This window comes from Neoarius graeffei, chromosome 16, assembly GCF_027579695.1.
Source record: "Neoarius graeffei isolate fNeoGra1 chromosome 16, fNeoGra1.pri, whole genome shotgun sequence".
Classification (NCBI taxonomy): domain Eukaryota; kingdom Metazoa; phylum Chordata; class Actinopteri; order Siluriformes; family Ariidae; genus Neoarius; species Neoarius graeffei.
The window spans coordinates 211,936-356,114 of record NC_083584.1 but is presented as its reverse complement, the minus strand read 5'-3'; the positions used below and the strand labels follow the sequence as shown (position 1 = coordinate 356,114).

Here is a 144,179-nt window from a genome sequence, read left to right as displayed (position 1 = left end):
GTATCTACCTTGATCAATCTCACCTTTAAGGTAGTCTGTTAGGTATATTAAGCATGAATCGGTAGAATATGATTGACGGAAACCTGATTGAAGATGATACAATAAACCATTGTTTTGTAAGTATTCATACAACTGGTTGTAAACAACCCTTTCCAGCACCTTTGACAAAATACTGAGGACAGAGAGTGGCCGATAGTTACCACAGTCTGTTTTTGAACCTTTTTTGTACAAGGGGATTACTTTAGCTATTTTAAATAATTTGGGAAACTTGCCCATTTGGATCGAAATATTAATTATATGAGTGATGCTTGGAGCAATAAGCTCTGCTGCATCAATCACAAATCAGGCGGGGATATTATCCAGACCTGTGGCCTTCGACGAGTCCAGAGTCCTCAGCATTTTACACACCTCAAAAACCTCGATGGTAGACAAAGCAAAAGCGTCCTGCTGAACTCCGAAAGTTTTATAAAAATTATTTATGTGATTTTGACCAAATGTACCAGAAGGTATGGGGAGGGAATCTACAAGAATTGTAGCAATGGTGGTAAAAAAGGAATTAAATTTTAACACCACTGCTGTAAGATTAAAAGATACAATCCCATCAATTTTGAGACCTATTAAAAAGTTGGATTTTTGTTTTTTGGAAGAACCAAGCTGTTTACACAGCTGCCAGAGTTTTTTGGGATTATTATGGTTTAATTGAAGATTATTTTTATAATAATCCACCTTTGCCTTGTCTATCATTCGATTAACCTTATTCCGAAGACGTTTGAATTCAGACTGATCATTTGATTTCTTGGACTCCTTCAAAGCTTGATCTCTTCTGTTGATCGCCTCCAAGATCTCAGTACTGACCCAAGGCTCAGTACGGTGTTTCACAGAGATAGACTTAACAGGAGCGATACTATCCAACACACAGATAAACATGGTTGTAAAGTTACGCCAAGCTTGATCAACATTCATACAGTTTAACACACTCGACCAATCAATCATAGACAGTCTTTCACAGAATACCTCAGCAATGTAATGTTTCATTGACCGAACCTTTATCGTATTATGACCTGTTGCTTTTGATCTTAGAACCTTCCTGGTACAATAAATAGCCATATGATCACTCATACCACAAGTTATCACACCACTTTGACAGATTTTATCCTGATCAGATACAAGCATCAAATCTATGGTAGTCTGACTAGATTCACACACTCTTGTTGGTTCTGTAATCATTTGATGAAGATCAAACATTGAACAGAAATATTTTAGAGAGTTAACAAGTGAATTAGCCTTAGATGTTGACACATTTGTATTGAAATCACCAGTTATTATCACTTCACTGTCAACAAAACCTTCAGCGTTCAAGCACACTTCCTCCAAGATGTTATAGAAATTATTCACATCGGGTGGTCTATAACAGGCACCGAGAAGAATAGGCTTAGTTTTTGGGAGGAGGATATTCACCCAAACAGCTTCCAGGTCATTGTCCATCATGTCAGGTCATACGTTGAACGCGATGTTGTTGCGTATATAAACTACGACACTGCCACCATTCCGATCTCTGTCCTTTCGAACATAGGAATAGCCAGGGATGTCAACTTCTGGATCCAAGATGGTACAGTCCAGCCAGGTTTCGGAGAAACACAACACTGATGGGTTCCATTGATGAGCGAGGTTTCTCACCTCATCAATCTTCGGAAGAAGGCTCCTCACATTCAGATGTAGTATGTGAAGACCTTTCTTCTTCAAACACGTCCAGTCATCATTCTCAATCTCGGTCTGCGCCGGCTCAGCCTCGCATTTTAAATCAGCCCCGACGGCCAACGGTTTACACGTATGACAGAGCCACTCGGCATCACTTGATGACAGGACATCGTACTGGTAATCAGTCAACGAGATTTCTGCTGGCAGACACCTGACATGGTGCCATACATCACAAGAGTCACACTGTATCCCTTTCTCACCGGATTTCACCTGATTTTGGCAAACTCCACAGGGATCCTGGTTAAACTGTTGAACTGGACCAGGATTTATGTGAACATCTCCGCTCAACAGCAGTAGTATCAGTCCGTGATGCCAGCAGGTCTGTAAAGTTGTCAATCTTGTTGTTGTCAAACTGTCACCTGGGTGCCGCCATCTTTGTTGTTTTTTACATTCGCGACCGTCAGTGCTGGGCAGCAAACCACCAACACACAAAAGTCCAAAATTCTCGGCAATAAAATCACCATCAGCCGTTAAAAGTTCACCAACGGGGTCTATATATCTTCCAGTTGTCAATGATTTCGGTTTGACTTTGATTTGTAACACTAAAACTGCACAAATAATGAAAGCAAGCAAGAGCTTTTCACAGAGATTGACCGCCATCATCGCCGCCTTTCTGATCCCTCGAACACACGTTCAAGATAGAATTAGCTCAATTCTCCTCCTTTAAAAGATGTTAAAAGACGCTCCAATCTCGAAACCAACTAAAGGCCAAGAACCGATCCGGGGATTTTCCTGCTCGGTGGCGCTGCAGGCCGCTCACCCTGACATGCCTGTGAAAAGCACAGTGAAACTCGGAGCAGTCTCTCTATAAACAACTTGAAATCGTGTCTTGAGTTTCCAGAGTGTCTAAAGAATAAACTCCCAGTGTGGAAAAGTCATCTATACGCCCGCTTTTAACTTAATTTCGGGTTCACAGCAACAGCACAAGGATCCGTTTGACCACCAAACCCCCCCAACAAATTTCCAAGATGCATATGGATAACTTACCAAGATGCATATAGATTCATCTTGAAAGAACTTATTTAAAACACACACATACAGTGTACACACACTGTGCTCCAGGACTGAAGTCTGTTGCATGCTTTCTGATGCCCCCAAATGATTTTTCATCTTCTTTTTTCCTCTGCTTCTTTTTTCAGACTCCAACTCCACATGAACCCACAGATTCACAAATCAGATGAAACATTTTTCCTCACCATTTTCAACACACCAATCCACACATTATCAATAAAATTCTTATTGCTAGTTATTCTGTGTCAGGTTTTTGCTTTACTGTTTACACTGAAACAATTTCAGCATCAGAGTACACATGCATTATTATAGCTATGTAAAGTTTACTGCAATGGCTGCTTTGGTTCAAGGTGAAGAGCTTCAACAAGAAGAAACCTTTATTCGTCACATGCACACTTCAAGCACAGTGAAATTCATCCTTTGCATTTAACCCATCTGAAGCAGTGAACACACGCGCACACACACCCAGAGCAGTGGGCAGCCCAGAGCACCCGGGGAGCAGTCAGGGGTTAGGTACCTTGCTCAAGGGCACCTCAGCCCAAGGCCGCCCCACGTCAACCTAACTGCATGTCTTTGGATTGTGGGGGAAACCGGAGCACTCAGAGGAAACCCATGCAGAACATGCAAACTCCACACAGAAAGGCCCTCACCAGCCGCTGGGTTCGAACCCGGAACCTTCTCACTGTGAGGTGACCGTGCTAACCACTACACCACCGTGCCGAGAGAGAATCATCTGTTAGAGCAGAAATATTTCAGTCTTTTGAGTGACTCAGCAAAACGATCCCATCAAATTTGTTCACTGATTCATTCAGTCACATTTCCTGTTGTCCAAAAGTGATGTGCAGATTTTGTTTATGACTGACAGTTTTTAGTAAGCATACTTTTTACTGATTTGCTCAGAGGTGAAATGGCTTGTGTGAGGAAAAAACTGACATTCATATTTTGTGTTATTTTATCTTTGTTGAAGATGGTATAATTTTGTACAACCTTCTTTATCTTACAAATCCCAACAAGTAAACTCACCACACACTCAACAGCAAGTGAAAAAATATGGACTACTCAATATATCCCAATACAGATTTGTTCATCTTGGTGATGTATCTAAAAAGACAGAATCATTGGTACATGAAACATATGTATGAGGGAACTTCAAAAAGTTCTTGGCCTCACCCAGAAACAAGGGGTGTAACTCCTGTGTTGGGGCATAACTGTATACTATAAAGCCTTCTGTCACTGTCCACAAAAACTCAAATGAAAGAAGCAATCAAAGAAAAAAGGAAAGGAACACTTGGAGCCAGTGTGCTGTTGCTCCAGGACAACGTGCCCACCCACATAGCACAGGGGGCAGAGGCAGAAGCAGCCAAATGTGGCTTTAAACCATTGCCCCATGCACCTTACCCACCCGACCTGGCACCATCTGATTTCTATCTGTTTCTCAAACTGAAATCCCACTCACATGGTGGCCATTTTCAGAGTGATGATGAAGTCATCCATGCTGTTGAGGAGGATCCCCAGAGGAAAAGAAAATTAGAAAAGAGCTCTCAAATACGTATTCCTTTATTTCTCCTAGACAACTATGAAGTCTGTGATAGATAGATAGATTCTTTATTGTCATTGCACATTACTATACAACGAAACACTGTTTGAGGGCTCAAATCACAGCAGCATATCATCTCATCTCATTATCTCATTATCTCTAGCCGCTTTATCCTTCTACAGGGTCGCAGGCAAGCTGGAGCTTATCCCAGCTGACTACGGGCGAAAGGCGGGGTACACCCTGGACAAGTCGCCAGGTCATCACAGGGCTGACACATAGACACAGACAACCATTCACACTCACATTCACACCTATGGTCAATTTAGAGTCACCAGTTAACCTAACCTGCATGTCTTTGGACTGTGGGAGAAACCGGAGCACCCGGAGGAAACCCACGCAGACATGGGGAGAACATGCAAACTCCGCACAGAAAGGCCCTCGCCGGCCCCGGGGCTCGAACCCAGGACCTTCTTGCTGTGAGGCGACAGTGCTAACCACTACACCACCATGCCGCCCAGCAGCATATCAATAAAATAAAAATAAATAAATGTTAGGTTTATCAGGGGCGCTTTATCAACACCCGTGGCCCAGGGGCTACTGGGTTTTTTGAGGCCCCTCATAGGCTACCTGTCAACCCTACCCTTATCGTTGGCCAGGAAAACACTCTTATTTTATTTGCAATACGTGTCAAGCATTTACAGTGTAAGCGTGTAATTAGCCTAGAAGCCTACGATAGGTTACGTTTGGCTCAGCGTAGCTGCGCAAGGCCCATGCTCACATCGCTCAACACATCCGACCACAGAGGGAGAGAAGAAGGCGCGCATTATCATTACAGAGCCGGTTGTGATTATTACCACGGACAGGACAGTGATACTGCGTAACTTTCACGCAGGGGCATGGCCAGAGATAACCACACAAGCGCGCATGCGCTATAATGTAGACCTATGTGTTGTAAACATAAAACACACACACCTACAGACAAGTGCTTTTAAAAAATAAAATGCATAAAAATAGCTCGGCGGCATGAAAACAAACATTCACTGCAAGTCAAGGTACTTGGCTCAGCGGCCACATGAAATGTAAACACTATGGACAGTGGCCAAACTCATAACTCTACAGACACGAAACCAAGTCCCACTAGGGTCTATTTTACCAATCTATGTTCAAGCATCATGCAAGTCTTCCTTCTCCTTGAATAAGACCGTGCATTCAACTGCCTTTTTGACATAACTGCATCGAAATACCACTTGCAACAATATTTCACGCACTCCATCAAGAAAAAAGTTAAACATGATGAACATGGGCATACTGTTTTGAGCATACGATTTTTTAAAAAGAAACTAGCTACATCAAAGTCCTTCAATAAACCCATCCTTTAGCGCAAATGAGCTTAACCTAGTTCAAATCATGATGCTAGCAGTAGCTGCATAAGGCAAAATCATGTGGGCCTTTCGTCAACAACAAGCCACGGTGGGCAAACATTAATAATCAAGTGTCCTTACCTTAAAATGTTGTCTTGACCACAGAACTTCTCAAGTATTTCACTTAAATCCACATGGGTATCATTACCTGCATCTCTCTCTTTTTTTTTCCTTTTATGCATCCCGCTAACATGTGAACGCTTCCTCTTTCAAAGCCTCTAAATTTGTGTCTCAGTAGTCTGCAGTCTTTGGTGCGCTTTCGTGCGTGACGTTACATTTTGTTACATTTTATTCTGGTACAGTTGTGGGTGTTAATTTCGCGAACCACATCCACCATGTCTCTTACAGCAGGCTACTGTGCGCTCATTTATTTCTAACCTTATTTCTATCCATACATTAATGTAGGCCCACGATTCTGACAGTTTATTATTTTATTAATATTACAAGGCCCCTTTACGAGGCCCCTGATTGGCTGTGGCCCAGGGGCTTGAGCCCCCCGAAGCCCCCCCCCTTAAAGCACCGGTGAGGTTTATATAAGTATTATTCTTGACCAAGAAGGCAGTAATTTATTTGTGACAAAATTATATTCTTAGTTGAAATGACCTTATGTCTCGGCTGGACATTGTTTGGGAACATTTTGTTTATTTTGATATGAAATGTGTATTTTTGATCAGAGATGTGTCTGAACGGCGCCAAGGTCAGATCAACCCACACACACCCGCACAGCTGCATAGCTAGGATTGTGATTTAAGAGTGTTAGAGTTAACCAGTTTCTTTAATGTTGAATCTGAAGTTGAAATGATTGAAGGTTGGATTTAATTGTTAGATCTAAGATGCATTTTGTGATTTAAGTTAGTTTTATAGTTTTAAGTTAGTTTTATAATTACAGAATATAATTTAGGATTGTTAAGACTTTATGATTCTAATGTTAAGAATATATTCTTGATATGAGATGTTTTGCTTATGACTGTCTTTGTTTAGGTTTGTTCTTATTTTTTGTTTACTTTCTTATAACATATCTGTGTTTAAAAGGGGTGTACATAGGCAATGACCTTTAAAATCTGTTTGTACCTTGCTATCATGTCATATCATTAGAAATATGTCATTATGTTATGATTTACACACACACATACATCTGAACATTCCATCAGAACAGTGATGTAATTAAGATGTGACCTGCTCACAGACACACATAGACACAGATATCAAAATTATGTCACTCACTCACACACCCCCATAGACACACACATACACACATTCATGCACACACACACAGATATCAACCAGTGATGTCATTTACACACAGATAACACTCGTATATAATAACCCTCTGTATTCTTGTCCAATGGGGGGGGGGGACTTGCGAATAAAGATGTGAACTACATTGGGGTTCCTGTCTTTCTTGGCGACTGACCCCCCCCCCCCCCCCCCCGAGCTCTGGGTGGTACGAGGGCGGGGGTCCCGAGAAGTAAGTTGACTGTTTCCGATTGGGTGAACCCCAACAATTTGGTGTCAGAAGTGGGATACTTCCAATCAGGTAAGGGGTCTCTTTTAATTGATTAATTGGGGGGGACTTCCGCCTGGTTGGAAGTATCAGAAAAAAACCCAGTTGTTTATTATTTTGGTTATGTTTTTATTGGTAATCCTCGTGTAGAGGCACGGGACATTTTTATTTTGGTGAACCTCATAGACTTTTGTTTACGGGATGTTTTTATTTTGGGGATCCTCGTAGACTTTTGTTTACGGGATTTTTTTGGTGAACCTTGTGGATGAGCCACGGGAAGATTGGTTAAACCTCGTGTAAAAGCACAGGAAGGTGATCCTCGTCAAGTGAAGGAGCTGTCAGGGGAAGAGCGAGCTTTTTATGTTAAACCCATAATAATTACCCTAATTAATCTCGGGACTGATTCCTTCGTGCCACCATGGGGGGAAAATTGTATTATTGTATTAAGGTACCCGGACCCCGAGAAAAAACCCACGGGATTGGATGAATTGCTGTGGTTTAGCATTCTACACAAATTCTAGACAATTTGGCCGGCTCAGTTTTGATTTATCCTCATTCAGGTATTTGCAATCTCTAGGAGCTGTGTAATGTATCTTTAATTGTTATAGCATAAGGCATTACTGGATATGCACAAAATAATGAAACAACAAATCAGTACTCTGGACATGAATAGTCAGAACTGTGTTCCTGGTGTGCATAAATGTCAAACCTTTGGTCAATCAAACCTGTATAACCAACTTCCAAAATCCTTATTTCCCTTATAAAATCCTTATAAGATGCAAATTAAAATGATTTACCTAAAATTTGAATGATAATTAACAATGATATATCCCAGTTACTTTTTATTCAATATTAATAATAATCAGAGGTGGAAAGTAACGAATTACATTACTCGCGTTACTGTACTTGAGTAGCTTTTTTGTGTACTTATACTTTTTCAAGTAATTTTTAAAAAGTGTACTTTTACTTTTACTTAAGTATGTTTTCTTTTAAGTAGTGTACTTCGGTACATTTTACATCACAACCGTTACTGAGTAAAAAAATAAAAAATAAAAAAAGGCTAAAACGGAGAAGGGGAAATGCGTTCTGGAAATGAATCACGGGAAGGACAGTTGTCGCGCGTGCGAGTCTCACACAGATGATGGCGGACATGCACTGGCGCTTTGGGGGGGGGCTTAAGCCCCTGGGCCACAGCCAATCAGGGGCCTTGTAATATTAATAAAATAATAAACTGTCGGAATCGTGGGCCTACATTAATGTACGGATAGAAATAAGGTTAGAAATAAATGAGCGCACAGTAGCCTGCTGTAAGAGACATGGTGGATGTGGTTCGCGAAACGAACACCCACAACTGGACCAGAATAAAATGTAACAAAATGTAACGTCACGCACGAAAGCGCGCCAAAGACTGCAGACTACTGAGACACAAATTTAGAGGCTTTGAAAGATGAAGCGTTCACATGTTAGCGGGACGCATAAAAGGAAAAAAAGAGAGAGATGCAGGTAATGATAGAATCTTTGCCTAAAGTCACAGACTTTTTTAAGGTAAGGATCACCAATCTGTTCAGAATATCAGCTACTTATCAGTTATCAGCCTACCAGCAGCTAGGCTATGTGCAGCTAGGCTAGATATGCTATGATCTGTCCAACAGTAAAATAAATCAGTTGTGATTTGAATACATGTCGTGTGATTTGAGTTATAATCCTGTTAGTATAGTAGCATATTTCGATGGGGATAATAAAATGTCTAAAATGGCATCTACTGAAGAAATTGATGAAAAGATTGTAGCCTATAATGTTCACAGTTCAGGCAGCAGACAGAGTAAGCATACTGAGGGGAATAGCAATACAAAGCTAGCGCAGATCCACATTTCTTGCTAGCTGTGTTGGGTGTGTTGTTAACCCGTGTGGATTTAAGTGAAATACCTGAGAAGTTCTGTGGTCAAGACAACGTTTTAAGGTAAGGACACTTGATTATTAATGTTTGCCCACCGTGGCTTGTTGTTGACGAAAGGCCCACATGATTTTGCCTTATGCAGCTACTGCTAGCGTCATGCTTTGAACTAGGTTAAGCTCATTTGCGCTAAAGGATGGGTTTATTGAAGGACTTTGATGTAGCTAGTTTCTTTTTAAAAAATCGTATGCTCAAAACAGTATGCCCGTGTTCATCATGTTTAACTTTTTTCTTGATGGAGTGCGTGAAATATTGTTGCAAGTGGTATTTCGATGCAGTCATGTCAAAAAGGCAGTTGAATGCACGGTCTTATTCAAGGAGAAGGAAGACTTGCATGATGCTTGAACATAGATCGGTAAAAAAGACCCTAGTAGGACTTGGTTTCGTGTATTTCGGTCTGTAGAGTTAGGAGTTTGGCCACTGTCCATGGTGTTTATGTTTCATGTGGCCGCCGAGCCAAGTACCTTGACTTGCAGTGAATGTTTGTTTTCATGCCGCTGAGCTATTTTTATGCATTTTATTTTTTAAAAGGACTTGTCTGTAGGTGTGTGTGTTTTATGTTTACAACACATAGGTCTACATTATAGCGCACGCGCGCTTGTGTGGTTATCTCTGGCCATGCCCCTGCATGAAAGTTACGCAGTATCACTGTCCTGTCCGTGGTAATAATCACAACCGGCTCTGTAATGATAATGCGCGCGTTCTTCTCTCCCTCTGTGGTTGGATGTGTTGAGCGATGTGAGCATGGGCCTTGTGCAGCTACGCTGAGCCAAACGTAACCTATCGTAGGCTTCTAGGCTAATTACGTGCTTACACTGTAAATGCTTGACACGTACTGCAAATAAAATAAGAGTGTTTTCCTGGCCAACGGTAAGGGTAGGGTTGACAGGTAGCCTATGAGGGGCCTAGCCCCTGGGCCACGGGTGTTGATAAAGTGCCCCTGCGGACATGGAGGAGACCGAGGAACCTGTGGTGGACGACCCTGCAGAAAACGCAATTTCTTCCAGTAATGAAGTGCACCCCTGGCCCTACATACATGATCACTTCAGCTTCGTAGAGAAAAGGGGTGACAGTTTCATTATGCAATGCAGATTATGTGTGCCCAAGAAGACAACCATTGCGGCATACAAAAATTCGACATCTAATCTGCGCAAGCATGTTGAGGTAAGTATTGTCATTGGCATCATAATCACGGGCGCAGATAGAGGGTGGGATGGGTGGGATTCGTCCCACCCAGATTTAAATTTACCTCGTTCGGTCCCCCCCACTTATAGGGAGGAAAAAACGTCTATGCTGTCTTTCTTTGCATAAGGCAAACCTCACGGAAAAATCAAAAGACTAATTACCATTCGGTTTATTGAGGTGCACAGCAGTACATACATAGTTGCAACAACTCACATAAAACAAAACAAAGACTGATATTCGGTTGGTTGAGCTGCGCAGACTGCACAGGTTGCGAGCTCGAGCTTGGTTGCTATGGTTACCCACAACAAGTTTGACAGGCATATCGGGGTTGGGGTTGGTTTGCTGGCAGCTTTGTCCCCCCCAGTTTTTTGTCCCCCCCAGTTTTTTGTCCCCCCCCCAGTTCAAAAAACGTATCTGCGCCCCTGATCATAATATTTCCTTTCCATAGTAAAACCAACAATAGGCTGGTTATATTCCAAAAATAGTGGATGGCATTGCTAATGTTGAAGTAGCAACCTGTTGGTACTGTAACATAACGGTAACTAGTCTGTTATTCGGTTGGCTAATCATGCAAGCAAGTTAGCTCGCCAACCTGACGTGATCAGTCCTCCTACCATTCTACATCCAACAGGCCAGAAAGGAATACTAAGCAAAACAAATAATGTTTGAATTGAATTGTTCAATAACACACAGTGCACACAGGCAAGCTACGAGATTTCGGTGCAACATTTCACTTTCATATTTCGTGTACAATGCTTTGTGTGTGGTCAGGGCGATGTAAATGACATGACTGTGTGTATTGACCTTTTTTGTTTGTCTCAGTTTTAATGCAGCATTATCCTAAGCATTCAATTTGATACACTTCCTTTAAATAAAACATCTGGGATGAGATGTACATATATCCTTGTTTCCTCTTCTTTTTCATTTTTGCACAACACAATGGAGGCAGAAAACACCCATTGTTAAAAGTAACGTTTTACTTTTACTCAAAGTACATTTTAAATGATCTACTTTTTACTTGAGTAGATTTTTTGTCTGGTAACTTTACTTGTACTTAAGTAAAATTTCATCAGAGTAACAGTACTTGTACTTGAGTATAATATTTTAGTACTCTTTCCACCTTTGATAATAATAAACTTTAAGAATTAATACAAAGCTTCAATGTTTGAAAAAAAAACACCACAAAGTGTAAAAGTTATGTGCTCTTTTATCATCGTGGGAATTGATTGCTCTAAATAAATATTGAAGGGGTTTTTTTGTTAAAAATAATCCGTATAACTTTATTTGTACGCTCGTATACTATGTTTATTGAATCAAATCCGTATAAAATACGGACATTCTGTATATTCATTATGATCTCAACAAAAGCTTCACTGAATCGATTCTTTAGAACAAACTCGCATGCGTGTGAATCAATTTACTTGATTCTTGACTCAGAAACTACGGAAACCTTATTTGTATTCCTGCTTTCAAAATGTAAACAATAATCACACTTTCATGCTGCATGAAATTAAAGTATGAACTTTCCTCAAACCATTACGTGTGCATGAACTCAAACAAATGCAGTCCATGCGTCTGTATCGATTCGCTTGATCGAGTCATTTATGTTTCGTCCCGAAAAAGATCCGAATCGTTTGTGAATCTCATCACTGTTACGGGAGGAGAGAAGAGATCCTCTTCCCTCAACACAGAATGGCTGCTTCTTAATCAATTAGTTCCAGCGTTTGGTGAGTAGATCATCTGTATTTTATTTTATATTCATTGTGTGTTGATAGTCCGAAACTTGTAACTGGAAGTCACGAGTGGTCCGCGAGGTGATCTCTGAGTGGTCTACGAGACTATTAATGTGTTTTAATAATTAATAGTGCAGCTGTTAATGCAGTTTCATGTCTAGATCTTATAACTGATGAATACAAAGTAGTTAAAACTACGACCAGAAGTATGTGACGGCAAAATTGTGATGAACTCCAGTTCCCATGATGCTTGTGAACTGGGCATGCGCACTGGATAAAAGGGCAAAACTCTCGTCTCATCAGATTTGGGCAGTAATTCTATGCGTTCAGACCTCATCTCATCTCATTATCTCTAGCTGCTTTATCCTTCTACAGCAGGGGTTCTCAACCTTTTGCAACCTGGGCCCCACCAAAGCTGGTTCATTGCAGTTGGGGGCTCCTCTTCTCGCCCCGCCCCCATCCCCCCAAACACACTCACCCGCAGTGACGCCACCCGACCTACAGCACTTTATATCGACCGATAGATAGATAGATAGATAGATAGATAGCCCTGGGCTAGATTATTATTATTATTAGTAGTAGTAGTAGTAGTAGTAGCAGCAGTAGTAGCATTATCCATAGTAGACTAGCAGTAAGAAAACAACAAAAACAACAAATTATTTGGGTAGAGCTGAAATGGGGAAAGCAAAAATACAGTGTGGGGTAGTAGTCTTTAAAAAGACTGTTTGGGTTTTGCGCTGTATCGATGGATTGATGATAGTAGACTAGCGAGAGTCGGCACGAGTTAACTCGGCAAGAAACCAGACTAGTGTGTGTGTGTGGCAAGCACTCACACGGTGGCCACGGTATGCAGACTCACTCACGTGACGTTGCGTCATGTTCGCGTCACGGGCTTAAAATAACCTACACACAAGATTTTATGATAGATTGATGATAGATTTTATAATAGTATTGATTTGTATGTAATAGTCCAATGTCCTGCATTTTGACATGGGTAAATGTGTTGCATCTGCTTAGCTACTATAGCCTGTTAGCCCCAGATTTTTTTTTTCCTCCATACATGAAGCCTACTCGCGACCCCCCTGGAGTACCTCCGCGGCGCGCCCCCCCGGTTGAGAACCACTGTTCTACAGGGTCGCAGGCAAGCTGGATCCTATCCCAGCTGACTACGGGTGAAAGGCGGGGTACACCCTGGACAAGTCGCCAGGTCATCACAGGGCTGACACATAGACACAGACAACCATTCACACCTACGCTCAATTTAGAGTCACCAGTTAACCTAACCTGCATGTCTTTGGACTGTGGGGGAAACTGGAGCACCCGGAGGAAACCCACGCGGACACGGGGAGAACATGCAAACTCCACACAGAAAGGCCCTCGCCGGCCCCGGGGCTCGAACCCAGGACCTTCTTGCTGTGAGGCGACAGCGCTAACCACTACACCACCGTGCCGCCCCGCGTTCAGACCTTAAATAATGAAATAACTGTACAAGCAAATATAACACAAAAACCATTTTTAAAACATTCACTTAAATTAAACAGACATGGTAAAAACAGAAGAAATATATTTAAGGCTTAGAGTTTGATTAATTCAGCCAAATCAAATATCACTTTCAGATTTGAAGATATTTATCAGGAATCATTTTTAAAATATTGAGTATTATACCACTTCCTGTTTAAAGGCATAATAAAAGGCATCAAATATATTTACCCTACTTGTAAATGGAATTGCCGAAAAGTTTAATGTTTAACCTAATGTTTAATGTTGATCTAAAACATTTTAAAACTGATCGTGTAGTGGTATTTTTATTAATCATATGTAATTCTAACCTTTAAATATCCTATATACTTCTGTTTCTGACGCGTTTTAGCGAAATGTGGACTTGTCTTGTCTGGGAAACATGAAATTAGTTCAACAGCGAGCTAACCCGCTCTTTCCCTAGTAACAATTTTACGTTAACGTAAAATTGTTACTAGGGAAAGAGCGGGTTAGCTCTTCGAATAACGACAATTATTCAAAAAATGTCAAAAATGAAGTAATTACTTCATTTTTGACATTTTTTGAATAATTGTCGTCCTATTATAAATATAATATTTTGAATAATTGTTCCATAGCAATATGCTCTGTCTCTTTTCTCAGTCAACATTGAGATAAGGCTCCCAGACTGTTACAGATAGCTATAATATAAACATGCAAGAACAGCAGACAAGGACACACAGATATCTGCAATGGGCAGAGAAAATCATTATTTTTGGCACTTTCTCACACAATAATAAATTTAATAAATAATCTCTTTATATTACTAGGTAAATTCCATATACATAAAGTCAAAATGTCCAAGATAACCAATTCTCATTCCCATTAATAATGTTAATTGAATTAAAAATGTATTTTGAGTCTCTGTCACATATCGAATCCAACGAAAAGTGCTTATCAGCTATTCAATTTTATTCAAAATTACATTCAGTGAAATTGTTTGTCATTTCAATTTGCCCTGTTTTATATTTCCTTTTCTTTCTTTAAACTTATTGCTCCTTATGAGGCTAAGCTTAACCATGGTCCTCCTAATTTCGAACTACTGATATGAAATATTCTGATTAACTGTTTGCTGAGTTTTAAACCTCCATATTTTTGCCTTTAAAAACCACAGAGGATATGGAATGGAAAGGCTTTTAATGTATTTAGTTAACCATAATTTTTTCAGCAAGAAACAGAGTTAACAAATGTTTACTTGAAGAATGTTGAGAAAAGAAAAAAAAGGAGAAATTTTTTTTTTCCTTCCAGTGGTGTTTATAAATCGGAGACTTGGGTTTATCTTTATTTAAACATTAAGAAAAAAAAAAGTCATAAATTATCATGATTACAATACATTGGCTTGTATAAGTATTCACTGTCCTTGAACCTTTCCGCATTTTGTTGCACTGCAACCTGGAACTTAAATGAAATTGACATGAAACTACACAAAATATGATTCAATATTCATGTGCATCCTGTTTATGTTAAGCAGTACCTCTCTCTCTGGATTGATGTCATCCTACAGTCTCTTCTTGAGCAAGGCGTGGTGAGACTGTGCACCAGCTCGTACAATACACCTGTCAATCCAGTACCTAAACCTGATGGTACCTGGCATTTTACACAAGATTTACGTAAGATTAATGAATTGATTGTTTCTTCTGTAATGTCACAGGTTCCTGCTCATCATTGCTGTTTTCCCATTAATGATCTCTGTTCTGCCTTTTTCCACGCACATGAGGAGATAGCGTTTGGACTCAAGGTTTCATTGACTCTCCTGCTGTTTTTTTCAGCTGTAATTCATAACGTGCTCTGTGACCTTCTCCCTCCCTCAGGACTCTGTGGTCTGTGTGTTCTGGTATCTGCTGAGTCACCAGAAATCTGCCAAAACACTGACACTTGCGCCTGCTTCAACATCTGGCGCATAAGGGCTTTAAGGTTTCCAGAACCAAGCTGCAATATTGCATGGACACTTAAGTATTTGAACTTTTGAAGTTTTGAACTTTCTCAAGGCTGTCATTCTAGACACAAAACGCCCTGCAACTAAACATGCACTGAGGTCTTTTCTGGGTCAGAAAATGGATCCCTGACTGCTCTTTATATGACAAGCTTCTCCGTTCTGCAATCTTTCATCACGATCCACTGCAACATCCTTTGACCTGGACTGACACTATGGTGGTCGCTTATCACTCCCTCAGAAGTGCCCTTTGTTCCACCCCTGGGGTTACCTGATCACTTCAAGCCCTTCCACCTCTATGCCTGTGAACACCAGGGCACGGCCTCTGGGGAGCATGGGGGGGATTGCAGCATTGTGTGTTTTTATCCAAAACATTAGACATTGTTGCTCAAGGCTTACCTGCGTGTCTAGGGGCTGTCTCTGCATGTGCTCTGATGGTTTTAGATGTGGAAAAATTGGTTTTGTCTCACCCACTGATCTTGCACTCGTCACATCAAGTTAAACAGGTGTTGCAAAATTTACAGACCCATTAAATTAATTTATCAGTAATTTAATTGATAATTAAATTAACATATGACTATTCTCTGTTCTATTAACAATCTCGAAATTCGTGTCTTTTGATAATGTAGGTCACGCTCTCGCACGCCTCCTTAATTCTCGGGATGATACTTGGGATGACATTGATATTAGCTGTCTAAAAATCGTACATACTACTAGTATCAGGTCTGATCTCTCCTCCAGCCCTAGCAGTCCCAGCATTTTTCTGTCTACCTAGAAGACCCACATGGGGCCATTTGGCCCGACCGCTTTTCCCCAATACACTAATCACTCATTTTGTTATGGTAATGAGGCTGTTAGTGGCAGTGTGTGGGGTGAGGGGGTCACATTTCACACACTTCAGACTTCAGTGGTGAAGTCATGTTGGCTACTTCTGTGTGAATGTGAGAATGAGGAATAAAAACACATTCTATTCTAAAATGTGAACATGTGAATGTCCCATGTGACCATAACGACTCATGTGACTGCAACCAGACAATTGTTTGATGGATAAATACCTCAGTGCACATGGACTATCGCTTCAGTTCCCTCAAGAATTTTGTGGTGAAAGAAGCTCCTCTCCAAGGAACGAAGATGCAGAGATTCAACATTCAACAGGCATTGTAAGATTTCATTTCTAAGCTGTAAGGTAACTAACAGCCACATTTCCATAACAAAATGAATGTCTACAGGGAGGACTTGGGGCCAATTGGCCCTCTTGTGGGTTTTCTAGGTAAAAAAGGCCAAATGGCCCCTCTCTGGGACTTCTAGTGCTAGGGATGGGGGAAGTACTCTTTGTTCATGGTTCTTGTTCTAAACGGTTCTTGTTTTATAATTTATAATATTTATCATACCTCTGTGGTTACTCTGTGTGTTCACTGCCTGATATTCTGCATGAGACATACGCTCTTCCTTTCTCATTTGATTTTTGTCATCTTGATTGTGGACAAATTCTCTAAATGGGTAGAAGTTTTTTCCTGTTCTCGAGAGAACACGAAGGTAGTTACTCGTATTCTGGCAAAAGAAATAGTACCTAGTTATAATAATAATACTAATACATTTTATTTATAAGTGCCTTTCAAGGTACCCAAGGACACTGGACAGTAAAAAAGAAAAACAAACAATAAAAGCAGAACAATAAAATAACAATAAAATAATAAGAAATCAATAATAATAATTATTGTTATAGTTATGGGGTTTCAAATGCCATAGACTCAGACAAAGGTACCCCTTTCACCTCAAAAGTCACACAAAACCTTTGTAAGTATCTCTAAACTACGTAAACTGGTGTTTTCACATTCCTCAATCCTCTGGTATCGTAGAACGTACTAATCGAACATTGAAAGACAAATTAATTAAGGTCATGCAGGACACAGGTTTGGTTCTGTAATCCATAATTCATTCTGGCTGAAATTCGTGTGACACCAAGAAATTATTTTGGAAGACCTTTCCCTCTCCCCTGGAAGAAGGGAACTCCGGCTCCGGGTACCTCTGATTTGAAAATGCATATGGATGAGTATTCTGTAGCCCTTATAGATAAGTTGCATAAAATTTGTACCAAGGTCAATAATACAATATTATCTCCACCACACACCCCTTCCAAGTTGGAGACAAAGTGCTGGTGTGACTTTTTAAAGTAACGATTTGGACAATTGGGAGAACAATATAGTGGGCCTGCAGACATAGTCGCCATTACTTTTACTGCTGTTTTAACTGATCTTTTTCCACAGTGGATCCATGCCACGCGATTGAAGAAGGCTCCATAACAAAGTTGTGTTACAATGACAAGTTTGCTACTAGCGTTTTCTCTGTGTCCCTTTCCAGTCACTGTTCTCTCTCTCTCTGTCTCTCTATTTCTGAGCTCTACACAGATTTGACTGAGAATCCTCAAGACGTTGTGAACAAAGAGGGGAAGAGATCTTGCGCTCCGTTTGGAACCAGTCATCCTCACTACAACCATGACAGTCCTCATCACGGGTTTCGTGACTTCATTGTTGCTCGGGGCAGGGCTACCCACCCGAGCCTTCGTGACTGCTTCATCTTTGCTCGGGGCAGGGCTACCCGCCCGAGCCTTCAGGACCACTTCATTGTTCGGAGCAGGGTTACCCGCTCGAGCTGGACTTCGAGACAACATCTTCTGGCAACTTGCTAACTGGACTGCACAAGCGCACACCACACGAATGTGTTATGTCTTTCATCTGATGCCATTTTCTACTATTATTACACATCTCTATGCTCTGAAACTCTGTATTCTTACAGGACTGTTTTCATTATAGGTCGATATGCCTTCTAATTTCATTTTCCCTCACTGTTTTAGAACAGATTACTCTGAAGGAAGTAGCGTGTATTTGGGACGAATTAAGAGGTTTTGAGTTTCTCTAAGCTCTGGTGAGGTGGGACGAGGGCTGATCGGGCATGCCCGCCCTCTGAGCACCAATATACATCAAGAAGGGCAAAGATTAACTCAAGATTAATTCTCAATGTAATCTCATATATGATCATGAGGTGATAATGATCATATATGATCCTAGGATTTGATAATAGTGATACTATTATCAAAGGGGGGGGGATTGTTAGGTTTATATAAGTATTATTCTTGACCAAGAAGGCAGTAATTTGTGACAAAATTATATTCTTAGTTGAAATGACCTTATGTCTCGGCTGGACATTGTTTGGGAACATTTTGTTTATTTTGATATGAAATGTGTATTTTTGATCAGAGATGTGTCTGAACGGCGCCAAGGTCAGATCAACCCACACACACCCGCACAGCTGCATAGCTAGGATTGTGATTTAAGAGTGTTAGAGTTAACCAGTTTCTTTAATGTTGAATTTGAAGTTCAAATGATTGAAGGTTGGATTTAATTGTTAGATCTAAGATGCATTTTGTGATTTTAGTTTTATAGTTTTAAGTTAGTTTTATAATTACAGAATATAATTTAGGATTGTTAAGACTTTATGATTCTAATGTTAAGAACATATTCTTGATATGAGATGTTTTGCTTATGACTGTCTTTGTTTAGGTTTGTTCTTATTTTTTGTTTACTTTCTTATAACATATCTGTGTTTAAAAGGGGTGTACGTTAGCAATGACCTTTAAAATTTGTTTGTACCTTGCTATCATGTCATATCATCAGAAATATGTCATTGTTATGATTTACACACACACACACACACACACATTCCATCAGAACAGTGATGTAATTAAGATGTGACCTGCTCACACACACACATAGACACAGATATCAAAATGATGTCACTCACTCACACCCTCCCATAGAGAGAGACACACACACACACACACACACACACACAGATATCAACCAGTGATGTCATTTACACACAGATAACACTCGTATATAATAACCCTCTGTATTCTTGTCCAATGAGGGGGGGAACTTGCGAATAAAGATGTGAACTACATTGGGGTTCCTGTCTTTCTTGGCGACTGACCCCCCCCCCCCCCAGAGCTCTGGGTGGTACGATGGCGGGGGTCCCGAGAAGTAAGTTGACCGTTTCCGACTGGATGAACCCCAATGTGAGGGAACCGATCAGTGAGGCATAAGGACACAAGGAGGTTTAGTTCAAAGTAAAGGGTTTTTATTACCCAGAAAATGATCAAAGATAAATAAAAGCCACAAACTGAAAATTAGGCCTATAAAATAAGTCAACAAAAGTATGAAGACATAAGACACAAAACTAACGTGACTTTAACTAAACAAAGACTGACTTGACACAATGAGACAAAAGGGAAGATATATCGGCTTGGCCAAACCAAAAGACACAAAAAGGGGATAAACTAAATATATAAGCTTAAATCATAACACAGAGCAAAGCAACTAAGGCCAAATTCCCCCCTCGGGCACACGGGAGATATAGTACGGCCCAATTCATCGGCGCCGAGACTTAGGTCTTCTCAGCCCTCAGCCACGCCTTTGCCCAAACAGGAAGGGACCGCCCCCAACACTCAACCAGGTAACTCAAGACAAAAAAAAAAAACATGATTAGCCAAACAAATAATATAACCTTACAGTGTTAAAATGTGTGCACCCATATAAAACAATGTAAGGCTAAAGAAAGTAAACTAATAAAATAAATAAATAAAACAAAATGTGAACTGAGTTATTTGAGCATGATAGCACATGTGACTGCAAACAATAAAATGTGCAGCAAATCTATAATGTACCAAAAGAAATTAATAATGTGCATTGGAAGAGTGAGGGCTGATGTTACCATGTGTGGCTAGAGCCATCACACCCAACAATAAATAAATAATATACATAACCTTTTAAAAAGCAGCATAATGGCATATAAGCAGTAGTATAAATTGCAGTATGTAATTATTCAATGTAGCCAAACACAGTAAGGTGCAGAATATGAGTCCAAGTCTGGATCAAGCCTCCAGCAGAGCTTTTACAGCCCTGGGGAAGAAGCTATTTTGTTGTCTTGCTGTTTGTGACTTTATGACCCTAAGTCTACCAGAGGGAAGGGTGTCAAAAAGACATTGTCTGGGGTGAGTGCAGTCAGTCCTAATCTTTGTGGCTCTGTTTCTCAGCCTGGCAGAGTAGATCTGTTCCAAAGATTGGAGAGGGGTACCAATGATTTTAGATGCAGTCCTGATGATCTGCTGCAGGTCTTTCCTCTCCTCTGAGGTGCAGCTGGAGAACCATACTGTGCATCCATAACTCAGAACACTTTGTGTGGTGCACTGGTAGAAATTGGTGAGGAGCTTCTGTGAGAGCCCAGTTTTCCTCAGGGATCACAGGAAGAAAAGTCTCTGCTGGGCCTTCTTCACCACCTCTCTGGTGTTCACTCCCCATGTCAGGTCCTCTGATACCCCTTTTCCACCAAATCAGTTCCAGGGCTGGTTCGGGGCCAGTGCTGGTGCTGGTTCACAACTCGTTCAACTTACGAGCCAGCTGAGAACCAGTTTGCTTTTCCATAGCTCGCGGTGCTAAGGGAAGCCATGTCATTACATCGCTGTATACGTCAGTTACGTCGCTACGTATGCATAAACCTTGGCACGAATATCGAAGCAAAAACAACACGGAAGAAGCAGCAGCAACAACAACAACAATAATAATAATGGATGACTTCACGTTTGTACAGCTGCTGCTTCTCGTCGCTTAAAAATGGCGATCTTTCGCGGTCTTGTTATTGTTGTTGGTCTTAACAACTCCGCCCCCCTGCTGACATAAGCGGTTCTTTCCTCTGGCCCAGCAGAGAGTTGGTGCTAGCCTGGAACCGGCTTTTCTGCCCCCAGAGCCAGTTCTTTGTCAGTGGAAACAGAAAACCCGGTTCCAAACTAAGCCCTGGCCCTGAACCAGCCCTGGAACTGCTTTGGTGGAAAAGGGGCATGAGAGGTGAACACCAAGGTACTTGAAGCTCCCCACCTGTTCCATCTCCTCTCCAGAGATCACCAGGCTGGCATTTGTTTTAACCGGTCATTTTCTGAAGTCAATGACAAGCTCCTTTGTTTTGTTGGTGTTGAGGAGCAAGTCATTGTTCTGACACCAAGATGTGAGGGCCTGAACTTCCTCTCTGTAGGCTGCCTCATCGCTGTTGGTTATCAACCCCACCACAGCTGTGTCATCTACAAACTTGTATATTTGGTTTGAGTTATGAATGGGAGAGCAGTCCTGTGTGAAGAGTGAGTAAAGGAGTGGACTAAGAACACAGCCTTGGGGGGTGCCAGTGTTTAGAATGGTGTTGGATGAGATGAGGTCGCCAAGTCTCACATGCTGTGGTCTGTTGGAGAGGAAGTCCTTAATCCAGCTACAGAGGTGGTGGTCCAGGCCCAGAGACAGCAGCTTGTTGACCAGTTTGCTCAGATTGACAGTGTTAAAGGCTGAGCTAAAGTCAACAAACAGTATCCTCACATAGGTGTCATGGTTCACCAGGTGAGTCAGTACAGTGTGGAACATGAGAGAGATGGTGTCCTCAGTGCACCTGTTGGTTTTGTAGGGGAACTGGTACTGGTCCAGGTCAGCAGGGACAGAGGCTTTGATGTAGTTCATCACCAGTCTTTCAAAGCATTTCATGATTATCAGTGTTAGTGCAACAGACCAATAATCATTCAAGCATGTGACTGCTGAGCGCTTTGGGACAAGGATGATAGGTTGCAGCTTTAAAGCAGGAGGGGACTATGACCTCCTTCAGTGACTTGTTGAATATGTCAGTGAAAACAGCTGCCAGTTGGTGTGCACATGCTTTTAGAGCACGCCCTGGAACCCCGTCCGAACCAGTCGCCTTTCTGCCATTGATGTTGAGCAGGGCCTGTTTAACCTGGTACTGGTGCAACACCACTGGATGTCTCTCTTTCTGAGAGGGGCTGGAGATGTATGAAGGATGTTGACTGTGGGTGAGAGATGCTGGGGATGGCTCATTCATGTTGGTGATGTTGCTATCAAAATGGGAGAAGAAGGTGTTCAGTTGATCAAGGAGGGAGGGTTCGACTGTAGAGGGTGGGCAAGGGTTCTGTTGGTAGTTGGTAATTGTTCTGATCCCCTGCCATATGCTGCAGGTGTTGTTGTCTTTAAAATGCTGTTCGATTTGCATTTTATATTTATTTTTGGCAGCAGTGATCTCAGATCTGCTCTGGATCTCCTGTAGGTCTCCCGGTCACCTGATCACAGCACTGCATTCCTGGCTTTCAGTAGACTGTAAACAGTGCTGTTGAATCAGGGTTTTTGCTTTTAGTGGAAGTCTCAACACAGAACCTGATATAGTCCATTACTATGGAAGCATATTGTTCTGTGTCTTCCTGATCAAAGATCTCCCACCTTGTGTCCTTAAAACAGTCTTGCAGTGCTGCCTCAGTCTCCTCAGACCAGATCTGAACTGTCCTGACCTGGCTGTTTGTTTTGCTGATGAGAGGTTGATAAGAAGGTGTTAAAAACAGAGCCAAGTGGTCTGATTGTCCAAGGTGGGGGGCTGGGTGGACTTTGTAAGCACCTTTGAAGTTGGTGTAAACCTGATCCAGTGTTTTTCCATTCCATGTCCCCATGTGGATGTTTGTAGAATTTGGGTAACACAGACTAGAGGTCTGCGCGGGTCGGATTTTTCAGTCCCGCCCGCGCCCGCAAAGAATTATGATTTTCAGTCCCGCTCCCGCCCGCAAATCCCGCATGATGCAGACGTTCGCGTTATTTCTCAGGAAAGTTCTTGTCTTGACACAGCGTGATGGTGCTCTGCCCCCTACTTTGAGTGGATTTGAGCATAAATATCTACAGCTCACGTTCACATTTGTTATTATTTACCTTGTTTCTGAATTCAGCATGTAGTGTCTCTAATAATATTAATAATAATTAGTGCTGTCAAGCGATTAAAATATTTAATCACGAATCGCACATTTTTGTCACATGAGAAACCATTGTAATTCTCTGATCAGCATAAAAAAGTGAATGGGCTTGCTTTGTACTAATGGTGTGGTTTTTTTTTTTTTTTTATTGCAACGCAGAGCTAGTAAGAGAAGTGAATTGATTTACTGCTTGAGTTAGTCTACAACTCTAATCAGAGAGACAGGTTACACAGTGACGGTAGGCTTGACTCAATGCTATCCCAGAAATCCTTCCTGTAATATGCAAATTTGGCCACCTCTGATTGGACAGCCAAATTTGCATATTACAGGAAGGATTTCTGGGATAGCATTGAGTCAAGCCTACCGTCACTGTGTAACCTGTCTCTCTGATTAGAGTTGTAGACTAACGCAAGCACTAAATCACTTCACTCATGGTTCTCTTGCTAGCTGGATGTGAACGGCGAGTCATTAGAGTGATCAAAGGCTTTCCCGTTAGGGTGATCAATGGCAAATTTAAGATACCATTCCTCACTCAATCTGGCAGTCTGATTCTCTCTGCAAATTTAGGCATCTTAAAATGTTTTATTAATACCAAATAAAATATCCAGCCCAAATTATATACGATAGATGTAAATTAATAATTTATAAATTTTATTTCAAACACGTTTTTAGTTAGCGGGACTGCAGCTTGTCACCGCTCCTACCCGCGCCGCATATGTGCACTTCCGGTCCCGCCTGCGCCCTCAATGAGCTTTCAAAATTTGTACCGCGCCACACTGCTTTGCGGCGGGTCCCGCAAGACTCCCGCGGGAGTGCAGGGCTCTAACACAGACTTCAGGTTTGTGTGATTAAAATCCCCCACCACAATGAGGAAACTGTCTGGTAGTCTGTTTTGTTGTTTATTGATTGCCTCATGCAGCCTGCTCATGGCTAACTTTACTTGTGGGTGAATGTACACAGCAAAAACAAGCAATGCACTGTGCTCAAGGCTGAGGTGGAATGGCCTGCATTTTAGCACCAGAAACTCCAAGTCTGTACAACGTCTTTCCATAACAGCGACATCAATGCAAAAATCGTCTCTCACGAAAACACACACACCTCTTCCTTTTTTCTTCCTGGCTTCTAATGTATGGTCTGCTGTGGGTGCATTTGGTAATTATTAAGTGATCTCATTAAATCAGTCTCTTTAAATCTGAAGGTTAATGATTAATTTGAATCAGTCTCATTTGAATCGTTAAATTGAAATATTTTCATGGAATCAGTCTCATATTTTCATTAAATCACTCATGGAATCAGTCTCATTAATCAATACCATTAATTTTGGTGCTTAATAATAAATTACCAACCAGCTAAATTATGGTATATTCCAAATTATTATGATCACTTACCATATTACATAAATCATATGCACCTTTTAGAATTCTTGGAGATTGGGGACTTCAAAGATATTGTTAGACACAACAAATAAAGACACAGTTTCAATAATAAATGAATTTATTATAACAAAGATAAAAATGAATAATAGCAGATGGAATATATACAAACAGTGAGGTGTGTGTGTATGTGTGTGTGTGTATGAGAGGCCTTGGGTGTGGCCTACAAGAGGGTTAGCTCTTGTGTAGCTAAGACAAAAGAATTAGCTTTGTGTGGCTAGCTACCCAGATAGCAGAGGGACATTGAAACGGCGCCGATTCTTGGTCAGAATGGTCGGTTTCCGTCGTAAGTCAGAAAATCAACGCTGAAACGGCGCCGTGAAACGTCGATTTCTCCGCCGTCGGAGAAGGTCGATTTATCACTGTTGAATCACCTTGGGTAAAGGTTGATCTGTCGACCGTCAGAGAAGGTCGAATATACGATGTTGAACCATCGTCACTTTTGCCGGCCAGTTTTCAACATTGGTAGGGGACGTCCCACGCTGTCCCATAATGCAGTGCGATTACCACTGCTGTTTACTGGATGCACATCATTTTCGTTATATACCTGGGTGCACGTGAAACTCCCACACCACTCGGTTGGATCGCGACTCTCTTGTGGATCGGCCTGCTGTTACGCTTGGACCATTGAAACAACATTGAGAAAAACACTGGACCACGCTACATTTTCATTCATCCCTGGACATCTGGTACGTACCATTATTCAGTCACTATTAGTAAAGGGAATTTCGAATACAATTTCAAGCAGTTTAAGAAGTTATGATGAACTTCAGTCATATCACGTGTTGGAGAAATTTCCCTCAACTAGTATCCATTTGAAACAACAACAATGCAGATGCATTATTCAATCGAAAAACGAGTCGAAGTACTTGTCTTGTTGGAGTGAAAACTTAGCGTTGGAGTGAAAACTTAGCGTTTAAATCGAGCATGTAGGCCTAGGTCGCATGTCGTTTTGAGCTGACCTGTTCTTTTGTGTAGCCATGGGTCGCGCCCCACGGCCATGAACTTTAAAGATTATCATTTAGAATAGGCATTTAGAAACCCATAGCCTACTGCTGACTTTATCAATGCTGCATCAAATTAATTTTGGTTATGTTTTTCTGTTTCCATGTACAGGTCTGCGCCGCAGGAGGAATAGGCCACAATTATAAATTATAAATAAATCATAAAATGTTTCTAAGAACTTGTTCAAGTGTGTTCTGTTCCTTATAAATGTTAAAAGGCAAGGCAAGTTTATTTATATAGCACATTTCATACACAATGGCAGTTCAATGTGCTTTACAGAAGCAAAAACAAAAACAGTAAACAATAGAGAAATAAAATTACATAAAATAATTTTATTTTTATACTCAAACAATTAATTAAAAGAATTCAAAGAATTAAAAGAAAATAATAAGAATTAAACAATAGTAGAAATAAAATAATAAAATGCCAAAAAGAAAAAAGGAGAAAAAGAAAAAGAAACCAGCTGAATAAAATAGAATAAAATTAAAGTAAATTTAAAACATGCAGAGAAAGTAAAGATTATAAAAAATGTAAAAATATTAATTATTTAACAGAAAGCATCTGAAAACAGCTTGGTCTTTAACCTAGATTTGAAGTTGCCAACAGCAGGAGCATTTTTAATGTCCTCTGGCAGTTGGTTCCATAGCTGTACTGCATAGTAGCTAAAAGCTGCTTCACCACACTTTGTTTTAACAACTGGTTTTAATAGTAAATTTTTCTGTTTTGATCTGGTAGATCTGATTGGGTTAGGCCGCTGCAACATATCAGAGAGGTAATTGGGCCCTGTACCATTTAGAGATTTGTACACCAGCAGCAATACTTTAAAGTCAATTCTGTAGCTTACTGGAAGCCAGTGAAGGGACCTTAGAATTGGAGTAATGTGCTCTGTTCTTTTTGTTCGTGTGAGAACCCTAGCCGCTGCATTTTGAACCAGCTGAAGTCGTTTGATGGTCTTTTTTGGCAAGCCTGTGAAAAGGCCATTGCAGTAATCAACCCTACTAGAGATGAAGGCATGTATTAGTTTTTCCAGATCATTTTTTGACATAAGTCCTCTTAGTTTGGAAATGTTTTTTAGGTGATAAAATGCCGTTTTAGTGATTGCTTTCATGTGACTGTCAAAGTTTAGCTCGCTGTCAATGAAAACACCAAGATTTTTAACCATTTCTTTAGTTTTAATCCCTTTTGTGTCAAGAATAGTGGTAATCCTGAGTCTTTCGTCTTTTTTTTTCCAAATAGAATTACTTCTGTTTTATCTGTGTTCAGATGAAGAAAATTTTGTGACATCCAGCTATTGATTTGATCGATACACTGGTAGAGACATTCAAGGGGGGCATAGTCATTAGGTGATAGAGCAAAATAAATTTGGGTATCATCTGCATAGCAGTGATACAAAATTGAATTTTTATTGATAATTTGCCCAAGTGGGAGCATATAAAGGTTGAAAAGTAATGGTCCAAGAATCGACCCCTGGGGGACACCACAGGTCAAGGGCATTGACGTTGAGGAACAATTTCCCAGGGTAACAAAGAAGCTTCTATCTTTTAAGTAAGATTTTAACCAATTGATAACTTTACCAGTCAATCCAACCCAGTGTTCAAGTCGATATAGCAGTATGTTGTGATCAACAGTATCAAAAGCTGCACTGAGGTCCAGTAATACCAGGACCGATGTTTTGCCTGCATCAGTATTAAGACGTATGTCATTTATAACTTTAATCAGTGCTGTTTCAGTGCTATGATTGGCACGAAATCCTGACTGAAAATTATCAAAACGGCTGTTTGATATCAAGAAGGCAGTTAATTGATTGAAGACAATTTTTTCCAGGATTTTCCCGATGAATGGTAGATTTGATATTGGCCTGTAGTTATTTAACACTGAAGGATCCAGATTATTTTTTTAAGAAGGGGTTTTACAACAGCTTTTTTTTAGGGACACAGGAACAACGCCAGTCTCCAAGGATGTAATTATAATTTGAAGCACATCTGTAATTATAAGATGAAGAACAGACTTAAAAAAGTTGGTGGGCAGAATGTCCAGTTCAGATGTTGAAGAACTGAGATTTTGTACAGTTTTTTCAAGAGTCTCATAATCAATTAAACAAAATTCTGACATTGTGTTAAAGTTATCTATCTGTGTCATTGGTGATTGCAGTTTTTCAATTTTTTGCAACTGAGATATATTATGAGAAATATTCTGCCTTATTTTATCAATTTTACCTTTGAAAAAAGATGCAAACTCATTGCATTTATTAACTGATAGAAGTTCAGGTGCTAATTGTGGTGGGGCATTAGTTAGCTTCTCTACTGTTGAAAATAGCACACGGGCATTGTTCATATTCCTGCTGATGATGTTGGAGAAGAAAGACTGTCTTGCTTTACGAATTTCATAATTATAATTACAAAGCATCTCTTTATGGATTTGATAATGGATGTGAAGTTTAGATTTGCGCCATTTTCTTTCAGTCTTTCTACATTCTCTCTTTAGCAGTTTAACAGCCGGGTACTGCTTCCATGGTGCTTTCTGCTTATCATTGACTCTTTTTATTTTGAATGGAGCAATATCATCCATAATTTGGGTCATATTTAAATTAAAAAATTCCAGTAAATCATCTACAGAGTCTGACATTTTGGTTGAGTTCTGAGAGAGAGCTTGCTCAAAAAGAACACGTGTTGTCGTTTATGACTCTCCTGCCTATAGTCGTTGAGCTATTCTGAATGTGAGGAGACATAGAAACTTCAAAGAAAACACAGAAATGATCAGATAAGGCCAGGTCAACAACAGTATAAGAAACAGTAAGACCCTTTGTGATGACGAGGTCAAGAGTATGACCACGAGAGTGGGTCGGTCCCTGTACATGTTGTACCAGGTTAAAGTTATCAATAATTGCAAATAGTTCTTTGGCATAAATGTTATCAGTATTATCTACATGCAAGTTAAAATCCCCAGATATAATAAGACAATCAAATTCTAAGCAAATGACTGATAACAGTTCACCAAACTCTTCAAGAAAGACTTTGGCTGAATGTCTCGGAGGCCTATAAATAGTTAATAATAATATGTTAGGAGAGCATGTAACAAGTGCACATAAGTGTTCAAAGGATGTAAAATCACCAAGTGAGGATTGTTTACACTGAAAAGAGACTTTGAATACATCTGCAATCCCTCCACCTTTCCCTTGTCGGGTAACATTCAAAAAATTAAAATTTGGGGGAGCTGCTTCGATAAGGGTGGTAGCACTATTTGCTTGATCCAGCCAGGTTTCAGTTAGAAGCAAAAAATCAAGATTGTGTTTACAAATAAGGTCATTAATTAAAAATGACGTTTAAAAGTGATCTAATGTTCAGAAGAGCTAGCTTTACAGAAATTCTAGAAGCAATATTTGGTTGTGCACTCTGATGCTGTTTTAAAACAGGAAGGAGATTAGATTGGTTCACCCCCAGGGTTAAATGTGCTCTATGTTTTCTGTTTCTTATCAACACAGGAATAGTGTTAACATCGGGTCCCAGCTTTTTTTTAACACTACCATTTGCAGGGACCCAGAGTACATCAAACAAGACTTTCTAAATGTTCCATTTGGTTTGAGGGTGAAAGGATTGGAGATGACATGTATCTTTTGGATGGTGAAAAAGATTTGTAGCCAGCTGAAAGTCCTGGACGAACACAATTTTGATGAACTGGATACACTGCTTGTCGCGACAGATTTGGGCTGGAAAAGGAAAGTGTAGCCATTGGGAGCAATTTTTTCATGCTATTTGGGAAATCCATCCGAGGAGAAGTGGAGTCGTCTGTCCTTTAATGTTGGGAGGCCTGCAAGTCAGATATTTGTGTGTCCTTGATGACAACTTGCAAAGATGATTGTTTAGGCTTTGTAACTATGTCAGTCTGCGACATCTTATCAACTGTTTTCCTCGGTGCTGGCTGAGAAAAGATTGCAAGTTTGTAGTGGTCTGCTAAGACTTTGGCTCCAATCCAGCTGAGTTCAGTGCTATTTGGCTTGTAAAATACTTTGCGATTCCAAAAAAGGTTAAAATTGTCTATGAAATTCATACCAAATGAAGAACAAGTTTTTCCAAGCCAGGTGTTAAGACTGAAGAGTCGAGAAAAAGCAAAACTTCCTCTCGCTGGGAGTGGGCCACTGATAAAAGATTGAATTCCAGTCTTATAGAGCTCAGAAAAAAGTTTTCTGAAATCCTCTTGGACAAACAGCTGTTCTCTGAAAACATCATTTGCTCCCACATGCACAACGATACGTTTAATAGTTTTATGCTCGGACATGAGTTTCAAAATGCTGTCTTTGGTGTCAGAGATGGATGCATTTGGAAGACAACAAATAATCATCTCATAACCTTTTAATTGTCTTAGAGTGGAATCACCAAGAACAAGGGTTGTGGGATCAGGTGGTGTTACGAGCTGCTTTTTGCCTCTTCTCACAGCTCTTCGATCTTGGTGTGATCTCTTTTTACTATGTGTTTGTCCGCTTGACAAATCCTCTTCCACATCCCTGAGGCATTCAAATTTGTTCTGAAGCCTTATGGGCTGTGGATTTTCCATAGGATTGTAGATCCTATTGTAATTTGTAGAACGAGCTGGTGTTGAAGTAATTACTCTTCTGTTTTTGTTTTTTGGCTTAGCACCCATCATTTGCCAGTTTTCAGTACTTACAGGTTGAGTTATGAATTCTTCCACTTGGTCTGCAATGTCCTCAGTCTGTCGGAGTGCAATCTCTGCATTCTCAGCCACTGTTTCAGTGCTCCTTTCCTGAGATATCGCTTTTAATTCGTCCATCTTTGGCAGAGCATTAATCTTTGATTCCAGAATAGAAATCCTCTGTTCTAATTCCATGCATTTTCTGCAGGATTTTTTGCTTCCTGGCATTTAAAAAAAAAAATTAGTGGAAATTAAATTAAAATTAAATTAGAAGCTTAGAAAGATAAAAAAAAAAAATAAATAAAATAGTGGAAATTCAATGAGAAAGTAAAGTATAAAAATAAAGATTAAGAAAGCAGGAGCAAAGCAAAGAAGCGTCCTACTCGCTTGAGTAGGAGGAGCAGATCATAAAAGTTATGCCTCATTAGATAGCTTGACAAACATTAGGAGAGGTGCATTGTTGCATGCATTTTTATATCCTGTTGTACATAAAACAGGACGTAGCCTTCGCACATTGATATAAATTAAGTTTCACTTTCATGGTTGAAGTATGCATGTGTGTGTTCATCCTAGGCAAGAGCCCCGATGCTTTATTGTTAGCTAGTTTAATTTAGCCTGTTTTGCTAAATTTGTAGCCTTCCTGTTGTACATAAAACAGGAAGTAAAGTTGGATGAATCATCGCCGAAAATTAAACTATAAATCGACCGAAATCCGTAGTTGAATAAAGGGTGAAAGGGGGTCTATTCTCTGTCGGCCACCATCCACTTTTCAATGTCATTTCAACGCAAACTCGTATGAGCAAAGCGGTGTTGAATCAACGCCGGTGATCCACGATGATTCAACGGCGCATGGTCGAAGAACATGCCGATGATTCCCCGTCGAATCAACGCCCTTTTGCTATCTGGGTAAGGAGGGTGTGTCACCATGTGGGGTTTGAGAACAAATGATTTAGCTCTTGTAGCTAACTCCATGTGTGTTTGTGGGGGAGGAGTTGACCACGTGTTCGGGTAGCCCTAGATTAACCTCGTGTGGCTAAGCTAAGACAAAAGGGGAGCTAGCAAAAGGTGTGTTTGTGAGTGGTAAGGCCTAACAGTCCCTTGGGGACAATACAGTTATCTCTGGATGCTAATAAGATAGAAGAATTAGCCGTAGCAGCTAATCAACTAGCTTTATAACATTACCAAATTCACTGAAATCTTGATACAATCAAAATGTGTAATAAGGAAATCAAAATGTTAGTAAGGGACAGAGTGAAGCATGCACAGCCTATCTATTAAACCAATTGAGAGATTAAAACAAAACAGAACAATCAACAATTCAACACGCTGCATGTCTATAGTGTAACAATTAAACGTGAGTTTAAATTCACACTACTTCAATAAAAGCTAATTCCTAAGACTAGGTTTTGCCCAAAATTTGCCAGTCTTACTTAGTTATCTTGCCTTTAGCAAGATTATGAAGAGATTTTCCGAGACTTTGGAGGTTCGCCGTTGTGGAGCACGTGAGTCAATTCCATGAGTCGATTCTGTGGAGCAGAGAACTTCTCGATCCGACGGGTTCGTGATGAAAAGAAAGTCTCTGATGAAATACTGTGCACAGCTTTTGAGTTAAAAAGGATTCAATCACTTCTCAACTTTAAAATAACTGCCTGGTTGCAGTGTTGTACGTACTTATAAGGAACAAATGCAAAACTGGTTGTAAACTCAAGCTGAGTTTGAAATCACGCGATCTTAGAGTCTACCATGGCCAAAGGTAAACAAAGAAAAGCGCAAAACTCTGATTCTTGCAAGAAAGAAAAGACGTCTTTTTGGGTTTGCTCGCGTGGAGCGAGCGATTCCTCCTTGTGTCCGTGTTGAATCACGGCGCTGAAAGAGGCGGAGCTAGGAGTTCCCAGATGGTTTATGCCTTCCTGGAGGATGTGACGTAGATGATCCCGCCCCCGCGTGATGCAGGTCAACGCAGAAGTTGGCTGATGGGAAATGTAGTTTCTTAAAGAGACGGACTGTACCTACAATCCCCCTTTTGGTCTCAGGGGTATGATGGAGTCGTAGCACTGAGAGCACAGTACCGTACAGTCCACATGTCTGTAGTCCTTGAGGTGGCTTTGCTCTGCACAGTCCATGGTGTCCTGTGAAAACTGTGTAAACTCATGAGTTCCAGTAAGACAGTTGGAGGCAGAGGCATTTTGGGCATATAATCACTATAGGCATTTTGGGCATATAATCACTCTAGCTAACTAGGTCAAAGTCACATCTAAAAAAAAAATTAAACAGTAAACATGAAACATGTAGTGTTTAATTTCCTATGCATAAAAAAACAAGAAAAGAGAAGAAATGAAGGAAAGAAAGAAGTATTAGTGTTTGGGTTGGCAAACCTAATCTTCTAGAGAAGTGATAGCAGTGGGTGGTCTGGCCAGAAAGCGTGCGCTACTGCAGCTAAAGCTGTCAGGGATGCAGACCATCTTATCCAGCTTGGCGTGTAGTGTTATGTATGGGTTGCTTGGGCAGACCCAGTGGATGTCTTTAGTGGAGGTGCACATCTCTAAGTCTTGTGGATTCACAAAAATGAGGATAGCACTGCAAAGACTATATGCCAGGTGTATTTGCGATGAATACACACTAGCAATAATAGTGGATTTTAGTATTTTATCTACCATGTTAAACCGAAGGGTTATTACTTTATTGGGTTGGTATGAGTCTGACTAGGAATGTTAGTGTACGCTTAAGGGTGAGTGATGCATACAGGCTAGGTGGACAGGATGGGCCTAGCTATCGTCCCCCCCCCCCCCCCTTTTGGAGTGAGGACTGTTCAAAAGGCTTGATTTGATTGTTATGGAAATCGATATGAGAACGTTTGATTGGGCCTGGATGTCCTAATGCGATATGCGACGGGGGACAGTTTTCCTACGATCGAAAGGTCCCGTCCAGTGTGGTAGGAACTTTTTTTTTTTTTTTTTTAAACTCCTACCGGTTTGGTAAAGTTAAAAATATAGGACTTTGTCGCCTATTTGATATTTGTAATGGGAGGCTTTTCGGTCGTAGTAGGCCTTTTGTTCTTTTACGCTCATTTCAATTTATTTTGTTGAGGGGTCTCACCTCTTTTGTAACAGTTCTTTAATCTCAGCCAACTGGGCTTTTAAAGAATCCAGCTCTGCGCGGAACTTACCAGGTTGGTCTGAGTCACTGTGTCGGTCATCTCTACCCCTACGTTTAGAGTTACGGTCGGAACGCTCCTGCTGTCTCTGGCCAGAGTGGGGATGACGATCTTGCTGCCAACCGCCTTGTTCCCTACGACCCTTTTCATGTGATGTGCGGTTGCCATAGTCACTGTGGACTTGCTTTCGGTTCCTCCTGACCTTACCTTGCTGATTTTTCCGCTCACGCTGGTGATGGCTCGGCAAGGGGCGGTTCGGGCCGGGGTTTCTCCAGGGGGGTCCCCCTTTTGGAGCTTCGCCTCCTTCTAAGGCTAGCGGGGGCTCGTCTGCATCCTGAAGCCTAAGGACTCTGGGTTCATCATCGTTTCCGGTTTTGACAATGGTTTCCCAGGTCATTTGGGCTAGTCGCCTAATTTCCCTCATTGAGTGGAAACCCTGTCGACACGTCAGTGCGACTTGAGTCCGCATGCTTGGGTGGAGGTTATGTAAGAAGAGGGATTTGAAGCCTCTATCTTCTTCCAAGCCTGGTGCGCTACTACCCTGGAAATAGGCAGTACGTAGCCATCTATAATATTCACGAGGAGCTTCAGACCGTTTTTGTTTGATTTGTAATGCACACAATGTCGCGGAGGTTTCGTCTGTGTATGGTGCATATTCTTCCCCCATGTAGTTGCGAAGTTTCGAATAACTATCATGAACGTTTGGGGGTAGTGTCTCTAAAAAGGCACGAACGCTGCTACTGGAGGTCTTCCAGATAAGCTTAAGTTTTTCTCGCGTTGTGGCATTCGGCAGGTCCATCAAGCATCAGTCAATTTCTCGCAAATAATCATTTACATTAGTTCTTTGATTGTCAGGATCAAATCGCTCGACATCTTTGGCAGGTAGGTCAATTTGCCATAAGCGAAGGGTTTGGTGCACGTCCTTGTGCGACCTTCTTGGCTCTTCTGAATACTCACTATCTAAGCTACTCTGGTGTTGCTCCCATTTCGCACTAGATTCATAGCCTGATTCATCCGAAGATTGATCAGGGATACTGTAGCACACTGACCTGGGTGTGCTAGGGTTCTGGGCTCGGGATGAGCACAGTACGGCTCCACCCTGGCTAAACGACGAAGTCGTGTAGCGAGTTGATGGAGTTTGGCAGGGTGTCTGGTCCTCGACCAGGTAATATACGGTGTCCGGTTCGGACGCCTCTTCCCGCTCTGAACTTTGGCGCATTGTTGGGGGTCTTTCACGCCCCTCGCACTCTTCTTGGGGGGGTCTGCTCCTCAGCAGCCCTCTGGGCAGCCTTTTTGGCTTTCTCTAGCCTTTTGGCGCAATCAAGGGAGTTCTTCAAGAGCTCATGCTCCCTATGTAACTCATTATTATCGGCTGCCAGCTCGGCGTTGCTGGTGGTCAGCCTTTCAACCTCTCCGCGGAGGCGTCTGATTTCTGAATCAGTATCTCGGGAATATGACAGGAATAGCTTACCTAGTGCCGCTTGGACACTAAAAGTTGTTCTTTTTGGATCTCTCATATGTTTGAGTTAACAATGTTGTTTTGGCATTCACTCTTACTCGTGTACTTAATGTTTGCCTTTTCGGAGGCAGAGCAGTGAATGAGGTCTGCGATGACCTCAAGGAGAGACACGTCTTGAGCGTTGTCTTCCATTTTTGAGACATGAGGGGATGCCATTTCACTTAGGTTGGATATTGGATAATTAATTAATCAATGAATTAATTTATTAATTAATTTTTATTAATTAATATTAACTATGTAATTAATTAATCAGTTGATAAAGTTTGTTTTGGTTTGGAGATGCTATCTCTTATCCTAAGTTATGAATAAGTTATGAGTATTTGTGATATGGTTATCACACTACTGTTAACCGTTTTAACACACCTGGGGATATATCTTAGCAGTTGCTTAAACAAACTGATGGTTTATCTGTTGTTGCAACAATATTCAAGAAGTCAACAAACCAATCGCCTCACACGGGGCACCAATTTAATATGTGGGTGCATTTGGTGATTATTAAGTGATCTCATTAAATCAGTCTCATTAAATCTGAAGGTTAATAATTAATTTGAATCAGTCTCATTTGAATCGTTAAATTGAAATATTTTCATGGAATCAGTCTCATATTATCATTAAATCACTCATGGAATCAGTCTCATTAATCAATACCCATTAATTTTGGTGCTTAATAATAAATTACCAAACAGCTAAATTATGGTATATTCCAAATTTTTATTATCACTTACCATATTATATAAATCATATGCACCTTTTAGAATTCTTGGAGATTGGGGACCTCAAAGATATATTGTTAGACACAACAAATAAAGACACAGTTTCAATAATAAATGAATTTATTATAACAAAGATAAAAATGAATAATAGCAGATGGAATATATACAAACAGTGAGGTGTGTGTGTGTGTGTATGAGAGGCCTTGGGTGTGGCCTACAAGAGGGTTAGCTCTTGTGTAGCTAAGACAAAAGAATTAGCTTTGTGTGGCTAGCTAAGGAGGGCATGTTACCACGTGGGGTTTGAGAACAAAGGATTTAGCTCTTGTAGCTAACTCCATGTGTGTTTGTGGGGGAGGAGTTGACCACGTGTTCGGGTAGGCCTAGATTAACCTCATGTGGCTAAGCTAAGACAAAAGGGGAGCTAGCAAAAGGTGTGTTTGCGAGTGGTAAGGCCTAACAGTCCCTTGGGGACAATACAATTATCTCTGGATGCTAATAAGATAGAAGAATTAGCCATAGCAGCTAATCAACTAGCTTTATAACATTACCAAATTCACTGAAATCTTGATACAATCAAAATGTGTAATAAGGAAATCAAAATGTTAGTAAGGGACAAAGAGAAGCATGCACAGCCTATCTATTAAACCAATTGAGAGATTAAAACAAAACAGAGCAATCAACAATTCAACACGCTGCGTGTCTATAGTGTAACAATTAAACGTGAGTTTAAATCCACACTACTTCAATAAAAGCTAATTCCTAAGACTAGGTTTTGCCCAAAATTTGCCAGTAGTTATCTTGCCTTTAGCAAGATTATGAAGAGATTTTCCGAGACTTTGGAGGTTCGCCGTTGTGGAGCACGTGAGTCGATTCCGTGAGTCGATTCCGTGGAGCAGAGAACTTCTCGATCCGACGGGCTCGTGATGAAAAGAAAGTCTCTGATTAAATACTGTGCACAGCTTTTGAGTTAAAAAGGATTCAATCGCTTCTCAACTTTAAAATAACTGCCTGGTTGCAGTGTTGTACATACTTATAAGGAACAAATGAAAAACCGGTTGTAAACTCAAGCTGAGTTTGAAATCGTGCGATCTTAGAGTCTACCATGGCCAAAGGTAAACAAAGAAAAGCGTGAAACTCTGATTCTTGCAAGAAAGAAAAGAAAAGACGTCTTTTTGGGTTTGCTCACATGGAGCGAGCGATTCCTCCTTGTGTCCGTGTTGAATCACGGCGCCGAAAGAGGCGGAGCTAGGAGTTCCCAGATGGTTTATGCCTTCCTGGAGGATGTGACGTAGATGATCCCGCCCCCGCATGACGCAGGTCAACGCGGAAGTTGGCTGATGGGAAATGTAGTTTCTTAAAGAGACGGACTGTACCTACACTGCTTTGTAGACACTGTGCCCCTGTAGTTCCACAGCTGCATCTAGGATGTTTCCGTGCAGCCATGTCTCGGAGATTATTGTTATACAGCTGTCCCATCGGTTATTCACAAATCGGAGTCTCAAGTCATCCATTTTGTTGACAAGAGAATGAGTGTTGATGAGGAGTAAGCTTGGAATGACAAGTCGGTGTGGAGTGCGACGCAGCCTTGCTCGGCAGCCTGTCCTGTTGCCTTGCTTCCTCCGTCTGTGTCTCCGCGGTCTAGGTCCCACTGTCATTCAGATTAATTCCAGGCACTTCCGTGGACGAATAATCCACTTTGGAAAGGATTTTATGTCCTCTGGAACAAAGTCTGAACAGTGTTTTTGTATTTCGATAAGTTCTGAGTGAGTATACTTAAAAAAAAAAAACACTGTGAATGGTAGAGCCTCGGGCTGCTGCGACTCCTTGCACCACCATGTTTTTAAAAGGAGTCTAATTTGAGATTTTGTGAAACCAAAATGAGACTATGGCATATTTCTCCTGTTGCTCTTTTTTTCCCTCCAGAGCAAAAAGATGCACAAAATCTCAAATTAGTCTCCTTTTAAATTTCAAAGGAGATTTCATCAAGGTCTAAAATAATTCTTACTAAGATTTTCTCACCATTTTGTGCCTCTTTTTTATCTCAGACAGAGAAATCTGAGAGCTCTCTCTATGAACTTAATCCATTCTCATCCCCGCCTCATTCCTCCGTCTCATGCAGAACTCAGTCAGAGCAAATAAAGAGCTCTCTGCAAGCACTCACTCAATTCTCATCCACACTTCATGGGTTTTATCTCAGCCCTTCATGGTGACTTTATTATTATCCACACAATTCTTTTTAATGATTAGTATTCTCTGATTGCAGGCTGAATGAATTGAAAGTGTCTGTTTATAGGCTGTAGAGCTGGTATTAGCCAAATTATATTTTTCATGAGGAACTTTGAACTGGACACAATTCAGTTTTGGTTCATGGAGCACCTCATAAAACACACTTTATTCAACATTCATTTGTCATTGCAATACTCTGCGTGTGTGTGTGTGTGTGTGCGTGTGTATACACTGTAAAACCTAACAGCACATCTTACTAAAAGAAGTTAATACAACTTAAACCTCAAAAAAAAGTTAGAGTTGCTCATTTCCACAAATTTCACTTGACTCAAAAATGAATTTTTGCAGCACTAACTCAGTTGTTTGAAGTGTACCTTTTTTTTTTTGAGCATTTTAAGCCCTGTTAATGTAATCCCAATGTGTTGCACTGATTCATTTCCTCTGAGTTTACTTTAGTACAGTATTTCTACTAAAATGACTGGCTGACTTTTTTCTTGGTTTTATTTCAGGTTATAAAAACAATGTTGTGCTTGAATAAACCAATAAATGTTTCCAAATAATTTGTATGTTCCTTTAAAATGACAGAAACATTTTTAACAATTTGAAACAGCTGTTGTCTTGTCTATAATCAATAAATTGATTAGTCAGCAATTAATCAGCAACTATTTTGACAATGACCTCATTAAAGTTAATCTGCATGGTAAATTACCTTACAAATAATCAGCAATTATTGGATGAGACTCAACAAAATATCGGGGTTTGTTAGTGTTGAGCAAGCAGCAGTTATGTACCGACGCTGAAGGCAGACACGAACAACTCACCATATTTTATCAAAACCGACTTCAATAATTGTTTTATCACTCAAATTATTATTTTGAAATACTGATTATAAAGTTTGTGCGATGAGTCGAATGATAATGAAATCAGATGCAATCCACTGAGCTCTACCTGGAGAGCTCGTAGGCTCGTCAGAGTGAAGCCAGCTGGCCACCATCTTACCACTTGTATCGCGGATCGTAACTGTCATTTAGGCTACTGGAAGCTAGACAAAACTGGACAAGTTATTTATGTAGTTGGTGAGAAAAATGACAAGAAAAATGCCTGCATGTGCAGCAGTGAACTGTACAAACCGTCAGGTCAAAGGCTGTGGATGGACATTTTACCTGTACTGATAGTGTGTGATTATTTTTAGACGTGTGTGTGCACAGTGCCATTTGCGTGGAGCCCCGATAGCATTGTATGATAGTTTGTAAGAGGAAAAGAAAAAAACAAACAGAAAATCCATCTCATCATCTTGTCTGTTTTTCTTGAAAATCTGACATTGATATTTGGGATGAACACTGTGACTGTGTCAGATTTTCGATGAAAATGTCCCAGACTCAATCAAAGCCAAAGTCTAGACGTGTTTGATATTGAATGTGAGGGCTCAAGCTCAATGGCTCAAATTCAAAAAGAAAAATGAACAGAGTAAATTAGCCTCGGGGGCCTCAATGAAAGAAGGACTAGAGCCTGAGGCAGAAATGGCACTGAGGGATACAAATAAAAAGAGAGATGTTATTGTTCAGTTTGGTCAGGAGTTATTTCAATTTGTTTAAATATAGTCACACTTCCACAGTCTGAAGTTATCTCAGATCATTATCTCATCTCATTCAAACTATGTCTGAGTAATAATATATGCACCTCACCACGCTACTGTATTAAATGTACATTCACGTCAACTACTGCACAGAGCTTTATAAATGATCTCCCAGAGTTATCAACTTTGATTGGGTCACTGTCAGCCCCTGCAGAACTTGGTCAGGCAACTGAATGCTTAGAGTCAATGTTCCGCTATACTTTAGATAATGTAGCTCCTCTTAAAAGGAAAATGATCAGAGACAAAAAATTAGCACCCTGGTATAATGATGACACTCGCACTTCAAAACAGACCACTTGAAAATTGGAACATAAATGGCGTCAAACAAAATTGGTAGCGTTCAAATTAGCGTGGAAGGAGATCTTCCTGAAGTATAGAAAAGCTCTTAGTGCTGCGAGATCAACATATCTCTCCTCCCTAATAGAAGATAACAAAAATAATCCTAGATTCCTATTTAATACTGTAGCAAAATTAACCAGGAATAAGTCCACTATAGACACATGCACACCTGCAGTATGTAGTAGCAACGACTTCATGAATTTTTTAAATGACAAAATTGAGAATATCCAACAAAAAATTCAAACTACTAATTTAAGGTCAGACAATGTAAGTGACCCTGTAGTTAACAATATAACTGTATCAGATCAGCAATTAGAATGTTTTACTCCCCTTAGAGAAATTGAATTACTTTCATTAATCTCGGCATCAAAAGCCTCAACTTGCGTACTAGATCCCTTACCTACACGTCTATTCAAACAGATAATACCTGAAGTAATTGAACCGCTTCTATAAATAATAAATTCTTCTCTTAGGATCGGCTATGTACCCAAATCCTTTAAACTAGCAGTTATCAAACCCCTGATTAAAAAACCTGACCTTGATCCCTGTCAGCTGTCCAATTATCGGCCGATATCAAACCTCCCCTTTATCTCCAAGATCCTTGAAAAAGCTGTGGCACAGCAGTTATGCTCATATTTACATAGGAATAACATCCATGAAATGTATCAGTCAGGATTTAGACCTCATCATAGCACAGAGACAGCTCTGGTTAAAGTAGTAAACGACCTACTGTTGGCGTCTGATCAGGGCTGTGTCTCGCTGCTTGTGTTGCTTGACTTTAGTGCAGCATTTGATACCATTGATCATTCCATTCTTCTGGATAGACTAGAAAATGTTGTGAGAGTTAAGGGAACGGCCCTCTCCTGGCTCAGCTCTTATTTAACTGATCGCTATCAGTATGTTGATGTAAATGGTGATTTTTCTAGACATACTGAGGTAAAGTTTGGTGTTCCACAAGGTTCTGTCTTGGGTCCACTGCTTTTTTTTTTATATAATGTCACCTCTGGGTGATATTATTCATAAACATTGTATTAGTTTCCACTGTTATGCTGATGACACACAGTTGTATGTTTCTGCAAAACCTGATGAGAGACACCAGCTTAATAGAATTGAGGAATGTGTGAAGGACATTAGACACTGGATGTTATTAACTTCCTTCTGCTTAACTCTGACAAGACTGAAGTACTTGTACTAGGACCACATGCAGCTAGAAGTAAGTTTTCTGATTACACAGTAACTCTGGATGGCCTTTCTGTTTCTTCACGTGCAGCAGTAAAAGACCTCGAAGTGATTATTGACCCCAGTCTTTCATTTGAAACTCACATTGATAACATTACCCGGATAGCTTTCTTTCATCTCAGAAATATTGCTAAGATAAGAAATGTAATGTTACTACATGACGTGGAAAAGCTAGTTCATGCTTTCATTACCTCCAGGTTGGATTACTGTAATGCCTGACTGTCTGGATGTTCCAATAAGTGCATAAACAAGCTACAGTTAGTTCAAAATGCAGCAGCAAGAGTCCTTACTAGGACTAGAAAATATGACCACATCACCCCTGTCTTATCCACACTGCATTGGCTCCCAATCAAATTTCGTATTGATTATAAAATACTACTATTGACCTTTAAAAGCACTGAATGGTCTTGCACCACAGTACCTGAGTGAACTTCTGCTCCTCTATGACCCGCCACACCTACTTAGATCAAAAGGTGCAGGCTATCTGCTGGTACCTCGTATCGTGAAGGCTACATCAGGGGGCGGAGCCTTTTCTTACAAAGCCCCACAATTATGGAACAGCCTTCCAAGTAGTGTTCGGGAATAATACACAGTCTCAGCATTTAAGCCTAGACTGAAAACATATGTGTTTAGTCAAGCCTTTTGTTAATGGTGTTTATGAGGTAAAGGAGTAGATCTGGAGGGTCCTTAGACATAGAGTGTTTTGGTAAACTGGGATGTATGGATGCTGTCAGTCCCCCACTTGCTTGCTCACTCGAGTTTGTTGATGGTGTAGTGGCTGCTTCTTTATGTCCCGGGGCCCCTCATGCCCGTGTTACCTTCTGGCTCTCCCCTTTTAGTTATGCTGTCATAGTTAGTTGCCGGAGTCCCTGCTTGTACTCAGCGCAATATGTATACTGTTCCTACTTATTCAGGTGACACTGGGCATACCTAACAACCTGTGTTTTCTCTCCCCCCCCCCCCCCCCCCCCATCTGTCCTTCTGAGTTGTATGTCAGTCCTGGGATCAAGATGCTGGCTTCTTCTGCTCCTCAGACCTGCCTGGTCCATCCTGGTGCCCTGTGTCTGGTTGGAGTCTCATCACATCACGGCCCCATATGGGCAGTTGGAAGTCACACTTGGAAGACGCTCTGGACACTTACAGTAATGCTTTTATGCCTGAGGACTACAGTTGACTTGCTAACTTTAGGACTGCAGTTGTCATGAACAGTTTTGCACTCAAGTTTCCATCAATGAAGAGTTATAACATCAATGAAACTGACTTCATGTTAAAACTGTTAATGCTATAGTCATGTTGTCTGTTGTTGTCCAGGTGAGGATGGGTTCCATTTTGGGTCTGGTTCCTCTTGAAGTTTCTTCCTCATGTCATCTGGGGGAGTTTTTCCTTGCCACCGTCGCCACAGGCTTGCTCATTGGGAATAGATTAGGGATAAAATTGGCTCATATCTTGGGTCATTCAGATTCTGTAAAGCTGCTTTGGGACAATGTCTATTGTTAAAAGCGCTATACAAACAAACTTGACTTGACTATTTTCATTTACCTAAGGCTGAGCACAACTGAGAAATGTAGATCATCTACACATCACACCCACTTACACAAATTGACAAAATGAGCGTGACTGTCTGTTTTAACTGCATGAATTTAGTTTAAATTGAGTGCAAGTATATTGATAAGTACTCTTAAATCAGGGTTGGTCATATTTCCCGGACGGCGTCCGATATATGATTTCCTGTACAAAGAAAAACTGAAATAATCTCTGTAAAAATGTTAAAAGAGCCATTCAAAAAATGATCAGAGACTGAACTGGAAAAAGGAAACAACTGGAAAACAATAACAGTGAAGGGGCGCACTATAAAGATCTGTAAGGAATGGGGTAAAAGTGAGAAAATAAGAGGAGGTAATGAAAGGGGGAAAAAGTCAGGAGATACTTTTCTTGGGGCAAATTTGATCGGATACGACACTTTAACACAGAAAACAAATACACACGATATGAGTGGTAAGATGGCGGCCAGATGGCTTCACTCGTCTCTAACTCTGAGCTCTCCGGATATTTTACATAGAGCTCAGTGGATGCAATCACTATGTTATTTACATCTTCTTGGAGTATTATGGTGGTTGGTAAACAACATTATGGTGCATTACTGACACCAACTGGTATGGAGTGTGGATCAGGATATCTAACTCTTGCTGGGTTTCAGTCATGTGACTTTTCTTAGCGGTTTTACCGGAAATGAAATAGCTGGTGGTCTAAATGGCTGCCGTAGTACAAACAACTACTGATAACTTATCAGAGTATGCTCATAATCTCAAAGCCACTACTCACTTTAGATATATTCAGAAGATTGCTATGTGCAATGGAATTGACCCCTACAGTCTGGGAAAGAAGGCTTTGTCATATGATCTCAAAAACTACCTTTCAGTCGAGTTCCCCAACATCTCAAACTATCTGGTGTTGCAGACATCTTTCTACACCACAAAACAGATGAAAGCGTGGAAGAGAATGGAGGCTTACAACTTTTTTGTATGTGGCTGGTAAAGGACCTCGCTATCAAGTTGCTGCCCAATGAATCCTGTATTGTTTTTGCCCGTGTAAGTATGTTTTTTTTAAGCTTTTCATTCATGTCTTTACAACGAAGCGCTGCAAGTTGAAGTGTAAACAAACAACAGTTGACTTGATTCTCACTTGTGTTGGCTCTTACGTATCTCTCAGGTAAATCATTCACAAAAATCATCAGAAACCCCTTTAAAGACCTGGATCTTAGTTAAACAAGACAGAGAAGTGATCATGGCGCATTGTAACTTTACAGCTGGGTAAGAATTTTGTCGCAACCTTCATGCATATGGACTTTGTGAGGAGTAAACAAAGAAACAGTTGGGGACTTCAGCACTCCCTGACTAAAAAAAGTACCGTAAAATAATAACACATAGCAAGAAAAATACTTGGAAAACACTAAGGACATAGCTGAGAGGGAAATACAAACCTTTCACCAAGTGATCACTGCAAACTCAAGCATGCTTCCACTTGGCTCCCTTCAATTTCAAGCCACCTTTCTTGACATCTTTTTGTGAAATCCAGGCTCCAGCTTGCCTGCGACCCTGCACAGGATAAGTGGCTATGGATAATGGATGGATTAATTCAGCCTTGGGCTGAAGTGCTCTTGAGTCAGGCACCTAACCCCCAACTGCTCCCTGGGTGGTGTATCATAGCTGCCCACTGCTCTGGGTATGTGTGTGCGCTCATTGCTCATGTGTGTGGGCATGTGTGTGTTCACTGCTTCAGATGGGTTAAATACAGAGAGGAATTTCACTGTGCATGTGACCAAATAAAGGTGAGCTGTAGGAGCAGTGTACATTGATTTCAGTGCTGCATTCGATCTTGTGGATCACAATCTCTTACTGGCCAACACAGTCCAACACAGGTTGTGTCCATCAGTGTACACTTCTCTGAGCCATGAGTACTTAAATGCGAAGTTCCCCGGGGTCATTGTTTGGGACCCCTTATGGCATATTGAGATGTACCAGTATATGGATGATACCTCTGTTTATTAAGCTGCTAAATCGATACCAGCTCTGTAACCGGACCTCGTTAGAATTTCAGACTGGGTTAAAGCTAACCGTCTTGCCATGAATGTTCTGAAAATCAAATGCATATTGTTTGGTATGGCTCACAGGCTTGCACTTTTTCACATCACTAATTTTAATTTGAGTGTTTCATCTGTATTCACTGTATCAAAAGGACACTACAATCTAATATTCTTATACTTTCACCTATAATCTATTCAATTTGAAATAGATTTTTTGACTCATGAGTGTTTGTTTGTCACTAGGGGAAGTAAACAGCCCATTCACTCCAGTATACAATGGTGCTTGAAAGTTTGTGAAACCTTTAGAATTTTCTATATTTCTGCATAAATATGACCTAAAACATCATCAGATTTTAACACAAGTCCTAAAAGTAGATAAAGAGAACCCAGTTAAACACATGAGACAAAAATATTATACTTGGTCATTTATTTATTGAGGAAAATGATCCAAGATTACATATCTGTGAGTGGCAAAAGTATGTGAACCTCTAGGATTAGCAGTTAATTTGAAGGTGAAATTAGAGTCAGGTGTTTTCAATCAATGGGATGACAATCAGGTGTGAGTGAGCACCCTGTTTTATTTAAAGAACAGGGATCTATCAAAGTCTGATCTTCACAACACATGTTTGTGGAAGTGTATCATGGCATGAACAAAGGAGATTTCTGAGGGCCTCAGAAAAAGCGTTGTTGATGCTCATCAGGCTGGAAAAGGTTACAAAACCATCTCTAAAGAGTTTGGACTCCACCAATCCACAGTCAGACAGATTGTGTACAAATGGAGGAAATTTAAGACCATTGTTACCCTCCCCAGGAGTGGTCGACCAACAAAGATCACTCCGAGTGCAAGGCATGTAATAGTCGGAGAGGTCACAAAGGACCCCAGGGTAACTTCTAAGCAACTGAAGGCCTCTCTCACATTGGCTAATGTTAATGTTCATGAGTCCACCATCAGGAGAACACTGAACAACAATGGTGTGCATGGCAGGATTGCAAGTAGAAAGCCACTGCTCTCCAAAAAGAACATTGCTGCTCGTCTGCAGTTTGCTAAAGATCACGTGGACAAGCCAGAAGGCTATTGGAAAAATGTTTTGTGGACGGATGAGACCAGAATAGAACTTTTTGGTTTCAATGGGAAGCGTTACATTTGGAGAAAGGAAAACACTGCATTCCAGCATAAGACCCTTATCCCATCTGTGAAACATGGTGGTAGTATCATGGTTTGGGCCTGTTTTGCTGCATCTGGGCTAGGACAGCTTGCGATCATTGATGGAACAATGAATTCTGAATTATACCAGCGAATTCTAAAGGAAAATGTCAGGACATCCGTCCATGAACTGAATCTCAAGAGAAGGTGGGTCATGCAGCAAGACAACAACCCTGAGCACACAAGTCGTTCTACCAAAGAATGGTTAAAGAAGAATAAAGTTAATGTTTTAAAATGGCCAAGTCAAAGTCCTGACCTTAATCCAATGGAAATGTTGTGGAAGGACCTGAAGCGAGCAGTTCATGTGAGGAAACCCACCAACATCCCAGAGTTGAAGCTGTTCTGTACGGAGGAACGGGCTAAAATTCCTCCAAGCCGGTGTGCAGGACTGATCAACAGTTACCGCAATCATTTAGTTGCAGTTATTGCTGCACAAGGGGGTCACACCAGATACTGAAAGCAAAGGTTCACATACTTTTGCCACTCACAGATATGTAATATCAGATCATTTTCCTCAGTAAATAAATGACCAAGTATAATATTTTTGTCTCATTTGTTTAACTGGTTTCTCTTTATCTACTTTTAGGACTTGTGTTAAAATCTGATGATGTTTTAGGTCATATTTATGCAGAAATATAGAAAATTCTAAAGGTTTCACAAACTTTCAAGCACCACTGTACATGAAGCTGCAGCTAGGTTTCACATTGCCTTTGTTTACACGGTCACAAATTACACAGTTCCCACTCAATCTTCACATTTTTGTCATGTGCAGCTCCTGAACCATGTCATTACTGAACAGTATGGTAAATGTTTTCAGTTTTTTATTTATAATATTATAATACTGCCTTGAGTAAGGACGTGTGTTAACCCCAGTCCCACTGTCTGATCTGAATGTGGAGCTCAGAACAGCAACAAAAACAGACTCTGAATCTGAGGAACTTTTGTAATTACTCTAATTTTGATGTAACGTTTGGACTTAAGTCAAACACAACCCTACGATATCTATTGAGAAGTGGCATGATGGTGAGCTACCCAGCCCCCCCCCACACACACACCAAACAACTCTGCCCTAAGATGAGTGGTTTATACAGTCAATATTTAAGCACATTTATTCTGAACAGAACTTTAGAGTGTGTGTGTTTGTTTTGAGAGTCAGGCCTCTTTATCCTGATGTTCCTGATGAACATGTGGAGAGTTCCTCAGCACTTCCTTATTCACCTGTGCAGGTATTAGACACTGGTGACATCACGCATGTTTCTGTCTCAGAGTTCATCATGTCCCGTTGTCTTGTCCATCTGAAGTCTCAGTTCATACTCCGTGATTTTCCCGTCAGCGTTCTGATCCTGGCTGGTGAACATTTCTCTGATGATTACATCGGCATCCATTGCAGGGTGGAGACGACCTTTGCCTGTTGACACCTGCAGCCTGATGAATGCTCTGAACTGGGGAGGGACACAAGGGATAAGTTACAGCCCTGTGTGTTCATACTGACCACCCCTCCCTGAGGTGACATTTTATAGTTTTACAACCTGGAACTGAAATGTGCTGAATTGCGATTTTATGCAATTAACCGACACAAAGCATGATAATAAATAAGCAAAAGATCAATATATTTTGCAAAATCAGAAACAAAATTAGTTAAAAAAAAAAGTTGTGATTGCATACATATTAATCCCCGCTGCTGTGACACCCCTAATTTAGTTCTGTTGAAACTGGGACACATTGGCCAAGGTAAGAAGAGAATGAGTCAGAGACGCAACCAAGAGGCCAAACGTTACTCTTTAGGCCACCATCATTGTTTACTATGTAATGCCCCAAACCCTGACTGATACTTTTCCAGAACTTTGTCCTGGACTTATTTGGATCACCTCTCAATCTTTATGATGCTGTTTGTTTAGATACAGTTCCACTAGAATGTTTGTGAAGCCTTTACAGTTTTCTGTATTTCTGCATAAATTAGAACTGAAATCTGAGCAGCTCTTTTTCCTCCAAGTCAAGTTTATTTGTTTCGCGCTTTTAACAATAAACATTGTCGCAAAGCAGCTTTACAGAATTTGAACGACTTAAAACATGAGCTAATTTTATCCCTAATCTATCCAAGTCATAAAACTAGACAGAGAAACTAAACACAAACAAAACATGCAAAACATTACAGTTTTCACGTTTATTTAAAAACTTTAAATATCTTTGTCGGAAAAAGTGCACCTTTGTTTTTGTTATGTAAACCTTCAGTAATTGTTGTGAACCCTGGGAGCTTCAACCAAACATTTCTGCTAACTTGTGATCAATCCTGCACAGTGGGTTTGAGGAATTTTGGCCCATTCCTCCTGAAAAAACTGCTCCAACTCAATGATGTTGGTGGACTTTCTTGCATGAACTGCTCGTTTTAGGTCCTTCCACAGCATTTCTGTTGCATTAATGTCTGTACTTTGACTTGGTCATTCCAAAATGATAAAGTTCCGCTGTGTTAACCACGTTTTTGTAGACCGACTTTATACTGTGTTTATTCTCTGATGTTCTCCTGCAGAATTTGCTGGTACAATCCACAATTAATAGGTCCATCAGTAAAGGCAAGCTGTGCTGAACCCAAGGCAGCAAAGCAGACCCAAACCATGATACTGCCACACCCACACTGCACAGTTGGGATGAGGTTCTTATGTTGGAATGCAGTGTTTGGTTCTTGACAAATATAATGCTTATCATTTAAACCAAAAAGTTCTACTTTGGATTCATTTGTCTGCAGAACATTCTTCCAATAAGCTTCTAGATTATCCATGTGGTCTTGAGCAAACTTCGGATGGACAGCAGTGTTCTGTTTGGAGAGTAGTGGCTTGCTCCTTGCTATGCACACCGTACTCATTCAGTGTTTGCCTGATGGTGGATTCATGAACATTTACATTACTCAATCTAAGTGTGGCCTGTAGGTCCTTCGATGTTAGACAGGTTCTTTGTGACTTGTGGATTTGCTGAACTCCTGCCTGATTGCCATCATCTTGACTGAAACACCTGACTTCAATTCTCCATTTCAATCAACTCATACTCCCAGAGATTCACATACTTTTTCCAATTAAGACATTTAATGGTGGCTTATTTCGCTCAATAATGTTTTTGCATTATTTGTTTTATTAGGTTCTCTTTTTCTACAGTATTTCTAGAACTTAAATAAAGACCTGATTACATTTCAGGTCAGAGTTACACAGAAATACAGAAAACTGTAAGGTGTTCACAGACATTCTAATGGCACTGTATGTTCTAAAACAAACTCTGGGGTCTAATAAAAACAGAGTAACAGACTAATCAATCATGAATTAACACAATAATATGCAATACCTCCTCCAGTGGAATTTCTCCATCCTGGTTAAGGTCCATGAAGCTAAAGAGAGGATCAGGAATCTCCTCCAGCCAGACAAACAGGAAGCCCTGAGGAACACCTTTATGCAACTCCAACAGCTCGAGCTCAAAAACTAACACAGCATCTGCAGGAACCACAGAACCTGTAATACACACACACACACACAAATTGTACTTAGGCAGCTGGGCCATAGAAGGTTCACGCTGCACGCTACACGTTCACGTGAAGAACCGGACCCTGGGCCATTAAACTTCATGCTTGGATGTTCACGTGTTGCGTCTGTTCTACTTTGACCGAGTAACCAACAATATGGACTCTTCGGATGACGACGATTGCCTCATTCTGCTTTTACTGAGACAGAGGAAGAGAAAAAGGAACAGAATTTGGAGCCGAGAACACTTCCTTCTGAGAGAAACCCGTGGTGAATTTCACCGAACATTCTATAATCTGCTTGACAATCCCGATGAAGAACTATTTTTCAATTATACCATTCAATTATATTTTTTCTGAAGTTTTCCCCTGAAAGCATAGAGTTATCTCCCTAGACCCGTTCTGATTGGCTGGCGCGGTGGTGACCGCATGCATTGACTGGAATTTCCATCTTCACGCCTAGAAAAAAGTGTGCATGTTCATTTCTCGCTTCACGCGTGAAGTGTGCAGCGTGAACGCCGTTCTATGGCCCAGAGCAAGTCATGCTACGTTTGTCCACTTTTCTTTACACGCGTGTAGCGTGTAGCGTGCAGCATGCAGCGTGCAGCGTGAACCTTCTATGGCCCAGCTGCCTAACACACAATTCAAATGTTAACATTATTTAATCTCAGAAGAGCAACTGAGACACAAAGCAACATGTTAGAGACAGAAGAGTAGCTAAAAGACAGAGGGGCAACTGATCGAGGGGCAAGAGAGAGTCAGAGGAGTAACTGAAAGACACAGCTGAGAGTCGAGGGGTAACTGACATACAGAGTGTCAGGTGAAAGGGGCAGGTGAAAGACAGATAGTCTGGTAATTTAAAGGGGAATTCTAAACCATTTCATCAGGAGCATAACATAATTTCGATGTTTATTAATGATGTTTTAACTTTGCATCCAGTTAAAAATTATTTAACCTTCATTCTGTCCATGACCAAAGTGGGGGGGCACAATCACCTCCCTCTTCTCCCCCACACACATGCCCTTTAGCCCTTGATCCAGCCCCTCGATGACCTCTGCTTGACCCAAGGTTGCCTGTGCAGGTCTGCCCAAGTCCATTCTGTCGAGAGCATTAGCACTGATGTTATTATAAAGAATTTTAGTGCTGCTTTTAGCATCATTTCTCAACTTGTCATTATTTGGAACACACTTTGTGTGTGTCAGTGTGTGTGTGTGTGTGTATCACTGTGTGTGTGTATTGGAAGGGGTGTGTATAGTGCACTTGCGATGAGTAAAGTCGGGTTCCATCCAGTAGAGAGCAGTTGTAATGGTAGATGACAAGGTCATTAGCGGTGCTGGTGTTGTTGCACTGCAGGGGTTTGTGGGTAATCTGAATGTCCACTGAGTCTTTTGGATTGTGGAAATCAATGATGTGGAGGTCAAAGATCAGCACAGCTGAACCAGGAATAAGGCCACCTGACAACAACACACACAAACATCACAAAGAAATAAGGTGTGTGCGTGTGTGTGTGTGTGTCTGTCTGTCTGTCTCACCTGTCCCATTCTCTCCGTAGGCGAGGTGTGGGGGGACGATGATGTGTCTCTTTTCTCCCACACACACTCCTTGCAAGGCTTTATCCACTCCAGCAATCACATGACCCAGACCCACAAACGTATTGTACGTACTTTTGCGTTGGTAGCTGTGTGTGTGTGTGGGGGGGGGAATACAACAATATTCATACAACAGTTTTGATGGTGTAACACACATTCTACTGAAAGGCTTATTAAAGGATAAATTCTATACCATGGTGTTTTCAGATCAACTACAGATCTTCACTCCACTACAGAAGAAAAACGTGTAAGTGAGAAACGTGCTTGAAGATTACAGCTCTGAATTCAACACCAGACAACACGAAACTCAGGCTTGAGCTATGAAGCCATGGCCTAATGGTTAGAGAAGCAGCTTTGGGACCAAAAGGTCACTGGTTTGATTCCCTGGACCAGCAGGAATGGCTGAAGTGCCCTTGAGCAAGGCCCCTAAACCCCCCCCCCCCCCCCCAGGCTGCTCTGGGTGTGTTGTACATCGTTTTGGATAAAAGTGTCTGCTAAATGCCTGTAATGTAATGAGCCTCAATCCCTCACAGTGCAGCTGGATATTTGACTTGTTGCGAGTTTGCCATCAGGTGGTCAAAATGAGTTCCAATACCACTTTACTATTAACCCTTAAAGGGCTCCTGACAGAAAAAAGTGTGTTAAATTGTTAATTTCAGCCATATTGAGTTGAATAAAATGACATATTTACTTCACACATCGCGCGACAGAATAGTAACAAACATCGTTTTGAATGGCCCGCCACGCAGATAAATCGATATCATAGCGAGCCAACCCACGGCCGAGGAAGAAGGTGGATATGACGTCACATGCAGAACCACTGACAGACATTTTCTCAACTTCTCGTTGTTCACCAGTGCTTCGCAAGTGAATATTTTTGCGTCTGAGTCGTTTATTTTGGTGAATATGCCTGCTCGTTGTGTGGCTGGATTTTGCTCAAACACCAGGGAAGCCGGGTATAGTCTGTATACCTTTCCCAAGGATCCCATCAGATGCGAAGAGTGGGCAAAACAAGTGCGCCGGACACGGGACATGTGGACTCCCAATGACAGGTGGGCCTCTGACAGACATGTGACACTTGTTTGATTAGTTGTTGACTGATGATTTTTCGGTGTAGATCTCCATCTTGTAATGAGATAGTTACTAATAAATAATAGCAATAGGTGAATTTGTTCATGATTCAAAGTTCTGCCACACTCCGCTGCAATACCGTGTTGGCTGGACCTTATAGGCCTAACATGCAATTGAATTTCATCACTTCATCTCATCAAATAAAAAATGTGAGAAAATGGCCCAAATCTAAAAAGACCATGAACTTTCAAGAGAGCATATTTTTTTAAAAGGAAATCAGTGCTGTAATATTGTCCGCATGCCCCCCAGAGGACTAGATCTATTATTATTATATTACCATTCAGTGTTTTGGAGCCTCCTGATGTCAGCTGGGATCATGACGTCCTCTGCATTGGGCCCGTCGTCGTCTGTGTCCGAGTTGGAAATCTCGCCTTCTGCAGGCAAATCGTCCAGATACGGCTCAAAACGATAAGGCAAAATGCCACCCACTGCTTCGTCTTCATGTAATCCGACATGTCCGGTGTCAACCTCAAAAAGGGGCCTCAGTTTCTGAAGACTGGTCAGAAAATTGCTCTGTTTCGTCGGCCATAGCTGCCTTGAAGGCCGAGCAGTCATTCTGCATGTGACGTCATGGCAAATATGGCGGCCACTGACAGCGGCTTAGCGCTTGGCCAGATTGACGCAACTTCGCACAAAGACAAATCTTCTGATTTCGTTCTGTTGGTGGTTAGTTCTATCATGAAAGTGATCAGTGGTGTTTGTAGTTTTATTACAGAAACCTATTTTAGAGCATAATTTTGCTGTCAGGAGCCCTTTAATACAGGAGCATGTTGGGGATGTGTGCTTAGCCTTCTTCTACACTTCCTGAATACCCATCACTGTGTGTTCATGCAGAATTCCAACACTGCCATCATACGATACGTGCTGATGACGTAACACTCATAGGTCTGATCTCCAAAAATGACAATGTGTTAGAACCCTGTCACTGTGAGACCTAAAAACAATCGCTCTTTTAACATTAAAGATGAACAAAGCCCAAAATAAACTCCTTTATACTGACAGACAGTATCCACACAAGACACCTTCAAGTGTTCACATGTTCATACCTGTATACTGTGTACACATTTTGTTTCTCTTTTAAAATAGTGTCCCTAAGCATGGCCATCTCACTCTCTCCAAGGTTCAGATATCGCGCTCTGAGTACAAATCGTGACATCACCTACAAGCTACATCACTTACCGAAGCGAGTGGAGCTCATGGACACTTTGCTTCTAAACTGCTGTAAACAACCCTGAAGATGCCGAGTATCAGACGTTTGGGTGTAAAATAATCCCATCATTGATCATTTTATGTGACGCTTTTGTTTGTTTTTATTCACTGTGAAAAGTGATCTTTTTAGACAGCAAGAATTGTGTTGCTAGGGCAATAATCCTGTTGCCCAGTATCTGTGTCAGTACTGCATATATGTGTTATCTCACCAAGTGAGATTTAAACTTTATAAAAGTGAAGTCTGTTGATTCGTGGATTTTGCTGCCAGTAAAAATCACATGATTACAGAACATTTCTGATTAGATCTTTAGAACTAGAAGCCTTTATTTGTCACATATACATTACAACACAGTGAAGTTCTTTCTCTACATTTAACCCATCTGAAGCAGTGAACACACACACGCGCGCACACACACACACACACACACACACACACACACAGAGAGAGAGAGAGAGAGAGAGCGCTGCACTCCACTCCAGCGCTTTTTAACTGCTGGGTTAAGGTTAGGGTTAACCCTAGCGCTTTTTATTTAGGACAGTTGTTAAAACGTTTATTTTCTCGTGTCATTTTCACTTCATTTTCTCAGTCATGTCTAAACAGTATTTATTGGTCACATAATTCACATCCCACAGGAATCGATCCTGATAGAGTTCAATAACTTATAGATTATTCCTTAGAGCTCACACTAATATCTCACAGTTCATTTTCTTTAACACACACTGGCTTTTTATACTATTGAATTGCTATATTGATCTTATTTTTGTTTGATATGGTTGTAAATAGATATTGCCTGATGTTATTGAGATTTTCTTCAAATTTATGTCAAAAATATTTAATGTTTTGGAAATATTAATTTGTATGGATACATTTTCTAATAAATGGAGTATTAGAATAATTTCTTGTTTTGTTATAATTACTCAGTAAATTGTAATTAATTTAGAAGTTGTTTAAGACAGATCAGGGTTCAGTTCAGTGTCACTTTATCTAGTTCTCTGTCTATTGTGAGAATCCCTGGCTACTACTGCCATTATATGAACTCATCCACTGCTAAGAAGTACACTGAAAGTTATGAGAGAAACGCCACTGCAACCTCTATTTCAACTGCTGCTGAGCTTCTTTCTACCCCAGATTAGTTCATTTCCCTTCTCAATTCCTCCTGCTCAGCCATCTTAGACTGAATAGCTCCCATCGCATATAAACTTCCCTCAGCCAAATCCCAACAGTGATTGGGTGACTCGACTCATTCTCTGAAGCGGGCTTGGCAGAAAGCTGAGTGAAGATGGGAAAAAGATCACATCACAGTTTCTTTCGAGATTTTTAAACAATTCGTGGTGAATTACTGTATAAGACCGCAACCAAGAAAGCAAGGGCTAAATCTATGAAGTAATCAAAAAACACTCAAAAACCCAGAATTTTGTTCAGTGCCATTAATTCCATCAGCAATCCCCAAGTCTCTCATGTTGTTGAAACATCTGATACCGATGAGAAATTTTTGAAATGTTTCACTGAAAAATTTGAAATGATTAGATCATGGTTCATCCCCTTTCATTGACAGTCTGTCTGACGACTCACCCACTAGAACTACTTCGAACCAACTTGAACAGGTTTGTCCTTCCAAACTGAGGAGCATAGATATGCACATGAAACCTCACGCCGCACTGGAATAAACCCCACACCGTACTGACCCTCACGCCGCACTGTAATAAACCCCACACCGTACTGACCCTCACGCCGCACTGTAATAAACCCCACACCGTACTGACCCTCACGCCGCACTGTAATAAACCCCACACCGTACTGACCCTCACGCAGCACTGTAATAAACCCCACACCGTACTGACCCTCACTCCGCACTGTAATAAACCCCACACCGTACTGACCCTCACGCCGCACTGTAATAAACCCCACACCGTACTGACCCTCACGCCGCACTGTAATAAACCCCACACCGTACTGACCCTCACGCCGCACTGTAATAAACCCCACACCGTACTGACCCTCACGCCGCACTGTAATAAACCCCACACCGTACTGACCCTCACGCCGCACTGTAATAAACCCCACACCCTACTGACCCTCACAGCGCACTGTAATAAACCCCACAATGTACTGACCCTCACGCCGCACTATAATAAACCCCACACCGTACTGACCATCATGCCGCACTGGAATAAACCCCACACCGTACTGACCCTTACGCCGCACTGCAATAAACCCCACACCGTACTGACCCTCATGCCACGCTGTAATAAACCCCACACCGTACTGACCCTCACGCCGCGCTGTAATAAACCCCACACCGTACTGACCCTCACGCCGCGCTGTAATAAACCCCACACCGTACTGACCCTCACGCCACACTGTAATAAACCCCACACCGTACTGACCCTCACGCCGCACTGTAATAAACCCCACACCGTACTGACCCTCACGCCACACTGTAATAAACCCCACACCCGAGTGACCCTTACGCCACACTGTAATAAACCCCACACCGTACTGACCCTCACGCCACACTGTAATAAACCCCACACCAGAGTGACCCTCACGCCGCACTGTAATAAACCCCACACCGTACTGACCCTCACGCCGCACTGTAATAAACCCCACACGGGACTTACCCTCACGCCACACTGTAATAAACCCCACACCAGACTGACCCTCACGCCGCACTGTAATAAACCCCACACCGTACTGACCCTCACGCCGCACTGTAATAAACCCCACACCGTACTGACCCTCACGCCGCACTGTAATAAACCCCACACGGTACTTACCCTCACGCCACACTGTAATAAACCCCACACCAGACTGACCCTCACGCCGCACTGTAATAAACCCCACACCGTACTGACCCTCACAGCGCACTGTAATAAACCCCACACCGTACTGACCCTCATGCAACACTGTAATAAACCCCACACCAGACTGACCCTCACGGCGCACTGTAATAAACCCCACACCCTACTGACCCTCACAGCGCACTGTAATAAACCCCACACCGTACTGACCCTCACGCCACACTGTAATAAACCCCACACCCTACTGACCCTAACGCAACACTGTAATAAACCCCACACCAGACTGACCCTCACGCCACACTGTAATAAACCCCACACCGTACTGACCCTCACGCCACACTGTAATAAACCCCACACCCTACTGACCCTCACGCCGCACTGTAATAAACCCCACACCGTACTGACCTTCACGCCGCACTGTAATAAACCCCACACCGTACTGACCCTCACGCCGCACTGTAATAAACCCCACACCGTACTGACCCTCACGCCGCACTGTAATAAACCCCACACCCTACTGACCCTCACGGCGCACTGTAATAAACCCCACAACGTACTGACCCTCACGCCGCACTGTAATAAACCCCACACCGTACTGACCCTCACGCCGCACTGTAATAAACCCCACACCGTACTGACCCTCACGCCGCACTTAAATAAACCCCACACCGTAATGACCCTCACGCCGCACTGTAATAAACCCCACACCGTACTGACCCTCACGGCGCACTGTCATAAACCCCACACCATACTGACCCTCACGCCACACTGTAATAAACCCCACACCGTACTGACCCTCACGCCGCACTGTAATAAACCCCATACCGTACTGACACTCACGCCGCAATGTCATAAACCCCACACCGTACTGACCCTCACGACGCAATGTAATAAACCCCACACCCGAGTGACCCTTACGCCACACTGTAATAAACCCCACACCGTACTGACCCTCACGCCGCACTGTAATAAACCCCACACCGTACTGACCCTCACGCCGCACTGTAATAAACCCCACACCATACTGACCCTCAGGCAACACTGTAATAAACCCCACACCGGATTGACCCTCACGCCGCACTGTAATAAACCCCACACCGTACTGACCCTCACGCCGCACTGTAATAAACCCAACACCGTACTGACCCTCACGCCGCACTGTAATAAACCCCACACCGTACTGACCCTCACGCCGCACTGTAATAAACCCCACACCGTACTGACCCTCACAACGCACTGTAATAAACCCCACACCGTACTGACCCTCACGCCGCACTGTAATAAACCCCACACCGTACTGACCCTCAGGCAACACTGTAATAAACCCCACACCGGACTGACCCTCACGCCGCACTGTAATAAACCCCACACCGTACTGACCCTCAGGCAACACTGTAATAAACCCCACACCTGACTGACCCTCACGCCGCACTGTAATAAACCCCACACCGTACTGACCCTCACGCCACACTGTAATAAACCCCACACCAGACTGACCCTCACGCCGCACTGTAATAAACCCCACACCGTACTGACCCTCACAGCGCACTGTAATAAACCCCACACCGTACTGACCCTCATGCAACACTGTAATAAACCCCACACCAGACTGACCCTCACGGCGCACTGTAATAAACCCCACACCCTACTGACCCTCACAGCGCACTGTAAGAAACCCCACACCGTACTGACCCTCACGCCACACTGTAATAAACCCCACACCCTACTGACCCTAACGCAACACTGTAATAAACCCCACACCAGACTGACCCTCACGCCACACTGTAATAAACCCCACACCGTACTGACCCTCACGCCACACTGTAATAAACCCCACACCCTACTGACCCTCACGCCGCACTGTAATAAACCCCACACCGTACTGACCTTCACGCCGCACTGTAATAAACCCCACACCGTACTGACCCTCACGCCGCACTGTAATAAACCCCACACCGTACTGACCCTCACGCCGCACTGTAATAAACCCCACACCCTACTGACCCTCACGGCGCACTGTAATAAACCCCACAACGTACTGACCCTCACGCCGCACTGTAATAAACCCCACACCGTACTGACCCTCACGCCGCACTGTAATAAACCCCACACCGTACTGACCCTCACGCCGCACTTAAATAAACCCCACACCGTAATGACCCTCACGCCGCACTGTAATAAACCCCACACCGTACTGACCCTCACGGCGCACTGTCATAAACCCCACACCGTACTGACCCTCACGCCACACTGTAATAAACCCCACACCGTACTGACCCTCACGCCGCACTGTAATAAACCCCATACCGTACTGACACTCACGCCGCAATGTCATAAACCCCACACCGTACTGACCCTCACGACGCAATGTAATAAACCCCACACCCGAGTGACCATTACGCCACACTGTAATAAACCCCACACCGTACTGACCCTCACGCCGCACTGTAATAAACCCCACACCGTACTGACCCTCACGCCGCACTGTAATAAACCCCACACCATACTGACCCCCAGGCAACACTGTAATAAACCCCACACCGGATTGACCCTCACGCCGCACTGTAATAAACCCCACACCGTACTGACCCTCACGCCGCACTGTAATAAACCCAACACCGTACTGACCCTCACGCCGCACTGTAATAAACCCCACACCGTACTGACCCTCACGCCGCACTGTAATAAACCCCACACCGTACTGACCCTCAGGCAACACTGTAATAAACCCCACGCTGTACTGACCATCACGCTGCACTGTAATAAACCCCACACCGTACTGACCCTCACGCCGCACTGTAATAAACCCAACACCGTACTGACCCTCACGCCGCACTGTAATAAACCCAACACCGTACTGACCCTCACAACGCACTGTAATAAACCCCACACCGTACTGACCCTCAGGCAACACTGTAATAAACCCCACACCGTACTGACCCTCACGCCGCACTGTAATAAACCCAACACCGTACTGACCCTCACAACGCACTGTAATAAACCCCACACCGTACTGACCCTCACGCCTCACTGTAATAAACCCCACACCGTACTGACCCTCACGCCGCACTGTAATAAACCCAACACCGTACTGACCCTCACAACGCACTGTAATAAACCCCACACCGTACTGACCCTCACGCCGCACTGTAATAAACCCCACACCGTACTGACCCTCAGGCAACACTGTAATAAACCCCACGCTGTACTGACCCTCACGCTGCACTGTAATAAACCCCACACCGTACTGACCCTCACGCCGCACTGTAATAAACCCAACACCGTACTGACCCTCACGCCGCACTGTAATAAACCCCACACCGTACTGACCCTCACGCCGCACTGTAATAAACCCCACACCGTACTGACCCTCACGCCGCACTGTAATAAACCCCACACCGTACTGACCCTCACGCCGCACTGTAATAAACCCCACACCGTACTGACCCTCAGGCAACACTGTAATAAACCCCACACCGGACTGACCCTCACGCCGCACTGTAATAAACCCCACACCGTACTGACCCTCACGCCGCACTGTAATAAACCCCAACCGTACTGACCCTCACGCCACACTGTAATAAACCCCACACCAGAGTGACCCTCACGCCGCACTGTAATAAACCCCACACCGTACTGACCCTCACGCCGCACTGTAATAAACCCAACACCGTACTGACCCTCACGCCGCACTGTAATAAACCCAACACCGTACTGACCCTCACGCCGCACTGTAATAAACCCCACACCGTACTGACCCTCACGCCGCACTGTAATAAACCCCACACCGTACTGACCCTCACGCCGCACTGTAATAAACCCCACACGGTACTTACCCTCACGCCACACTGTAATAAACCCCACACCAGACTGACCCTCACGCCACACTGTAATAAACCCCACACCCTACTGACCCTCACGCCACACTGTAATAAACCCCACACCCTACTGACCCTAACGCAACACTGTAATAAACCCCACACCAGACTGACCCTCACGCCACACTGTAATAAACCCCACACCGTACTGGCCCTCACGCCGCACTGTAATAAACCCCACACGGTACTGACCCTCACGCCGCACTGTAATAAACCCCACAACGTACTGACCCTCACGCCGCACTGTAATAAACCCCACACCGTACTGACCCTCACGCCGCACTGTAATAAACCCCACACCGTACTGACCCTCACGCCGCACTGTAATAAACCCCACACCGTACTGACCCTCACGCCGCACTGTGATAAACCCCACACCCTACTGACCCTCACGGCGCACTGTAATAAACCCCACAACGTACTGACCCTCACGCCGCACTGTAATAAACCCCACACCGTACTGACCCTCACGCCGCACTGTAATAAACCACACACCGTACTGACCCTCACGCCGCACTTAAATAAACCCCACACCGTAATGACCCTCACGCCGCACTGTAATAAACCCCACACCGTACTGACCCTCACGGCGCACTGTCATAAACCCCACACCGTACTGACCCTCACGCCGCACTGTAATAAACCCCACACCGTACTGACCCTCACACCGCACTGTAATAAACCCCACACCGTACTGACCCTCACAGCGCACTGTAATAAACCCCACAACATACTGAACCTCAAGCCGCACTGTCATAAACCCCACACCCTACTGACCCTCACAGCGCACTGTAATAAACCCCACACCGTACTGAACCTCACGGCGCACTGTAATAAACCCCACATCGTACTGATGCTCACACCGCACTGTAATAAACCCCACATCGTACTGACCCTCACACAACAGTGTAATCAACCACACACCGTACAGACCCTCACGCTGCGCTGTAATAAACCCCACACCGTACTGACCCTCACGCCGCACTGTAATAAACCCCACATCGTACTGATGCTCACACCGCACTGTAATAAACCCCACACCGTACTGACCCTCACACAACAGTGTAATCAACCACACACCGTACAGACCCTCACGCTGCGCTGTAATAAACCCCACACCGTACTGACCCTCACGCCGCACTGTAATAAACCCCACACCGTACTGATGCTCACACCGCACTGTAATAAACCCCACATCGTACTGACCCTCACACAACAGTGTAATCAACCACACACCGTACAGACCCTCACGCTGCGCTGTAATAAACCCCACACCGTACTGACCCTCACGCCGCAATGTCATAAACCCCACACCGTCCTGACCCTCACGACGCAATGTAATAAACCCCACACCCGAGTGACCCTCACGCCGCACTGTAATAAACCCCAGACCGTACTGACCCTCACGCCGCACTGTAATAAACCCCACACCGTACTGACCCTCACGCCGCACTGTAATAAACCCCACACCGTACTGACCCTCACGCCGCACTGTAATAAACCCCACACCGTACTGACCCTCAGGCAACACTCTAATAAACCCCACACCGTACTGACCCTCACGCCGCACTGTAATCAACGCCACACCGTACTGACCCTCACGCCGCACTGTAATAAACCCCACACCGTACTGACCCTAACGCCACACTGTAATAAACCCCACACCGTACTGACCCTCACGCCGCACTGTAATAAACCCCACACCGTACTGACCCTCACGCCGCACTGTAATAAACCCCACACCGTACTGACCCTCACGCAGCACTGTAATAAACCCCACACCGTACTGACCCTCACTCCGCACTGTAATAAACCCCACACCGTACTGACCCTCACGCCGCACTGTAATAAACCCCACACCGTACTGACCCTCACGCCGCACTGTAATAAACCCCACACCGTACTGACCCTCACGCCGCACTGTAATAAACCCCACACCGTACTGACCCTCACGCCGCACTGTAATAAACCCCACACCGTACTGACCCTCACGCCGCACTGTAATAAACCCCACACCCTACTGACCCTCACAGCGCACTGTAATAAACCCCACAACGTACTGACCCTCACGCCGCACTATAATAAACCCCACACCGTACTGACCATCATGCCGCACTGGAATAAACCCCACACCGTACTGACCCTTACGCCGCACTGCAATAAACCCCACACCGTACTGACCCTCATGCCACGCTGTAATAAACCCCACACCGTACTGACCCTCACGCCGCGCTGTAATAAACCCCACACCGTACTGACCCTCACGCCGCGCTGTAATAAACCCCACACCGTACTGACCCTCACGCCACACTGTAATAAACCCCACACCGTACTGACCCTCACGCCGCACTGTAATAAACCCCACACCGTACTGACCCTCACGCCACACTGTAATAAACCCCACACCCGAGTGACCCTTACGCCACACTGTAATAAACCCCACACCGTACTGACCCTCACGCCACACTGTAATAAACCCCACACCAGAGTGACCCTCACGCCGCACTGTAATAAACCCCACACCGTACTGACCCTCACGCCGCACTGTAATAAACCCCACACGGGACTTACCCTCACGCCACACTGTAATAAACCCCACACCAGACTGACCCTCACGCCGCACTGTAATAAACCCCACACCGTACTGACCCTCACGCCGCACTGTAATAAACCCCACACCGTACTGACCCTCACGCCGCACTGTAATAAACCCCACACGGTACTTACCCTCACGCCACACTGTAATAAACCCCACACCAGACTGACCCTCACGCCGCACTGTAATAAACCCCACACCGTACTGACCCTCACAGCGCACTGTAATAAACCCCACACCGTACTGACCCTCATGCAACACTGTAATAAACCCCACACCAGACTGACCCTCACGGCGCACTGTAATAAACCCCACACCCTACTGACCCTCACAGCGCACTGTAATAAACCCCACACCGTACTGACCCTCACGCCACACTGTAATAAACCCCACACCCTACTGACCCTAACGCAACACTGTAATAAACCCCACACCAGACTGACCCTCACGCCACACTGTAATAAACCCCACACCGTACTGACCCTCACGCCACACTGTAATAAACCCCACACCCTACTGACCCTCACGCCGCACTGTAATAAACCCCACACCGTACTGACCTTCACGCCGCACTGTAATAAACCCCACACCGTACTGACCCTCACGCCGCACTGTAATAAACCCCACACCGTACTGACCCTCACGCCGCACTGTAATAAACCCCACACCCTACTGACCCTCACGGCGCACTGTAATAAACCCCACAACGTACTGACCCTCACGCCGCACTGTAATAAACCCCACACCGTACTGACCCTCACGCCGCACTGTAATAAACCCCACACCGTACTGACCCTCACGCCGCACTTAAATAAACCCCACACCGTAATGACCCTCACGCCGCACTGTAATAAACCCCACACCGTACTGACCCTCACGGCGCACTGTCATAAACCCCACACCATACTGACCCTCACGCCACACTGTAATAAACCCCACACCGTACTGACCCTCACGCCGCACTGTAATAAACCCCATACCGTACTGACACTCACGCCGCAATGTCATAAACCCCACACCGTACTGACCCTCACGACGCAATGTAATAAACCCCACACCCGAGTGACCCTTACGCCACACTGTAATAAACCCCACACCGTACTGACCCTCACGCCGCACTGTAATAAACCCCACACCGTACTGACCCTCACGCCGCACTGTAATAAACCCCACACCATACTGACCCTCAGGCAACACTGTAATAAACCCCACACCGGATTGACCCTCACGCCGCACTGTAATAAACCCCACACCGTACTGACCCTCACGCCGCACTGTAATAAACCCAACACCGTACTGACCCTCACGCCGCACTGTAATAAACCCCACACCGTACTGACCCTCACGCCGCACTGTAATAAACCCCACACCGTACTGACCCTCACAACGCACTGTAATAAACCCCACACCGTACTGACCCTCACGCCGCACTGTAATAAACCCCACACCGTACTGACCCTCAGGCAACACTGTAATAAACCCCACACCGGACTGACCCTCACGCCGCACTGTAATAAACCCCACACCGTACTGACCCTCAGGCAACACTGTAATAAACCCCACACCTGACTGACCCTCACGCCGCACTGTAATAAACCCCACACCGTACTGACCCTCACGCCACACTGTAATAAACCCCACACCAGACTGACCCTCACGCCGCACTGTAATAAACCCCACACCGTACTGACCCTCACAGCGCACTGTAATAAACCCCACACCGTACTGACCCTCATGCAACACTGTAATAAACCCCACACCAGACTGACCCTCACGGCGCACTGTAATAAACCCCACACCCTACTGACCCTCACAGCGCACTGTAAGAAACCCCACACCGTACTGACCCTCACGCCACACTGTAATAAACCCCACACCCTACTGACCCTAACGCAACACTGTAATAAACCCCACACCAGACTGACCCTCACGCCACACTGTAATAAACCCCACACCGTACTGACCCTCACGCCACACTGTAATAAACCCCACACCCTACTGACCCTCACGCCGCACTGTAATAAACCCCACACCGTACTGACCTTCACGCCGCACTGTAATAAACCCCACACCGTACTGACCCTCACGCCGCACTGTAATAAACCCCACACCGTACTGACCCTCACGCCGCACTGTAATAAACCCCACACCCTACTGACCCTCACGGCGCACTGTAATAAACCCCACAACGTACTGACCCTCACGCCGCACTGTAATAAACCCCACACCGTACTGACCCTCACGCCGCACTGTAATAAACCCCACACCGTACTGACCCTCACGCCGCACTTAAATAAACCCCACACCGTAATGACCCTCACGCCGCACTGTAATAAACCCCACACCGTACTGACCCTCACGGCGCACTGTCATAAACCCCACACCGTACTGACCCTCACGCCACACTGTAATAAACCCCACACCGTACTGACCCTCACGCCGCACTGTAATAAACCCCATACCGTACTGACACTCACGCCGCAATGTCATAAACCCCACACCGTACTGACCCTCACGACGCAATGTAATAAACCCCACACCCGAGTGACCATTACGCCACACTGTAATAAACCCCACACCGTACTGACCCTCACGCCGCACTGTAATAAACCCCACACCGTACTGACCCTCACGCCGCACTGTAATAAACCCCACACCATACTGACCCTCAGGCAACACTGTAATAAACCCCACACCGGATTGACCCTCACGCCGCACTGTAATAAACCCCACACCGTACTGACCCTCACGCCGCACTGTAATAAACCCAACACCGTACTGACCCTCACGCCGCACTGTAATAAACCCCACACCGTACTGACCCTCACGCCGCACTGTAATAAACCCCACACCGTACTGACCCTCAGGCAACACTGTAATAAACCCCACGCTGTACTGACCATCACGCTGCACTGTAATAAACCCCACACCGTACTGACCCTCACGCCGCACTGTAATAAACCCAACACCGTACTGACCCTCACGCCGCACTGTAATAAACCCAACACCGTACTGACCCTCACAACGCACTGTAATAAACCCCACACCGTACTGACCCTCAGGCAACACTGTAATAAACCCCACACCGTACTGACCCTCACGCCGCACTGTAATAAACCCAACACCGTACTGACCCTCACAACGCACTGTAATAAACCCCACACCGTACTGACCCTCACGCCTCACTGTAATAAACCCCACACCGTACTGACCCTCACGCCGCACTGTAATAAACCCAACACCGTACTGACCCTCACAACGCACTGTAATAAACCCCACACCGTACTGACCCTCACGCCGCACTGTAATAAACCCCACACCGTACTGACCCTCAGGCAACACTGTAATAAACCCCACGCTGTACTGACCCTCACGCTGCACTGTAATAAACCCCACACCGTACTGACCCTCACGCCGCACTGTAATAAACCCAACACCGTACTGACCCTCACGCCGCACTGTAATAAACCCCACACCGTACTGACCCTCACGCCGCACTGTAATAAACCCCACACCGTACTGACCCTCACGCCGCACTGTAATAAACCCCACACCGTACTGACCCTCACGCCGCACTGTAATAAACCCCACACCGTACTGACCCTCAGGCAACACTGTAATAAACCCCACACCGGACTGACCCTCACGCCGCACTGTAATAAACCCCACACCGTACTGACCCTCACGCCGCACTGTAATAAACCCCAACCGTACTGACCCTCACGCCACACTGTAATAAACCCCACACCAGAGTGACCCTCACGCCGCAGTGTAATAAACCCCACACCGTACTGACCCTCACGCCGCACTGTAATAAACCCAACACCGTACTGACCCTCACGCCGCACTGTAATAAACCCAACACCGTACTGACCCTCACGCCGCACTGTAATAAACCCCACACCGTACTGACCCTCACGCCGCACTGTAATAAACCCCACACCGTACTGACCCTCACGCCGCACTGTAATAAACCCCACACGGTACTTACCCTCACGCCACACTGTAATAAACCCCACACCAGACTGACCCTCACGCCACACTGTAATAAACCCCACACCCTACTGACCCTCACGCCACACTGTAATAAACCCCACACCCTACTGACCCTAACGCAACACTGTAATAAACCCCACACCAGACTGACCCTCACGCCACACTGTAATAAACCCCACACCGTACTGGCCCTCACGCCGCACTGTAATAAACCCCACACGGTACTGACCCTCACGCCGCACTGTAATAAACCCCACAACGTACTGACCCTCACGCCGCACTGTAATAAACCCCACACCGTACTGACCCTCACGCCGCACTGTAATAAACCCCACACCGTACTGACCCTCACGCCGCACTGTAATAAACCCCACACCGTACTGACCCTCACGCCGCACTGTGATAAACCCCACACCCTACTGACCCTCACGGCGCACTGTAATAAACCCCACAACGTACTGACCCTCACGCCGCACTGTAATAAACCCCACACCGTACTGACCCTCACGCCGCACTGTAATAAACCACACACCGTACTGACCCTCACGCCGCACTTAAATAAACCCCACACCGTAATGACCCTCACGCCGCACTGTAATAAACCCCACACCGTACTGACCCTCACGGCGCACTGTCATAAACCCCACACCGTACTGACCCTCACGCCGCACTGTAATAAACCCCACACCGTACTGACCCTCACACCGCACTGTAATAAACCCCACACCGTACTGACCCTCACAGCGCACTGTAATAAACCCCACAACATACTGAACCTCAAGCCGCACTGTCATAAACCCCACACCCTACTGACCCTCACAGCGCACTGTAATAAACCCCACACCGTACTGAACCTCACGGCGCACTGTAATAAACCCCACATCGTACTGATGCTCACACCGCACTGTAATAAACCCCACATCGTACTGACCCTCACACAACAGTGTAATCAACCACACACCGTACAGACCCTCACGCTGCGCTGTAATAAACCCCACACCGTACTGACCCTCACGCCGCACTGTAATAAACCCCACATCGTACTGATGCTCACACCGCACTGTAATAAACCCCACACCGTACTGACCCTCACACAACAGTGTAATCAACCACACACCGTACAGACCCTCACGCTGCGCTGTAATAAACCCCACACCGTACTGACCCTCACGCCGCACTGTAATAAACCCCACACCGTACTGATGCTCACACCGCACTGTAATAAACCCCACATCGTACTGACCCTCACACAACAGTGTAATCAACCACACACCGTACAGACCCTCACGCTGCGCTGTAATAAACCCCACACCGTACTGACCCTCACGCCGCAATGTCATAAACCCCACACCGTCCTGACCCTCACGACGCAATGTAATAAACCCCACACCCGAGTGACCCTCACGCCGCACTGTAATAAACCCCAGACCGTACTGACCCTCACGCCGCACTGTAATAAACCCCACACCGTACTGACCCTCACGCCGCACTGTAATAAACCCCACACCGTACTGAGCCTCACGCCGCACTGTAATAAACCCCACACCGTACTGACCCTCAGGCAACACTCTAATAAACCCCACACCGTACTGACCCTCACGCCGCACTGTAATCAACGCCACACCGTACTGACCCTCACGCCGCACTGTAATAAACCCCACACCGTACTGACCCTAACGCCACACTGTAATAAACCCCACACCAGACTGACCCTCACGCCACACTGTAATAAACCCCACACCCTACTGACCCTCACGCCAACCTGTAATAAACCCCACACCCTACTGACCCTCACGCCACACAGTAATAAACCCCACACCAGACTGACCCTCACACCACACTGTAATAAACCCCACACCGTACTGACCCTCACGCCACACTGTAATAAACCCCACACCGTACTGACCCTCACGCCGCACTGTAATAAACCCCACACGGTACTTACCCTCACGCCACACTGTAATAAACCCCACACCAGACTGACCCTCACGCAACACTGTAATAAACCCCACACCCTACTGACCCTCACGCCACACTGTAATAAACCCCACACCCTACTGACCCCTCACGCCACACTGTAATAAACCCCACACCAGACTGACCCTCACGCCGCTCTGTAATAAACCCCACACCCTACTGACCCTCACGGCGCACTGTAATAAACCCCACACCGTACTGACCCTCACACAACAGTGTAATCAACCACACACCGTACAGACCCTTACGCTGCGCTGTAATAAACCCCACACCCGACTGACCCTCACGCCGCACTGTAATAAACCCCACACCATACTGACCCTAACGCCGCTCTGTAATAAACCCCACACCGTACTGACCCTCACAGCGCACTGTAATAAACCCCACACCGTACTGAACCTCACGGCGCACTGTAATAAACCCAACATCGTACTGATGCTCACGCCGCACTGTAATAAACCCCACATCGTACTGACCCTCACACAACAGTGTAATCAACCACACACCGTACAGACCCTCACGCTGCGCTGTAATAAACCCCACACCGTACTGACCCTCACGCCGCACTGTAATAAACCCCACACTGAACTGACCCTCACGCCGCTCTGTAATAAACCCCACACCGTACTGACCCTCACGCCGCGCTGTAAAAAACCCCACACCGTACTGACCCTCACGCCGCTCTGTAATAAACCCCACACCGTACTGACCCTCACGGCGCACTGTAATAAACCCCACACCGTACTGACCCTCACACAACAGTGTAATCAACCACACACCGTACAGACCCTTACGCTGCGCTGTAATAAACCCCACACCCGACTGACCCTCACGCCGCACTGTAATAAACCCCACACCGTACTGACCCTAACGCCGCTCTGTAATAAACCCCACACCGTACTGACCCTCACGCCGCACTGTAATAAACCCCACACCGTACTGACCCTTACTCCGCACTGTAATAAACCCCATATCCGACTGACCCTCACGCCGCGCTGTAATAAACCCCACACCGTATGGACCCTCACGCCGCACTGTAATAAACCCCACACCGTACAGACACACACGCCGCACTGTCATAAACCTCACACCGTACTGACCCTCACGACGCAATGTAATAAACCCAACACCCGAGTGACCCTCACGCCGCACTGTAATAAACCCCACACGGTACTGACCCTCAGGCCACACTTTAATAAACCCCACACAGGACTGACCCTAACGCCACACTGTAATAAACCCCACACCCTACTGACCCTCACGCCGCACTGTAATAAACCCCACACCGTACTGACCCTCACGCCGCACTGTAATAAACCCCACACCGTACTGACCCTCACGCCGCACTGTAATAAACCCCACACCGTACTGACCCTCCCGCCGCACTGTAATAAACCCCACACCCTACTGACCCTCACAGCGCACTGTAATAAACCCCACAACGTACTGACCCTCACGCCGCACTATAATAAACCCCACACCGTACTGACCCTCATGCCGCACTGGAATAAACCCCACACCGTACTGACCATTACGCCGCACTGCAATAAACCCCACACCGTACTGAACCTGATGCCACACTGTAATAAACCCCACACCGTACTGACCCTTACGCCGCACTGTAATAAACCCCACACCGTACTGACCCTCACGCCGCACTGTAATAAACCCCACACCGTACTGACCCTCACGCCACACCGTAATAAACCCCACACCGTACTGACCCTCACGCCACACTGTAATAAACCCCACACCGTACTGACCCTCACGCCGCACTGTAATAAACCCCACACCGTACTGACCCTCACGCCGCACTGTAATAAACCCCATACCATACTGACACTCACGCCGCAATGTCATAAACCCCACACCGTACTGACCCTCACGACGCAATGTAATAAACCCCACACCCGAGTGACCCTCACGCCGCACTGTAATAAACCCCACACCGTACTGACCCTCACGCCGCACTGTAATAAACCCCACACCGTACTGACCCTCACGCCGCACTGTAATAAACCCCACACCGTACTGACCCTCAGGCCGCACTGTAATAAACCCCACACCGTACTGACCCTCAGGCAACACTCTAATAAACCCCACACCGGACTGACCCTCACGCCGCACTGTAATAAACCCCACACCGTACTGACCCTCACGCCGCACTGTAATCAACCCCACACCGTACTGACCCTCACGCCACACTGTAATAAACCCCACACCCGAGTGACCCTCACGCCGCACTGTAATAAACCCCACACCGTACTGACCCTCACGCCGCACTGTAATAAACCCCACACCGTACTGACCCTCACGCCACACTGTAATAAACCCAACACCGTACTGACCCTCACGCCGCACTGTAATAAACCCCACACCGTACTGACCCTAATGCCGCACTGTAATAAACCCCACACCGTACTGACCCTCACGCCGCACTGTAATAAACCCCACACGGTAATTACCCTCACGCCACACTGTAATAAACCCCACACCAGACTGACCCCCACACCCTACTGACCCTCACGCCACACTGTAATAAACCCCACACCCTACTGACCCTCACGCCACAGTGTAATAAACCCCACACCGTACTGACACTCACGCCACACTGTAATAAACCCCACACCGTACTGACCCTCACGCCACACTGTAATAAACCCAACATTGTACTGACCCTCACGCCGCACTGTAATAAACCCAACACCGTACTGACCCTCACGCCGCACTGTAATAAACCCAACACCGTACTGACCCTCACGCCGCACGGTAATAAACCCCACACCGTACTGACCCTCACGCCGCACTGTAATAAACCCCACACCGTACTGACCCTCAGGCCGCACTGTAATAAACCCCACACCGGACTGACCCTCACGCCGCACTGTAATAAACCCCACACCGTACTGACCCTCACGCCGCACTGTAATCAACCCCACACCGTACTGACCCTCACGCCACACTGTAATAAACCCCACACCCGAGTGACCCTCACGCCGCACTGTAATAAACCCCACACCGTACTGACCCTCACGCCGCACTGTAATAAACCCCACACCGTACTGACCCTCACGCCACACTGTAATAAACCCAACACCGTACTGACCCTCACGCCGCACTGTAATAAACCCCACACCGTACTGACCCTAATGCCGCACTGTAATAAACCCCACACCGTACTGACCCTCACGCCGCACTGTAATAAACCCCACACGGTAATTACCCTCACGCCACACTGTAATAAACCCCACACCAGACTGACCCCCACACCCTACTGACCCTCACGCCACACTGTAATAAACCCCACACCCTACTGACCCTCACGCCACAGTGTAATAAACCCCACACCGTACTGACACTCACGCCACACTGTAATAAACCCCACACCGTACTGACCCTCACGCCACACTGTAATAAACCCAACATTGTACTGACCCTCACGCCGCACTGTAATAAACCCAACACCGTACTGACCCTCACGCCGCACGGTAATAAACCCCACACCGTACTGACCCTCACGCCACACTGTAATAAACCCCACACCGTACTGACCCTCAGGCAACACTCTAATAAACCCCACACCGGACTGACCCTCACGCCGCACTGTAATAAACCCAACACTGTACTGACCCTCACGCCGCACTGTAATAAACCCCACACCGTACTGACCCTCAGGCAACACTCTAATAAACCCCACACCGGACTGACCCTCACGCCGCACTGTAATAAACCCCACACCGTACTGAAACTCACGCCGCACTGTAATCAACCCCACACCGTACTGACCCTCACGCCACACTGTAATAAACCCCACACCCGAGTGACCCTCACGCCGCACTGTAATAAACCCCACACCGTACTGACCCTCACGCCGCACTGTAATAAACCCCACACCGTACTGACCCTCACGCCACACTGTAATAAACCCAACACCGTACTGACCCTCACGCCGCACTGTAATAAACCCCACACCGTACTGACCCTAACGCCACACTGTAATAAACCCCACACCGTACTGACCCTCACGCCGCACTGTAATAAACCCCACACGGTACTTACCCTCACGCCACACTGTAATAAACCCCACACCAGACTGACCCCCACACCCTACTGACCCTCACGCCACACTGTAATAAACCCCACACCCTACTGACCCTCACGCCACACAGTAATAAACCCCACACCAGACTGACCCTCACGCCACACTGTAATAAACCCCACACCGTACTGACACTCACGCCACACTGTAATAAACCCCACACCGTACTGACCCTCACGCCACACTGTAATAAACCCAACACTGTACTGACCCTCACGCCGCACTGTAATAAACCCCACACCGTACTGACCCTCACGCCACACTGTAATAAACCCCACACCGTACTGACCCTCACGCCGCACTGTAATAAACCCCACACGGTACTTACCCTCACGCCACACTGTAATAAACCCCACACCAGACTGACCCTCACGCCACAATGTAATAAACCCCACACCCTACTGACCCTCACGCCACACTGTAATAAACCCCACACCCTACTGACCCTCATGCCACACTGTAATAAACCCCACACCAGACAGACCCTCACGCCACACTGTAATAAACCCCACACCGTACTGACCCTCACGCCACACTGTAATAAACCCCACACCATACTGACCCTCACGCCGCACTGTAATAAACCCCACACCGTACTGACCCTAACGCCGCACTGTAATAAACCCCACACTGTACTGACCCTCACGGCGCACTGTAATAAACCCCACACCGTACTGACCCTCACGCCGCACTGTAATAAACCCCACACCCTACTGACCCTCACGGCGCACTGTAATAAACCCCACAACGTACTGACCCTCACGGCGCACTGTAATAAACCCCACACCGTACTGACCCTCACGCCGCACTGTAATAAACCCCACAACGTACTGACCCTCACGCCGCACTGTAATAAACCCCACACCGTACTGACCCTCACGCCGCACTGTAATAAACCCCACACCGTACTGACCCTCACGCCGCACTGTAATAAACCCCACACCGTAATGATGCTCACGCCGCACTGTAATAAACCCAACATCGTACTGACCCTCACACAACAGTGTAATCAACCACACACCGTACAGACCCTCACGCTGCGCTGTAAAAAACCCCACACACGACTGACCCTCACGCCGCACTGTAATAAACCCCACACCGTACTGACCCTCACGCCGCACTGTAATAAACCCCACACTGAACTGACCCTCACGCCGCTCTGTAATAAACCCCACACCGTACTGACCCTCACGCAGCGCTGTAATAAACCCCACACCGTACTGACCCTCACACAACAGTGTAATCAAGCACACACCGTACAGACCCTCACGCTGCGCTGTAATAAACCCCACACCCGACTGACCCTCACGCCGCACTGTAATAAACCCCACACCGTACTGACCCTAACGCCGCTCTGTAATAAACCCCACACCGTACTGACCCTCACGCCGCACTGTAATAAACCCCACACCGTAGTGACCCTTACTCCGCACTGTAATAAACCCCACACCGTAGTGACCCTCACACCACACTGTAATAAACCCCACACCATACTGACCCTCACGCCACACTGTAATAAACCCCACACCGTACTGACCCTCACGCCGCACTGTAATAAACCCCACACGGTACTTACCCTCACGCCACACTGTAATAAACCCAACACCGTACTGACCCTCACGCCGCACTGTAATAAACCCCACACCGTACTGACCCTCACGCCGCACTGTAATAAACCCCACACCGTACTGACCCTCACGCCTCACTGTAATAAACCCCACACCGTACTGACCCTCACGCCACACTGTAATAAACCCCACACCGTACTGACCGTCAGGCAACACTGTAATAAACCCCACACCCGAGTGACCCTCACGCCACACTGTAATAAACCCCACACCGGACTGACCCTCACGCCGCACTGTGATAAACCCCACACCGTACTGACCCTCACGCCGCACTGTAATAAACCCAACACCGTACTGACCCTCACGCCGCACTGTAATAAACCCCACACGGTACTTACCCTCACGCCACACTGTAATAAACCCCACACCAGACTGACCCTCACGCCGCACTGTAATAAACCCCACACCAGACTGACCCTCACGCCACACTGTAATGAACCCCACACCCTACTGACCCTCACGCCACACTGTAATAAACCCCACACCCTACTGACCCTCACGCCACACTGTAATAAACCCTACACCAGACTGACCCTCACGCCACACTGTAATAAACCCCACACCGTACTGACCCTCACGCCGCACTGTAATAAACCCCACACCACACTGACCCTCACGCCACACTGTAATAAACCCCACACCGTACTGACCCTCACGCCACACTGTAATAAACCCCACACCGTACTGACCCTCACGCCGCACTGTAATAAACCCCACACCGTACTGACCCTCACGCCGCACTGTAATAAACCCCACACTGTACTGACCCTCACGCCGCACTGTTATAAACCCCACACCGTACTGACCCTCACGCCGCACTGTAATAAACCCCACACCGTACTGACCCTCACGCTGCACTGTAATAAACCCCACACCCTACTGACCCTCACGGCGCACTGTAATAAACCCCACACCGTCCTGACCCTCACGCCGCACTGTAATAAACCCCACACCGTATTGACCATCACGCCGCACTGTAATAAACCCCACACCGTAATGACCCTCACGCCGCACTGTAATAAACCCCACACCGTACTGACCCTCACGGCGCACTGTAATGAACCCCACAACGTACTGATCCTCACGGCGCACTGTCATAAACCCCACACCGTACTGACCCTCACGCCGCACTGTAATAAACCCCACACCCTACTGACCCTCACAGCGCACTGTAATAAACCCCACACCGTACTGACCCTCACACCGCACTGTAATAAACCCCACACCGGACTGACCCTCACAGCGCACTGTAATAAACCCCACAACGTACTGACACTCACGCCGCACTGTCATAAACCCCACACCCTACTGACCCTCACAGCGCACTGTAATAAACCCCACACCGTACTGAACCTCACGGCGCACTGTAATAAACCGCACGCCGTACTGACGCTCACACAACAGTGTAATCAACCACACACCGTAAAGACCCTCACGCTGCGCTGTAATAAACCCCACACACAACTGACCCTCACGCCGCACTGTAATAAACCCCACACCATACTGACCCTCACGCCGCAGTGTAATAAACCCCACACTGTACTAACCCTCACGCCGCACTGTAATAAACCCCACACCCTACTGACCCTCACGCCGCACTGTAATAAACCCCACACCGTACTGACCCTCACGCCGCACTGTAATAAACCCCACACCCTACTGACCCTCACGCCGCAGTGTAATAAACCCCACACTGTACTAACCCTCACGCCGCACTGTAATAAACCCCACACCATACTGACCCTCACGCCGCACTGTAATAAACCCCACACCGTACTGACCCTCACGCCGCACTGTAATAAACCCCACACCTTACTGACCCTCACAGCGCACTGTAATAAACCCCACAACGTACTGACCCTCAGGCCGCACTATAATAAACCCCACACCGTACTGACCCTCATGCCGCACTGGAATAAACCCCACAACGTACTGACCCTTACGCCGCACTGCAATAAACCCCACACCGTACTGACCATCATGCCACACTGTAATAAACCCCACACCGTACTGACCCTCACGCCGCACTGCAATAAACCCCACACCGTACTGACCCTCACTCCACACTGTAATAAACCCCACACCGTACTGACCCTCACGACACACTCTAATAAACCCCACACCGTACTGACCCTCACGCCTCACTGTAATAAACCCCATACCGTACTGACACTCACGCCGCAATGTCATAAACCCCACACCGTACTGACCCTCACGACGCAATGTAATAAATCCCACACCCGAGTGACCCTCACGCCGCACTGTAATAAACCTCACACCGTACTGACCCTCACGCCGCACTGGAAAAAACCCCACACCGTACTGACCCTCACGCCGCACTGTAATAAACCCCACACCGTACTGACCCTCACGCCGCACTGTAATAAACCCCACACCGTACTGACCCTCACGCCACACTGTAATAAACCCCACACCGTACTGACCCTCAGGCAACACTGTAATAAACCCCACACCGGATTGACCCTCACGCCGCACTGTAATAAAACCCACACCCTACTGACCCTCACGCCGCACTGTAATAAACCCCACACAGTACTGACCCTCACGCCACACTGTAATAAACCCCACACCGTACTGACCCTCACGCCGCACTGTAATAAACCCCACACTGTACTGACCCTCACGCCGCACTGTAATAAACCCCACACCGTACTGACCCTCACGCCACACTGTAATAAACCCCACACCGTACTGACCCTCACGCCGCACTGTAATAAACCCCACACCCTACTGACCCTCACGGCGCACTGTAATAAACCCCACAACGTACTGACCCTCACGGCGCACTGTAATAAACCCCACACCGTACTGACCCTCACGCCGCACTGTAATAAACCCCACACCGTACTGAACATCACGCCGCACTGTAATAAACCCCACACCGTACTGACCCTCACGCTGCACTGTAATAAACCCCACACCGTACTGACCCTCACGCCGCACTGTAATAAACCCCACACCGTACTGACCCTCACGCCTCACTGTAATAAACCCCACACCGTACTGACCCTCAGGCAACACTGTAATAAACCCCACACCGGACTGACCCTCACGCCGCACTGTAATAAAACCCACACCCTACTGACCCTCACGCCGCACTGTAATAAACCCCACACAGTACTGACCCTCACGCCACACTGTAATAAACCCCACACCGTACTGACCCTCACGCCGCACTGTAATAAACCCCACACCGTACTGACCCTCACGCCGCACTGTAATAAACCCCACACTGTACTGACCCTCACGCCGCACTGTAATAAACCCCACACCGTACTGACCCTCACGCCGCACTGTAATAAACCCCACACCGTACTGACCCTCACGCCGCACTGTAATAAACCCCACACCCTACTGACCCTCACGGCGCACTGTAATAAACCCCACAACGTACTGACCCTCACGGCGCACTGTAATAAACCCCACACCGTAATGACCCTCATGCCGCACTGGAATAAACCCCACACCGTACTGACCCTTACGCCGCACTGCAATAAACCCCACACCGTACTGAACCTGATGCCACACTGTAATAAACCCCACACCGTACTGACCCTTACGCCGCACTGTAATAAACCCCACACCGTACTGACCCTCACGCCGCACTGTAATAAACCCCACACCGTACTGACCCTCACGCCACACTGTAATAAACCCCACACCGTACTGACCCTCACGCCACACTGTAATAAACCCCACACCGTACTGACCCTCACGCCGCACTGTAATAAACCCCACACCGTACTGACCCTCACGCCGCACTGTAATAAACCCCATACCATACTGACACTCACGCCGCAATGTCATAAACCCCACACCGTACTGACCCTCACGACGCAATGTAATAAACCCCACACCCGAGTGACCCTCACGCCGCACTGTAATAAACCCCACACCGTACTGACCCTCACGCCGCACTGTAATAAACCCCACACCGTACTGACCCTCACGCCGCACTGTAATAAACCCCACACCGTACTGACCCTCAGGCCGCACTGTAATAAACCCCACACCGTACTGACCCTCAGGCAACACTCTAATAAACCCCACACCGGACTGACCCTCACGCCGCACTGTAATAAACCCCACACCGTACTGACCCTCACGCCGCACTGTAATCAACCCCACACCGTACTGACCCTCACGCCACACTGTAATAAACCCCACACCCGAGTGACCCTCACGCCGCACTGTAATAAACCCCACACCGTACTGACCCTCACGCCGCACTGTAATAAACCCCACACCGTACTGACCCTCACGCCACACTGTAATAAACCCAACACCGTACTGACCCTCACGCCGCACTGTAATAAACCCCACACCGTACTGACAATAATGCCGCACTGTAATAAACCCCACACCGTACTGACCCTCACGCCGCACTGTAATAAACCCCACACGGTAATTACCCTCACGCCACACTGTAATAAACCCCACACCAGACTGACCCCCACACCCTACTGACCCTCACGCCACACTGTAATAAACCCCACACCCTACTGACCCTCACGCCACAGTGTAATAAACCCCACACCGTACTGACACTCACGCCACACTGTAATAAACCCCACACCGTACTGACCCTCACGCCACACTGTAATAAACCCAACATTGTACTGACCCTCACGCCGCACTGTAATAAACCCAACACCGTACTGACCCTCACGCCGCACGGTAATAAACCCCACACCGTACTGATCCTCACGCCACACTGTAATAAACCCCACACCGTACTGACCCTCAGGCAACACTCTAATAAACCCCACACCGGACTGACCCTCACGCCGCACTGTAATAAACCCAACACTGTACTGACCCTCACGCCGCACTGTAATAAACCCCACACCGTACTGACCCTCAGGCAACACTCTAATAAACCCCACACCGGACTGACCCTCACGCCGCACTGTAATAAACCCCACACCGTACTGAAACTCACGCCGCACTGTAATCAACCCCACACCGTACTGACCCTCACGCCACACTGTAATAAACCCCACACCCGAGTGACCCTCACGCCGCACTGTAATAAACCCCACACCGTACTGACCCTCACGCCGCACTGTAATAAACCCCACACCGTACTGACCCTCACGCCACACTGTAATAAACCCAACACCGTACTGACCCTCACGCCGCACTGTAATAAACCCCACACCGTACTGACCCTAACGCCACACTGTAATAAACCCCACACCGTACTGACCCTCACGCCGCACTGTAATAAACCCCACACGGTACTTACCCTCACGCCACACTGTAATAAACCCCACACCAGACTGACCCCCACACCCTACTGACCCTCACGCCACACTGTAATAAACCCCACACCCTACTGACCCTCACGCCACACAGTAATAAACCCCACACCAGACTGACCCTCACGCCACACTGTAATAAACCCCACACCGTACTGACACTCACGCCACACTGTAATAAACCCCACACCGTACTGACCCTCACGTCACACTGTAATAAACCCAACACTGTACTGACCCTCACGCCGCACTGTAATAAACCCCACACCGTACTGACCCTCACGCCACACTGTAATAAACCCCACACCGTACTGACCCTCACGCCGCACTGTAATAAACCCCACACGGTACTTACCCTCACGCCACACTGTAATAAACCCCACACCAGACTGACCCTCACGCCACAATGTAATAAACCCCACACCCTACTGACCCTCACGCCACACTGTAATAAACCCCACACCCTACTGACCCTCATGCCACACTGTAATAAACCCCACACCAGACAGACCCTCACGCCACACTGTAATAAACCCCACACCGTACTGACCCTCACGCCACACTGTAATAAACCCCACACCATACTGACCCTCACGCCGCACTGTAATAAACCCCACACCGTACTGACCCTAACGCCGCACTGTAATAAACCCCACACTGTACTGACCCTCACGGCGCACTGTAATAAACCCCACACCGTACTGACCCTCACGCCGCACTGTAATAAACCCCACACCCTACTGACCCTCACGGCGCACTGTAATAAACCCCACAACGTACTGACCCTCACGGCGCACTGTAATAAACCCCACACCGTACTGACCCTAACGCCGCACTGTAATAAACCCCACAACGTACTGACCCTCACGCCGCACTGTAATAAACCCCACACCGTACTGACCCTCACGCCGCACTGTAATAAACCCCACACCGTACTGACCCTCACGCCGCACTGTAATAAACCCCACACCGTAATGATGCTCACGCCGCACTGTAATAAACCCAACATCGTACTGACCCTCACACAACAGTGTAATCAACCACACACCGTACAGACCCTCACGCTGCGCTGTAAAAAACCCCACACACGACTGACCCTCACGCCGCACTGTAATAAACCCCACACCGTACTGACCCTCACGCCGCACTGTAATAAACCCCACACTGAACTGACCCTCACGCCGCTCTGTAATAAACCCCACACCGTACTGACCCTCACGCAGCGCTGTAATAAACCCCACACCGTACTGACCCTCACACAACAGTGTAATCAAGCACACACCGTACAGACCCTCACGCTGCGCTGTAATAAACCCCACACCCGACTGACCCTCACGCCGCACTGTAATAAACCCCACACCGTACTGACCCTAACGCCGCTCTGTAATAAACCCCACACCGTACTGACCCTCACGCCGCACTGTAATAAACCCCACACCGTAGTGACCCTTACTCCGCACTGTAATAAACCCCACACCGTAGTGACCCTCACACCACACTGTAATAAACCCCACACCATAATGACCCTCACGCCACACTGTAATAAACCCCACACCGTACTGACCCTCACGCCGCACTGTAATAAACCCCACACGGTACTTACCCTCACGCCACACTGTAATAAACCCAACACCGTACTGACCCTCACGCCGCACTGTAATAAACCCCACACCGTACTGACCCTCACGCCGCACTGTAATAAACCCCACACCGTACTGAACCTCACGCCGCACTGTAATAAACCCCACACCGTACTGACCCTCACGCCACACTGTAATAAACCCCACACCGTACTGACCGTCAGGCAACACTGTAATAAACCCCACACCCGAGTGACCCTCACGCCACACTGTAATAAACCCCACACCGGACTGACCCTCACGCCGCACTGTGATAAACCCCACACCGTACTGACCCTCACGCCGCACTGTAATAAACCCAACACCGTACTGACCCTCACGCCGCACTGTAATAAACCCCACACGGTACTTACCCTCACGCCACACTGTAATAAACCCCACACCAGACTGACCCTCACGCCGCACTGTAATAAACCCCACACCAGACTGACCCTCACGCCACACTGTAATGAACCCCACACCCTACTGACCCTCACGCCACACTGTAATAAACCCCACACCCTACTGACCCTCACGCCACACTGTAATAAACCCTACACCAGACTGACCCTCACGCCACACTGTAATAAACCCCACACCGTACTGACCCTCACGCCACACTGTAATAAACCCCACACCACACTGACCCTCACGCCACACTGTAATAAACCCCACACCGTACTGACCCTCACGCCACACTGTAATAAACCCCACACCGTACTGACCCTCACGCCGCACTGTAATAAACCCCACACCGTACTGACCCTCACGCCGCACTGTAATAAACCCCACACTGTACTGACCCTCACGCCGCACTGTTATAAACCCCACACCGTACTGACCCTCACGCCGCACTGTAATAAACCCCACACCGTACTGACCCTCACGCCGCACTGTAATAAACCCCACACCCTACTGACCCTCACGGCGCACTGTAATAAACCCCACACCGTCCTGACCCTCACGCCGCACTGTAATAAACCCCACACCGTATTGACCATCATGCCGCACTGTAATAAACCCCACACCGTAATGACCCTCACGCCGCACTGTAATAAACCCCACACCGTACTGACCCTCACGGCGCACTGTAATGAACCCCACAACGTACTAACCCTCACGGCGCACTGTCATAAACCCCACACCGTACTGACCCTCACGCCGCACTGTAATAAACCCCACACCCTACTGACCCTCACAGCGCACTGTAATAAACCCCACACCGTACTGACCCTCACACCGCACTGTAATAAACCCCACACCGGACTGACCCTCACAGCGCACTGTAATAAACCCCACAACGTACTGACACTCACGCCGCACTGTCATAAACCCCACACCCTACTGACCCTCACAGCGCACTGTAATAAACCCCACACCGTACTGAACCTCACGGCGCACTGTAATAAACCGCACGCCGTACTGACGCTCACACAACAGTGTAATCAACCACACACCGTAAAGACCCTCACGCTGCGCTGTAATAAACCCCACACACAACTGACCCTCACGCCGCACTGTAATAAACCCCACACCATACTGACCCTCACGCCGCAGTGTAATAAACCCCACACTGTACTAACCCTCACGCCGCACTGTAATAAACCCCACACCCTACTGACCCTCACGCCGCACTGTAATAAACCCCACACCGTACTGACCCTCACGCCGCACTGTAATAAACCCCACACCCTACTGACCCTCACGCCGCAGTGTAATAAACCCCACACTGTACTAACCCTCACGCCGCACTGTAATAAACCCCACACCATACTGACCCTCACGCCGCACTGTAATAAACCCCACACCGTACTGACCCTCACGCCGCACTGTAATAAACCCCACACCCTACTGACCCTCACAGCGCAATGTAATAAACCCCACAACGTACTGACCCTCAGGCCGCACTATAATAAACCCCACACCGTACTGACCCTCATGCCGCACTGGAATAAACCCCACAACGTACTGACCCTTACGCCGCACTGCAATAAACCCCACACCGTACTGACCATCATGCCACACTGTAATAAACCCCACACCGTACTGACCCTTACGCCGCACTGCAATAAACCCCACACCGTACTGACCCTCACGCCGCGCTGTAATAAACCCCAAACCGTACTGACCCTCACTCCACACTGTAATAAACCCCACACCGTACTGACCCTCACGACACACTCTCATAAACCCCACACCGTACTGACCCTCACGCCTCACTGTAATAAACCCCATACCGTACTGACACTCACGCCGCAATGTCATAAACCCCACACCGTACTGACCCTCACGACGCAATGTAATAAATCCCACACCCGAGTGACCCTCACGCCGCACTGTAATAAACCTCACACCGTACTGACCCTCACGCCGCACTGGAAAAAACCCCACACCGTACTGACCCTCACGCCGCACTGTAATAAACCCCACACCGTACTGACCCTCACGCCGCACTGTAATAAACCCCACACCGTACTGACCCTCACGCCACACTGTAATAAACCCCACACCGTACTGACCCTCAGGCAACACTGTAATAAACCCCACACCGGACTGACCCTCACGCCGCACTGTAATAAAACCCACACCCTACTGACCCTCACGCCGCACTGTAATAAACCCCACACAGTACTGACCCTCACGCCACACTGTAATAAACCCCACACCGTACTGACCCTCACGCCGCACTGTAATAAACCCCACACTGTACTGACCCTCACGCCGCACTGTAATAAACCCCACACCGTACTGACCCTCACGCCACACTGTAATAAACCCCACACCGTACTGACCCTCACGCCGCACTGTAATAAACCCCACACCCTACTGACCCTCACGGCGCACTGTAATAAACCCCACAACGTACTGACCCTCACGGCGCACTGTAATAAACCCCACACCGTACTGACCCTCACGCCGCACTGTAATAAACCCCACACCGTACTGAACATCACGCCGCACTGTAATAAACCCCACACCGTACTGACCCTCACGCTGCACTGTAATAAACCCCACACCGTACTGACCCTCACGCCGCACTGTAATAAACCCCACACCGTACTGACCCTCACGCCTCACTGTAATAAACCCCACACCGTACTGACCCTCAGGCAACACTGTAATAAACCCCACACCGGACTGACCCTCACGCCGCACTGTAATAAAACCCACACCCTACTGACCCTCACGCCGCACTGTAATAAACCCCACACAGTACTGACCCTCACGCCACACTGTAATAAACCCCACACCGTACTGACCCTCACAGCGCACTGTAATAAACCGCACAACGTACTGACCCTCACGGCGCACTGTCATAAACCCCACACCGTACTGACCCTCACGCCGCACTCTAATAAACCCCACACCGTACTGACCCTCACAGCGCACTGTAATAAACCCCACACCGTACTGACCCTCACACCGCACTGTAATAAACCCCACACCGGACTGACCCTCACAGCGCACTGTAATAAACCCCACAACGTACTGACACTCACGCCGCACTGTCATAAACCCCACACCCTACTGACCCTCACAGCGCAATGTAATAAACCCCACACCGTACTAAACCTCACGGCGCACTGTAATAAACCGCACGCCGTACTGACGCTCACACAACAGTGTAATCAACCACACACCGTACAGACCCTCACGCTGCGCTGTAATAAACCCCACACACAACTGACCCTCACGCCGCACTGTAATAAACCCCACACCGTACTGACCCTCACGCCGCAGTGTAATAAACCCCACACTGTACTAACCCTCACGCCGCACTGTAATAAACCCCACACCGTACTGACCCTCACGCCGCACTGTAATAAACCCCACACCCTACTGACCCTCACAGCGCACTGTAATAAACCCCACAACGTACTGACCCTCAGGCCGCACTATAATAAACCCCACACCATACTGACCCTCATGCCGCACTGGAATAAACCCCACACCGTACTGACCCTTACGCCGCACTGCAATAAACCCCACACCGTACTGACCCTCATGCCACACTGTAATAAACCCAACACCGTACTGACCCTCACGCCGCACTGTAATAAACCCCACACCGTACTGACCCTCACGCCGCGCTGTAATAAACCCCAAACCGTACTGACCCTCACGCCACACTGTAATAAACCCCACACCGTACTGACCCTCACGCCACACTCTAATAAACCCCACACCGTACTGACCCTCACGCCGCACTGTAATAAACCCCATACCGTACTGACACTCACGCCGCAATGTCATAAACCCCACACCGTACTGACCCTCACGACGCAATGTAATAAACCTCACACCGTACTGACCCTCACGCCGCACTGGAATAAACCCCACACCGTACTGACACTCACGCCGCACTGGAATAAACCCCACACCGTACTGACCCTCACGCCGCACTGTCATAAACCCCACACCGTACTGACCCTCACGCCGCACTGTAATAAACCCCACATCGTACTGACGCTCACGCCGCACTGTAATAAACCCCACACCGTACTGACCCTCACACAACAGTGTAATCAACCACACACCGTACAGACCCTCACGCCGCACTGTAATAAACCCCACACCGTACTGACCCTCACACAACAGTGTAATCAACCCCACACCGTACTGACCCTCACGCCGCACTGTCATAAACCCCACACCCTACTGACCCTCCCGGCGCACTGTAATAAAGCCCACACCATACTGACCCTCAGGCCGCACTGTCATAAACCCCACACCGTACTGACAATCACGCCGCACTGTCATAAACCCCACACCCGAGTGACCCTCAGGCCGCACTGTCATAAACCCCACACCGTACTGACCCTCACTCCGCTCTGTAATAAACCCCACACCGTACTGACCCTCACGCCTCACTGTAATAAACCCCACGCCCTACTGACCCTAACGCCACACTGAAATAAACCCCACACCGTACTGACCCTCACTCCGCACTATAATAAACCCCACACCGTACTGACCCTCACGGCGCGCTGTAATAAACCCCACACCGTACTGACCCACACGCCACATTGTAATAAACACCACACCATACTGACCCTCACGCCACACTGTAATAAACACCACACCGTACTGACCCTCACGCCGCACTGTAATAAACCCCACACCGTACTGACCCTCACGGCGCACTGTAATAAACCCCACACCGTACTGACCCTCACGCCGCACTGTTATAAACCCCACACCCTACTGACCCTCACGCCGCACTGTTATAAACCCCACGACGTAGTGACCCTCACGCCTCACTGTAATAAACCCAACACCCTACTGACCCTCACGCCGCACTGTAATAAACACCACACCGTACTGACCCTTATGCCACACTGTAAGAAACCCCACACCGTACTGACCCTCACGCCTCACTGTAATAAAACCAACACCCTACTGACCCTCACGCCGCACTGTAATAAACCCCACACCATACTGACCCTCATGCCGCACTGTAATAAACCCCACACAGTACTGAGCCTCACGCCGCACTGTAATAAACCCCACACCGAACTGACCCTCACGCCGCACTGTAATAAACCCCACACCGTACTGACCCTCACGCCTCACTGTAATAAACCCCACACCGTACTGACCCTCACGCCGCACTGTAATAAACCCCACACCGTACTGACCCTCACGGCGCACTGTAATAAACCCCACACCGTACTGACCCTCACGCCGCACTGTCATAAACCCCACACCGTACTGACCCTCACGCCGCACTGTAATAAACCCCACACCGTACTGAACCTCACACCGCACTGTAATAAACCCCACACCGTACTGACACTCACAGCGCACGGTAATAAACCCCACACCGTACTGACCCTCACGCCGAACTGTCATAAACCCCACACCGTACTGACCCTCACACCGCACTGTTATAAACCCCACACCGTAATGACCCTCACGCCGCACTGTAATAAACACCACACCGTACTGACCCTCACGGCGCACTGTAATAAACCCCACACCCTACTGACCCTCACGGCGCACTGTAATAAACCCGACAACGTACTGACCCTCACGCCGCACTGTAATAAACCCCACACCGTACTGAACCTCACACCGCACTGTCATAAACCCCACACCATACTGACCCTCACGCCGCACTGTCATAAACCCCACACCGTAATGACCCTCACGCCGCACTGTAATAAACACCACACCGTACTGACCCTCACGCCGCACTGTAATAAACCCCACACCCTACTGACCCTCACGGCGCACTGTAATAAACCCGACAACGTACTGACCCTCACGCCGCACTGTAATAAACCCCACACCGTACTGAACCTCACACCGCACTGTCATAAACCCCACACCATACTGACCCTCACGCCGCACTGTCATAAACCCCACACCCGAGTGACCCTCAGGCCGCACTGTCATAAACCCCACACCGTACTGACCCTCACGCCGCACTGTCATAAACCCCACACCCTACTGACCCTCACGGCGCACTGTAATAAACCCCATACCATACTAACCCTCACGGCGCACTGTAATAAACCCCACATCGTACTGACGCTCACGCCGCACTGTAATAAACCCCACACCGTACTGACACTCACACAACAGTGTAATCAACCACACACCGTACAGACCCTCACGCTGCGCTGTAATAAACCCCACACACGACTGAGCCTCACACCGCCCTGTAATAAACCCCACACCGTACTGACCCTCACTCCGCACTGTAATAAACCCCACACCCGACTGACACTCACGCCGCGCTGTAATAAACCCCACACCGTACTGACCCTCACGCCGCTCTGTAATAAACCCCACACCGTACTGACCCTCAGGCCGCTCTGTAATAAACCCCACACCGTACTGACCCTCACGCCGCAATGTAATAAACCCCACACCCGAGTGACCCTCACGCCACACTGTAATAAACCCCACACCGTACTGACCCTCACGCCTGACTGTAATAAACCCCACGCCCTACTGACCCTAACGCCACACTGTAATAAACACCACACCGTACTGAACCTAACGCCACACTGAAATAAACCCCACACCGTACTGACCCTCACGCCGCACTGTAATAAACCCCACACCGTACTGACCCTCACACAACAGTGTAATCAACCACACACCGTACAGACCCTCACGCCGCACTGTAATAAACCCCACACCGTACTGACCCTCACACAACAGTGTAATCAACCCCACACCGTACTGACCCTCACGCCGCACTGTCATAAACCCCACACCCTACTGACCCTCCCGGCGCACTGTAATAAAGCCCACACCATACTGACCCTCAGGCCGCACTGTCATAAACCCCACACCGTACTGACAATCACGCCGCACTGTCATAAACCCCACACCCGAGTGACCCTCAGGCCGCACTGTCATAAACCCCACACCGTACTGACCATCACTCCGCTCTGTAATAAACCCCACACCGTACTGATCCTCACGCCGCTCTGTAATAAACCCCACACCGTACTGACCCTCACGCCTCACTGTAATAAACCCCACGCCCTACTGACCCTAACGCCACACTGAAATAAACCCCACACCGTACTGACCCTCACTCCGCACTATAATAAACCCCACACCGTACTGACCCTCACGGCGCGCTGTAATAAACCCCACACCGTACTGACCCACACGCCACATTGTAATAAACACCACACCATACTGACCCTCACGCCACACTGTAATAAACACCACACCGTACTGACCCTCACGCCGCACTGTAATAAACCCCACACCGTACTGACCCTCACGGCGCACTGTAATAAACCCCACACCGTACTGACCCTCACGCCGCACTGTTATAAACCCCACACCCTACTGACCCTCACGCCGCACTGTTATAAACCCCACGACGTAGTGACCCTCACGCCTCACTGTAATAAACCCAACACCCTACTGACCCTCACGCCGCACTGTAATAAACACCACACCGTACTGACCCTTATGCCACACTGTAAGAAACCCCACACCGTACTGACCCTCACGCCTCACTGTAATAAAACCAACACCCTACTGACCCTCACGCGGCACTGTAATAAACCCCACACCATACTGACCCTCATGCCGCACTGTAATAAACCCCACACAGTACTGAGCCTCACGCCGCACTGTAATAAACCCCACACCGAACTGACCCTCACGCCGCACTGTAATAAACCCCACACCGTACTGACCCTCACGCCTCACTGTAATAAACCCCACACCGTACTGACCCTCACGCCGCACTGTAATAAACCCCACACCGTACTGACCCTCACGGCGCACTGTAATAAACCCCACACCGTACTGACCCTCACGCCGCACTGTCATAAACCCCACACCGTACTGACCCTCACGCCGCACTGTAATAAACCCCACACCGTACTGAACCTCACACCGCACTGTAATAAACCCCACACCGTACTGACACTCACAGCGCACGGTAATAAACCCCACACCGTACTGACCCTCACGCCGCACTGTAATAAACCCCACACCGTACTGACCCTCACACCGCACTGTCATAAACCTCACACCGTACTGACACTCACGCCGAACTGTCATAAACCCCACACCGTACTGACCCTCACACCGCACTGTTATAAACCCCACACCGTAATGACCCTCACGCCGCACTGTAATAAACACCACACCGTACTGACCCTCACGGCGCACTGTAATAAACCCCACACCCTACTGACCCTCACGGCGCACTGTAATAAACCCGACAACGTACTGACCCTCACGCCGCACTGTAATAAACCCCACACCGTACTGAACCTCACACCGCACTGTCATAAACCCCACACCATACTGACCCTCACGCCGCACTGTCATAAACCCCACACCGTAATGACCCTCACGCCGCACTGTAATAAACCCCACACCCTACTGACCCTCACGGCGCACTGTAATAAACCCGACAACGTAATGACCCTCACGCCGCACTGTAATAAACACCACACCGTACTGACCCTCACGCCGCACTGTAATAAACCCCACACCCTACTGACCCTCACGGCGCACTGTAATAAACCCGACAACGTACTGACCCTCACGCCGCACTGTAATAAACCCCACACCGTACTGAACCTCACACCGCACTGTCATAAACCCCACACCATACTGACCCTCACGCCGCACTGTCATAAACCCCACACCCGAGTGACCCTCAGGCCGCACTGTCATAAACCCCACACCGTACTGACCCTCACGCCGCACTGTCATAAACCCCACACCCTACTGACCCTCACGGCGCACTGTAATAAACCCCATACCATACTAACCCTCACGGCGCACTGTAATAAACCCCACATCGTACTGACGCTCACGCCGCACTGTAATAAACCCCACACCGTACTGACCCTCACACAACAGTGTAATCAACCACACACCGTACAGACCCTCACGCTGCGCTGTAATAAACCCCACACACGACTGAGCCTCACACGGCACTGTAATAAACCCCACACCGTACTGACCCTCACTCCGCACTGTAATAAACCCCACACCCGACTGACACTCACGCCGCGCTGTAATAAACCCCACACCGTACTGACCCTCACGCCGCTCTGTAATAAACCCCACACCGTACTGACCCTCAGGCCGCTCTGTAATAAACCCCACACCGTACTGACCCTCACGCCGCAATGTAATAAACCCCACACCCGAGTGACCCTCACGCCGCACTGTAATAAACCCCACACCGTACTGACCCTCACGCCTGACTGCAATAAACCCCACGCCCTACTGACCCTAACGCCACACTGTAATAAACACCACACCGTACTGAACCTAACGCCACACTGAAATAAACCCCACACCGTACTGACCCTCACTCCGCACTGTAATAAACCCCACACCGTACTGACCCTCACGGCGCGCTGTAATAAACCCCACACCGTACTGACCCTCACGCCACACTGTAATAAACACCACACCGTACTGACCCTCACGCCGCACTGTAATAAACCCCACACCGAACTGACCCTCACGCCGCACTGTAATAAACCCCACACCGTACTGACCCTCATGTCTCACTGTAATAAACCCCACACCGTACTGACCCTCACGCCGCACTGTAATAAACCCCACACCGTCCTGACCCTCACGGCACACTGTAATAAACCCCACACCCTACTGACCCTCACGGCGCACTGTAATAAACCCGACAACGTACTGACCCTCACGCCGCACTGTAATAAACCCCACACCGTACTGAACCTCACACCGCACTGTAATAAACCCCACACCGTACTGACCCTCACAGCGCACTGTAATAAACCCCACACCGTACTGACCCTCACGCCGCACTGTCATAAACCCCACACCGTACTGACCCTCACACCGCACTGTCATAAACCTCACACCGTACTGACCCTCACGCCGCTCTGTAATAAACCCCACACCGTCCTGACCCTCACGCCGCACTGTAATAAACCCCACACCGTACTGACCCTTAATCCACGCTGTAATAAACCCCACATCCGACTGACCCTCACGCCGAGCTGTAATAAACCCCACACCGTACTGACCCTCACGCCGCTCTGTAATAAACCCCACACCGTACTGACCCTCACGCCGCACTGTAATAAACCCCACACCGTACTGAACCTCACGCCGCACTGTAATAAACCCCACACCGTACTGAACCTCACAGCGCACTGTAATAAACCCCACACCGTACTGACCCTCACGCCGCACTGTAATAAACCCCACACCGTACTGACCCTCACGCCGCACTGTCATAAACCCCACACCGTACTGACCCTCACGCCGCACTGTCATAAACCCCACACCATACTGACCCTCACGCCGCACTGTAATAAACCCCACACCATACTGACCCTCACGCCGCACTGTCATAAACCCCACACCGTACTGACCCTCACGCCGCACTGTCATAAACCCCACACCGTACTGACCCTCACGCCGCACTGTAATAAACCCCACACCGTACTGACCCTCACAGCGCACTGAAATAAACCCCACACCGTACTGACCCTCACGCCGCACTGTAATAAACCCCACACCGTACTGAACCTCACACCGCACTGTAATAAACCCCACACCGTACTGACCCTCACAGCGCACTGTAATAAACCCCACAACGTACTGACCCTCACGCCGCACTGTAATAAACCCCACACCGTACTGACCCTCAGGCCGCACTGTCATAAACCCCACACCCTACTGACTCTCACGGCGCACTGTAATAAACCCCACACCGTACTGACCCTCACGGCGCACTGTAATAAACCCCACACCGTACTGACCCTCTCACAACAGTGTAATCAACCACACACCGTACAGACCCTCACGCTGCGCTGTAATAAACCCCACACCGACTGACCCTCACGCCGCACTGTAATAAACCCCACACCGTACTGACCCTCACGCCGCTCTGTAATACACCCCACACCGTACTGACCCTCACGCCGCACTGTAATAAACCCCACACCGTACTGACCCTCACGCCGCTCTGTAATAAACCCCACACGGTACTGACCCTCACGCCGCTCTGTAATAAACCCCACACCGTACTGACCCTCACGCCGCTCTGTAATAAACCCCACACCATACTGACCCTCACACAGCTCTGTAATAAACCCCACACCGTACTGACCCTCACGCCGCAATGTAATAAACCCCACACCGTACTGACCCTCACGCCGCACTGTAATAAACACCACACCGTACTGACACTCACGCCGCACTGTCAAAAACCCCACACCGTACTGACCCTCACGCCGCACTGTAATAAACCCCACACCATACTGACCCACTCGCCGCACTGTCATAAACCCCACACCGTACTGACCCTCACGGCGCACTGTAATAAGCCCCACACCGTCCTGACCCTCAGGCCGCACTGTCATAAACCCCACACCGTACTGTCCCTCACGCCGCACTGTAATAAACCCCACAACGTACTGACCCTCAGGCCGCACTGTCATAAACCCCACACCCTACTGACTCTCACGGCGCACTGTAATAAACCCCACACCGTACTGACCCTCACGGCGCACTGTAATAAACCCCACACCGTACTGACCCTCACACCGCACTGTCATAAACCCCACACCGTACTGTCCCTCACGCCGCACTGTAATAAACCCCACAACGTACTGACCCTCAGGCCGCACTGTAATAAACCCCACACCCTACTGACTCTCACGGCGCACTGTAATAAACCCCACACCGTACTGACCCTCACGCCGCACTGTAATAAACCCCACAACGTACTGACCCTCAGGCCGCACTGTCATAAACCCCACACCCTACTGACTCTCACGGCGCACTGTAATAAACCCCACACACTACTGACTCTCACGGCGCACTGTAATAAACCCCACACCGTACTGACCCTCACGGCGCACTGTAATAAACCCCACACCGTACTGACCCTCACGCCGCACTGTAATAAACCCCACACCGTACTGACCCTCACGGCGCAATGTAATAAACCCCACACCGTACTGACCCTCACGCCGCACTGTAATAAACACCACACCGTACTGACACTCACGCCTCACTGTAATAAAACCAACACCCTACTGACCCTCACGCCGCACTGTAATAAACCCCACACCATACTGACCCTCACGCCGCACTGTAATAAACCCCACACCGTACTGACCCTCACGCCGCACTGTAATAAACCCCACACCGTACTGACCCTCACGCCGCACTGTAATAAACACCACACCGTACTGACCCTCACGCCTCACTGTAATAAACCCCACACCGTACTGACCCCCACGCCGCACTGTAATAAACCCCACACCGTACTGACCCTCACGGCGCACTGTAATAAACCCCACACCGTACTGACCCTCACGCCGCACTGTCATAAACCCCACACCGTACTGACCCTCACGCCGCACTGTAATAAACCCCACACCGTACTGAACCTCACACCGCACTGTAATAAACCCCACACCGTACTGACCCTCACAGCGCACTGTAATAAACCCCACAACGTACTGACCCTCACGCCGCACTGTCATAAACCCCACACCGTACTGACCCTCAGGCCGCACTGTCATAAACCCCACACCCTACTGACCCTCACAGGGCACTGTAATAAACCCCACACCGTATTGACCCTCACGGCGCACTGTAATAAACCCCACATTGTACTGACGCTCACGCCGCACTGTAATCAACCCCACACCGTACTGACCCTCACACAACAGTGTAATCAACCACACACCGTACAGACCCTCACGCTGCGCTGTAATAAACCCCACACACGACTGACCCTCACGCCGCACTGTAATAAACACCACACCGTACTGACCCTCACGCCTCACTGTAATAAACCCCACACCGTACTGACCCTCACGCCGCACTGTAATAAACCCCACACCGTACTGACCCTCACGCCGCACTGTAATAAACCCCACACCGTACTGACCCTCACGCCGCACTGTCATAAACCCCACACCGTACTGACCCTCACGCCGCACTGTAATAAACCCCACACCGTACTGAACCTCACACCGCACTGTAATAAACCCCACACCGTACTGACCCTCACAGCGCACTGTAATAAACCCCACAACGTACTGACCCTCACGCCGCACTGTCATAAACCCCACACCGTACTGACCCTCAGGCCGCACTGTCATAAACCCCACACCCTACTGACCCTCACAGGGCACTGTAATAAACCCCACACCGTATTGACCCTCACGGCGCACTGTAATAAACCCCACATTGTACTGACGCTCACGCCGCACTGTAATAAACCCCACACCGTACTGACCCTCACACAACAGTGTAATCAACCACACACCGTACAGACCCTCACGCTGCGCTGTAATAAACCCCACACACGACTGACCCTCACGCCGCACTGTAATAAACCCCACACCGCACTGACCCTCATGCCGCACTGTAATAAACCCCACACCGGACTGACCCTCACGCCGCTCTGTAATAAACCCCACACCGTCCTGACCCTCACGCCGCACTGTAATAAACCCCACACCGTACTGACCCTTACTCCTCACTGTAATAAACCCCACATCCGACTGACCCTCACGCCGCGCTGTAATAAACCCTACACCGTACTGACCCTCACGCCGCTCTGTAATAAACCCCACATCGTATTGACCCTCACGGCGCACTGTAATAAACCCCACACCGTACTGACCCTCACGCCGCACTGTAATAAACCCCACACCGTACTGACCCTCGATGTCATAAACCCCACACCGTACTGACCCTCACGCCGCGCTGTAATAAACCCTACACCGTACTGACCCTCACGCCGCTCTGTAATAAACCCCACATCGTATTGACCCTCACGGCGCACTGTAATAAACCCCACACCGTACTGAACCTCACACCGCACTGTAATAAACCCCACACCGTACTGACCCTCACGGCGCAATGTAATAAACCCCACACCGTACTGACCCTCACGCCGCACTGTAATAAACACCACACCGTACTGACACTCACGCCTCACTGTAATAAAACCAACACCCTACTGACCCTCACGCCGCACTGTAATAAACCCCACACCATACTGACCCTCACGCCGCACTGTAATAAACCCCACACCGTACTGACCCTCACGCCGCACTGTAATAAACCCCACACCGTACTGACCCTCACGCCGCACTGTAATAAACACCACACCGTACTGACCCTCACGCCTCACTGTAATAAACCCCACACCGTACTGACCCCCACGCCGCACTGTAATAAACCCCACACCGTACTGACCCTCACGCCGCACTGTCATAAACCCCACACCGTACTGACCCTCAGGCCGCACTGTCATAAACCCCACACCCTACTGACCCTCACAGGGCACTGTAATAAACCCCACACCGTATTGACCCTCACGGCGCACTGTAATAAACCCCACATTGTACTGACGCTCACGCCGCACTGTAACCAACCCCACACCGTACTGACCCTCACACAACAGTGTAATCAACCACACACCGTACAGACCCTCACGCTGCGCTGTAATAAACCCCACACACGACTGACCCTCACGCCGCACTGTAATAAACCCCACACCGCACTGACCCTCACGCCGCACTGTAATAAACCCCACACCGGACTGACCCTCACGCCGCTCTGTAATAAACCCCACACCGTCCTGAACCTCACCCCGCACTGTAATAAACCCCACACCGTACTGACCCTTACTCCTCACTGTAATAAACCCCACATCCGACTGACCCTCACGCCGCGCTTTAATAAACCCTACACCATACTGACCCTCACGCCGCTCTGTAATAAACCCCACATCGTATTGACCCTCACGGCGCACTGTAATAAACCCCACACCGTACTGACCCTCACGCCACACTGTTATAAACCCTACACCGTACTGACCCTCACGCCGCACTGTAATAAACCCCACACCGTACTGAACCTCACACCGCACTGTAAATAACCCCACACCGTACTGACCCTCACAGCGCACTGTAATAAACCCCACACCGTACTGACCCTCACGCCACACTGTAATAAACCCCACACGGTACTGAACCTCACACAGCACTGTAATAAACCCCACACCGCACTGACCCTCACAGCGCACTGTAATAAACCCCACAACGTACTGACCCTCACGCCGCACTGTCATAAACCCCACACCCTACTGACCCTCACGGCGCACTGTAATAAACCCCACACCGTACTGACGCTCACGCCGCACTGTAATAAACCCCACACCGTACTGACCCTCACGCCGCACTGTAATAAACCCCACACCGTACTGACCCTCACGGCGCACTGTAATAAACCCCACACCGTACTGACCCTCTCACAACAGTGTAATAAACCCCACACCGTACTGACCCTCACGGCGCACTGTAATAAACCCCACACCGTACTGACCCTCACGATGCGCTGTAATAAACCCCACACCCGACTGACCCTCACGCCGCACTGTAATAAACCCCACACCGTACTGACCCTCACGCTGCTCTGTAATAAACCCCACACCGTACTGACCCTCACGCCGCACTGTAATAAACCCCACACCGTACTGACCCTCACGCCGCTCTGTAATAAACCCCACACCGTACTGACCCTCACGCCGCTCTGTAATAAACCCCACACCGTACTGACCCTCACGCCGCTCTGTAATAAACCCCACACCGTACTGACCCTCACGCCGCACTGTAATAAGCCCCACACCATACTGACCCTCACACCGCTCTGTAATAAACCCCACACCGTACTGACCCTCACGCCGCAATGTAATAAACCCCACACCGTACTGACCCTCACGCAGCACTGTAATAAACACCACACCGTACTGACCCACTCGCCGCACTGTCATAAACCCCACACCGTACTGACCCTCACGCCGCACTGTAATAAACCCCACACCGTACTGACCCACTCGCCGCACTGTCATAAACCCCACACCGTACTGACCCTCACGGCGCACTGTAATAAACCCCACACCGTACTGACCCTCGATGTCATAAACCCCACACCGTACTGACCCTCAGGCCGCACTGTCATAAACCCCACACCGTACTGTCCCTCACGCCGCACTGTAATAAACCCCACAACGTACTGACCCTCACGCCGCACTGTCATAAACCCCACACCGTACTGACCCTCACACCGCACTGTAATAAACCCCACACCGTACTGACCCTCGATGTCATAAACCCCACACCGTACTGACCCTCACGCCGCACTGTAATAAACCTCACACAGTACTGACCCTCACGCCACACTGTAATAAACCCCACACCGTACTGTCCCTCACGCCGCACTGTAATAAACCCCACAACGTACTGACCCTCACGCCGCACTGTAATAAACCCCACACCGTACTGAGCCTCACGCCGCACTGTAATAAACCCCATGCTGTACTGACCCTCACGCTGCACTGTTATAAACACCATGCTGTACTGACCCTCACGCTGCACTGTAATAAACCCCACGCTGTACTGACCCTCACGCTGCACTGTAATAAACCCCACACCGTACTGACCCTCACGCTGCACTGTAATAAACCCCACACCGTACTGACCCTCACGGCGCACTGTAATAAACCCCACACCGTACTGACCCTCACGCCGCACTGTTATAAACCCCACACCCTACTGACCCTCACGCCACACTGTTATAAACCCCACGACGTAGTGACCCTCACGCCTCACTGTAATAAACCCAACACCCTACTGACCCTCACGCCGCACTGTAATAAACACCACACCGTACTGACCCTCACGCCACACTGTAATAAACCCCACACTGTACTGACCCTCACGCCTCACTGTAATAAAACCAACACCCTACTGACCCTCACGCCGCACTGTAATAAACCCCACACCATACTGACCCTCACGCCGCACTGTAATAAACCCCACACCGTACTGACCCTCACGCCGCACTGTAATAAACCCCACACCGTACTGACCCTCACGCCGCACTGTAATAAACACCACACCGTACTGACCCTCACGCCTCACTGTAATAAACCCCACACCGTACTGACCCTCACGCCGCACTGTAATAAACCCCACACCGTACTGACCCTCACGCCGCACTGTAATAAACCCCACACCGTACTGACCCTCACGCCGCACTGTCATAAACCCCACACCGTACTGACCCTCACGCCGCACTGTAATAAACCCCACACCGTACTGAACCTCACACCGCACTGTAATAAACCCCACACCGTACTGACCCTCACAGCGCACTGTAATAAACCCCACAACGTACTGACCCTCACGCCGCACTGTCATAAACCCCACACCGTACTGACCCTCAGGCCGCACTGTCATAAACCCCACACCCTACTGACCCTCACAGGGCACTGTAATAAACCCCACACCGTATTGACCCTCACGGCGCACTGTAATAAACCCCACATTGTACTGACGCTCACGCCGCACTGTAATAAACCCCACACCGTACTGACCCTCACACAACAGTGTAATCAACCACACACCGTACAGACCCTCACGCTGCGCTGTAATAAACCCCACACACGACTGACCCTCACGCCGCACTGTAATAAACCCCACACCGCACTGACCCTCATGCCGCACTGTAATAAACCCCACACCGGACTGACCCTCACGCCGCTCTGTAATAAACCCCACACCGTCCTGACCCTCACGCCGCACTGTAATAAACCCCACACCGTACTGACCCTTACTCCTCACTGTAATAAACCCCACATCCGACTGACCCTCACGCCGCGCTGTAATAAACCCTACACCGTACTGACCCTCACGCCGCTCTGTAATAAACCCCACATCGTATTGACCCTCACGGCGCACTGTAATAAACCCCACACCGTACTGACCCTCACGCCGCACTGTAATAAACCCCACACCGTACTGACCCTCGATGTCATAAACCCCACACCGTACTGACCCTCACGCCGCGCTGTAATAAACCCTACACCGTACTGACCCTCACGCCGCTCTGTAATAAACCCCACATCGTATTGACCCTCACGGCGCACTGTAATAAACCCCACACCGTACTGAACCTCACACCGCACTGTAATAAACCCCACACCGTACTGACCCTCACAGCGCACTGTAATAAACCCCACACCGTACTGACCCTCATGCCGCACTGTAATAAACCCCACACCGTACTGAACCTCACACCGCACTGTAATAAACCCCACACCGTACTGACCCTCACAGCGCACTGTCATAAACCCCACACCGTACTGACCCTCACGGCGCACTGTAATAAACCCCACAACGTACTGACCCTCACGCCGCACTGTCATAAAACCCACACCGTACTGACCCTCAGGCCGCACTGTAATAAACCCCACACCGTACTGACCCTCACGGCGCACTGTAATAAACCCCACACCGTACTGACCCTCTCACAACAGTGTAATCAACCACACACCGTACAGACCCTCACGCTGCGCTGTAATAACCCCACACCCGACTGACCCTCATGCCGCACTGTAATAAACCCCACACCGTACTGACCCTCACGCCGCTCTGTAATAAACCCCACACCGTACTGACCCTCACGCCGCACTGTAATAAACCCCACACCGTACTGACCCTCACGCCGCTCTGTAATAAACCCCACACCGTACTGACCCTCACGCCGCTCTGTAATAAACCCCACACCGTACTGACCCTCACACCGCTCTGTAATAAACCCCACACCGTACTGACCCTCACGCCGCAATGTAATAAACCCCACACCGTACTGACCCTCACACCGCACTGTAATAAACACCACACCGTACTGACCCACTCGCCGCACTGTCAAAAACCCCACACCGTACTGACCCTCACGCCGCACTGTAATAAACCCCACACCGTACTGACCCTCACGCCGCACTGTAATAAACACCACACCGTACTGACCCACTCGCCGCACTGTCAAAAAACCCACACCGTACTGACCCTCACGCCGCACTGTAATAAACCCCACACCGTACTGACCCACTCGCCGCACTGTCATAAACCCCACACCGTACTGACCCTCACGGCGCACTGTAATAAACCCCACACCGTCCTGACCCTCAGGCCGCACTGTCATAAACCCCACACCGTACTGTCCCTCACGCCGCACTGTAATAAACCCCACAACGTACTGACCCTCACGCCGCACTGTCATAAACCCCACACCGTACTGACCCTCACACCGCACTGTAATAAACCCCACACCGTACTGACCCTCACACCGCACTGTAATAAACCCCACACCGTACTGACCCTCACGTCGCACTGTAATAAACCTCACACAGTACTGACCCTCACGCCACACTGTAATAAACCCCACACCGTACTGACCCTCGATGTCATAAACCCCACACCGTACTGACCCTCACGCCGCACTGTAATAAACCTCACACAGTACTGACCCTCACGCCACACTGTAATAAACCCCACACCGTACTGTCCCTCACGCCGCACTGTAATAAACCCCACAACGTACTGACCCTCACGCCGCACTGTCATAAACCCCACACCGTACTGACCCTCACACCGCACTGTAATAAACCCCACACCGTACTGACCCTCACACCGCACTGTAATAAACCCCACACCGTACTGACCCTCACGCCGCACTGTCATAAACCCCACACCGTACTGACCCTCACACCGCACTGTAATAAACCCCACACCGTACTGACCCTCACGCCGCACTGTAATAAACCCCACACAGTACTGACCCTCACGCCACACTGTAATAAACACCACACCGTACTGACCCTCACGCCTCACTGTAATAAACCCCACACCGTACTGACCCTCACGGCGCACTGTAATAAACCCCACACCGTACTGACCCTCAGGCCGCACTGTCATTAACCCCACACCCTACTGACCCTCTCGCCGCACTGTAATAAACCCCACACCATACTGACCCTCACGCCGCTCTGTAATAAACCCCACACCATACTGACCCTCACGCCGCTCTGTAATAAACCCCACACCAAACTGACCCTCACGCCGCACTGTAATAAACCCCAGAACGTACTGAACCTCACGCCGCACTGTAATAAACCCCACACCGTACTGACCCTCACGCCGCACTGTAATAAACCCCACACCGTACTGACCCTCACGGTGCACTGTAATAAACCCCACACCGTACTGACCCTCACGCCGCACTGTCATAAACCCCACACCCTACTGACCCTCACGGCGCACTGTAATAAACCCCACACCGTACTGACCCTCACACCGCACTGTAATAAACCCCATACCATACTGACCCTCATGCCGCACTGTAATAAACCCCACACCGTACTGACCCTCACACAACAGTGTAATCAACCACACACCGTACTGACCCTCATGCAGCGCTGTAATAAACCCCACACCCGACTGACTCTCAGGCCACGCTGTAATAAACCCCACACCGTACTGACCCTCACGTCGCTCTGTAATAAACCCCACACCAAACTGACCCTCACTCCGCACTTTAATAAACCCCACACCAAACTGACCGTCACGCCGCATTGTAATAAACCCCACACCGTACTGACCCTCACGCCGCACTGTAATAAACCCCACACCGTACTGACCCTCACTCCGCACTGTAATAAACCCCACACCGTACTGACCCTCACGCCGCACTGTAATAAACCCCACACCGTACTGACCCTCACGCCACACTGTAATAAACCCCAAACCGTACTGACCCTCACGCCGCGCTGTAATAAACCCCACACCGTACTGACCCTCACGCCGCGCTGTAATAAACCCCACACCGTACCGACCCTCACGCCGCTCTGTAATAAACCCCACACCCTACCGACCCTCACGCCGCTCTGTAATAAACCCCACACCGTACCGACCCTCACGCCGCACTGTAATAAACCCCACACCCTACCGACCCTCACGCCGCACTGTAATAAACCCCACACCGTACTGACCCTCACGCCGCTCTGTAATAAACCCCACACCGTACTGACCCTCACGCCGCACTGTAATAAACCCCACACCCTACTGACCCTCATGCCGCACTGTAATAAACCCCACACCGTACTGACCCTCACGCCGCACTGTAATACACCCCACACCGTACTGACCCTCACGCCGCACTGTCATAAACCCCACACCGTACTGACCCTCGCTGTCATAAACCCCACACCGTACTGACCCTCGCTGTAATAAACCCCACACCGTACTAACCCTCACACCGCATTGTAATAAACCTCACACCATACTGAACCTCACGCCGCACTGTAATAAATCCCACACCGTAATGAACCTCACACCGCACTGTAATAAACCCCACACCGTACTGACCCTCACACCGCTCTGTAATAAACCCCACACCGTACTGACCCTCACACCGCTCTGTAATAAACCCCACACCGTACTGACCCTCACGCCGCTCTGTAATAAACCCCACACCGTACTGACCCTCACGCCGCAATGTAATAAACCCCACACCGACTGACACTCACGCCGTGCTGTAATAAACCCCACACCGTACTGACCCTCACGCCGCTCTGTAATAAACCCCACACCGTACTGACCCTCGCGCCGCACTGTCATAAACCCCACACCGTACTGACCCTCACGCCTCACTGTCATAAACCCCACACCGTACTGACCCTTGCGCCGCACTCTCATAAAGCCCACAGCCTACTGACCCTTACGCTGCACTGTAATAAACCCCACACCATACTGACCCACACGCCTCACTCTCATAAAGCCCACACCGTACTGACCCTTACGCTGCACTGTAATAAACCCCACACCGTATTGACCCTCACGCCGCACTGTCATAAACCCCACACCGTACTGACCCTCGCGCCGCACTGTAATAAACTCCACACCGTATTGACCCTCACGCCTCACTGTCATAAACCCCACACCGTACTGACCCTTGCGCCGCACTCTCATAAAGCCCACACCGTACTGATACTTACGCTGCACTGTAATAAACCCCACATCCTCCTGACCCACACGCCGCACTCTCATAAAGCCCACACCGTACTGACCCTTACGCTGCACTGTAATAAACCCAACACCATACTGACCCACACGCCGCACTCTCATAAAGCCCACACCGTACTGATACTTACGCTGCACTGTAATAAACCCCACATCCTCCTGACCCACACGCCGCACTCTCATAAAGCCCACACCGTACTGACCCTTACGCTGCACTGTAATAAACCCAACACCATACTGACCCACACGCCGCACTCTCATAAAGCCCACAACGTACTGACGCTCACGCTGCACTGTAATAAACCCCACACCGTACTGACCCTCACGCTGCACTGTAATAAACCCCACACCGTACTGATCCTTACGCTGCACTGTAATAAACCCCACATCCTCCTGACCCACACGCCGCACTCTCATAAAGCCCACACCGTACTGACCCTTACGCTGCACTGTAATAAACCCCACACCGTACTGACCCTCACGCTGCACTGTAATAAACCCCACGCCGTACTGACCCTTATGCTGCACTGTAATAAACCCCACGCCATACTGACCCTCACGCCGCACTGTAATAAACCCCACGTCGTACTGACCCTCACGCTGCACTGTAATAAACCCCACGCCGTACTGACCCTCACGCTGCACTGTAATAAACCCCATGCTGTACTGACCCTCACGCTGCACTGTAATAAACCCCACGCTGTACTGACCCTCACGCTGCACTGTAATAAACCCCACACCGTACTGACCCTCACGCTGCACTGTAATAAACCCCACACCGTACTGACCCTCACGCTGCACTGTAATAAACCCCACACCGTACTGACCCTCACGCTGCACTGTAATAAACCCCACACCGTACTGACCCTCACGCTGCACTGTAATAAACCCCACGCCGTACTGACCCTCACGCTGCACTGTAATAAACCCCATGCTGTACTGACCCTCACGCTGCACTGTTATAAACCCCATGCTGTACTGACCCTCACGCTGCACTGTAATAAACCCCACGCTGTACTGACCCTCACGCTGCACTGTAATAAACCCCACACCGTACTGACCCTCACGCTGCACTGTAATAAACCCCACACCGTACTGACCCTCACGCTGCACTGTAATAAACCCCACACCGTACTGACCCTCACGCTGCACTGTAATAAACCCCACACCGTACTGACCCTCACGCTGCACTGTAATAAACCCCACGCCGTACTGACCCTCACGCTGCACTGTAATAAACCCCACGCCATACTGACCCTCACGCTGCACTGTAATAAACCCCACGCTGTACTGACCCTTATGCTGCACTGTACTAAACCCCACACCATACTGACCCTCATGCCGCACTGTAATAAACCCAACAACACCATACTGACCCTCACGCTGTACTGTACCTCTGTGAACTCTGACATGTCAATTTCTCTAAATCCTCTGTGGATGTGGAATTATGGAACACTATGATGAGGGATTACTCACGTGGAGTCAAACAGTGTTCCGTCCTGGAATGTTCCATTGTAGTGATAACGTATAAAGTCTCCCTTCTTTGATTTTCTTCTGCAAGGCTGAGGAACATGTAGAACCTCCACCTGAACATCATCCTTCACATTGAACACATCAATAAGCAGCACATCAAACACCACTGTTGCATGAGGTGGCACCTTCACACCTGAAAAAACACACACACACCTATTAATAATAAATTCCACTTTAACATGAGCCAACACCTGCATCTTCACATATGAACACACACAACTGGAAAACCTGACTACAAAAAACACCTACTGTCTAAACTCTGTCACAGGAATATGAGGTGTAACAGTGGAGACTTATGCAGTTCATGTATGTTTTATTGAATGGATTTTCCTCTTATTCATTTGAAATCAGACAGGCAGTGGTTTGTACACATACATTTAAGAGCAAACACATATCCAAAACAATATTAAAGAAGAGTGCTCTGAGAGCACGATATCCCCTGCTGGCAACTCGGCCATGACTCTGGTAAAATGCGACTGAATTGAACAAAATTACAATATGCGTATTCCTGACATATAACAAAGAATCCTGTCAAGTTTTGTGAAATTCCTCCAAAAATTGTGAGATGAGTTGATTTCAGAACGTGAGCACCCTTCCCAGGATGGATGGACAGACAGACGGAAATCGCCACAACATAATCCCCCTTCAGGCTTTTCGGCCAGCGGGGGATACAAAACAAGGCAAAGATTATTGAACCAATGAGGCAGTCAGGAATACGAACAGAAGGAAACTGTGTGTAATTACACTTTTTTTTAAATCCGTTCTAAATGTACCTTAAAGGGATATTTTTCAAGTTTTTGGGGAGTGGGATTGAACAAATCACAGCAACAATTATTTTAGTGGTTATTTTATTCCCCCACTGCATTTAAAAAAATAAAGCAGCATAAACTTTATAATTTTGAAGGTTTCATACAATTCAATGTGAAGTACAGTATTTTCCTCGAGTTCTGTCCTTAACTTCCACCTCAAACTATGCAATAAACTAAACACACTCAGTGAGATGTGGACCATGGACAATAGTGGTGGCAATCTTTAAATAAAGAAAATAAAAATACAAAACCCAAATAAACACATTTCTTAAGTCACACAGCACATAAAGATGTTTTCCAGTAAAATGCAATAACGTGCTCGTAAATATGCAGAACATTCATGAGCAAAAATTGCATTTATAAACACTTTTACATCACTCACACATTCTCAGAATAAAACAAACTCTCCCTCTCTCTCTCACACACACACCAGGACCTTAACACGTCTCTTTTTCTCCCCTCTGGACCAACAAAAACATATAACAAACACACGATTTATATAAACAGTCAGAACGTAACAGTATAAGTTGATTCTGTACATCAGTGCACTTTATCACAACTTATGCCAACCAGCTACTCGCTACATTGCTCGCTCACGCTACATCACTTCCTGACTTCCTAAACTATGGGGAAGGGGGCACAGAACACGCATACGTTAATCACGCATCAAAAAAAAAAAAAAATTGTGGCATTAAAAAGAATTTGCCTTAATGTGTTCTTATCGCGTGAACTTCAATAGCTCTTTATATATATATATATATATATATATATATATATATATATATATATATACACACACACACACACACACATTTTTTAAGGTAGCGCTTTTGTAACCGAATTATATTCACAGCAAAATGTGGCAACTTTTTTTTTTGTTGCAGTACTCAAGATAGATTAGATTCAACTTTGTCATTGCACATGTCACAGGTACAAGGCAATGAAATGCAGATTGCATCTAACCAGAAGAGCACAGCAGTAAATAACAAGTGTAATATACAAATACTGTATAAATGTACAGGAATTACAGGGTATGGAATGGTATAATGATATGATATTTACAGTATGTACAAATGTGCAATATGAATGTACTATAGTACAATGGTATGATATAGATATTTGCAGTATATACAAAACATGGTATGAATAAACAGTAGTGCAAATGGTGATTTTGGTCCGAAGGCTCCTGTAGCACCTTCCAGAGGGAAGGAGAGTGAACAGTTTGTGTGCTGGGTGGCAGGAGTCTTTGTTGAGGTTTATGGCTCTCCTGAGACATTGCTTTCTATAGATGTCCTCAATAGCAGGAAGTGAGGCTCCTAAGAGACACGCTGGGCGATTTTCATCACCCTCTGCAGAGCCTTCCGATCTGAGACAGAGCAGTTCCCATGCCAGACTGTAATACAGTTGGTTAGGATGCTTTCGATGGTACAGCAGTAGAAGTTCACCAGGATGTCTGAAGAGAGGTGTTTTTTCTTCAGAGTCCTCAAGAAAAAGAGATGCTGGTGAGCCTCCTTGACCAGGTTGGAGCAGTTGGTTGTCCAAGTGAGGTCCTGCGAGATGTGGATCCCCAGGAATTTGAAGTTGGTCACATGCTCCACTGCTGCATCGTTGATGTGGATGGATGTGTGTGTGTCAGCATTCCTCCTGAAGTCTACGATGAGCTCCTTGGTCTGATTGGTATTGAGCAGCAGGTTGTTCTCACTGCACCACACAGCCAGACGGTCCACCTCCTCCTTGTAGGCTGACTCATCGCTGTCCTTGATGAGGCCTATCACTGTGATGTCATACGCAAACTTGATGATGGTGTTAGTGTAATGTACAGGTCTGCAGTCATGAGTAAAAAGGGAGTAGAGGAATGGGCTCATCACACAGCCTTGTGGTTCGCCAGTGTTTAGGATGAGGGTGGAGGAGCAGTGAAGGTCTAAACGAACATGTTGGGGCCTGCTAGTTAGAAAATCCAACGACCAGTTGCAGATGGGAGCACTGATGCCCAGATCTGTGAGTCTGGTGATTAGCTTAGAGGGGAAGACAGTGTTAAATGCTGAACTGAAGTCGATGAACAACAATCTGGCATATGTGTTGTCATTGTCCAGGTGCAAGAGGACAGAGTGCAGTGCTATGAAGACTGCATCTTCTGTGCTCCTGTTCTTGCGGTAGGCAAATTGGTGGGGGTCCAGGGTGGGGGGAAGACAGGATTTGAGATGTGCTAGGACCAGCTGCTCTAAACACTTTGTAATGATGGGGGTGAGTGCTACTGGACGGTAGTCACTGAGACATGCTGGAGTGGAATGTTTTGGTACTGGCACGATGGAGGTGGTCTTGAAGCAGGTCAGAACAACAGCATGGGCCAAAGACATGTTGAATAAGTCCGTCAGGATCCCCGCCAGCTCCCCAGCACATGCTCTGAGCACACGTACGGGGATGCCATCAGGGCCTGCAGCTTTGTGAGGATTGATCCTGCTCAGCACTGCTTTGACATCAGTGAGGAAGTATGTTGGGGTAATAAATAATGGTAGTAATAAATAATGGAAAACAGTGTGGGCTTTATAGATAATTAGGCTAATTTTGAGGGCACTGCTGGCCTGTTAGGGCGGGACGGTATCCATCCCACTCGGAAAGGTGCTGCTCTCATTTCCTGCAGCATAGGTCATAGTCTCAGAACAGGTCTTGTTAATTTCTGACAATCCAGAGCCAAGGCCAGGGAGCAGACGAACAGGCTAAACCGACTGTCTGCTAGCTGCACAGAGTCGTCACTCAGGGCCCACTACATCGAGACTGTGTCTGTTCCCCGAGCTCAACAAAAAGGTAGACATATTTAGAGAGTTTGTTCCAGTAACCTAATCAATATAAAATTAGATCATACTGACTGTACAGCCACTGCCAGCACATTTGATCTAAAGGTGGGGCTATTAAATATTAGATCTCTTACATCTAAAGCGCTAATGGTTAATGAACTCATTACTGATCAGGAGTTTAATGTACTTTGTTTAACTGAAACATGGATTAAGCCAAATGAATATATAGCATTAAATGAAGCGAGTCCTCCTGGATACAGTTATATACACCAGCCTCGTCTAACTGGCAGAGGAGGAGGCGTCGCGGTTATTTATAACGATTATCTAGGTGTAACACACAAACCTGGTTATAAATTTAATACATTTGAAGTTCTTCGTACTAATATAATGTATGTAGCTGCGAAAAATATGTCTACCCAGTTAATTCAGTTACTTATTATTTACAGGCCCCCGGGGCCATATTATGAGTTTCTTTCTGAATTTGCAGATTTTATCTCAGATCTGGTTATTTCCTTAGACAAAGCTTAAGTTGTCTGAGATTTTAATATTCACTTCGATAACCCAGAAGACCCTTTAAAAACAGCGTTTGTGTCCATTTTAGATTCAGTAGGGATTAATCAGAATGTCAGAGGACCGACCCATAATGGTGGTCACACCCTCGATCTAAAACTAACATTCGGGTTAAACATAGAAAATATAGTCACACTTCCACAGTCTGAAGTTATCTCAGATCATTATCTCATCTCATTCAAAATATGTCTGAGTAATAATACCATAAATGCACCTCACCACGGTACTGTATTAAACGTACATTCACGTCAACTACCGCACAGAGCTTTATAAATGATCTCCCAGAGTTATCAACTTTGATTGGGTCACTGTCAGCCCCTGCAGAACTTGATCAGACAACTGAATGCTTAGAGTCAACGTTCGGCCATACTTTAGATGATGTAGCTCCTCTTAAATGGAAAATGGTCAGAGACAAAAAAATTAGCACCCTGGTATAATGATGACACTCGCACTTTAAAACAGACCACTTGAAAATTGGAATGTAAATGGCGTCAAACAAAATTGGTAGTGTTCAAATTAGCATGGAAGGAGAGCTTCCTGAAGTATAGAAAAGCTCTTAATGCTGCTAGATCAACATATCTCTCCTCCCTAATAGAAGATAACAAAAATAATCCGAGATTCCTATTTAATATTGTAGCAAAATTAACCAGGAATAAGTCCACTACACTGTAAAAAATTATTTGTTGTTTTAACTTAGTTAGTGCCCAGGCTGCCTTAAAATTTTGAGTTCATTGAAATTCACATAGTAAGTTAAATTGTTGTGAACTTACTATATTAATTTCAGTGAATTCAAAATTTTAAGGCAGCCTTTGCACTAACTTTTTTTTTTAAGTTAAAACAACAAATCATTTTTTTTACAGTGCAGTGTCTAATGTCCTTCACACATTCCTCGATTCTGTTAAGCTGGTGTCTCATCAGGTTTTGCAGAAACATACAACTGTGTGTCATCAGCATTACAGTGGAAACTAATACAATGTTTATGAATAATATCACCCAGAGGGAACATGTATAAAGAAAAAAGCAGTTGACCCAAGACAGAACCTTGTGGAACACCAAACTTTACCTCAGTATGTCTAGAAAAATCACCATTTACATCAACATACTGATAGCGATCAGTTAGATAAGAGCTGAGCCAGGAGAGGGCCGTTCCCTTAACTCCCACAACATTTTCTAGTCTATCCAGAAGAATGGAATGATCAATGGTATCAAATGCTGCACTAAGGTCAAGCAACACAAGCAGTGAGACACAGCCCTGATCAGACGCCAACAGTAGGTCGTTTACTACTTTAACCAGAGCTGTCTCTGTGCTATGATGAGGTCTAAATCCTGACTGATACATTTCATGGATGTTATTCCTATGTAAATATGAGCATAACTGCTGTGCCACAGCTTTTTCAAGGATCTTGGAGATAAAGGGGAGGTTTGATATCGGCCGATAATTGGACAGCTGACAGGGATCAAGGTCAGGTTTTTTAATCAGGGGTTTGATAACTGCTAGTTTAAAGGATTTGGGTACATGGCCAATCCTAAGAGAAGATTTTATTATTTTTAGAAGTGGTTTAATTACTTCAGGTATTATCTGTTTGAATAGATGTGTCGGTAAGGGATCTAGTACGCAAGCTGAGGCTTTTGATGCAGAGATTAATGAAAGTAATTCAGTTTCTCTAAGGGGAGTAAAACATTCTAATTGCTGATCTGATACAGTTATATTGTTAACTACAGGGTCACTTGCATTGTCTGACCTTAAATTAGTAGTTTGAATTTTTTGTCGGATATTCTCAATTTTGTCATTAAAAATTTCATGAAGTCGCTGCTACTACATACTGCAGGTGTGCATCACCCCTGTCTTATCCACACTGCATTGGCTCCCAATCAAATTTCGTATTGATTATAAAATACTACTATTGACCTTTAAAAGTACTGAATGGTCTCACGCCACAGTACCTGAGTGAACTTCTGCTCCTCTATGACCTGCCACACCTACTTAGATCAAAAGGTGCAGGCTATCTGCTGGTACCTTGTATAGTGAAGGCTACATCAGGGGGCGGAGCCTTTTCTTACAAAGCCCCACAGTTGTGGAACAGCCTTCCAAGTAGTGTTCGGGAATCAGACACAGTCTCAGCGTTTAAGTCTAGGCTGAAAACATATCTGTTTCATCAAGCCTTGTGTTAATGGTGTTTATGAGGTAAAGGAGTAGATCTGGAGGGTCCTCAGACATAGAGTGTTTTGGTAAACTGGGATGTATGGATGCTGTCAGTCCCCCACTCGCTTGCTCACTCGAGTTTGTTGATGGTGTAGTGGCTGCTGCTTTATGTCCCAGGGCTCCCTCATGCCTGTGTTACCTTCTGGCTCTCCCCTTTTAGTTATGCTGTCATACCGTAGTTAGTTGCCGGAGTCCCTGCTTGTACTCAGTGCAATATGTATACTGTTCGGGTGCATAGGGTGACTAATCTTCACGGCTCTGGTCACCTAACTCCTGTATAACTACCTACACGTAGTGCACCTGTATTTGACAAAATGTTATTTCAGGGACCGAGTGAGGGACAGTATAGTCCCTTTGGATAGGTGGAGCTCATTAGCCTTGGTTGGCAGTCCACCTACAACCCCAATTCCAAAAAAGTTGGGACAAAGTACAAATTGTAAATAAAAACGGAATGCAATGATGTGGAAGTTTCAAAATTCCATATTTTATTCAGAATAGAACATAGATGACATATCAAATGTTTAAACTGAGAAAATGTATCATTTAAAGAGAAAAATTAAATGATTTTAAATTTCATGACAACAACACATCTCAAAAAAGTTGGGACAAGGCCATGTTTACCACTGTGAGACATCCCCTTTTCTCTTTACAACAGTCTGTAAACGTCTGGGGACTGAGGAGACAAGTTGCTCAAGTTTAGGGATAGGAATGTTAACCCATTCTTGTCTAATGTAGGATTCTAGTTGCTCAACTGTCTTAGGTCTTTTTTGTCGTATCTTCTGTTTTATGATGCGCCAAATGTTTTCTATGGGTGAAAGATCTGGACTGCAGGCTGGCCAGTTCAGTACCCGGACCCTTCTTCTACGCAGCCGTGATGCTGTAATTGATGCAGTATGTGGTTTGGCATTGTCATGTTGGAAAATGCAAGGTCTTCCCTGAAAGAGACATCGTCTGGATGGGAGCATATGTTGCTCTAGAACCTGGATATACCTTTCAGCATTGATGGTGTCTTTCCAGATGTGTAAGCTGCCCATGCGACATGCACTAATGCAACCCCATACCATCAGAGATGCAGGCTTCTGAACTGAGCGCTGATAATAACTCGGGTCATCCTTCTCCTCTTTAGTCCGAATGACATGGCGTCCCTGATTTCCATAAAGAACTTCAAATTTTGATTCGTCTGACCACAGAACAGTTTTCCACTTTGCCACAGTCCATTTTAAATGAGCCTTGGCCCAGAGAAGATGTCTGCGCTTCTGGATCGTGTTTAGATACGGCTTCTTCTTTGAACTACAGAGTTTTAGCTGGCAACGGCAGATGGCACTGTGAATTGTGTTCACAGATAATGTTCTCTGGAAATATTCCTGAGCCCATTTTGTGATTTCCAATACAGAAGCATGCCTGTATGTGATGCAGTGCTGTCTAAGGGCCCGAAGATCACGGGCACCCAGTATGGTTTTCCGGCCTTGACCCTTACGCACAGAGATTCTTCCAGATTCTCTGAATCTTTTGATTATATTATGCACTGTAGATGATGATATGTTCAAACTCTTTGCAATTTTACACTGTCGAACTCCTTTCTGATATTGCTCCACTATTTGTCGGCGCAGAATTAGGGGGATTGGTGATCCTCTTCCCATCTTTACTTCTGAGAGCTGCTGCCACTCCAAGATGCTCTTTTTATACCCAGTCATGTTAATGACCTATTGCCAATTGACCTAATGAGTTGCAATTTGGTCCTTCAGCTATTCCTTTTTTTGTACCTTTAACTTTTCCAGCCTCTTATTGCCCCTGTCCCAACTTTTTTGAGATGTGTTGCTGTCATGAAATTTCAAATGAGCCAATATTTGGCACAAAATTTCAAAATGTCTCACTTTCGACATTTGATATGTTGTCTATGTTCTATTGTGAATACAATATCAGTTTTTGAGATTTGTAAATTATTGCATTCCATTTTTATTTACAATTTGTACTTTGTCCCAACTTTTTTGGAATCGGGGTTGTAGGTGAAGGAAAACTCTGATTCCAAACCTCTGCTGCCTTGCGGCCATACCCAGTCCGGGAAAGGCTCACAAAGTCTGGGAACCGGCAGATTCTGCGGAAGCTATAGAGAAGAAGGCGGTTACAGCAATGCACCTGTGGAGTGCATAGGGCAAGACGTGGTATTTTTAAGTCACCTTGGCCATCCACTGCATCTGGTTCTGTCTCCAGTCATCTCGACTTTGTCCTGCCACTTGATTCTTAGACGGTCCCAGACGAGAGAGTGAGGTCGACGATGCGCAACTCTTCTTCACTTTAATTAAAATTCACAGTGCAAGTCATCCATCATCCTCTATCCCATCCCCTTCAATCGAAAGTCCTGTGGCGACAGGCGCGCGACGAAGCGACAGGTGTGGGTACACTGGTAGTCGTAGCCGCAACCCTGCACATAGGCGGCTCAGGCCAGTGGGTCGCTATTCACTGACCGGAGTAGCAGCGGATTTCGGCAGCAGTCTGAGCAGCCCTATTTAGGAAATGCACTGCTCACCTCCATGGCATGAGGAAGGGACTAGAAAAGGTGTCCCAAACATTCCCTACTCCTCCTACCCTAGCCAGTTTACCGCGACTGGAGGGGGCCCTACTCATGCAGTCGAAACAAAGGAAGTAAACTGAAAACTAGAACAATACCAGTAACCCTTGCAGCTTGGAATGTTCGCACACTTCTTGATAGAGATTCCTCTGAAAGACCCCAGAGACGCACAGCACTCGTCGCTAAAGAACTTGTCAGATACGGCATTGACATCACTGCTTTTAGTGAAACCAGGCTGGCAGGAGAGGGTGATCTGTGCAAGAGAGGTGCAGGCTACACCTTCTTCTGGTGTGGACACGGCCCTGAAGCTAGAAGAGAAGCCGGGGTTGGGTTCGCTGTTAAGTCATCACTTGTTGGAAAGCTAGCTGGTCGCCCGAAGGGTGTAAGCGATCGCCTAATGACATTGCGACTCCCTCTTTCCCATGGCCAAAAGTTTGCTACCATTATCAGTGTCTATGCCCCCACTATGACTACCCCAGATGAGGCTAAAGACAAGTTCTATGAAGATCTAAACACTGTCATCAACTCGATCCCAGAAGCAGATAAACATATTATCCTAGGCGAGTTCAATGTGAGAGTTGGCTGTGACAGCGCCTCCTGGGAAGGAGTGATTGGGAAGCATGGAGTAGGAAAACGTAACAGCAACGGTCTCCTCCTTCCACAGACCTGTGCGGAGCATGGCCTTTTGATTACTAATACCATCTTCAGTCTCCCTACGCGTAACAAAACATTTTGCATGCATCCCCACTCAAAGCACTGGCATCTAATTGACTATTCCATCAGGCGAAAAAGAGGGACAGACAAGATGTTCGTGTTACAAAGACCATGTGTGGCACTGAGTGCTGGACAGATCACTGCCTGGTTGTTTCCAAACTAAATATCTGTGTCCAGCCCAAAAGACGGCCCCAGGGTGCAAAAGCGCCTAAACGACTGAATACCAGCAAGTTAAAGGTCAGAAATATCAAGCAGTCCTTTACCGACACCCTTGAACAACACTTAGACTCCACTGTACTGGATGGCCATGATATTGAGATAGCGTGGACTGCACTCCGCAAGATGGTTTACAACACGGCCCTGGAATGCCTTGGACCAACTACCAGAAAGCACAAAGACTGGTTTGATGAGAACTGCATGGAGATTGAGCAGCTACTAGAGGAAAAGCACCGTGCGTATAAAGCCCATCTCGACGATCCGATGTCAACATCAAAGCATGACATACTACAAAATCTGTGGAGCACCATACAGGTGAAGCTGCACCAGATGCAGGACTCCTGGCTAAATAAGAAAGCTGACAAGGTCCAGGGCTTTGCTGACAGAAACGACATGAACTTCTACAACAGCTTGAAAGAAACCTATGGTCCTACCACCACGGGCTCACTGTCTCCACTTCTCAGTGCTGATGGGTCAACACTGATCTCTGACAAGGATAAAGTCCTTGAGAGATGGGCAGAACACTTTCAGAGTATCCTGAATAGGCCCTCATCAATAAATGATGAAGCTATCAACAGGCTACTTCAGGTTCCTATTGATGAGACCATGGACGCAATAAACTGGGTGGTAAAAGAGAGCAACTGGACTTGCTTGAAGATTCTTGAAGATGTTTCACCTCTCATCCGAAAGGCTTCTTCAGTTCTGTCTGACTGGTAGGGAGCATCAGGTATTTATCCTCTCATGGATGAAAAGCTCATCTAAGGTGTCATTGAGTCATCCTGTTGGTGTGGGTCACTGGGGGCTGGTTGTGAACAGCCTCGAGAGTCGTTAGGATGATCACTGGATTGCCCATTAGGGTGATCAATGGAATGCTGATTCTCTCTGTCCTCCTGTGAGTCACTGAAAACAGCTGGGTTTTGGTGTGCATTCAGTTGTCTGGGAAGTGTGCCAAGGACTGCATTGTAGGTGGCTGATAAATGATGTCTTAGACCCCCATCTCTGTTCAGTGATCGCCATTCCAGGTTGACAAAAATGGTTTCTTTAACTCTTCGCTCATACCAACGATCCTCTCTGGCTAAAATGCGTACGTTGCAATCCTGACATGAGTGTCCTTTTTTGTTAAGATGAAGGTAGACAGCAGAGTCCTGGCCTGAGGAACTGGTTCTCCTATGTTGAGCCATGCGCCTGTGAAGTGGTTGTTTTGTTTCCCCAATATACCGTACAAGTCCGTGCATTCCTCACTGCACTGAATGGCATACACTACGTTGTCTTGTTTGTGTCTGGGTATTCTGTCCTTAGGGTGGACCAGTTTCTGCTTCAGGGTGTTACTGGGTCTGAAATGTACTGGAATGTTGTTTGTAGAAGATTTCTCAGGCCAGGACTCTGCTGTCTACTCAGTGACACCTTAGATGAGCTTTTCATCCATGAGAGGATAATACCTGATGCTCCCTACCAGTCAGACAGAACTGAAGAAGCCTTTCGGATGAGAGGTGAAACGTCTTCAAGACTCTTCAAGCAAGTCCAGTTGCTCTCTTTTAATCACCCACAGTTTACTATGACCTGGATGACTGAGAATCTTCACAGACATGGACGCCATACCAACATTTGAGGAAACTGAGAAAGCTATCCATCTTCTCTCAAGTGGCAAAGCCCCAGGTTTAGACTCCATCCCAGCTGAAGTCTATAAAGAGGGGGGAGTGGCCCTGACTGAGAAACTCCACCAGCTTTTTCAGCTCATCTGGCTTCATGAGGCTGTGTCACAGGACTTTAAGGATGCATCCATCATGCACCTCTACAAGCGCAAAGGTAACCGTCATATCTGCGACAATCACCGTGGAATCTCCCTGTTGGCTGTCGCAGGAAAGATCTTGGCCAGAGTTTTACTCAACTGCCTCATCGCACATCTCGAGCAAGGTCTACTACCAGAGAGTCAGTGTGGCTTTCGGAAGGAGCGCAGGACTATGGACATGGTGTTTGCTGCCAGACAACTCCAGGAGAAGTGTCAGGAACAAAACGTTGATTTGACGAAGGCATTTCACACCGTGAGTAGAGATGGTCTTTGGAGAATTACGGCAAAGCACGGTTGCCCCAGCAAGTTTGTAAACATTGTGTGTCAACTTCACAATGGCATGCTAGCAAGAGTCCAGGAAAATGGAGAGACCTCTGATCCATTCCTTGTCTCCAATGGAGTGAAGCAAGGATGCGTCCTTGCCCCCACCTTGTTCAGCCTAATGTTTTCGGCCATGTTGAGCGATGCCTTTGGAGATGCTGAGGTGGGCATTGGTATCAACTACCATACTGATGGCTCTATGTTCAATCTAAGAAGGCTGCAGGCTAAAACGAAAGTCTCGACTGCTACCATCAACGACCTTCTCTTTGCCGATGATTGCGCCCTGAATGCTGCGTCAGAACCTGATCTGCAGCACACGGTCGACATATTCTCGAATGCCTGTAGTAACTTTGGCCTAACCATCAGCACCAAAAAGACAGAGGTCATGCATCAGCCAGCGCCAGGAAAGCCATACAGTGCTCCCAACATCACCATCAACGGGCACAGACTGAACGTCGTGGAAAAGTTCACCTACCTTGGAAGCACACTCTCCAGGAACGTCACCCTTGATGAAGTAACAAATAGACTGGCTAAAGCGAGCACTGCTTTCGGCAGGCTTCATAAGAACGTGTGGAAAAGATGAGGCATAAAAACGGAAACCAAGATCAAAGTGTATAAGGCCGTTGTTCTAACTACATTGCTCTATGGTGCTGAAACCTGGACGGTCTATCAGTGTCATGCCAGGAAGCTGAACCACTTCCACACCACCTGTCTGAGGAAAATTCTTGGCATCAAATGGCAAGAGAAGATCCCAGACACTGAGGTTCTTACACGTGCTGGCCTGCCCAGCATTCACACTATCCTGATGCAGTCTCAGCTTCGTTGGGCAGGCCACGTAGCCTGCATGCCAGACACACGTCTGCCAAAGAGACTTCTGTTCGGCGAGCTAAAGCACAGCAAATGTTCCTAAGGTGGCCAAAAAAAAAGAGATTCAAGTACACCCTTAAAGCCGGACTAAAGGCTTTCAATATCAGCCACACAAACTGGGAGCAATTGGCCCAGGACCATGTGGGATGGCGTGCTGCTGTCCGAAATGGCGCCTCAGCGTGTGAAGCCAAAAGCACAGCCTCCGCTGAGGCACGCAGAGCTGCCAGAAAAGCTCGATCTGCGAATCCGGCCCCAGCATCCATTCCGTGCCCCAGCTGCAGCAGATTCTTCCGTGCGCAGATTGGCCTCACTAGCCATCTGCGCACACATAGATGCTCTCCGCGCACTGCGCGCACTCTGTCCCTGGGATTTCTTGGATGAGTGATGGTCTTCGTCGTATCGACGGACGAACAACAATACTGTTCCTACTTATTCAGGTGACATTGGGCATACCTAACAACCTATGTTTTCTCTCTCTCTCTCTCTCTCTCTCTTCCCCCCCAAATCTGTCCCCCTGAGTTACATGTCAGTCCTGGGATCGAGATGCTGACCTCTTCTGCTCCTCGGACCTGCCTGATCCATCTTGATGCCCTGTGTCTGGGTGGAGTCTTATCGCATCGCTCCTGTGGAGGACGGCCCCATATGGACAGTTGACAGTTACACCTGGAGGACGCTCTGGACACTTACAGTAATGCTTTTATGGCTGAGGACTACAGTTGACTTGCTAACTTTAGGACCGCAGTTGTCATGAACAGTTTTGCACTCAAGTTTCCATCAATGAAGAGTTTATCATCAACAAAACTGACTTCATGTTAAAACTGTTAATGTTATAGTCATGTTGTCTGCTGTTGCCCAAATGAGGATGGGTTCCCTTTTGAGTCTGGTTCCTCTTTTGAGTCTGGTTCCTGTCGAGGTTTCTTCCTCATGTCATCTGAGGGAATTTTTCCTTGCCACTGTCACCACAGGCTTCATCATTGGGGATAGATTAGGGATAAAATTAGCCCATGTTTTAAGTCGTTCAAATTTTGTAAAGCTACTTTGCGACAATGTTTATTGTTAAAAGCACTATACAAATAAACTTGACTAGTATAGATAATGGTAGTAAATAACTTCAAACTTTAAGGGGTCTTTTGACCCTAAAAAAATAAAATTAAATTAAAAAAAGAGAAAAGAAAAATTTGCTATGTTTTTTTGTGTTTAACTCTGAATGCAAAATTTATGAGGAAAGAAAAGTCAAGAACGGAATTGTGTCAGAAAAAAATTAACTTTTCATTTCTTAAAATTCAAACCAAGATTTTTCTGAAGCAACATTGCTATAATTGTGTTGATTTTTAAATATGGTTTTCAGTACATTTTGCCTTGGATTCCATACTTTAGCAACATCACTGAGCTGACAAGTTACGGCAATCTTAATAATTTCATAATTTTGGCCTCTCTACTGAAGAACTGCCCATATATTCTTCTTCTTCCGGCTGCTTCCATTTGGGGTCACCACAGCGATTCAGTTCTGCATGTTTTCGCATTAAATTACATTGCATTTCGCAGACGCTCTTATCCAGAATGACATACAACAAATGCAAAAGTCAGGCACTAGAAGTGCTGAACTTCTACACAAGAAAGTTCTAGTGCCAACTGAACAAGTGATACAATAACACTTACTGTAATATTCTGTTGAAGTATCAATACTCAGCAAACAGCCAAGGAAACAAACCAGCTGGACAAATGAGCTGACAAAACAACTAAATAGAAAAATAAAACTCCAACAGCTAACCCCAGGCTAGACCGTATACAGCCTGGGTTGGTCTAGACCAATACACAGTTACATAGTGGCCAGGGAAGAAGGGGAGAGGTGCAGCCTGAAGAGGTGGGTCTTCAGTCTGCGCTTGAAGGTGGGCAGGGAGTCAGCAGTTCTGACCTCAACGGGAAGGTCATTCCACCAACGGGGAACCAGGACAGACAGCAGTCTTGAGCGGGCTGGGCAGGAGCAGAGAGGAGGAGGGGCCAGGTGACCAGTAGTAGTGGAGCACAGGGATCTGACTGGCATGTAGGGGTGGATCAGTCTCTGGAGGTATACTGGACCTGAACCCTTCAGAACCTGGTAAGCTAGTACCAATATCTTAAATTTGATGTGAGCTGCAATAGGTAGCCAGTGCAGGTCAGCAAGCAGAGGGGTGACATGGGAAGAATGAGGGAGGTTGTAGACCAGGCGAGCTGCAGCATTTTGGATGAGCTGCAGGGGTCTGATGGCAGAAGCTGGAAGGCCAGTAAGGAGAGAGTTGCAGTAGTCCAAGAGGGAGAGGATCAGTGCTCGGACCAGAAGCTGAGTAGAGTAGGTGGTGAGGAAAGGGTGGATCCTTTGGATGTTGTAGAGGAGGAATCTATACGTCCAAGTCACTGCAGCGATGTTCACCAAGGAGTATAGTCTGTCATCAAACACCACCCCTAGGTACTTCTACACCTACACAGTAGGCTACACTGGGTGAAGGAGACCTAGAGATGTCCCCCAGGGAGATGACAATGTCCAGGCATGGAGAGGATGGAGCAGGAATGCAGATTACCTTCATCTTGCCTTGGTTGAGCTTCAGGTGATGGTTGTCCATCCAGCTCTGGATGTCACATGTGTGTCAGAAGGAGGAAAAGAGAGAAACAGTTAGGTGTCGTCAGCATATCGGTGGTAGGATAAACCATGAGCAGAGATAATCGAGCCAAGAGAGTGGATGTAGAGGGAGAAGAGAAGTGGACCAAGGACTGAACAAGGACCAAGGACACCAGTGGTAAGTGGGCGTGGTGCTGATACAGTACCAGACCAGGTAACCTGGAAGGAGCAACCAGAGTGATGGGACTTGAACCAGTCTAGGGCTGTCCCACAGATTCCCAGAGCTGACAAGGATGAGAGGAGGATGGGGTGATCAACAGTGTCAAATGCTGAAGAAAGATCAAGGAGTATCAGGGCCGAGGAGAGGGAGGCAGCACGTGCTGCATGAAGTGCCTCACTAACTGAGAGAAGTGCAGTCTCGGTTGACTGTCCGGCTTGGAAGCCAGACTGGTGAGGATCCAGGAGGTTGTTCTGAGAAGGAAAAGAGGAGAGTTAATCCCAAGCATTAAAGGTGGGGTATAAGATTTTTTTCAGGAGTATTTTTTACCATATTGCTTGAAAAGCTCCTCGCACCCATGTTGCAAGCAGTACAATAGAAGGTTTGACCCAAAAACGAAATATTTTAATCCAGTCTACAGTGTAAAATAAAGGAAAAACGCCATCCAATCATATCGAGGTACCACCTCAAAATGATTGGATACTGACACGTCAATCAGACTGAAGCCCGCAAGCAGCCCGGCCCTTCTGTGTGTATGTGTGAGAGAGCAAGCAGCACAGAGTGCAGGATTTTCTCAGTGCACTGCCTCCAAACAACGGGGATTTACACGAAAACGGAAGGAGATATTCACAAAATTCTTTCAAAGTGAGTGTCACAAGGATCTCCTGAACAAACTGATGTAATTTTTTTGTCTGTAGTGTAAAAAATGAGGTCGCTAGAGCGAGTTAAAAACGAGTGACTTTTCTGTCAGGATTTGAATGGGAGTCAATGGTGCAGCTCGCCTGCCCTTTCCTCACTTTGAGGCTTCTCATTCAAAAACAGTAAATCCTATCGTGTAGGTAGACACATTGTGTGAATCAGGACAAGTGTGGCTACTACCTTTGAGAAAATTGTGTGTGTGGAGTGAAAATTGGGGCTGAAAACACAGTTTAAATGAGAAAGTTTGAGCTATTTTTCCAAGCTCTCTACACTCTCCACTGGTGTGTAACGCAATAGACACCCATTATAAAAGCTGATTTTCTCAGGCTTTATAAGGGGGAGGAGGGGTGGAGACTCGGGGGTGGGTGGGAGCATGGTGAGGGCGGGCGTGTTTCTTTTCAAAATATGGCTTGCAGGAACCGTTATTCCAAAATCTCATACCCCACCTTTAATGCAGATTGTGTGTGTGTGTGTGCTGGCATGTAAACAACTAGCAAAAATACAGCGGTGAACTTCCTCTGTAGATAGAAGTGTCTGCATTTCACTAATAAGAATCCTGCAACACTCAAATAGTGTTTGCAAATGATCTGCACATCTGAGCACCACCGTTTGGATGGAGTGCATCTACAACTGGACCACGGAGTCCGGTAGGTTGTTCGATAGCCATGTTTCAGTAACACAAAGTGCACAGTCTCGGCTCTCACTGGGATATAATTCTGGTTCGGAGCTTGTCCAGTTTATGTTCAATGGATCAAATATTTGCAAGCAGGAGGGGAGATAGAGGAGGTCAACTTACTCTAGCCTTTAGCCGAGCATGTAGCTCACCTCTCTTGCCTCATTGCTGCCAGAAGATAGTCCAGATCTGGCAAGCTAAACGTGAGTTTGTGAGGTTGTTTCCCTATTTCCAGGAGCATTCTCTGTCATATGTAATCAGTGCTGATGAACCATGCACATTTAAAGACTTACAAAGGACTAAACAAACAAAAATAAACCACAAATAATGATGGTTACAGGAAGAGTACACAGATACATCTACCATGGTAGCATGAATTCTCAGCACCATGATCTCTCATAGTGGCTTCAGCTGCAGATTGGTTCTTCTAACATCACACTCTTCTCTCATTCATGAAGCTGTCTGGTCAGAATTAACTTCCTTACGAAGCCATCAAACTGTCCAACTTTCCAGGGCACTTGTCTTACAGCTCACACACACACACACACACACACACACACACAAGCTCAGAAAGACTCACAAGGTGCAGCTCATCAAAATAAGTTTCTCAGAACTCCAACCCAAATTCTTTGTTTCCAGATGAACTGGGACATGTGCGATGTCCTTGGACAGGTCAATTTCCTCATGGGTGAGAATCGGTTAATTTTGTGTGTGCATGTGTTTAAAAATTTAATACTTGTGTATTTTTTTTGTCTGATGTTTGATACTCTGAATGTGTGTACTATATATCAAAGTCTGTACACTGTGGGTCTTGTATATAATTATTTAATGAATGATTCCTGTGTTTTATGACCTCTTTTTTGTATTATGTCCTTTTCAGTCATTGTTGTAAAATTTGATGACTATTTGGGCAGTCTCTCACTGGGAAGTGGGGGCGGTGACCTGCTTTTTACTGTGTGGAAACAGCCTTGGAAAATAAAAAAAACACCGAAAAATGAAGCTTTGCACGTGCAGAATCAAGAAACGTTCAATGTTTTTTTGTGGCATATTTTTCATTTTAATTTTTTCAAAACAAAAAACTAAAGGAAATTCCCACCAATAAATCCCTATCTGCATTCAACCAAAGGGTTTTTTTCGTACATTTTTTAAAGAAACCTCCTTCAGTGGGTTCGCACTACACACATATAGACCAAGGTGTGTGTGTGTGTGTGTGTGTGTGTGTGTGTATATACCATATCCTTTCTCCCCGTAGGCTAAAAATGGTGGGATGATGATGAAGCGTTTCTCTCCCACACACATTCCTGTGAGCCCCTGTATCATCCCGCTAATCAAGTGATCCTCATCCACGTACGTGTCATATGTGCCCTTCTGTCCATGCCTGTGAGAGAGAATAAACCAATGCACCAGCTCATGATTCATTCATTATAATGTCCCTCAGTGAACAGTGGAGAAAGAGAGAGGGGAAGCAGGGTGGAAGTACTGGAATGAAGTGTGAACAGTAGCAGCTGACATGGAGAGGTAGAAGCGCTCTGTGAAGGCTTTATGTGCCACGAGGCATGAAGCAGATAGGGAGGTACTGTAACAGGTAATGTTCCTCAATAATGTAACTTTCATACCTGGACTCAAAGTGTGTGCCATTAATCAGTGAGCCGTTATACAGATATCGCACAAAATCACCATGCTGCACTGTACGTCGACAAGACAATGGCTTAAATATCTGACGCGTGTCCACACCATCACCCTTATTCCATATGTCCAACAACACAACATCAAACACCAGAGTCGCATCTGGAGGAATCACTGTACCTGAGAAAGTGAGACAGTGACAGAGAGGTTGACAATGTGATTTATTGATAATAATAATAATAATAATAATAATAATAATAATAATAATAAGTACTCCTAAAGTCGCATGTAGTACACAGAAAAATTGTGATGTCACTTCCTCCTGAACTCCATCACTGGAAGAAATACAGTCTCTGTAAGCTACAGCCCTGACACTGAGATGTGGTTAATGGGTTTACCAGCTCCAGAGATGCCATATCCAAGGTGAGAGGGGATGATGATCTTCCTCCTCTCGTTCACACACATCCCTATCACTCCTCTGTCCAAGCCTGGAATCACCTTACTGTCCACACCCACCAGTCCAACAAACGGCATGCCCTTACGCTCACTTAGAAACAGTGTGAAAGTGAGACAGAATAAAGAAAAGAGAAAACTTAGAACATTCATTATTTCATTCCAAAGAAGTATTCTTCACTTTTTCTTATTTTTACTTCACCTAGTCTGTATTTGTTCTTAGTTACTGATTTATCAAAGTGGACTTAATACAGGTTTATACCAACCAAACTGGTAAAATTCAAATATTTGTACAGATACAGCTAGGCCTCTCCATTACATATAAAATTTAGGCTCCACTCCAGCCTCTAATAAGCAGACCCTCCAGGATTTCGCGATATTGCGATTTGCAACTTCAACGCAAATTCAACCAATCCCCGCGAATTCAGGGCGGTGTTGCAATTATATCCAATCACCGCAACTTTCCTGCAAATTTGACCAATCGTTGGCATCGTCTTGAGGTGATGTCGACAAACTACCTTCTGCCTTACTTCCGTGTATACGTTCAAGAGAAGCAGCATGTGTGAGTCAGTGTTTATATAGGCTTAAATTCAGTTACTGAAAGTGTGTTATGTTTACAGTGAAGGACTGTGTGCACTTTACATTATTTTTTTACTTAATACAAGAAATTAATGGATGCCAACATTTTTGCCAAAATGGTATTTTATTTTCCATTGTTTAGGCAGCTTCAGCATCATACTGTGAGATTCTGTTCAAATTGTTGTTTTTTCTTCTATGAAGCCTGAGCCATTTATTTTATGTTTATATAATTATTGTTTAATTTAGTCTTCAGGAGAGACTGCCTGCACACAGTACTAGTATTAATAATTTTTTTTTCTTACATGAAAGCTGAGGCATTTATATTATATTTTAAGGTAACTTCATGTTGTGCTGTGAGGTTCTATGCACTTTAACTTTTGAACCAACAGGTGCATTTGGATAAGTAAAGCCTATTTTTCAGCATTTTTGTAGTCCTGGTAATCTTTTATATTGGTAAATTTGTTTATAGGACCATTTCTCAGTGTCTTTGCTTTTTTAATCAATAGTTTTTCAGTAATAACTTAATATTTAACATATCACTCAATTTTAATCACAAAAAGAGAAAATCGCAACAATTTCTTGCAACTTTCACTTCCTCCCGCAATGTAATCGCAACAAAAACCTAAAAAACACCGCAACTTTCATCGCAATTTTTTGGAAAACCCCCCGCGAAATCAGACATTTTAGCCCGCAACAATTACAAAAAAGGCCCATGAAATCCTGGGGGGACTGAATAAGGCTACGTTTACATTAGACCGTATCTGTCTCGTTTTCTTCGCGGATGCACTGTCCGTTTACATTAAACCGCCTGGAAACGCCGGGAAACGGGAATCCGCCAGCGTCCACGTATTCAATCCAGATCGTGTCAGCTCCGGTGCTGTGTAAACATTCAGAATACGCGGATACGCTGTGCTGAGCTCTAGCTGGCGTCTCATTGGACAACGTCACTGTGACATCCACCTTCCTGATTCGCTGGCATTGGTCATGTGACGCGACTGCTGAAAAACTGCGCGGACTTCCGCCTTGTATCACCTTTCATTAAAGAGTATAAAAGTATGAAAATACTGCAAATACTGATGCAAATACTGCCCATTGTGTAGTTATGATTGTCTTTAGGCTTGCCATCCTTCCACTTGCAAGTGGTAAGTGATCTGCGCTGGGATCACACACACAGCGGCTCAGTCCCGAATCGTGGCTTGTGCACTTCACTCGCGCGCTCTGTGAGCTGTGCAGGGCCGGAGTGCGCACCCTCCAGAGGGCACTCGCTGTTCAGGGCGGAGTGATTTGGAGCGCAGGATGCCTGCGGAGCCGAGCGTATCCGTGTATTGGCGTTGCTGTGTGCACGCAAATCGTGTATTGGTGTTGCTGTGTGCACACTAATCGTTTTAAAAACGTTAATCTGATGATCCGCTGATACGGTCTAATGTAAACATGGGCTAAGACTCTGATTTTGGGTGCCCCGTGCACCATTAAGCTAAAATAAACCTCTTGAGTTTGAGCTTGCTGAAGGTTATTTTAGCATGGAATTGTTCAAAAGAGGTATTAGGACTCTGTTTACCCTTTACTTCAACACAACACTTGATTTACAATTGAACAGATTCAAGCAGAATCTGGGAACAGTGAAGGAATCCGAATTTCCCCATGATTTACGAACCAAACACAGAACGACATCACATTTTACATCATGCATTCACCAGGGGAGCTCGATACACCACACCCCCTGAAACATAGAGCCCTTCAGTTGCTTGCTGTAGCTCACAGCACTTTCACTTTTTTTTTTTAAACTGACCCCTGTATTACTGACGCTGTCCGATGTGCTCGGGGACAGTAGGGGCTCCGAGCATTTTTTTTACCGACCCCTGGATTACGGACACTGTCTGATGTGCTCGGGGACAGTAGGGGCTCTGCGTGTGTTTTACCGACCCCTGGATTACTGATGCTGTCCGATGTGCTCAGGGACAGTAGGGGCCCTGAGTGTTTTTTACCAACCCCTGGATTACCGACACTGTCTGATGTGCTCAGGGATAGTAGGGGCTCTGAGTGTGTTTTCCCGACCCCTGGATTACTGACGCTGTCCGATGTGCTCGGGGACAGTAGGGGCTCCGAGCATTTTTTTTACCGACCCCTGGATTACGGACACTGTCTGATGTGCTCGGGGACAGTAGGGGCTCTGCGTGTGTTTTACCGACCCCTGGATTACTGACACTGTCCGATGTGCTTGGGGACAGTAGGGGCTCCGAGCATTTCTTTTACCGGCCCCTATATTACTGACGCTGTCCGATGTGTTCAGGGACAGTAGGGGCCCTGAGTGTTTTTTACCAACCCCTGGATTACCGACACTGTCTGATGTGCTCAGGGATAGTAGGGGCTCTGAGTGTGTTTTCCCGACCCCTGGATTACTGACGCTATCCGATGTGCTCAGGGACGGTTGGGGCCCTGAGTGTTTTTTACCAATCCCTGTATTACTGATTCTGTCTGATGTGCTCAGGGACAGTAGGGGCTTTGAGTGTGTCTCCCCCGTGGCTGTTTCAGCCCTTAAAATCATCTTCAGTGCTTAAAGAAGCCCGTCCAAAAAACTTCCTCAGCTTAGACTGCATCACTGTTTGGTTCACGCAGAGATCATTACACCACCACACCAGGCCAATTAAAATGCACTGTGATTGGTCAAAAGCTTAGCACCCATTTGGTCATTATGTGTAGTTGATTTTAAGTGGTCAAAAGTACATGCTCATTGTTTACACCAGGGGTCACCAAAGTTTTTTCTCTGGGGGCCACATTGTCGTTCCTGACTGTGATGGGGGGCCGGGGTCGAGTCAGCTATATAACATAGAATTGTATGACCCAGACAAATATGACCACCAGCAGGCCTCATTGTGTAGTAGAGATTACTAGCCTGGCACAGCCATCCCCACTACATCATCCCCACCACTATATCCCCACTACTATATCCCCACTACTATATCAAATCAAATCAAGTTTATTTGTGCAGCGCTTTTAACAATAAACATTGTCGCAAAGCAGCTTTACAGAATTTGAACGACTTAAAACATGAGCTAATTTTATCCCTAATCTCTCCCCAATGAGCAAGCCTGTGGCAACGGTGGCAAGGAAAAACTCCCTCAGACGACATGAGGAAGAAACCTCGAGAGGAACCAGACTCAAAAGGGAACCCATCCTCATTTGGGCAACAACAAACTTGATTCAACAATATCAACACTTGATTCCTGGCAGTTTATCTTTACGAGTGGTTTGCAAAAGTAGTAATCGAGTCTTCACACTTTGTTTTAATTTGAAATACCACAGATATTCCATTTATTTATTTTCTAAAGAAATAACATCAAAGCTGTCAAGGCAAGAAACATCTGCCTAGTTGAGGTGATTGACACTGGCAAAGGTGAGTGGAAAATTATAAATTGTAGGTAGGCCTGTTGATATTATTAATAATATCTCATCTCATCTCATTATCTCTAGCCGCTTTATCCTTCTACAGGGTCACAGGCAAGCTGGAGCCTATCCCAGCTGACTACGGGCGAAAGGCGGGGTACACCCTGGACAAGTCGCCAGGTCATCACAGGGCTGACACATAGACACAGACAACCATTCACACTCACATTCACACCTACGGTCAATTTAGAGTCACCAGTTAACCTAACCTGCATGTCTTTGGACTGTGGGGGAAACCGGAGCACCCGGAGGAAACCCACGCGGACACGGGGAGAACATGCAAACTCCACACAGAAAGGCCCTCGCCGGCCCTGGGGCTCGAACCCAGTACCTTCTTGCTGTGAGGCGACAGCGCTAACCACTACACCACCGTGCCGCCATTATTAATAATATTATTAATAATAATTGTGTGCAGCACTTAATAAAGGTCAAATAAATAGGCCTATAAAATAAATACATTTAAAAAAAACAGTGAAATTATAATAATATGAGCAATAGATCAATAGATCACAGCAGTTGTGCTGTGTCCTGCACGTCATTGCTCTCATCCATGGCCAAAGCAAAAAACTCGAATTCTGACGCTTTCTCATTCAGCTGGTCATACACGTTGTCCCCCAAATCTTCAGTTGCCTGGTCATAGTAGGTGTGGAGAGACTCACCGCGTTGAGCGCATCCTTCTTGTCAGGACACACCTCCTCGGCCACAGCAAGCATGCATACTTTAACAAAGTCCCCATCAGTAAACGGCTTTCCATGGGTAGCTAGTAGGTGAGCTACCTTATAGCTAGCTCAGACAGCAGCCTGGTTGATCTGGGTTTGGCGAAGGAATACATTCTGTTGTGCAGCCAGTCTGCATTTCATCCTCCGAATCCTGTCTTCTCATTTGCCCTCCCAAACTAGCATACTCTTTGTGGCGGGTTTCATAGTGACGACGCAGATTATATTCTTTGAAAACCGACACACTTTCTTTACATACAAGACAAACTGCACGGTCCTTACACTGAACGAAAAAATAATCGGTGGTCCACTGTTCTTTAAAAACTCTGCACTCTCTGTCAGTTTTTCGCTGACCGCTAGCCATTTTGCTGTCCTGAACACTGATAGTTCTCTGCGCGTGCGCTGCCTGTCACTGCTTGATTGCGAGCATATGACGAAAATTCGGAAAATATGAATAGTTCATTTTATAACTAAATATCAATTTTAATTGATAAAATCAACAAAATACAAGATGCAGACATGCTATTATTTGCCAAAAAGCAATTTAAAAAAAAATAGGCCATGACCACTTTTGGGGATTGCCTCATAGGGCCGGTTCAAGTGGTGGGGGGCAGAGGGGCTGGGAGGGCCGGTCAAAGGGGGGTGGTGGGCCAGAGTCGGCCCGCAGTTTGATGACCCCTGGTTTACACTCTGGCTTTTCTAGAAAGGGATTTCTAAAAAAGATGACTTGTGATAATGATAAAAATGACAAATACATTCATCACTGCTAGTAATTTTCTCTTCATCACTGATGATTTATGTTCGTCAGTGACGAGCATGATGAGTGCCGTGGGAACCCCGCCCCCATTGATGTCACAATTTTCACTGAAAAAAAACAGCTATATTTTGGTTCCAGCTGGGAACCACATTTTCAGGTTCTGAACCAATTTATTTTTGGTTGAAATGCTCCAAACAGTTCAAAATTTGGTGCGCAAACAAGAACAGAACCCATTCCCTGTTGGTTAAAAAGGGTTATCTGTATAGATAGTTTTCACATGACGTCACAGAGTCGGGGATTCCCTGGTGGCGGCCATCTTGGAGGGCTAGCTTACCGTACGGGTCACTGAGCACACATTGTAGCGCGCGAGTTACATTCATTTATATATTATTTACATTTATAGTTACATTACTACTATTTAAAGCTAGCAATGGTGCACACCTGTTGTATTCACGGCTGTCGTAATAGGTCAGATGATGAAGTCAAGCGGAGCTTTTATGGAATTCCCACTGTACGGGAGCACGAAGGCAAGCAAGCAAACTCAGCATACAAAGGAGAAATCTATGGCTTGCGAGAATCAACCGCAAGGATTATCAGCCTTCCAAACACAGCAAAGTCTGCTCCGATCATTTTATAAGTGGTAAGTTGTTTAAATAAACAATCAATTGTGTTTAAGTTTGTTTTTGGAAACCAAAACATCATGTGAACAATCTCTGGAGAATGCCTAACTGGAACCGCTGAGTGTACGTTTACATTGTAATGTACACTTAATATCACTCGTTTGTCACGTTTCTATTTGAAACTTGTCACTTCACTCACGCAAGGGTCATTTTTGAAAAACATTTTAGGTCTATTCTGTATGATTTAATTTGTGTTTGGGATGCAAACAGCGCGCCTTTTGGCGGATGCCGCCTGAATCGCGCAGATCCGTTTTTTTTTTTTTAGGGGGGGCGTTGGAGTGTCTGATTATAATTTCAAAGTAAATTCTGTATTAAAATTGCTAAATAAGCAAATCCATTACAGTCCATGAAACAGGAAGTATAAGGATGAGAAAAAAACAGTTTAAATCGGGAAGCTGCGCACATTTGTGCAGCCCGAGCGGTGTGCAGGCTATTAACAAGTTGATAACTGTATGAGGAGCAAGCCTCCCAGACTTCTACAATTTAATAATCTCATCTCATCTCATTATCTCTAGCCGCTTTATCCTTCTACAGGGTCGCAGGCAAGCTGGAGCCTATCCCAGCTGACTACGGGCGAAAGGCGGGGTACACCCTGGACAAGTCGCCAGGTCATCACAGGGCTGACACATAGACACAGACAACCATTCACACCTACGGTCAATTTAGAGTCACCAGTTAACCTAACCTGCATGTCTTTGGACTGTGGGGGAAACCGGAGCACCCGGAGGAAACCCACGTGGACACGGGGAGAACATGCAAACTCCACACAGAAAGGCCCTCGCCAGCCCCGGGCCTCGAACCCGGACCTTCTTGCTGTGAGGCGACAGCACTAACCACTACACCACCGTGCCGCCCACAATTTAATAATAATAATAATAATAATAATAATTTAGGATGGTTTGGGGCTTGCTCTCCCTCCTATTATATAAATAAAGCATAGTTGTTGTGTAGGCATATATCATAAATACATATGTATAATTTGGATAAATTAACCTAAATTATGGATACCTTAATAGTAACAAAAAGTATTAATTTTTCAACTGAAAAGATATATTATTAAAAGATATCAACAAGATTACCTTGGCCATAACTATGTGTAGGTTATTCTTAACAACAGCTGTAATATCACGAACCAAGCCACTAACAACATAATTGTAAGCCTGTAGCCCTTTGTAGGCTTTCAAGTCATCAGCAGTGTAGGCACTGGGTGTAAACAACAAATAGTTTACAATGTCTGGGTAGCAAACAGATGGCAGAATTGGTGTCAGGTCCTCCTTATGTTTCCATTCTCCCTTGCCCCGAGTCTTATCATATGGGTCAAACCCATCAATCACAGCCAGTTTCTCCACATACCGTGCCCTTTCTGCAGCTGGTAATGTACTCACATAACCAGAATTATCAGCCATCATGTCACTTCACTCTCGCTCATAGTTTGTTTTATATTGTGAGTATGTATGTATGTATGTATGTACTTGAGGTCTTCCAATATGGCGCCCTAACAAAATCTCGCGGTACGGTGACGTCACGCGGTAGCCCTCTATAGGGGAAGCACATGCTGATCCGACCATTGTGGCACATGTGCAGCCCTGGATATCTAAAGGCACCACACATGATTGTTCATTCAGTCTGCCAATAATGAATAAATGAAAAACTAAATTGCATTATGTTACAGGCAGTTAGCAGACAGTCTTCTCCAGAGTGACGCACAAGTGCAAAAGTCAGGTACCAGAAGTGCTGAACTTCCAGACAAGAACTCGTTAGCACTTACATTAACTCTACAGGAAATGTGCTACAATGAATGAATGAATGAATGAATGACCACATAAAACAAAATAAGTGAATTAATTATTAATTAATTAATTACTAAACTGCCTTATTACAGGAAAACAAGCTTTGTTTTCTCAGGATAATGCAATAATGTTCTTATCATAAAGAAACGGAATAAAAAAAAAAACTTATCGCAAGCACAGCCTTTCTCAGATTCCAGAAGGAGCTCCATCAGAGGGGCCTGAGGCCAGTGAGAGCCGGATACTTATGACCACTTCTTGACTTTTCGAAGTGGGAGGCGGGACTGATCCCCCTTACGCAGATCAGCGCTACCCTGAGCCACATGCCGGTCAACGAGGAGCTCCGCCTGTGACGTAAGGCGACACGCCCACTTTTGAGACCGGAACTGCGACCCTCTGACTCCCACAGAGATGAATTATGTTGCTCTAGTGGTTTATTCTATGATCTTTGGCTGTATAACATTAACAGATTGTATTTTTCCTGCTGTGATCAGACTCGAACCCGGTATTAATCATCTCCACTCACCTGGAGTCGAAGATCCTCCCGTCCGGAAACGAGCCTGTGTAGTGGTACCGGACATAATCACCGACCTGAACCTCTCTGCCACAGCGGGTCGGTAATGAGTATCGATTAATAATCAGCTCTTCACTGGGATCTGGGTTACATATCGCGCATGCGCAGTACACACACAGCACACACAGCGCCACCTTTATATCCATCTCTCTCTCACACACACGCTTTCCCTAAACGATACCGGAACTGTCACTGATTTCGCCAAAGGAAAGAAAAATCCTGAACAAACTCTGAACTTCACTGTCTCGGTTCCGCCTCTTTTTGTAGACGTGTTACACCGGTGGATAGAGAAAGAGAGAGAAAGATCAGCTGTATCTCGAGTCTGCAGTGAGATAGCAGCAGTGAAACGGTTTCGGTCGGATCTCAGAGAAACAGAACTCGCGCCCCCCGAACCCAGCTAAACTGAATTAAGGGGGACCGATAATCACAGCTGGAACTTGGGCACAGCTGGAAAAACCTCCTCCAGGTCCTAAATCCTCTCTCTCTCTCTCTCTTACACACACACACACACACTTGAGTTATGCAGGATAGAGCGAGTGAAAATTTAACTGCCTTGTAATGCAGTGTAACAGTCGCCCTTTTTAGAAGAACAACAACTTTATTCAACACACGTACACTTGTGAAATTCCTCTGTGCATTTAACCCATCTGAAGCAATGAACACACACATGCACGTGAGCAATGAGCGTATACACACACACACACACATCCAGAGCAGTGGGCAGCTATAGACCCTTTTCAGTCACGTGACCTTCGTAAACGCGACCACCATTTTGGACATGTAGCGGACTTCGGCTTGAATTGGTTTGAATGCAAGGAAGGCGACAAACGGAGAACATACAAGAAAAAGGAGCGAGATGCAGAAAACACCTTCGCTATCCAGCGACGTAGGGCATTTACAGGGCGAGCAGAGGGAGAAATAACAACAGTAACGACACATTAGCAACGCCGTACAGAAATAACGGTTTATGGCACAGACCCTTTCGGTTCTCGCTCATCTAGCTGCTACAATGACTGCTTAGACTGCAACAATAATACCGAACACACATTTAAGTATCCGTCGTAAAGACGTGAAACTCGTCGAGTGACGAGTGTGTTCATTGATAAGCTAACACAATCTAAAAGTAGACATACCATCACACTGCCCTGGCGCTGTGTACAGTTTACCTTCTATGGTTTGTGCACTCACTATTTGCCATTACTTTCTCCAACCCAGTGTTACAGATTACAGGGAACGGCCTGGATTTAAGAGACAAATACATGTTCCTCTTGCTTTGAACACTTAGCCCATGTTTACATTAGACCGTATCAGCGGATCATCAGATTAACGTTTTTAAAACGATTAGTGTGCACACAGCAACACCAATACACGATTCGTCTGCACACAGCAACACCAATACACGGATACGCTCGGCTCCGCAGGCATCCTGCGCTCCAAATCACTCCGCCCTGAACAGCGAGTGCCCTCTGGAGGGTGCACACTCCGGCCCTGCGCAGCTCACACAGCGCGCGAGTGAAGTGCACGAGCCACGATTCGGGACTGAGCCGCTGTGTGTGTGATCCCAGCGCAGATCACTTACCACTTGCAAGTGGAAGGATGGCAAGCCTAAAGACAATCTTTTTTTTTTGTTGTTACATAGTCAAGAGAGGTGTCGGATCACCGGATCCAGTGTAAATAGCTGCTGGAGCCAACGCCCGAGGTTCCGGAGCGCACTCCGGCTTGCTCCCCCTCAAATTAAGCGCTGTTTGTAGAACACTGCCTCTGATCTGTCCTACAGTCTACCAACAGCAAAGGAACACAACGCTAGCTAATGTCGTTAGCTAATAGCTACTACAGAAGAACAAAGAGGTTACAATGGGTTATTTTAGCCTATTTGGTTACACACTCGCCACCACAGAATGTTAACAGCAATGTAATGCCTTTTCTGGCTAATTTTATTCGTCTTACCTCCAACAAAGTGGTCACTACACAAGCGCTGGTATGCCGAGGGCTGCCAATCTGTTAATGGCCACTATCCATCTTCTCCGTCGGGATCCGATAAAATGATAAACCTTGCCTTGTTTGTTGATGGTTACTACATCCAGGTGCACAACAATATAGTGGCATGATGGAAGTCTTGCTGAAAATAAACACTTTCTTTGCTGCCGTTCCTCAATGCTGGCTGTGGTAAACTACTGGTAGTACATGTCCAAAATGGCGGCCGCGTTTGTCGTGACGTCACGTGAAAAGGGTCCATACTACAGCACCCAGGGAGCAGTTGGGGGTTAGGTGCCTCGCTCAAGGGCACCTGAGCCTAAAGCCACCCCCATGTTAGCCTAACTGCATGTCTTTGGACTCTCGGGGAAACCGGAGCACCTGGAGGAAATCCACGTCGACACAGGGAGAACATGCAAACTCCACATAGAAAGACCCCCATCACCCACTGGGCTCAAACCCAGAACCTTCTTGCTGTGAGGCAACAGTGCTAACCACTACACCACCATGCCACCCACAGATATTTACACAGATATTCCACAATATTGCCATAAAGAAGATCCCTCAAAATTCCAGCTTTCGTGATTTACACCAGGGGTTCTTAACCTTTTCAAGTGTAAGGCCCACTTATTCATACTTGTAATGTGTCAAGGCCCATTAAAAAAAGATTCCCAATTATTTTGGCTCCTCTATTCTATTAGAATCTAATAATCTACTGTAAAGTGTATTAATGGGATGCAACATCACTCCCTGTTACAGATGGGAGCCCAGGAATTAAAGGAGAGCAATAAAAACAAACTGTTTTTAATTGTAGGTATTGTATTCAAAATGGTATGGATGTGCCAGAATCCAAACCATGCATGCAGGACATTTTCAGCCAAAAGGGATTAATGATCCAAAAGTGGAGTCTGGTCCATTAACACAAGAACTTATTGCCATGTTTGTGTTCAGCAAACAAGCAAGTTATTAAAACCAAGAAGTACACTCAAAAGAAGTGGATATAGAAGCCATTCAACTGGATTAGATTCTTATACATTAACAAAAAAGGATTGTTCCTATGAGTTGGAAAATTATCCATCTGTTGCAGTGTTTCTCCTGAGTTTACTGGCTGGGGGGGCTGGATGAAAATGGTCACCTGCAGGACCCCCCCCCCAGCGGCTCCAATTACAGAGCATTTGGACCTGAACAAACAGTAACAGGAGTCCTATTTATGTCTTCACATTTATTTTAGAACAATAATTAGAGCAATTTTTACAACAGAATTCTTTTTTTTTTCCTCCAAGTTGCATCAAAGCCACTGATCCTGTGATGAGTCCTGTGCTGAGGGCACGCAGTTTCAGCAGGAGAGCTGAGAGTGGTCTATTCGGGTGGAGGTTGGGGGGGTATGGCACAAATCCTCAAAAGAGCTTAAGTTTTTCAGAGAGATTTACCTGAGGTCTAGCTGCTGTACTCAGTTCTCTCTTGCAAATGAAACCTTTATCTCAATTAAGTGACCTGATTAAATAAAGCAAAGCACAGCACACAAGCACAACTTTTATTCATCACACACTTGTGAAATTTCCTCTCTGCATTTAGCCCATCTGAAGCAGTGAACACACACATGCACAATGAGCACACACACATACCCAGAGCAGTGGGCAGCCATGCTAACAGTGCCCGGGGAGCAGTTGGGAGTTAGGTGCCTCGCTCAAGGGCACCTCAGCCCGAGGCCGTCCCATATTAACCTAATCTGCATGTCTTTGGACTGTGGGGGAAAACAGAGCACCCGGAGGAAACCCACGCAGATACGGGGAGAACATGCAAACTCCACACAGAAAGACCCTTGCCGGCCACTGGGTTCGAACCCAGAATCTTCTTGCTGTGAGGCGACCGTGCCAACCACTACACCACCGTGCCAACCACTACACCACCATGCCACCACGGTTGTATATAAATGAGGGAATATCTGTCAACAAACTCGAGTGAGCAAGCAAGTAGGTGACTGACAGCATCCATACATCCTAGTTTACCAAAACACTGTATGTCTGAGGACACTCCAGATCTACTCCTTTACCTCATAAACACCATTAACAAAAGGCTTGACTAAACAGATATGTTTTCAGCCTAGACTTAAACGCTGAGACTGTGTTTAGCTGACATGAATTAGCAAACTAATATTGATCAGATATAGCAACAATAGCAGCCAAGGAATAATTCAATATAAATGGTGATACAATGTATGCAAATAAGAATCGGTAGTGTATATGATAATTAAGGCACTAATGGTGATCAGAAGTAATAAGCTATAGCCAGTGTTACAGTGTAGGGGTGAGTGGATGTTAAAATGTGATGGGGAAATCACGGGTTTAGGTGTGTGTATGAGTAGGTGTGTGTGTGCGTGTGAGCGTGTGTATGGAATGCGAATGGAATGCGAATTCTGTGCCAGCCGTGCCCAAAGGGGGATGGTCGGCACGGAAAGAGCGCGCGAAAAAACATGAACAACAAAGGAATCTGTGGTTTAAACTAGTCTCAGCTAGGCCTTAAACCTAAACTTCTACTCAACCTTAGCTACTCCTGAAATCCCAATGTTGAGGAATTGAGTATGACGGAGGGAGTTAAAAAGAGAGAGTGAGAGAGAGAGCATGCACAATCTAACTAAATACAGATAGTAAACAAAGTAAATCAAACAACACGTGGTCTAAGACCGACCTTCATGTGAATCAAAATGCATACATTTAAATCATAAATGAATTCAAATAAACAACACTCTTCACATCAACTAGCCACAATTAAGGCTACAATTTTGCCCAGATTCCAGCCTTACTTGTTAGCGATTGAAAGTGCGCCTTCTGTTCCGAAGATAGTGCAGAACACAGATCCAGGAAGAAGACAGTTTTGTTTCTTACAGCTCATCAGCTGAAGATCCTCAGTGTCCCGTCGGTTGTCCGATGAACTGGAAGGAATCTTGTTTATAGTTTGTCGACGTTGAGAAAGGGAAAAGGGATCCGATCACCTTTTCTCTTTGAAATACTGCGTGGGCTGCAGTAACTAACCGGTTCGGTTATTATTACAACTCTGCAAAGGTCAAATACATTGAATTTTGGCTAAAAGTCTGGTATCAATAGCTCGTTCTCTGTTCTTTGTCCTTCTGTAGCACCAATGCATCGGCTTCTCTCTTTCACGTGTGGAATCCACCACCAGAGAGAAAGAATTTCGGTTCCGCTGCTGGTTTAAAGCAGTCGTGACGTCACTGTACTTGGTATCCGGTATCGTCTCTGTATCCAATACCATTACAGGGAGTCAGAAGAATGGGCAGAGATAGAACATGGCGTCGAGTACAGAGATTGGTGTGTTCAAACTGTACAGTGAAAGGGGGAAGATGGTTACTATGGCTATGGATTGGCAGCCCCCCCTACACCACCATTATGGGTCGGTCCTATGATGTTCTGTTTAACCTCTACTGAATCTAAAATTGACACAAATGCTGTTTTCAAAGGGTTTTCTGGGTTATTGAAGTGAATATTAAAATCTCCGACAACTAGAGGTTTGTCTAAGGAAATAACCAGGTCTCAGATAAAATCTGCAAATTCAGAAAGAAACAGAATATGGCCCCGGGGGCCTGTAAATAATAAGTAATGGAATTAACTGGGTAGACTTATTTTTCGAGGCTAAATACATTATATTAGTATGAAGAACTTCAAATGTATTAAATTTATAACCAGGTTTGTGTGTTACACCTAGATAATCATTATAAATAACTGCGATGCCTCCTCCTCTGCCAGTTAGACGAGGCTGGTGTATATAACTGTATCCAGGAGGACTCACTTCATTTAATGCTATATATTCATTTGGCTTAATCCATGTTTCAGTTAAACAAAGTACATTAAACTCCTGATCAATAATGAGTTCATTAACCATTGAAACTGAAACCATTAACGCTTTAGATGTAAGAGATCTAATATTTAATAGCCCCATCTTTAGATCAAAGGTGCTGGCAGCAACTGTACAGTTAGTATGACCTAATTTTATATTAATTAATTTACTGGAACCCCCTCCTAGAACTGACACCTTATTGTGGTGGAGGGGTTTGTGTGCTTGAATGATCCTAGGAGCTATGTTGTCGGGGGCATTACGCCCCTGTTAGGGTCTCCCAAGGCAGACAGGTCCTAGGTGACAGGCCAGACTAACAGCAGTTCACCAAAACCCCTTATGGATAACAATCGATCAAGGACTGTGACGTCACCCGGTATGGCGCAGCTGGGGCCCCACCCTGGAGCCAGGCCCGGGGTTGGGGCTCATATGCGAGTGCTTGGTGGTCGGGTCTTTGCCCACGTGGCCCAGCCGGGCTCAGCCCGAAGCAGTGACATGGGCCCGACCTCCTGTGGGTTCACCACCCACAGAGGTAGCCGTAGGGGATTGGTGCAGTGTGGATTGGGCGGCAGTCGAAGGCAGGGGCCTCGACGACCTGATCCCTGAACACAGCAGCTAGCTGTTGGGACATGGAATGTCACTTCGCTGGGGGGGAAAGAGCCTGAGCTTGTGCGGGAGGTTGAGAGGTACTGGCTAGAGATAGTCGGGCTCATCTCCATGCACAGCTTGGGCTCCGGAACCCAGCTCCTCGAGAGGGGCTGGACTCTCCACTTCTCTGGAGTTGCCCATGGTGAACAGTGGTGGGCTGGTGTGGGCTTGCTTATAGCTCCCCAGCTCAGCCGCCATGTGTTGGAGTTTACCCCAGTGAACGAGAGGGTCGCTTCTCTGCACCTTCGGATCGGGGAGAGGGCTCTTGCTGTTGTTTGTGCCTATGGGCCGAATAGCAGTATAGAGTATCCGGCCTTCTTGGAGTCCCTGGGAGAGGTATTGAGAGGTGTTCAGACTGGGGACTCCATTGTTCTACTGGGGGACTTCAACACTCACGTGGGCAACAACAGTGATACCTGGAGGGGCGTGATTGGGAGGAACGGCCTCCCCGATCTGAACCCGAGTGGTGTTTTGTTATTGGACTTCTGTGCTAGTCACGGTTTGTCCATAACGAACACCATGTTCGAGCATAGGGGTGTCCATAAGTGCACATGGCACCAGGACACCTTAGGTCGGAGGTCGATGATCGACTTTGTTGTCGTTTCATCGGCTCTCCGGGCCTATGTCTTGGACACTCGGGTGAAGAGAGGGGCTGAGCTGTCAACTGATCACCACCTGGTGGTGAGTTGGATCCGCTGGTGGAGGAGGAAGCCGGACAGACCTCGCAGGCCCAAACGTATGGTGAGGGTCTGCTGGGAATGTCTGGCCGAGCACTCTGTTGGGGAGGTCTTTAACTCCCACCTCTGGGAGAGCTTCTCCCAGCTTCCGAGGGAGGCGGGGGACATTGAGTCTGAGTGGACCATGTTCTCTGCCTCCATTGTCGATGCGGCTGTTGGGAGCTGTGGCTGCAAGGTCTCCAGTGCCTGTCGTGGCGGCAATCCCCAAACCCGGTGGTGGACACTGGAAGTAAGGGATGCCGTCAAGCTGAAGAAGGAGTCCTTTTAGGCCATGTTGGCCTCCGGGACTCCTGAGGCAGCTGACGGGTATCGGCAGGCCAGGCGTGCCGCAGCTCAGGCAGTTGCAGAGGCAAAAACTCGGAACTGGGAGGAGTTCGGTGAGGCCATGGAGGAGGACTATCGATCGGCCTTGAAGAAATTCTGGCAAACCATCTGGCACCTCAGGAGGGGGAAGCAGTACTCTGCCAACACTGTTTACAGTGCAGGTGGGGAGCTGTTGACCTCAACTGGGGACATTGTCGGGTGGTGGAAGGAATACTTCGAGGATCTCCTCAGTCCCACCATCACGTCTTCCATTGAGGAAGCGGAGGCTGATGACTCAGAGGCGGACTCGTCCATTACCCAAGCCGAAGTCACTGGGGTGGTTAGCAAGCTCCTCGGTGGCAAGGCACCGGGGGTGGATGAGATCCTCCCCGAGTATCTCAAGTCTCTGGATGTTGTGGGGCTGTCTTGGCTGACACACCTCTGCAACATCGTGTGGCGGTCGAGGACAGTGCCTCTGGAGTGGCAGACTGGGGTGGTGGTCCCTCTTTGTAAGAAAGGGGACCAGAGAGTGTGCTCCAATTATAGGGGAATCACACTTCTCAGCCTCCCAGGGAAGGTTTACTCCAGGGTACTGGAGAGGAGAATTCGGCCAATAGTCGAACCTCGGATCCAAGAGGAACAATGTGGTTTTCGTCCTGGTCACGGAACACTGGACCAGCTCTATACCCTTCATAGGGTGCTCAAGGGTTCATGGGAATTTGCCCAACCAGTCCATATGTGCTTTGCGGATCTGGAGAAGGCATTCGACTGTGTCCCTTGTGGTATTCTGTGGGGGGTGCTTTGGGAGTATGGGGTTCGGGGCTCTTTGCTAAGGGCTGTCTGGTCCCTGTATGAACGGAGCAGGAGTCTGGTTCGCATTGCCGGCAGTAAGTCAGACCTGTTCCCAGTGCATGTTGGACTCTGGCAGGGCTGCCCTTTGTCACCGGTTCTATTCATAATCTTTATGGACAGAATTTCTAAGCGCAGCCAGGGGCCGGAAGGAATCCTGTTTGGGAACCACAGGATTTCATCTCTGCTTTTTGCAGATGATGTTGTCCTGTTAGCTTCTTCAAGCCAGGACCTTCAGCATGCACTGGGGTGGTTTGCAGTCGAGTGTGAAGCAGCTGGGATGAGAATCATCACCTCCAAGTCCGAGGCCATGGTTCTCAACCGGAAAAGGGTGGCTTGGCCTCTCCAGGTTGGTGGAGAAGTCCTGCCTCAAGTGGAGGAGTTTAAGTATCTCGGGATCTTGTTCACAAGTGAGGGAAGGATAGAGCGTGAGATCAACAGGCGGATCGGTGCGGCCTCCTCAGTGATGCGGTCACTTTACCAGTCCGTCGTGGTGAAGAAGGAGCTGAGCCAAAAGGCGAAGCTCTCGATTTACCGGTCGATCTACGTTCTGACTCTCACCTATGGTCATGAGCTTTGGGTAATGACAGAAAGAACAAGATCACAGATACATGTGGCTGAAATGAGTTTCCTTCGCAGGGTGGCTGGGCGCTCCCTTAGAGATAGGGTGAGAAGCACAGTCACTCAGGAGGAGCTCGGAATAGAGCCGCTGCTCCTCCACATCGAGAGGAATCAGCTGAGGTGGCTCGGGCATCTCTTTCGGATGCCTCCTGGACGCCTCCCTGGGGAGGTGTTCCAGGCATGTCCCCCCGGGAGGAGGCCCCGGGGAAGACCCAGGACACGCTGGAGGGACTATGTCTCTCAGCTGGCCTGGGAACGCCTCGGTGTTCTTCCCGAGGATCTGGCCGAGGTGTTTGGGGAAAGGGAAGTTTGGGCTTCCCTGCTTAGACTGCTACCTCCGCAACCCAGCCCCAGATAAGCGGAAGAAGACGAGACAAGACGAGATTTACTGGAACAAACTGTCTGAGTATTTCTACTTTTTTGTTTAGCTTGGGGAACAGACACAGTCTCATTGTAGTGGACCCTGAGTGATGACTCTGTGCAGCTAGCAGACAGTTGGTTTAGCCTGTTCATCTGCTCCCTGGCCTTGTCTCTAGATTGTCAGAAGTTAACTAGACCTGTTCTGAGACTATGACCTATGCTGCAAGAAATGAGAGCAGCATCTTCCCAAGTGGGATGGATACCGTCCCACCCTAACAGGCCAGCAGTGCCCTCAAAATTAGTCCAATTATCTATAAAGCCCACACTGTTTTCAGAGTACCACCTGGACAACCAGCAGTTCAGCGACCATAACCTGCTGTAAGCTACATCGCCATGCTGCATTGGGATGGGGCCAGAGCATACTACAGCATCAGACATCGCCTTTGCTAATTTAAACACCTCTACAAAGTAACTCTTAGTAACCTCAGACTGATGAAGGCGTATATCATTAGCTCCTGCATGGATAACTATCTTTGAGAACCTGTGCTTGCCTCAGACCCTAAGATTACCTGCTATGTCTGGTGCCCTGGCTCCCAGTATACACCTGACTAAAGCTGCTGGTGCCCCTAAAAGCTGAGCTAATTTCATGTGCCATATGATCAAGTCCCCTATAACCAGAGCTCTTTCAGGGTTCTCAGTGAGTGCATCACTAAGGAGAGCAAATCTGTTTGACACGTGAGATGGAGAGGAGTGGTGCTCCCATGGGTGAGCCTCAGTAGTAGCTTTGACTCTTAAGCTGTTCATTGTCAGCTGCTCCACATAAGAAATAAAGGGATACCATACTACATCAAACTTGCCCATTGATCCATCCGATGTGTATCTAATCTTTTCAACCTTAAGGAAAAACATGACATCACATATCCATCTGCCAAAGGAGGGAGGTTTGTCAATTTTCTGATTTAAAAGAATGAGTTGCCATGCTAAAAGTAAGGAGTAGGCAATACAATTTAATTGGGGCTTTTGTAGGGGAAGATCTTCTGATGGTACACCAGAGAGTCCAATAAAAGGAGAGGGATCAATATTTAGGCCTGAAATTGCTGAATATGCTTCAAATATTGAGGACCAGAATGAGGGTTAGACTGGAGCATGACCAAAATGTGTGGAAAAGAGTAGCAGGTGCTTGCCTACATTGGTCACAAATAGGATTAACCTCTGGGTAGATTTTGGATAACTTAACCTTAGACATGTGGAGCCTGTGCACAATCTTAAACTGGGTTAAACTATGCCTCGCACAAATGGAAGAGGAATGGATTATTTGAAGTATGTTAGACCATTGATCTTCTGTAATATTTGTACTCATCCTTCTCCCAGTTATCTTTTATTATCATCAATGAACAGCCTTCCATGTCAAATATACTTGTGTACAACCTTGATATAGTTCCCCTAACCTCAGGCTGCGCCTCTAGGATTGCATCCAAAGAAGATGTCTGTGATAATGAGGGGAACTGATTAAAATGACTCTGTACAAAATGTCTGACTTGCAGATATCTGAAAAAGCTATTTGCTGGCAAAGCAAACGTTTGTCTAACCTGATCACATGACATGAAAATGCCATCCTTATACAATGTCCTAATATTCAACACCCCATTTTTAAACCACTGAATGAATGTACTGTGTAACAGAGAAGCTGGAAATAGATGGTTGGCCATAACTGGAGCATAAACTGACATGGAGACTAGTCCATAGTGTTTACGAAACTGAGACCAAATCTTTAGGGAATGAAGCACTACTGGATTCTGGCAGGGCTGAGGTGAATGTAAAGGAATGGATGAACACAAAAGAGCTGAA

The 144,179-nt window shown here is 46.6% G+C and overlaps 1 protein-coding gene and 1 long non-coding RNA gene across 2 annotated transcripts; one reads left to right on the top strand and one right to left on the bottom strand.

The window, feature by feature from the left end:
• The first annotated feature begins 11,879 nt into the window (after window positions 1-11,879).
• On the top strand, window positions 11,880-19,054 carry LOC132900290 (uncharacterized). Its single transcript, XR_009656768.1, has 3 exons — window positions 11,880-12,097; window positions 15,111-15,164; window positions 15,291-19,054. It is a non-coding gene; the product is annotated as an uncharacterized LOC132900290 (long non-coding RNA).
• Window positions 19,055-46,911: 27,857 nt separating this feature from the next.
• fkbp10a (FKBP prolyl isomerase 10a) lies at window positions 46,912-133,476 on the bottom strand. The gene is made up of 10 exons (XM_060942291.1): window positions 132,943-133,476; window positions 124,399-124,547; window positions 123,991-124,180; window positions 123,607-123,752; window positions 105,280-105,469; window positions 51,142-51,287; window positions 50,874-51,063; window positions 50,565-50,707; window positions 49,438-49,601; window positions 46,912-47,549 (listed from the first exon to the last, which is right to left on the bottom strand). Exons 1-10 carry the CDS (start codon window positions 133,134-133,136, stop codon window positions 47,370-47,372), a joined length of 1,692 nt encoding a protein of 563 aa, XP_060798274.1. The 5' UTR covers window positions 133,137-133,476; the 3' UTR covers window positions 46,912-47,369.
• Window positions 133,477-144,179: the final 10,703 nt, after the last annotated feature.

Bases quoted from the DNA above. Each gene is read 5' to 3' on its own strand.
- fkbp10a (XM_060942291.1), bottom strand. From the start codon at position 133,136: ATGGATATAAAGGTGGCGCTGTGTGTGCTGTGTGTGTACTGCGCATGC. The intron at 49,602-50,564 runs GTTAAATAATTT...TGTGTATTACAG, and splicing joins TGGTCATGGACAGAATGAAG to GTTCTGTGGTTCCTGCAGAT. The intron at 47,550-49,437 runs GTATTGCATATT...GTCCCTCCCCAG, and splicing joins GAGAAATTCCACTGGAGGAG to TTCAGAGCATTCATCAGGCT.